Below are 144,179 nucleotides of genomic sequence, written 5' to 3' on the forward strand. Positions count from 1 at the left end.
ACATTGATCTCGAGAAACTCCGAGCGATTTGTCGTCGTGCAGAAGGACGTTATAGACGCACGAGGTCACTTGATGATCTGAGAGTAGCCAGACGCACACAAAAGAAAATACAGCGTCACATGGACAAGTTGGACAAGCAAGGATGGGTATCTTTTTGTGAGTCTTTGGATCTCAGAACGCCTCTGTCACTAATCTGGAGAACTGTCCGGGGTCTTCGTACAACCATTACTCAGCGCTACCCATTAAAATCTCTGGCACTTCACTTACGCTGCGAAGAGATTGATGTCGCAGATTCCTTCTGTCGAAGGATTGCCTGCGGCTCAAATTCAACTCGGACAAAGACACCCGACTTTTCTGTATCCTCACGTGATCCCCAAATGAAGATTTCGTTTTCAATGGATGAACTAAAGGCTGTGCTTGCTTTGTAGACGTTCTTCAGCGCCAGGACCTGACGGCATCACTTACCGCGCTCTGTGTCCCCTAGGAGAACAAGCTCGGCAGGCACTCTTGCAGCTGTACAACGACTCCTGGCAAACTGGCATGGTTCCACAGGAATGGAAGTCAAGTCGTCTGATTCAACTTCTCAAAGCCGGCAAGTCACCCTTGAACCTAATACCTAATACCGCCCGATTGCCCTCGTGAGCAGTGTGGGAAAAGTTATGGAAAAGATGATTTTAACGCGTTTGGAATGGTACTTAGAGTTCTACGAAATATATCCAGATGCCATGTCCGGGTTCAGACGAGGCCGCTCGTCAATTAACAATGTATTTGACTTGGTGACATATGTAGAACACCAGAAGGCCTGCAAAAGGTTATCTGCTGCTCTGTTTCTTGACGTTAAAGGGGCCTACGAGTATGTCACCCACGAAGCCATTCTCAGCGCACTAGAAGGAGTGGGACTCGGTGGCAGGATATATACGTGGATTCAGAGCTACCTACAGAATAGAGCATTTCACGTGCAGACAGAGAATGACCCGACACCCGAGTATTACTGCAGCCGAGGAGTCCCGCAAGGCGGAGTGCTAAGCCCGACGCTGTTCAACCTAACACTCATTGAACTAGTTGGCAAGGAACCAAGCCGTGTACGACTTTCCATTTATGCTGATGACATCTGTGTGTGGACATCAGGTGTGACTCGACTTCAACTTCGCGCTCGACTTCAGAAGGCAGCATCAGTGACATCGTACCACTTACGCAAACAAGGGCTTGAAATCGCAAGTGAGAAGTGTGCAGTCGAAGCCTTCACCAGAAAACCAATGTCCGCTTACGGCATATCAATTAACGGGCAGTTGGTGTCATGCAGCCGGAGTCACAGGTTCTTGGGAGTCGTAATAGACCAAAACCTGCCTTAGACACCCCACGTAAACTACGTGAAAAAGCGGCTGACTGCCATTTGTCACTTATTCAGGTTTCTTGCTGGAAAAAGTTTGGGAATGTCGGTCGAGTCTATGTTACAGCTGTACAAGGTATCATTTACTGGATTCCTGCGGTATAGCCTACCTGTTATATCTAACACGTGCAAAACGAACCTGCGCAAAATCCAAAATATTCAAGCCCAAGCGCTTAGGATATGCCTTGGTTTACCCCGCTGCGCATCGACAGCAGAAACAATTGCCATTCCACGAGACTACTTGATCATGACGCACATCACCATTGAAACGATGCGAACGTACCTCAGGCAACATGCAAGGAATCCTTCCCACCACTTGGCAACCCTTGCTACTGAGAGGCCCCGCACGAAATTTAGTGCAATTATCTGTGCTCATCATGCGTCGTTTACGTCAGATTTTACGCCTGCTGAGAAACTGGTGTATCCTCCGCGGTGCCTGACACTTCCACAAGTACGTGTTTAAATTCCAGGAATACAGATAAAATCAAAATTGCCTTCATCAGCCCTAAAACAATTGAGCTTGAGCCATCTGCACGAAATGTACAACAAGCACGTGCACATATACACCGATGGTTCAACCACAGCGTCTGGTTCTGGTGGTGCGGTGGTGATTCCAGCTAGAGGAATCATTCTGCGAATCACACTGTCACATGTCACTACGTCCACAGCGGCAGAACGTGCGGCTTTGCGTGGCGCCATAGAGTACATCAAATCCCAAAGACCGAGTAAATAGGCTGTGTTTTCCGACTCAAAACCAGCCCTACAGAGCATGCAGTCAGTCCTTCGACGAGGTTGCCATGAACAAATAACTTACGAAGTTGTCAAGCTCGTTTACCACGTCACAGAAACAGGCCACGAAATCAAGTTTCAGTGGCTTCCTGGCCATTGTGGGATCAGTGGCAATGATTCTTCAGGCAACGCGGCTCGCACATCGCACCAAGAAGAACACACCCTTCCGATTCCTTCGTCAAGGACTGACGCTGCAAAGCAACTTCGTCACCTGGCACGTAGTCTGAGTCTGCAGGTGTGGAACACCCCAAGCATAAGACATACGAGACTATACCAAACAAACCCTCGACTGGAACTTCGACCTCCATCCGGACTTCGTCGACTTGAAGCTTCACTTCTTTGTCGCCTTTGGTTGGGGGTTGCCTTGACAAAAGCACATAGAACCCTCATCGGATTGACCGACAATGCGGAATGCGACGTCTGCTGCACCAAAGAAGACATCGACCATCTGATATTCCTTTGCTCTCGATTTGCCTCTGAAAGACAGAAGCTTTCAGACGCATTGCGACAATTGCACGATCGGCCACTCTCTGTGCAGATGCTACTGGAACACCGTCATCGCCTTTCGTCGGCTCAAAAAGCAGTCAAAGCTGTCTTGTGCTTTTTGAGGACTACAGATCTATGTGACCATCTTTAACGTTTGTGTAGTGCCACCGCTGCATACGCGCCAGCCGATTGACTGACAATCCTCCTTTTTTTCTCTCTCTCTTCTCTTTCCTCTCTCTCTCTCATCTTTATGCCCCCTTCCTATTCCTCCAGCGTAGGGTAGCAAACCAAACATGTGCCTGGTTAACCTCCCTGCCTTCCTTCTTGTTGTTTACCCCCCCCCCCCCCCCTTTCATCTTTTATAGCATGCAGCCACCGCTAAACCTTGACAGTCACCTTGAAAATGACGATATTGCGTAGTAGGCATGCAGGGAGAGGTTTCGTTACATTACATCGTAGGTCAGTGCAAATTATATAGCGAAGAAAATTGTAAGCGAGATCAGGTTGAATAGACATACATAAAACATTTTTTGAATGAAAACAACAATTCAGTTCGACAGATCACTACAATTCATAAAGCATAAAATGAAATTTTTTGTGGATAAGAACACTTTTATTTACATGTTATTTTTCGTTTCATCAGTCAGTATTCATATTGATGCGAAGACAGTGGACGTGGAACGCTCAAATGGCAACGTGGCTCATTGACTCCACTGGCTCAACAAACTGAAATATCGGTGGAGTGACTATTTGAACATCTCCTGCAAGACAACAGAATAATAAAACTGTATTACATACTTCACTCCAGGGTACAGCGCGTAGACAGGCATGGATTTATTAATACGTTTCGCTTGCATCGCTTTATGAACACTCACCATGCACGCACATTTATGGCATTGAATCACTTGTTTCCAACGACAAATAGCAAGTTCTTCTTTCTTCTTAAATGAAGGGTCTATGATAACATGCGGTAAAACATTACTCACAAAAATTTTAGACATGATTTCTGACTTTGCAATACCGAAGTGAATGAGAAGGAGCCTCTGATGTAATAATAATTGGCAGTCATCGCCGGAGGCACATCTTTCGTTTACTTGTCATGTAGTGTGAGCGCTCTCTACACAAACGTGCGCCAGCAAGCATATATGAAGTAGGCTTGCTTCCTAATAAATTGTTCGTCACTCAGTCTGCAAAACGACACTCACAGCAATAGAGAATATTACGACAAAACACAGTTCTCGGGGTTAGGATGGCCTGCATCTTTGATCCGGCCGAAAGTGCTGAAATCATTATTGAAGTCGCTAGAGCAAAAATGTCTGCTGCATGAGTAGCGTGCATTACACGCAACTGACAACAGATCACAGAGCAATAGTACGTCGCACCTCGCTTTCTATGGAAGATTTGGACCTACGCCAGACTGTGTAGACCTGCTATTATGAAAGCACTCTGTCAATATCCAAACCGTAATTTTTTTTTCAGAGCACAGCTTTTAGACACGAGTTCCTGAATTGAAGTGCGTCGCTATGGAAGGGAACAGCCAATAGAGTGAGTGAGGACAATAGAGAGTGAAGGTAGAGCGTAGTGGGCTGCACGGTCAGCGTTAGCAGTAACTAGTGCGTGCTCGCGTTTCTGGTGACAGGGCAGCGCTTCCTTCTGACTCACGAACCTGAGAAAGGGGCTGGCCTATGAAGCTCAAAGAATATGTGTGCTGGCTGAAAGGACACTGTGCGGGGAACGTTCCTTTCAGATTTCAGATTTAGTTTCTGGACACAAGTTCGTCTATTATAAGCAAGATTTAAAGCGCAATTTTTAGGCACCCGTTCATGCGTTCAGTGCCGTCAGCATCGTCGTAACCGGCCTTACCGTTTTGTAAAGATGGGATTTATGGTGCCACTGTCACTACGCGCAAAAAGTTAGTGACGCGGTACTTCAAATAATGGACACCTTTGTTGGAGCGCAAGAATTAAAAGGAAAATTTACTAGTCACGATTACCATTCAAAGAATTATTCAGATAACAATAGGCTCTAAAATTATCTAGGGCATATTTTGAGTAACAGTTTAATGCTCTCTTTCATAATATTGCTTGCCAGTTATCTGATCAGAATTTAGCGTGTACTATGAGCTCGTCATAGTCATAGAATACATGGAGAAGTAATATTGTAGTCATCATACTTTAAAGAAAACAATTGTTTTAGGTGGTCTCAGTAGAATAGAAACATCCAGAAAACTTTTAAATGTGACTCGCTTCTGGTTGTGGCGCAAAAGGCTTGCGTGCTTCTGAGTACGTCTACGACTCAGGTCTAGTGGGTATCGTAAACGCTAGCTGGCCCACCAGTCCTCTAGCACATTGTTGCGTCGGAGGCGCATCGTGCGAAGAAGAAAAGAGGTTTAGTTACTTGGAGAGATATAAAAAATGAAGATAGCCTTCAGCTTGTATAGTCCCAAGTTAGCCAACATTCAAGGCATCTTCTGCTGGTCATTTTGGGTCTCGTCAGTGGCATTGTGTACAGCAGGCTGAAAGGAAGCGTGCGCCTCGAGTTCGGCTGATTTTTTTAATTTGCTCTTCGTTCTTGTTGAGTGCTCTGAGCTGCTACGAGCCCTTTCGATAGAGCAGGGTGGTAGTTCCGGGGAGGTGATCTCAAACAGAGTGGCTGTCACGGACGGCTATTTTTGGCGACACCGCGTCACGGCAATTAACGGGCGCCGTACTCCCCGACTGACCATGAGAAACGGCGGCACATGAAAGGGAACCGATCAGTGCAAAATGGGGGTGCTCTCCTTAGAACGTCGCCGCCGACAGTTAATCCTTTTATAACCGTGGCGACGTCTGCAAGGACGTAGAAGGCCGCGGTATACCCCGTACAAGGATTAGACTACAAGACGCCCGGCTGAGAGCTAAGTGGTTGACCGTTCCTCCCACGGAGAAAAGCGTGGGAAACGCTCTGGTGGCCAAGCCGTATGACAACAACCCGACAGGTTGTCACTCTCGCTAGTTGCGGGCCCTCTCCCAATTAAAAAAGGGTGGGGTCAAAATATTTTTGGGGCGGAGTTTCCCATCAATTAAACGTGCATGATTGGACCCAGGTAGAGGTCTCTTGTCCCCAAGGAAGAGAGCGAGGAGACACGAGGGGGATTTAAGCGCAGGATTTTGCCCTGCTAGGCAGACTAGTCGCTGACCAAGATGGTGTAGAAACAGATCAACAAGCATCTCTTCTAGAAGTTTTTAGTGTGGCTCTGTATCGGCTGGCCACCTAAACTGAGCCGTTCGTCTAGCTGTGACGCGATATTAACGTCTGCAACGTAGACATCGGGACTTCGCTTCGAGTTAGCTCAACCTGCTCGAAGTCACCTGCAAGCACTAGCCTCCCGGAGCCACCAGCGTTGCAACACCGCCGACATCGCAGTCGTGCCAGAACTCTCTTCGACTTCTCGCATCCGATCGTCGGGGACACAACGCTGCCGGTCATCACACGTATGCCTTCACCTGTTTATATCTTCGAACTTTCTACTCCGTATTTCTATTGTTGTTAGTTTGTGTAGTTTGTGATAGTTCTCTCGCGTAAGCTGATTTATTGTTTTGTATATATTTTTTAGTTGCATCAAGTGTTGATGTGCTTTGTTAGTTGTATTGAAGTGTTGTATTAGATCCCGTGTGCTGCAATATCACTAGAGTAAAGTTTGTTTTGTTTTCCCACGTCTCTGATCTCTTCACTGTCTCTGCTTGCGTACGGAACGAACCAACCTGCTGTCATTCCCGTCGCCGACTTCGCGCTGGCGACGCTTGAGTGGCAGCTTGTAACAAAACTGGCGTCCGCGAGACAGGACGTTCCGTACAAGAGTAAGACAGTGAGGGGTGAACGAGAACCGTGCGGATAGCGTGGTGATAGAGCCGCACAGTTGAAGCGGTTGCATCCTGCAATGATTGCGCTGTTTTTATAGTGGCATTATAGCGACAGTTGCAGTATGGAGTGGGTGGATTTTGATAAGTGGATCGCGCACGGTAAACAGTTAGGCCTAGAGGGCGCCGAACTGAGACAATGTGTTAAGGAGCAGCAGGAACAGGCGCAGGCGTTAGCCAGAGAAGAGCGGGCACGGGCCCGGGAGAAAAGAGAAAAAGAAAGGGAGAGAGAGTATGAAGAAAGGAAGAGAGAACGCGAAGAAAGGGCGAAAGAACGAGAAGCGGCAAGGCAAGCGGCAAGGGAAGCCGGAGAACGGGAAGTGCAGTTACTGCAATTAAAGATTCGCCTCAGTGAGAGTAGCAGGGTGAGCCGATCCAGCAGTGAGCACGGCGATGCCGGCGAGAAACTGTCATTTGAGCGAGACACATGGTGTCAAGGGCTACTCACAGTTCTGCCTTGCGAGGCAAATGAAGCTGTTGCGCGACGCAGTCAGCAGAACGCGAACAACGAGGTAGTTAAGGCAGAGATGTTCCGGACGTTCGGAACTTCGGTCTCGACAAAAGAAGAGCAGCTCAGACAAGAGTCTGAAAGAAAGCGCGAAACAGAAAGACAGCAGTCTGAAAGCGAGGCGCATCGGAAAGCGCTGGACGTTAAAGTGTGGCAGGAAACGCCAGAACCAGAAATCGCGCTAGAAAAGGGCCCGCATATTCTCGAATGCCTCCATATAAATGATGTAGAGAACGAGGCCTTGGCCGATCTCGAGGTAGAGACAGTATCAAAAAACGGTCCTAGCGAGGATGAGGTGTGTGCCAGCAGCCCTAATGGACCCAGTAAGAAGCTGGAAACCATCCACATGCCTCGAGAGGACGTCTCGAGATCGTCACATGCAGATAGGGTTAGCACAGTGGCTAAACACAGCGAGAACGCGACGCTTCAGGAGTGCAGCGATGCCATCGGAGAGGGCCCAGTTAATGGTTTCATCATCATTAACAAAGATAATTTGGCCCGGCAGTCCGTCGTGACACCGAGTTCAAAATGGTTGAGCATGGGGCAAAATGTAGCACAAGCTCCAACGAGCTTCCCAGCCACTCAGTTCCCGAGGCGTCATGATGATGGCATTGAGAGAAAGGGGGCAAGCAAACATCGCAGGAAAAGGAAGAAGCGAAAGCGTTCGGCACTGCCTAGGCCTAGGACTAGTCCCACCCCGTCGCCAGAAAGACCAAGGGGTAGGCATTCAATCAGTTTTAGGAAACGTCAATGGTGGCGTTCAGGGAAGCACAAGCGGCGAGCCAGGTGTAGAGGGAGGAAACGAGGTACGCCACCCCAACGCAGCGTGCGGTTCAGTTCGACAACTTCGGGAAAGCGGCCTTTGCCGAAGGGTCAGAGTCGAAAGGGCAGAGTGGCTAAATACCGCATAGGGGAGAACACAAAAGAAAAATGGCACAGGCTTCCCCCCTGCTTCTCGTACCCCTTTCACATTACCGAAGAAAGCCGGCCGAAGTGCAGAATGAGGCGTGACGGCAAAACACAGCCTAACGTTCGTGTGTTAAGTAGCCTCAGGCCTGATGGAAAACCGCCGGGACCGCGACCTCATCGTGTGCGATTCAAAAGAATCTAGTTGAGAAAGCGGAAACGGTCAGTTCTAGTAACTTTTGCACAGGCGTGTTAAATATTGTTACTCAGTTGTGCGCCAAGATGTGTATTCAAGTCTTTTAAATTTTGGAAGCTACGTGATGCGGTGTAATTTTTTTAAAAGGGAAATCGCCGAACCAAAGGCTGAAAAATAGCATCGAAGTAATTTATCATTGTGCGAAAATTTGCATAAAGGTAAAAACCAAGAAAATGTGTTATTTTTCTAGGGTTCATAGGTTTAGTGTTATGTCGCATGCCTTCACTGTCATGTGTATATGGCGTGAACTGTCATTTAAGGAGGAAGATGTTAGCATAAACCGAATGATTTCGTAAATTGATTAAGATTGGCGTGACCCAGTACAGTTGTCGTTGCGCGCATTGAGAATTGAGGTCTATGAGCATGTTATTTTTTTTCCCTTCCGTCGGTTGTTTTCTGTTTGTATGTACGTATTTCATTTTAGAAGAAGTGTATTTTGAGTTATTTTCTTTTTGCTTGGTGCATTAGTTGTTTTTACTTGCTGTAATGCACATTGAAGGATTGCACTACAGTTGAGGAGCGCACCTGTTCCGTTTTCTTTTGTAGGATACATTCGTGCAGTGTATTCTGTATTGATAGCTGCCGTACACGGCTGTTTCCTCTTCTTGTTTGTATGGCGCATTGATATTGTTGCGTGTAAATGAAGCTGGTACTCTAACCATTGGTTGTTTTTCCTTTTGTTGTTACTTTGATGCACTCTGCCTATTTATGTTGTGTATGAGAGGGACAGTCCTCATGCCTCCCTTGTTGGTGGTGTTTTGTTCCTTGTTGTCGGAAAAATTCCCCTCCGTGCGAGCAAATGTTATGAATAACATTCTGAAAGTGGGGGGCAATGTCACGGACGGCTATTTTTGGCGACACCGCGTCACGGCAATTAACGGGCGCCGTACTCCCCGACTGACCATGAGAAACGGCGGCACATGAAAGGGAACCGATCAGTGCAAAATGGGGGTGCTCTCCTTAGAACGTCGCCGCCGACAGTTAATCCTTTTATAACCGTGGCGACGTCTGCAAGGACGTAGAAGGCCGCGGTATACCCCGTACAAGGATTAGACTACAAGACGCCCGGCTGAGAGCTAAGTGGTTGACCGTTCCTCCCACGGAGAAAAGCGTGGGAAACGCTCTGGTGGCCAAGCCGTATGACAACAACCCGACAGGTTGTCACTCTCGCTAGTTGCGGGCCCTCTCCCAATTAAAAAAGGGTGGGGTCAAAATATTTTTGGGGCGGAGTTTCCCATCAATTAAACGTGCATGATTGGACCCAGGTAGAGGTCTCTTGTCCCCAAGGAAGAGAGCGAGGAGACACGAGGGGGATTTAAGCGCAGGATTTTGCCCTGCTAGGCAGACTAGTCGCTGACCAAGATGGTGTAGAAACAGATCAACAAGCATCTCTTCTAGAAGTTTTTAGTGTGGCTCTGTATCGGCTGGCCACCTAAACTGAGCCGTTCGTCTAGCTGTGACGCGATATTAACGTCTGCAACGTAGACATCGGGACTTCGCTTCGAGTTAGCTCAACCTGCTCGAAGTCACCTGCAAGCACTAGCCTCCCGGAGCCACCAGCGTTGCAACACCGCCGACATCGCAGTCGTGCCAGAACTCTCTTCGACTTCTCGCATCCGATCGTCGGGGACACAACGCTGCCGGTCATCACACGTATGCCTTCACCTGTTTATATCTTCGAACTTTCTACTCCGTATTTCTATTGTTGTTAGTTTGTGTAGTTTGTGATAGTTCTCTCGCGTAAGCTGATTTATTGTTTTGTATATATTTTTTAGTTGCATCAAGTGTTGATGTGCTTTGTTAGTTGTATTGAAGTGTTGTATTAGATCCCGTGTGCTGCAATATCACTAGAGTAAAGTTTGTTTTGTTTTCCCACGTCTCTGATCTCTTCACTGTCTCTGCTTGCGTACGGAACGAACCAACCTGCTGTCATTCCCGTCGCCGACTTCGCGCTGGCGACGCTTGAGTGGCAGCTTGTAACAGTGGCAGTAACGGTGCCATCATATCAAATGATCCGGTTGTTTGCAGCATCTGCGCACTTTTGCCAATGTGTCCAGTTAGACTGTTTAAGCGGTAATTCATCTCTTTTGTCAAGCTATCCGGAGACCAGCGGCGAATGATACGGAGGCGATGATGACCTAAGATGTGCCTGTGACCAGTAATTTAAATAGCTGAGCGTTCCCATCTTGACGGCTTGTTTCATCCGCTCACCAGCCACTTTGTTTGAGAAGGTGTGAAGCTTGGGCTTGACTTCTACTAGCAAACACATTTTAGCTGTAGGCTGGTTTTGTTCCGACAACGCGTTTGGCGATCGCCTCGAGTGTTTGTACTCCGACTCAGAGTGCAAGCAACGCTAATTCCGTCCACCTCTGCATCGGAGGATAGAGGGGACCAGTCGAAGATACCATCCGCCCCTTGGAACCGGTATCTGCTGCACCCATCAAAACGGTGTTCTGCTGGCACAACGACCGGCCACTAAAGAAAAGTATTGAAAGGTCACGCAATGCATACCTTGATAGGAGGAGGAAGAGAAGCGCAATGCGGACACACCAGTGTGCCGCAACAGGAAGATGTACACGCACCACGCCTCGATGACTAAAATACTTGAATGTCGACGAGGAGCGTGAGTCTAAAGGAAAGCTGGGCTCTTGAACGCTCAATGACCTTGGAAGTAATGGCTGCTGCTGTCAACTACGCGTAAAACCGCTAATATCTTGGTCCTCGATCAACGCATGTCGTATAGCAAGGGGTCCAGCGGCTCTGTTCTCCCCCGTGAGCTACGAGCAAGAGCTTTCACGTTGCCTTCGCTTGATTTCTTGAAGCCTGACCACGCTTGAGTACCTAACGTTCTCAATCACGGAGGCCACCAGTGTAGTCACCTATTAGCAATATGGGGTGTCGTGAAGCCACGAATAGCAATACACATTGGATAGAGCTTTTTGAATGGTAGATACACCTCAGGTGGGTTTGTCATAGTGTTTCCCCGGGCTGATTGTAGCATTTTTCTGAATATTACAACACACATAAAAGCGCCTTAATGTACTATGGAGAAAAAAAATGGGGATCCTTGAGCTTCACCTTTAGGAGTTGAACATGATATCGATATGCGGGCCCTGGTGGGTACATCAAGCACATAGTTCGTGAAATCTTTTCGAACTTGCCACGGTCCCACTACGCGATCTTAAGGTGAAAGACACAGTACTGTGTGCCTTGTGTAGCTGGTGACCAGCTTTAAATAATGAAGTGATTATGATAACATGTTCTGAAGCACGACAACAGTACACGCTTGTATCATGGAATATTACTTCAATATTTCATGTTGTATTGTTCAGCATGTATACAGGACGCGTGCGTTTGCCAAACTTTTTGGCCAAAGTATCGCCAAACATTGGCTAAACTCTGGAAGGTGGGTGACCAGGTGGGCCGCATGGTTTGCCGGGTCTATAATAAACGCGGGGGGTTACGGTGCAGAGATGCTTTGCGATGGCACATGGATTTGTAACCAGTTGATTCTTGTATTCTACACCATACCTCCACCTGTGGAAGCAAGACGAGGATGTACTTGAAGTCATCCTTCACAAAATTGCAAAACCAGCCCTCGACCTCCCCGTGAACACCTCTAATCTGCGCCTTCTAGGCCTGGGCATGGTGAATACGTTTCGGGAGCTTCGAGAGGCCCACCTCACAAATCAGTAGACTCGAATTTCACAGACTGTAGTGGGGCGCCGCCTATTAGGCCGCCTACACATAAAAGACATTCACATCACGGAAGATCGCGTTCGATTCGCATTCGAGTGGAGAGGCGTACTCCACGTGCGTCCTCTTCTAAACATTGTGACAAAAGAACACCACAATGGCCGGCGCCTGGCGCGGGCGGAAGCCCTGGCCCACTATTATGGATCACAACCCGGCGTGTTCTACGTGAACGCCTCCAGCTCACACACTGGGGGCCGCTGTGCCGCTGTCGTACATGAAACCACTGTCGTACACAGCCGTACACGCTCGTACACTGTCGCTCATGAGACCGCTGGGCCGCTGTCGTACACGGCTGCTGTTGTAAATGAGAACCAAACAGTTAGCGGGCTTACGTTTCGAGCCCGGGACATAATCCTAGTGGAGGAAGTCGCCATTGCATTGTCCGCTTGTCACCCGAGGCCGCAAATCATAATCTCTGACTCTCAAAGGGCCTGTCGAAACATCGTGAACGGCCGTGTTGCATACCTGGCCTACCACTTAATACAACGTTCGGACTATCAGGATGGGACTCGAAGAAAATGAGGCATCCGATGCCGCCGCCCATGCGCTCTCTCACCGGGCATTTCCACACACCTGCCCATCAGGACGACCTTAAATTCAATCTGGCCTATTTGTTCCGCGAAATAATGGACTATTATTATTCAAATCACAGCCTCTATTCACACCCATTCAGAGGCCTAAATAAAGCGGAGGAGTGGCTTTTTGTCCAACACCGTACGAACACTATGCTGTGCCCGGCAGCCCTCAAATATTTTGATCCCACCTTTTCCGGCAGCTGCTCATACTTTGGGGAGGCGCCTTCGGACAACTACCACATGGTGTGGGCCTACCCGTTCAACCCTGCTTTACCCCCTATACCCAACCCCATCCGTGGGAGGCGACCCTGCTTGGCTGCTCTAACCTTCAGTCCCGTACTATAGATCCCCACCCACTCGTTGTGGGTGCCGTCTTCTTATGGGGCGATCACTGCATACCTCCTGGTATTTTTTGTTAAATAATTGTTTTTACCACCACCCACGGACGCTGGTCACGTCGGTCGCGCCTGGCGTCAGACTATAGAGAGCTCACGTTTTGCTAACGTAGCGTCGCTGTGCCCAGCGTGCGCACGCGCTACATTGGAATATATTGGGCCCCTCTTGACGCACTCGCGGCCGTTTTGCTAGCCCCACATATACCAAATTTGGTGTTAGGTGATGTAAATGGATGACGATATATATGACTGGTGGAGGCATGATAATCCTGACACGCGTGTCATGTAAATGTAAAAACATGACAGCATATCATGCTCATAGCGTGCTCACGGACGTATCGCTAGCTCTACACATGTTAAATTTGGTGTCACGTGACGTTATTAGATGACGAAGATAACGACACATCTAAACATGATTGTCATGACACTGAAATCATATGCGTAATCATTTACCTCTACCTCGTAACATTGTGCAGATTTTAACCTGACATATCAACATTTCTCATTCGTGCTTCGGATATAATGGAATGCCACTGTACGTAGGATTTGCCTATTTTTGTTTTATTTGCACCTTGCCAGATGTTTCGGCCATGCCCAAAATGACAATTTTTCGCTCACAACCAACGACATTGACGGCGTCACTGTCACCAATTCCCACACCAGAATTTCTGAAAATCAAGCTGTCTAACGCTATCGCGTTGAAATTGTACATAAAGGCAACGTGTAAAGTCATAATCCGACCTATTGTAAAACCTGGTTCAGTGTGGTTCTTACTACCGCGTTGAAATTGTACATGAAGGCAACGTATAAAGTCATAATCCAATTTATTGTAAAACCTGGTTCAGTATGGTTCTTACCAGAAAAGTTTTATCGAGCTTGATGTGCATGCTCAATGTTCACAGTTCTTCACTTTATACCACTGGTAGGCACCTATTATAACCACTCACAAGATATTTTGTAAGTGTCAGCTGGTAACCACATGTCTCGAACAGTACATTAAATTTGTGTAGCGATGTAAACAAGCTTATACTCTCTGTGATGAAAATGAAATTTTCAAACATATACATACCAAAACGTCTTGTTCATTGCATCCCTGTCCGCCGTGCTATTCAGAAGCAGAAAACTGCTTGAACCAAATCTGAAGAATAAATGCAATGTGAAAGTCGGCGTTTACATGACTCTGGCATAAACTTTAAGGCGCCAGTTCAAACGGTGCCGAATGCAAGTTGTCAAGGTCCTTTCTTAACACTTGACCACCTTTTCTCAATATAGATGTTACTACAAAATAAATATGAGGGAGTATTCTGAAAGCTGGAAGTTCAGGCTGGTCTTATCAAACGTTTCTGTATGGTAATGCTACTTTTATATATGAGAAATTGAGATCATCAAACGTGTAAGTGACAGTGTCTTCATCAACACGAGTGATGCAACATAGTATCAGAGGATGACGTCACCATATGGCGGCATTAGGTCGGCGTTTATTAACGTGAACATATATCATTACGTGTCAAAAAATTGTGTTGTCATCCTGAAGCCACCACAGCCTCGAATATTATGATGTGCTATGTTGACCTATAGGGACATAAGAAGAGGTAAAATATATTCGTCGAGTCTCTCATGTCCTTGAAACTAGTTTTTTATTCACTTTTTTATATAGGTTAATATGAAAGGAGCTGCTGAGCATTATATCGTGCTTATTCCAGCGTCTTTGTTTTGTAGAGGTCCTCGTAATAACACAATGCATTTGAGATTGTTTGTGTAATCAAGCATACATACAATTAGATTATCATTATTTTGAAGAAAAACCTCAAACAAGTAGTTACATATTTGTTATACTTAATATCGTCGAACAAGAAAGATTGTGCAATCAAGGAGCCAATTATTTCAAGGGAATGTGAAATATATTTCCAGAACAAACTGAATTTACAATAGTCACAAAGTCATGTTAAAGGGGGGAAACAAAAAACTGTAAACAAATAATTTTTATTGTGGTGATAAATAACCCTGACTATGACATTTTATGTTGCTAAGGGGTAGTCATCAAAGAGGCACAAAACAGAAGCTCATATAAACGAAATAAAGTTAAAATACGATACAAGGTAATCATGTGATAGATTGACTATTGTAAAACTGGAAACAAGTTCATCCTCGAGCTTTGCACAAACTAGTTTGAGAGATGATTGAGAGAGCATGTTCTCTCAGTTTTCACAGGCTGGAGAATTTACTTTCTGTGTGCCATACAGTCAATGAACCTATATGTTTAAGAATGCGTCGATAAATTATCTCAACTTTGCAAAAAACTGCTTTATCAGCCTCTCATCCGAGATGCACCTTGAGGACAAACCTCTTTCGTAATCATTATACCAAAATGCGATGGCAGTGTAATTCTAAGTAATGCATAAACAAATCAAACGGGACCAAGTGGACTCTCTGCTACCCACATCTAGATTTGTCTCTTGTTGTGAGAAACTGTGACAAGTATTTTTACACTCTAGCGTAAGGGTCATGGATTTTGAGAGAATTGGTTTGGCAATTGCCCGAAAGCACTTGCTGGTTCTTACTCATGATATAGGTTCTTCTTCGAGTGCCTTGATTTGTGCTATTTTTTCACATAATGTTCGGCAGAAAACACACTGTTCAGTACATTCAAGCGACGTACGCTTAACAATAGGCAGAAGAGGGATCTTGCGCTCCAGCGTTTATAATGAAGGACGTTTATTTCCGTTTTATAAAGGCATTGTATTTTACAGCGTCTTCGACTTCCATGAACGTAAACAGCATTTTTTAAGAATGAAAACTTACTACCACCGTAAATTGACCGAAAAACTTTATCAAAAGTCAACACATTCAATAAAATCTAACGAGCCCACTGTAGGATTTTTCGCGTACAATTTGCATGTTTCAGTATCCACAACAAATATGCAGGATTAGATCATTTCACAGGTTACCAAATATATCGCTGAAAGACCTCTCTTCAATAAATGTATGACTAAACTTCCTCACAGAAGTTATTAAGACGATGGCGTTCCAGACACTGCGATTAGACTCAACTCGGTCTTTAAGGTATAAGGCAAAAAAAATTGTTTATTTTACTGCACTCGGAAGCGCTCTGCCGTCACTTGAACTTACCCGCGTCTCTCTTTTGCTCGTGCTCTTCTTTTTTCTTGTTTCCTTGTCCCAGCCCAAAACGTGAAAAATAATCAACATTCCCAGCCGCATGAAGTTAAACACATAGTTCAAGTGGGTACAGTATTTGTATCGACCTGATCGCAAGGTCACCTCCTTGCAACTTAATCTTGCAGGAACAAATGAGACCATCGGCACTGCTGTACACTTCCGTGACCTTGCAAGCTTCCATAGCTGGCGTGGCGTGTTGTCAACATGCACGAGAACGATGTCCCCTTGCTTCAATGCTGTAGTTGATTTCGTGTCGGCAAAGTGTGCAGATCATAATTGCAACAGGTATTCTTTTTGCCAACGCTTCCAAAAACTTTCAACCTGCAGCTTCCTGTAGATTGCGTATGCCGTCTGCTCGCTTGGAGCTACTGTTGACTTCGTCAGCGGTCGCATACGGTATGGAAGTCAACCTTCGTCCAAGGAGTAGTTCAGCGGGTGTCAAAGCGCAAGGTTCCCCTGCATCTGCCTCGATGAAAGTCAGGGGCCTAGAGTTAACGACTGCTTCGACCTCCGCCAGCACTGTCGATATTTCTTCGTAGTTTAGACGAGCTTTGCCAATAATTTTTCGCAGCGGAAGCTTCACTGATCATACGAGGCGCTCCCACCATCCACCCCGCCGAGGAGCATTTGGTGCAAGAAACTTCCACGAAATGCCATGTGTGCTGAGGTGACCAGCGACGTCCTTTTCAGAGAACATTCTGTGTAGTCGCTTTATGTCTGCCGATTTCTTGTGAAAGCTTCGTGCATTGTCGAAATTACCCTAGGTAGCCCTCTCCGAGCTGCAAATCGTCATAGGCACAGCAAGAAAGCCTCGGATGTCATTTTCGAAACAAGCTCGAGATGCACGGCTCTAAATACGGCACACGTAAAAAGTGCAATGTAGTACTTTGTGTCCCCTTTCTCCGTGTGTGCGTACAAGGGTCCCGCGAAGTCGACTCCTACAACTTCAAACGCGTTCGTTGGTAACACTCGATGACTTGTTAACAGAGCAGTCTCAGAACTTCCTGGGTCCGCACTGAAACGCTTGCATATATTGCAGCCATGCTGCACTCTCTTCACCAAAAAGTGAGCTCGACAAATCCAATAGCGTTCCCGAAGCTGCGTAAGTGTATCTCTGACTCCTCCATGTAGAACTTGAAGATGGGCTCTGTTTGCCAAAAGTGCCGAAAAGGGGTGGCTTTATGGCATTATGATTGGGTGCTTGACATCGTTTGCGGAATTCATGAAGTATAAACAGCCTCTAACCCGAAGAATTCCATCTTTGTCTATGTAAGGGCGTAGTTCAGCGATTTGAAATGTAGACTCGACTGGTTGGCCGTTGGTCAAAGCGGTGAGTTCTTCAAGAAAGCCTTGCTCTTGTGTACATCTTCTCCAATACTGTTCAGCGTTAAGGATATCTGTTGCCACAAGATGTCCTGTATGATCCATCCTTTTTCTGCATCGGTCAGTAGATTTGAAAACCCACGCAGTGACTATGAGTAGGGGCCGAAGCCTGCTGTACCGTTGAATGTCGATTAGCGGAACTGAGAAGCGTGTTATTAGTGTGACGTGGACTGTTGTAAGTTTACCTTGGGTGGTTTCCGCTAGGTCTAGTTCACTGACCTGTAGGGGCCTTTCAGACATCGGTTTAGTTAGCCACTCGGGACTATGCAACCATTTTGAGCTGCACAGCAGTCTTTAAAGCGTCGCGCCACGCGCGAGTAGGTCAGCTGGGTTGTCCGTTCCAGGACAGTATCTCTACTTTGATGGATCTGTAGTGCTCCTAATTTCATTGACTCTGTTGGCTACGAACGGTTTCCACTTTTGGACACCACTTTTTATCAATGACAACACAATAGCGGAATATGTCCACATCGTGTAGTCAACTTGAACGTCCCTCAAAGCCCTTTTCACGTATGCCAACATTCTTGAGCCGATTAAGGCAGCCAGCAGCTCCAATAGCAGCAGCGTTGTCTCCTTAATGGGTGCTACGCGGGGCTTCGAAATCAAGTTTCGGCTCCTCAGGACTAGACACGACGTATATCGCTGTTCTGTATGCCACTGGATTGGCATCGCAGAAAACATGTACTTGAAGCACATTGGGCATCCTTGCTCCACCGCCCAGATAGCAAGGAACGACGACGTCTTGCAGTTGCGGCAGCTGGATGACCCAATCATTCCATTCTTTTTGCAGGTCATTGGGTAGTACTTCATCCCAGCCAATCCCTCGTATCCACAGCTTCTGAAACAACGTTCGTATGGCAAAAATATATCGTCCTACAAATCACAACGGGTCAAATATTCTTGATGCTGTCTGGAAGACAAATCGTTTTGTGTCCGTCTGTGCTGTCAAAAATCGGAGTAGATTTTCCACCGAATGTTGAATTCATCCTTTGCAGGATTCCAAACCAAACCCAGGACCTTGACCGACGTTTCGTGAAGAACGACCATCTCATTACTAGTAGATTCTACTTGATTTTCAAGCGTTCGCATCAAAGTTCCTGAATTTGTTGTCCAATTCCGCAATGTCATGCCGGCTGATTTCATTATTGTGCGCGCTTCTTGGCAAAGTTTAGTGGCTTCCTCTTCTGTGTCGGCACCAGTGACTAAGTCATCCACGTAAAACGACTTAGCAAGAGTTGACGCTGTTTGTGCCGTGGAAGCCGGTGCTCTTTTCACGTGGTAGAAAATAGTCGCTGTGAGCGAAAATCGGCTACATGTAGCTCCAAAAGGCACACGTTTCATCCTCCACTCTTGCACCTTGTTCTTTGATAAATCTCCTTCTGCAAACCAGAGAAAGCGGAAAGCGTCTGTGTCGTCCTCCCGAATCGCAATCTGAAAGAATGCCTTTTCTATGTCCGCGATAAATGCCACCGGGTGCGTTTTAAAATATAGCAGAATTTGTACGAGGTCTTGGGATAAGTTGTCGCTTTTTTCAAGGCAGTCTTTAAAGGACTTGCATCCTTTGGCACGTGACGAAGCGTCAAACACCACTTCCATTTTCGTCGTCAGTAATTGTTCACGCATGACTTTCTTGTGCGGCATGTAATATAACTTCGTCACTTCTACAGGTACATCACTGACTACTTCAGCGGGTACTGCGGTCAAGTACTCTCCTATGGTACGGTCATGCGTTTTGAGCAGTCCTTTCCTGGAGTCCAGACGGTTGACAAGCTTGTCCAGTCGAGTAACGGTGACTTGCTTGTTGCTTGCAAGCTCGACATTATCCTTCCAAGGGAGGGCCACTTCATATCTTCCGTTTATAAAGCTAATCGTTTGCTCAAAATGCACCATGGTGTTGCTCATTTCAGGTGGCGTGTTTGTCGTGTCCGTAATTCATATTTTTTCAAGTTCCGAAAAGGAGCGCAAAATCTTGTCGGACTCGGTATCTTGGACATTTAGCACGCACACCATCATTTGGGAAGTAGTTGGTCGGGACACCAAGTGCGATGTGCTTCTCTGGAAGGTCTATCCAAGCTTGGAGTTCATTGCAATCAGTGATTCGTTGCCTTTGCACTGTGAAACTTCGCCGGTCAACACTTTCCACATCTGATCGGACCCCATAAGTACGCTGATGCCACTTTTAGTGATGATAGTTGGATGTTTGAGCTCATCGGCGACATCCTTTTTCAGCTTCTTGAAAGGCGTGACGAAGGCTACGACCATTGGAGATGCTTGGGATCTCTATTGCAGTCAAGACTATTTCCGCGTCGGAAAACTGGCTTCGCAGTCGTAGTTCTACGATGAGACGCCTCTTGGCCACTTGGTCCGATGCACTTGCGAAAGTATTGAAGGCTATTCGAGTTGTTTCCACGCTTTTGAGCAGGAGGTGCTTGAACAGATCTTCAGTTATGAAAGTACTCTGACTGCCACCATCAAAAACGCCTGGTTTGTAGTGGCAGGTGTCATCATTCATGGCCCATGCTCTGAACGTCTGAAGGAAAACGCAAGTGATAGAGCCTTCCTTGACGGGTCTTCTTTCAAGTGATGGGTAGACTGTCGTAGTTTTTTTGTTCTTCTTGTTAGCATAGTCTGACTTCCGCGAACACCTATCGGGATCGCACATGCTTGTAGCGTGTCTAGCTTAGCATCTGGAGCAGGAAATCTTCTTTTTGCAGTCCCTTGCCCAATGTCCTTTGGTGGGGAAGCGGAAACACCTTTTGTCATTGGAAAGCAGTTCCTTCTTCTGCGTCAGTGACAAGTCAGCTGTGCAGTCTTTCAATCCGTAATAAATGGACGAGCAGAATACGCAGTTGTTCTTTTTTTCTCGTACCGAGTTGCTGTGAAGCACAGATGACGTCGGTTTCCCACGCCAAGAGTACGACCGATGGCCACGGGGAGTGTTCCATGTTCTCGTCCTTTGGCATCCTTAATATCACTCTTCTCCAGGCTTTCCAGCTCGATACACAGGAAGTTGAGCCCACGGTCCAGTCCTACGGGTATAGCTTCAGCTCTCGAGTCATATGGCAACTGGACGGCACACGATCGATGATACTGCGCGACTATATCCCGTTGAAGAGCACGCGGTAGGATGTCGCAAAACATTGACGAAAATGACGACTTGTGCACACCCAAAGTCTCTACAACTCAGATATTATGGAGAACTTGATCGTACAAGCTGCGTAGCGCTTTGGTGTCAGTCGATGAACGGACAGGGCTTAACATCCGTAGCGTAGCAAAATGTTCTTGCTCCAGGCGCGTCTTGTCCCCAAATCACTTCTGTAGCATGTTGATATCGTCACTGCAGCAACGTTCTGTCATCGGAAGGCCCGCAATTACTGATGCAGCGTCTCCTTTCAGATACAGTCACAGGTAATGAAACTTCTCTGTGGCAGTTATGCGAGTGTTACTATGAAAAATTTTGTCAAACTGTTCCCGAAATTCGGTACACTTGCATAGGTCCCCAGAAAAAGCAGCTATTGTCAGTTTAGGCAATTTAATTCCAGTTCCGTCTGATGGTGCTGCGACTGTCTGGGCAACTGTTTCTTGAGTTCCGGACGATGGCTTTAGCATGCGATCTTTCTTGCTGAGAATCTCTGCGAGAATGCGCGTAGCACTGTCCTCGTATTGTAAGACGGCGTTAAACTCGACTTCGAACTCCTCGTCAGGTATATGCTGCTCAATCTCATTGTTAAAGTTTTTAAGCTCTTCGTTATTAGCCTTCAGCCCTCGTATATCGAATTGAGCTGGTCATAGGAGGCTGAGTCGTTAGCGAGGAGAGCACTTGCCTCGTTCATAATCCTCATGTTCTGTTCTCGCCGTGACGTCCGCTTCAACTCCAGTCGGTCCATGCCGCTGCAGTTGACTGGTAGCCGCCCGTACGGTACTGGTTTTCAATCCCGGTTCTTTGGCACCAAATATTAGGACGATGGCGTTCCAGACACTGCGATCAGGCTCAACTCCGTATTTAAAGTATAAGGCAAAAAAACTTGTTTATTTTACTGCGCTTGGAAGCGCTGAGCCGTCACTTGAGCGTCCCCGCATCTCTCTTTTGCTCGCGCTCTTCTTCTTTCTCGTTTCCTTGTCCCAGCCCAAAATGTGAAAAATAATCAACAAAGTAATGTCACTCGAGTAGGAAATATTAAGCTTACAGTGTTACTTACATAACCGCTGTTGCCTTTGCTGTTGTGAAAAAACTGTCCTTTGTCAGGTTATGTCGAATGACTGCGCCGCTGGTTTCGTTGGTGCAAAACGTGTTATTGGTCTCAAAGTCTGCATAAAAAAATACATTAAAGTCGAGAGCACATAGAGTTTGCATCGTATCTGACGCAAATTATGGCACTGAGACAGCCCCACTGATGCTGCGCGTGTACGTACTACCATATAAAAATTCGATACCGTTACAAAAGCATCAAAGCGCTTTTCTCATCAAGATATAATATGCATTAGAACAATACGTTCAAAATCTAACCTGGCATCCCTCACGAAGGTCATTGGGAACAGCTCTGTGTGTTAAAAGGCGAAGATGTGCATCACTGCAATGCTATTCATTATTCCTCTGAATGAACGTTTATGCTGACGTGGTGTAAAGCATGAATATTCTCCCTTGGATAAGCTTCTAGTTTATATGCCACCTCGGTCAGGAAGAACCAAGCAAAATGTCAGATGTCTTGAAGGAGTGTCCCCGAAGAATCATGTCGGGAAACCTCTTTGGTCTTGAACGCCTGGGCAATAGGCATCTTGTTAATGGTATTGAGATCAGTTAGCGGTGGATGGAATTGTCGGTGCCTGTCTTTTGTAGTTCTGTGAACAATGTTTTCTGTTTGCCACAATACTAAACACCTTTTACGATTTTCCGCAATCGAAGTCAATTCAAATAAATCTGGAAATAAATCTCTTTAGTGCAAGAGAATATCTCATTGGGTTCATAGACACACGACTTGCCAAGGAAATCTGGAATTCGTGTGTCTATGCGCCAAATGAGGTATCCCCGTACACTAAAGAGATACATAAAAAAAATTAGGTACAGACGTGGCACACGAAGAGAACTTACGTTGCGTATGCCCCTATCCTTTTGTGTTTCGCTCTGGGACCAATTACGTCCACCTAGATATGTTTCCAATGCCACCCCAGTATGCAGAAAATCTTTGCATTAATATACAAGCGTTTTCTGCTACTGTCACCAAGCTGCCCATTTGAAATATAATTTAGAAAAGTTCACCTGAAGTGTTTGTCTTGTGAATATATCACAGAATGAATACAGACTGAATTTAAGATAGTTGTAGTGGTGTATAATTTGTCGATAACTTGTTTTATAGGTGGGAATTACCATATGACCAAGAAACAAAAATCAGAACTGGGTGCTTACTATCGGAACTGCATCAGCGAGTGTGTTGAGTAAGGCACCTTTTCCACAGTGTCATCTAAAGTTCAAAAAATTTGAATTTTACATAAGCCCACTTCCTTGTGCTCTAACACACTTAAGGTCTGTACTCGGCAAGTAATTCCTCGATCTTAAGAATACGCGCTTTCAATTATTTATTGCATCTGCACACAAGCTATGCATCACTTCCTATTTTTTTTTGTTTTACAAGTCAAAACGGTCTGCTTTGTGTTTAAAACGCACAATGCGTCTTCACTCTTAAGCCTTTAGAGCGATATACTTCAGCACACATATTGCACAGAGGCTTCTTCTGAAAGGATCATATTTGGCCTCCTCATTTCGGTGACTTTTTAGTTCAGCTGTCTTAACCAGAAAATAAATGGCCCACGTCAAAACAAAGCTACACAGAACTATTGCGACCATATATTCCTTGAATGTTTTTCGCCGCTGCTTAGGTAAACGAGTGCCCAAGAGCGCCCTAATTACATCTGCAGTATTACATTACACATGTTGTACTTTTCGTACAACCCCGATGAATATGTTGTAACCTTAATCGTGCAGCACATCAATCAATGCCTCCTTGACGTTTATTGGAACAAAGATTGTGTACAAATAAAAAACGAAATGACGATTTCACCATCAAGTTGTGATTGACCATTTTTAATGCCAGTTAGGAAACGTACGCCCTAGTTGATCGTATGAGACTCTGGTCACCCAGTGGCTACAATAGCTGAAGTTCCCGAAACGTACGTTGCTAAACACTTCCTTTCTTAATATATGCAAACAATAAACGCTTTCATTACTTGATATCTGCAGACAATATTTTAAAGAGCCACCTATTCCAAAGTTGTCTTCTTAAACTTGTACATTTTATCTGTTTCGTTTCTCTGCGCTATATGTAGATTATTACGTTACAGGTGATGCGCAAACTAGCTAATGTGAAACTATACGTATGATATACACGAATTTCTCCAGTATGTACGTTCTTCGCGACAGGAAAAAAAAAGCTCTAGCTCATCGCAGAACTGTATCTCGCTGGAAATTTTTATATCGGCTGTACCACGGTCACTACAAAACACCGCGGGAAAGCTAGTTAATTGAACCCCCATATGGTCTGGCCGTACAAACCAGAACAAAACAGTCAAGCAGCTGTTTAATATTCCTGAAATAAATCAGTATTCTCTTTTTCCACATGCAATATTTCAAATAAATAAATTAGCAGAAGAAGCAGTAAACGCTAGTACAACAGAATCATTTGTTCAGTTTTTAAAGAAGCTTTCGTTTGACATGTAATGTTCTGCATTCGCTGAACAGCTTTGTGGCAGTTGATTCCCAAGTTCCCTTAATATGCATAGTGTTTAATTTATCTCATGTGTTGAACTCTTGTATGCTCATGTTTTAACACTTATAATTTTGTGTGTTTGCTACTGCGAAGAATATTTACTTATATATTTTTGTTGGCTTGTTCATTGTGATTTACGTTTACTCTATGACTTAAGTTATCAATAGTTAAAAGTTTTATTGATGATATTGTATTATAATAATATTCCCACTCCTGCTTTACCGTGAGTGGGGCCTCCAGTATTTGTAAATATATACAATAAAAAATACGAAGGCAACTCAATGGACATGCTGGGCGCATTTCTGCCTTCGCTGTTGCCTTCATGTCTAGTATATTTACATATGCGCGTATATACAGAGAAACAACGAAAAAAACTACCCAGCAAAAAATTCCTAAGAAACGAACAGGCAGTGGGAGCCAGTGACCACTCACTCGGCAGCACGCGGCGTTCGACAACTCTGACATGTGCTGTGCGTCCACCGATACCAGAACGGCAAGGTATATATATGGTGTAATCACTGCTGGTGGTACTCAAATCTCGGAGAAGCATGAGCATGTCCCTTACGACACAACCCTTTTATATTTTTTTTAATTTGAAAACCACTCTTCAAGTGCCTCAAGACACCAGCATGCGTAGTCACGGGTTCCTGTCGTTCGACGAAAGTAACAGTCGGTCTTTTCAAGACTGAACTTTTAAAGACGATAGTCTTTCTTGGGGACCTTCGACGCATAAATTTCAGTCTGTGTGTACCTTTGTCTGTTTGTCCATTCCTAATGGTACCGGTTACTCTGAGCAGTACCCCAAATTGGCGACCCCATCCGCAGCGCCCACCAATGTTGCTCAAGGTTCAGCGTTCTTACTTGTGGGAATATCAATAAAAAATGAAATATTGCGAGTCTCTGAGGCACCATAACAACGCGTATATATTCTGTATGTGCGTATATTACTAGAAAAGGCATACGAAAGTAATTCTAAGGACCGTAGCGTTTATCACGCTGCGCTGACCACACAACGTTTGCATGAAAAGGCGAGTGTTTCCAACGCTTTGCTAAGACGGCACAGTGGTGGCACCAACCGTAGCTTTGCGTACTACACCTTATCACATCTTAGACGGGCGCGCACGCCCGTCTCAGAGTCAGGCGCTTTGTTTTACAAGAAAACTGCCAGATAGCGCTTATATCTTACGTGTGACGGGACTTGATGCGCTCGTTCGCCTCCGCTGCGCGCTCGAGGCACTCTAACGCAGTGCATCCGGAGGCATTATTTGGGTGAACCCTCACCATATAAACTAAACGTCACTCTAAAAGCAATGCACATTATAGACAGAAAGCAGCGAACAGAGCATTAGCCGTGGTTACTCTGTGAACTGGGGAAGTGCGTCGGCATTTATACAGGTACGACGGAACATTCCATCGTTATCGCTCTAACGACTGCATAAGTTCTAGAACGAGCTCTAATGTTCGCGTTGTGTGCGTTATCTCTGCATTGGAAGGCTCTAAATTTATCTAGATGGTTCTCAGTAATTCGGGTGTAGTTATCGCAAAGAAGCAGTTACACGTAAAACCACGTGTTAACATGACAATGGAAAACAGTGCATGTGGCAATACCATAACGATAGGAAGGAGAAGAAGAAGCTTGCGATGCAAAATCAGTAAACAGAGGTTGTGTAGAGCCAACCACGGCTGGGCTAGACTGTACCTCCACGCACTTGCTTCCTCACGGCCTGCTCAACCGTCGCGAATACAATGGGAGAGTTTCTGAGTATGTTTTGCCTCCCGTCAGTGGTAGGCGCGTAGCGACCCGGCCATTGCATCTTCGGCACCCCGCACACGGCAAAAGGGAGATTGTCGTTATAAAATCATATAATATGAGTTCTCGACAATGAGGGGGAGGGGTTTACTCAAGAAGTCGGGGTAGAAAAATGTTTCTCTCTTTAAAAAAAACTAATGTTGTGAAACAGCTCGCTGCATAATTTAGGTGTGCATGTGCTCGTCGATAATACAAGCTGAAGCTCAATAAAAGAGCGGAAAATTGGCTAACGAGGCATAATGCATGAGGCATAAAGCATTGGCAACGATCAGAGAAAGATACAGTGGTGAACAACACTGCATCTGTTCTGCAAGCGGTGAGCACCAAACACCTTTGGCACTCACTCTCGTTGGACAACGAGGCCGCAATTAAAGGCGGTTTACAGAAATGACGAGAACGCCTCCCCTTTTCTAGTTATTTTCCATTTCCTTATTTTTACAAATACATCTGTAGTGGTTTTTTGGGCTGAAAGCTGCAGTCTGCTGCTTGACATCTCCTTAAAACACGTAGGTGACTTGTATTTTTAAATGTTAAAAATATAGGTAAAAAAGAGTGGACTTTTGCCACTGAATAACCCCTCAGATGGCATGCCCTAAAAGAACATCATTTCCGCAGATCCCGAGATCTTTGCGTTCCATCGTACTGCAAGCCACATCCATGAATAATGTGAAGAATACAGCTGCTTATGTTCGCAAGCCGCTTGCTTTCGAACTAAAATCTCTAGTGCAAATCATTGCTGCACAATACTTCGAGTTTGTTGAAGAACATAATTAGGAAGAGAGACTGACATCCCAGCTTTTCAGAAAGCAAGAAGCTTTTTTTTTCTACTTTCTTGTGGCTCTACAAACAGATTGTTGCCGACTTCTCTGTGCCTCTATTGAAACTTGCTTTATTCTGGTATACTCCCCCCGCGGCTGCATTTTGATCAGAGCTTTCTCAGTGTTTGGTCTGCACTGATTTCTCGACTCAGGAAAACGGTTGTACATCTTTCAGTACGATCAGTAGGCATGGATATATATTAGATGTGTGATGATGTATTGTTGTGTTCCGTAATACAAATCCTGTTCAGAGAAAACACCCAGTGTTTCACTTCGACGATTCCCAAGCAATGCTGAAGTGTGCGCTAAATGGCAAAAGAATATTGCGAGATAGAATATCATCATCAACGACAAGTCTGCATCGACTGTCGTATGCAGCAGACACTTTCGCGATGTAGACTATATGCCTGCGTGCTGCATCAGAAAACTTCTTCCCGACTCTGCGCCTACTCCCTTCGAGGGATATCCTTGCTACATGAGACCAAGTGCAAAGAAGCCCAGCAAAGATCATGCTGGAATGACATGCTGGAATGACATGGCGGTAATGACATGCTGGATGCTAGAGCCGTCACCACTGCTCTTGACCACACCAATAAGTTGCACATCCCAAGACTGAAAGAAATCAAGTTATCAAATGCGTAAGTTGAGGAAGAGGCTGCGATAAGGACCTGAAGTTTTTGTTGGAGTACGATGCTTGTCCATCTCCATCTGTCACCTTCTCCAGCTTAGCATACCTCGATGATTACATCGGCAAGCTTATTGCAGACCTCGGATGCGACTCTTGCGCTGCGCTGCTGCCGACCAACAACAAGCAGCATCAGCTGTACAAGCTGCTGCGAGCACACGAGACAGGCGAACTACACTACCCGAAGCCTGAGTTTCTAGCTCTTTTTTACAAGATAGTGGTCTTTTTTGAGAACGCCTCTAAATATCTGCCACGCAGAAACATGCTTGAAGTTTTGCAAACAGCAGTCTTGCCCTACTTCCAACACGCTCCCATCTTAAGCTGCCCTCAAAGCGTTGAAGACAGCCACTCGCGACGATCCACAGATCTCATAGCCAAATTATTTCTAAGAATATTTTTTGTCAACCACACAAACCAACTGACTGACGCAAACGACAAGCCTACCACCTACAAACACAAGCTGGCTAAAAGCATTTTAGGCTTTGAACATTACATTTGTGAAGTCCAGCAAACTTTCTCACTTAGAAGTGTTCAACTATTGCCAGTTCTTATGAGCTATATATATTTATTTTCAGACCTCAAAATGTTCTTACGTTTGATGGCGGAGAGCTGTACTTCGGGCTCTTACACTTACACATTGAACTTAAGCTCGATACACCTAGCGCAAATAACACAAACAAACCGTTTCTGTGCCTTCAAAATTTAGGCATTTTGTATTTTGTTTTTCAATGCGCGGTGAGTGGATGAGCGTGCCTAAACTCATGTAGTCGCGCGCTGTACGAAGCAGCAGAAGATGGAAGGGTCACTGCGCCTCCCTCAAAGAAGTGGCAAGAGGCATGTACTACACCCATTGGGAAGGCTGTAAGAAGGGAGCGGGCAGGTTTAGTCTAGCCCGGCCCTGAGGCGACAAATATTTTGTAGAGCGCTAACGTGTCTGCTTCGTGCCTCTCCTCTATTTCAACAAACGAGGGTGAGAGGCAACATGGATGCGCTGATGTGAGAGAGCGAGGAAGGCGTGTGTGATGAATTGTAAGGGTGAAGAAGAAAGAAGTTTTCCGTGAAGAAAAAGAAAACGAGAAAGTGGTGGGGAGCTGAGGATGTACACGCGTCGCCTAGTGCCTGTTTTTGAACCGGTTGTCAGAAGTTCACAATGGCTAGCTTGAAATGCCTAGACAGGGGCCTTAACTCCTAGTGGTTTTCTGTGTGTATGAACCATATCGAATGGATTGAAGAGTCCCTAATGAAATGCTTATACCTGTTGCTGGAGTGTACTGAACTTGTGAATAAATTACGACTGTGCATATTTTCTGTTTTTTGCTGAGTGGAAGCTTCAGTTTGAGATCGTCGCAACTGTGTCCTGCTACTATAAATTGGTGTGCCACTGCTTTGGGTAATTTTACAAGTGCGCTTTTTGAAATGTCCGCCAAACACAAACCCTGTTTTCAGATTTATCAATCGCACGACCCACAATACATATATGTAGTGACTTCCGTATCAGGATCGGCTGTTTTGCAGGTTTCGGTACACCTCACAATTACGATTTGTCCATAGGTTCATTAACCTTTCACTGTAGAAAGTGAGAAGACAAGGCTAGACGTTTGGACAATAGAATGGAATAGCATGTATTTTGCATTCCCAATATGTGCAAGTTTTCAATAGTAGCGAAAAAATCAATAACATACAAATCATCAAGTTGATGACTTACGGTATTGAAAATTTCGAAGCTATCGCAAGTCACATATTTGTCCTTTCGAAAATACACAAGTTAAAACAAAATGTCACGCTACACTTCAAGCAAACACATAGTTTCTCTTTATCTAAAAAGTTGCTTCACCAATCAGCAGCTTTTTCTAACTGAAAATACTTTTTTGTTTTAGAAGTCAAGAGGTAATGAAATTACGCCTACATAATTTTCTCGTAGATAAATTATGTAAATAATAATTTACTGTCATAAATATTCAATAATTGCTCGCATGAATAATACAAGCAAAAAAACTTGCGTACCTGACTGACCAGCTCTACCAAGCGTGGTCATAAAGGTACCACTGAACATATACGTGCTCCTGAAACAGAAAAACAGTGCCATGAATATCATTTGCTCTAGTGCTCCACTTTAATTGCTCTAGTGTGGCAACGTTTTGTCACACAAGAGCTGCTCATTGTAAAACTCTATAATACACTGTTCAAACCTGTGTTCCGGATTGTGCACCTCCATTCCATCCCGATTTCATTCCAGGAAATTGCAAATTGCTATGAGTCCATTCTTTTCAATTTCTTGGATTTAAAAAACTTAGCCCATTTCCACTCTGAGAATGACAAGACAGGTCAATATCATTCCTACAATTCATCAACGTAGGAAATGTATAACTTTATAGCTTTATTGAGCTAAGAATAATTGTAGCAACCCAAAATTGATCTGACCAGATGCATAAAAAGCGCAAAAGTACGCTAAACACGTTACTACAGTTCAGCGATAAAAGCTTGGTGACTCCTCTCCTGCAGTACAACAATACAACTACTTGCCATAGAGGCAGTTCTCCCGCTACCTATGGTACTTGCAGATCAACACAATCTTAAAGCGAGTTAGTAAACAGTTGGCAACGCATGCATTTATTTGTTTTGAGCGTATTTTACGACCTTCGGGAAATCTCTTCACTCTGCCAACCACTGGCAAAGCTTAAAACGTGTGCAGTTAGTAACCAGGAAGGCTTTCTAGGTCGTGTAACCTAATTAAATATGCCATATAGATGCCATATCTCTCGTAAACACCACCGTATATCTTGCAGTAATTGTGACAATCTCGAGAAACATTTTGACCAATCTTAATTTTGTTAATTACTCTGGAATTAGAAATTCGTGCTAAGTGATTAGAAAGATAGATATATAATGCAAGAAGATGATGTGTACAAAAACACAATATTTCTCTGAATTCTATGGCTTTTAATCTGGTACAAACTGTGCTATTACGAACAATCTTGCGTTCGCATTTGCGTGTATTTCCTCGTCTATGATTTGCTCATGCCTGTATGTATGCTGCGGTCATGCTAGTTGCCATTGTAATTACATCAAGTAATTAGCGGCCACCAATGATTTTACGGGTACAATTGCACTTCGCTTTTTGATCCTATATATACCTCTCTAAATAATTAGCTTCATGTGGCATTGCGCATGCACCTATAAAGACCCCTAACTAAAAATTCAGTAATGTATAACTATTCAAGTCGGGACTATTCACGAAGCACTTTTCAATCTTGCAGTTTTCACTAATCAGCAATTTACTACCTTCACTTACTAAGAGGTAATGCTTTTTATGATAAGTAAATGAATTATGTTTAGTTTGTGAATTAAAAGGCTTTTTTTTAGGATTGCATGTTTAAACAAACAATGTTTTACTATTGTTCAAGCTTGAATGCATTTATGCTAAAATGATGGCTTAGGCAACCGTCGGGTACGGATTCGGGGAGGTGCCACCTTGGTTACGTGAGATCGCCTGCTTTGGCTGGCTACCCAAACAAGTGCTTTCAACAGTCTATTTCATGTCTCGCTCTGTATGGTTCACCTTGAACAGCAGCTCATCGCAAACACAGTTGACACAACACATCGCCTACGAATGTGTACTGCGCAGACCTTTGCAGTAGATTTTCAGACGAAGGTGTGTAGGCAAGAGGGACAGTATTAAAAAAATGTAGCGTAATATGTGGTGAGGCTGCGCGATAGCTAGTACATGAAAACTTGCAGTAAACAAAAGCATCCAATTGGCGTTATTATGCGCCGCAATTTACAGAAGCACTTTTTCCAATATGGGCCCCAGTCGCCGACGGCGGCAGAAGCAAGTATAAAGTGAAGGATGGGGGGGGGGGGGACAGCAGGAGGCTGTCGTGACACTGATTGGCTAAAAATCAGATGGTGTTGGATAGGCATAGCGGGACCATGCAGTTCCGCAAGACGGATGTGATAGCACAGAGCCGCGGTTACGCAAATAGAGAAAAACATCAGAGCAACACACTCTGTGTATAAGGACAGAATTATAGGCGATGCGTTGCTGTTATATGTTCCATGCTTGTAATCAGCCATTTTTTAAATACTGCTTTAGTGTTATGAAGGTCTGACTTACTAATGTTTGAAGTTTGAAAAAAAACGCGTTGAAGAAATTGTCCTCTATTTTCGGGAAAAGGCATAAATATATTTTCATTGCCATCTGTGAAAATGAGCTTAAATCTGTTCTTCCAAGCTTTATCGCCATTCCATTCCGGGGTTACGAAAATATGGAATTATTGCGGATTTATTTCGATTCCTGAGAGGGGACTTTACAACGCTAGTTCAAACTCTACTTTTCCGGTTTTCCCTTCACGCTATTTAATTCTCACAGTCATAATACGTTAAGATCACAATTTTTCATGCGTGAATGAATAAACTGCACTGAGGTATATTTTATTATATTTAATTTGTATTGTGAACATCATTTTGTCAGAACGCTTCACGCTGTTAGTTCTCAAGCTTGCGTTTTGCTATTTTGAGGTATAACATGTAATCTGGGAATGTTCTAGAATAATGATATTGGTAAGAACTGACAGACCAAAGTGAAAATATATTTTTTTGAACACTAAAGTATGAGTTTGCGTCTACTTGAATAAACACCGCACGGAGCTTTTGTTTTTTAGAAATGTTTTGGGTGTCATCCAAATTTCAGATACTTGGTTGTATCACAACTTTCGTTTGTCTGCTCATAGCGCAGTGTGGTTCGGTGATAGCATTAAGTAAAGCAAATCATTAGGGCATCTTTATTCAGTTGAATGATGTACTTTTTTTTGCTTCTAGGACGCATGTCTAGTACAGTTGTAGGGATGTATGTAAGCACTTATAAATAAAAACGCATGAACTGAGTATTCAATTTTCAGAGACTGATGAGACTGAAACAATTGACTCACAGCGATAGTTATTTTGCATGAAATGAAAGTAAACTGGTTGTTCGTTTGGTGATATTTACAGAGATATAAGTTTAGATTCAAGTTCAAGTTCAAGAAAAGCACATGAGACTGTAATAAGAGGTTATGTACAAGTGTTGCCAGTTTCCCTAACGCGTATAATAAGTGAAAAGGAGCTTACTTTTTCTTGGAATTGCTTGCAGAGTCTTACAGTCACTTGTCACGCTATTCGGTATATTTACATTATCAAGCAAACACAATATTTATGAATTGTTACCTTTTCAAATAGCGTTTTTGTCATTCAATAATGCACGTTTGTTAATGACTGCGCCTTTGAGTGCTGAAGTACTGGTCACCTAAGTGCCCATCACCTCCCCGATTTCATTTGCATTGGAGCCACAATTCAAGCAACGCTATTTACCTGTAACGGGGTGTAGTGGTTAGGCTGCTTGACTGCTCGATCGCAAGTAGCGAGATAGAATTCCTGCGGCCAAGGCAGCATTTCGATAGGAAGCGAAAATGCTTGAGGTCTGCTTACTTACACTTACGTGCTTCCTAAAAAAACCCAGCTTCATATTTCCACATTCTTATAGTCATTTGGAGGCTTCGGGGTGTTAAACGCTATAAATAGCATTAATAATAGCATTGTATAACATGCTCTCAGGTTATACAATGCTCTCAAGAGCATTGTATAACCTCCTTGAATTCTGTTTTTGTTCTTTGTGCTTTTTTGCGGCTGGGAAATTCTTGTTGTTGCTTGAAGCCCCTCTTTGTCATTTGTGAAACCACTGTTATTAGTTCCAATGTTATTACTTGCTTTGTATTTTTATTAATTATTAGTTATTAGTTGCTCGGTAGTTGCTTTGCTTTGTAGTGTCTTTGTATTGTGGCAGAAGTATCACCCACTAGCATTCTTTCCTATGTACCCCCCTTACTCTATGCTCCGTAATAGAGCCTGTAAGGTATTTTTAAATAAATAAATGATCCCTAAGCTACACAATTTTCTCAAGTTTTTTCTTTACAATTAAACGGTAAGCTTGGGCCTGTAAAGCGGTTCATGTACTGTTGCGATGCCTTGTTACCGCCTATTTCATGATAATGCGAGTTTCAATGCGTGGTGAAGGTCGTACTCTTATGCTGGGCAAAAACAAATTCCGAAATATGACCATATTATTGTCTGAACAGTCAGCATGCCATGTTCGTTTTAAAAGTATTACTTTCATTTGCCTTATTTGTTTTCATACGCATTTTCACCCGTGAATTGTACAGCAGCAATTTGCAAGTGTTTCAATGCACCCATTTTTTTCCTGCGCACTGTTTGCTACCTATATATTAATGGTGGGTTTTGAGAATACTGGCATCTGTTGCAGCAAAGGATATGGCTAGCTGGCCCCAAGCGTCCTTCAGGAAAGTAAACATAGGGCAGAACTTCAGGGCAAGATATATGCCTCAAGAGACGAAAGACCTTTTTAATAAAATGTTTACTAAAACGGACTTTTTTTGACCAATCAGCAACGGTTTCTCAAGAAGGGAATCCTTGTACAATAGAAATAGTGTTGTGGTCACTTGTGAGGTCGGTGAAATAATAAAGGTAAGTCGAACACGAGGTGTCTGCCTATAGTGACATGAAGAGCGAATCCTTCGTATCTGTACGGAAGTTTTCTAAATGAATATAATTTAACGAAACTGTATACTTGTGCAAGTTCTCGTGATATATATATATATATATATATATATATATATATATATATATATATATATATGTATATATAAATATATATATATATATATATGTATATATAAATATATATATATATATATATATATATATATATATATATATATATATATATATATATATATATATATATTCATACAGAGAGAGAGATCTACCAGACAATAATGCCAAGGAATGTTTACGGAAAGTTATTAGAAATAATGTAAAGTAAATCAGACGAAAGAAAAGTGGGTGAAAATATAAAGTGCCGTGAGCAGGAAGCGAACCTGCGACCTCAGAATAACGCGTTCGATGCTCTATTACTGAGCTATTACGGCGGCCATTCCCCCAGCAGCTTTATTGGGTCTATATGTGAATTATAACATGGAAGTTTCAGTCAGCGCAACCTGTAGCCCTGGCGGCGAGTGTTGTACCCTCTTTTTATGAGCCTGTATGCCGTAACGCAGCACACGAACTTATTACGAGCGTGCAGCTGACCAATTCTTCCTTGTATACAACCTAACGGCAGCAAGTCTGCCAGTACGAGACCCTCGTTAATGAATAGGGGAAAGATGGGTATACCTAAGGGCTCGGTTTTACGTGTTTTGACACAATAATAATGAGGTCTAAGAGACAATAATGTCAAGAATTGTGTAGGGGAAATTATTAGACCGAATTATTATGTGAATTTGAAGAAAGATAAGTGGGTGAAAATATAACTTGCCGTGAGCAGGAATTAAACATACGACCACCGAATAACGCGTTCGATGCTCTACCACTGAGCTATCACGGCGGCCATTCCTCAAGCCACTTCATTGGTTATATTTTCACCCACTTTTCTTTTGTCTTATTTACTTTACACAGGTTCTAATAACTTCCCCTATATATTCCTTGGCATTATTGTCTGTTATATCTCAATATAATTGTGTCAAAACACGGAAAAACGAACTACCCTTAGGCATACTATTCTTTCCCTTATATATATATATATATATATATATATATATATATATATATATATATATATAGTCAAGTAGATCCTTCGTGAGCGGTCCCAGCGCGGTGTATTTTGACGTTTTGGCCTAGAGTGTGGCCTTCATCAGGATGAAGGTACAGTTTGTTGGAGCTCAGCGTTATACAATCTCAAATCAGAGAAAAAGAGGAAAAAGACAGAAAAAAAGAAAAAAAGGAGAAAAAGAAAAGAAAAGAAAAAAAAGGCAAAAAAATATAAGGAGGACTCTTTCCTCCACTTCCACCCTCATCTCTCTCCCCTTTCTCCCCTTCACCTTTCTGATGCCAGCGGTCTGTGTATGGTTCCTTTCACTAACGCATTCTTCTCGACCAAACGGCGCCTCTAGGCTCTGGTGGTTCGGTGTGGGGCAAAAAAGAGCTTTTTTAAGAAGTTTAAGCCTTTAAATACCCGGCGCCCCGTCAACATTTCGTCGTATGAAGAGGGGTACCGCGTATTGCGGCAGAGGCTGGTAAACGGGCGCAATGCAAATTCCTTGCCCGCTTCTGCATTTCGCGTGCAGTAGGGGCCTCCCGGCTGTGTACAGGGTTGCTGTTGGGCATGCCATGCTTGGCACAATTGATTGGGTAGAAAATAGAACAGAAAACAGACGACAGCTGTACTTAGGAAGAGTAGTTACGCTTGGAATTGTTTTGAGTTGTCCAGTGCCCTTTGCAGCTGCCGTGCCATGAACTCAGTTACTATTTTAATTATTGCCGTTATTGTTTTCTAATTACTTAATTGCTGCAAGTGAACCAGGATTCTTATTTATTCCTCTATCGAGGGTGTTAAATCGGTGGATAAGGTATGTCTCTCCTTGTTCACGTTCTCGGTTTGATTTAAATCCCGTCTCCAAGAGCGTTACTGATAGTTTGTCGAATGTATGGTCGGGAAGATTAAGATGTTTCGATAGGGGGTAGATTTGGGGCTGATTTCGCATGGGCTCTGTGATTATTGAAGCGAATCTTAAATTGTGTTTCTGTTTGTCCGATGTACTGCATACTACACACGCTGCATTCAAGTAGGTAAGCCACATTAGAGGAATCGCATGTTAGGTTTCCTCGTATGTTAATCGAAAACTTGGATTTTGTGCTGGTTGCTTTGTGTGTTTTTCGCATTGCCTTACATACAAGACATCGTGACTTTAAACAAGGTCGGCATGAAATATTGGGGGGTGATGTATTGATTTGAGAGTGGACAAGTGTGTCTTTGAGGTTGCGTGGTCGTCGGTAAACGATGCCTGGAGCGGATGGGAATGCGCGTTTCAGACCTTCACTTTGTTCCAGAATGTTGTAATATCGTTTAAGGATTTTGTTTAAATTGGGGAAGTTTGTACTGTAAGTCAAGCAGAGGTTTGTTCGTTGTGGGTCTTCTTGCGGTGGTCGCTCCATAAGTAAGTCATCACGCTTCAGTTTTCTCGCTTTTTGAACAGCGTTATCAATTACATGGGGGGGGGGGGGGTATTTTTGTTTTTCGAGCATAAGTTTTAGCCTCTGTGAGCTCGTGTCAAAATCAGCGCCTCTTCAGCAGATTCACTTAAACCGGTGAGCATGGCTGCTGGAATACTGTTTTTACAGTGGCACGGGTGATCGCTTTGGTAATGGATGTATTGTTGTCGATCCGTTGGTTTGCGATAAAGAGTTGTAGAGAGCTTGTCCTCTTCTATCGTTATGGTGACATCAAGAAAATTTACGGTTACTTGCGAGTATGCGTGTGTGAAGTGTATGTTCGGATATACAGCATTGTAAGTGTCGATAAAGCTGAGAAGTTCGTCTTCACTGTGGGTTTAAATAAGAAAGATGTCGTCTATGTATCTGCTGTATAGCACTGGTTTCAAGAAACTTTGTGCAAGAAATTCCTAGTCTAGCTTTTTCATGAATATGTTGGCATAATTGGGTGCCATTTTGGTGCCCATAGGGGTCCCGCTGATTTGTCGAAAATACTCTTGGTTAAACTCGAATGAATTTCTTTCGAGGACCATCCTCGTCAAAGTTGCGATGGCAGAGAAATCTGGGGTGTTAGATTGTCTATGGTTTTGTGTACATGTTTTGTAATGCAGCTATGCCGTCATCGTGAAGAATATTTGTATACAATGAAGAGACATCAAGAGTAACCAAGTACGAGTTTTTCGGCACACAGAGACCTGCAATGTCTCGAAGAAAATGTGTGGTGTCTTTTATGTACGACGCGAGGGTGCATGAAAAGTGGCTTATTAGTTTGTCCACGTACCCTGATAAGGGTTCAGTTATTGTACCGATACCTGATATGATTGGTCAACCTGGGTTACCAAGTTTATGAATTTTTGGGAGGATGTAGAAGCGACCTGAGCGAGGGTATGCTGCTCGCATCAATTTGTGGTCAGTGTTGGTTATCTTTCCTGCATCCAACAGTTTCTTTAGTTCTGTTGATACGATGCGTTTGTATTCGTCTGTCGGATCACCTGGGAGGCGTTCGTAAAGCTTGAGTTGTCTAGTTGGCGGTATGCTTCTTTTAAGTATTTGGTTGTATTGAGGCATACAATTGCTCCTCCTTTGTCAGCGGGTTTTATTGTTATGCCTGTACTAGATGCCAGATTTCTCATACTCATTTTTTCAGGTTTTGTCAAGTTTTCTCGGTTTCCTTTCTGTCTGTGGTATTCATGTACTATATCTTTCTGTACTGCGGTGATATAAAGGTCCAGGCACTTGTCTCGATTACTGTTCCGTGTCCAAGTGCAATCATTTGTTTTACGACGTTGAATTGTTTCTCGTGGTTATAAGGCCTGTCCAAGAAATATTCGCGCGACCTTAAGCTTCTAGCGGAGTTGTCAAGGTCTCAGAGCAAGTGTAATTCATATATATATATATATATATATATATATATATATATATATATATATATATATATATATATATATATAACCCCGGTCGTCCTATAGTGTCAAGCATTGGCACTGTCACTGAACTACTTTCAAGCTATGTCGATGGCCTGATTAGTATACTACCTCCAACTTTTCCATCCTATCTGAAGGACACTTCTCATTTCCTCACTGACATCAGCGATCTGAATATACCTGCTGACTCATTTCTGGTAACATTAGATGTTGCGTCACTTTACACTAATATTCCCCACAAAGACGGCATTCGTGCAGTAGTGGATGCTTATAACGACTCATCATGTGACAAATCTGTTGATAGCTGTACATTAGCCACATTATTAAAACTCATCCTGGAGTTTAACAATTTTCAGTTTGACGGTGTTCACTACGTACAAGTTAGTGGCACTTCAATGGGCACCAAAATTGGTCCAAATTACGCGAATATATTTATGGGCCAATTAGAAAATCATTTTCTTTCAACGCGCAGACTACAGCCATATTACTACAAACGTTTTATAGACGACATATTTTTTATCTGGCATCACGGCGAAACGAAACTAATGACTTTCATTGCAGACTTTAACAAGGTTCATCCATCCATTTCATTGTCACATTCGTACTCGAAGGCATCCATCTGTTTACTGGATGTAACAGTATCCCTTTGCGGCGAAAAATGATCTACTAAAGTATACAGAAAACCCACCAACGCTCACCGATACCTTCATTTCAAAAGCAGCCATGTAAAACATTGTAAGACGAGTATACCCTACAGTCAAGCACTTCGTTTCAAAAGACTGTGCTCTGAAAATTCAGACTTTGTTGAAAACTGTGATAAGCTTCGTGATGCCCTAACTGTACAACAGTACCCGCCTCAGATTATCGACAATGCAATTATGCGCGCCGATGCAATTGACCGAAGAGCACTTCTAAAATCAAATAAAGAACCAGCGCACCGGAAACACATCAATTTAATTCTGACACATTCTCCGTCAATTCCAAATGCTAACGCGATCCTCAAAAAGCACTACAACATACTAATGCAGAGCAATCGTCTCAAAGACGTCTTTCCGGAGCCTCCACGAGCAGTTTACCGCCGATCGAGAAACCTACGAGACATACTTACGTCATCCAAACTATCAACGCCAGCCCCAGTGGGGTGTCACCCATGCAACAAGGCACGCTGCAAGGTTTGCCCCCACATGACCACGTCGCTTATTGTTAAGAGCTCTGCGTCGAACTTCACTCTCTGGATAAAAGGCCATTTCGACTGTGACACGAGCAATGCAATCTACTTGCTCCAATGCTCATTGTGTGACCTCCAATATATTGGTCAAACAGAGACAGCTTTCCGGTTGTGCTTTAATAATCACAGGTCACACGTAAGGTGCCTGCCTAGCCTTCCCCTGTCCAAACACCTCGCTACCCCGGGCCACTCTTTCGACAACATAACTGCCACAATACTCGAATCTGGTTTCAAATCGCACTACGAAAGGGAAGTTCGTGAATCTTTTCTTATTCATAAATTTAACGCCATAGCGTCTGGAATAAACGAAAACCCAGGGAGGCTTACGTTTTTACCGGCAAATCAGATAAACCAACCGCCGTAGCCCACATACACGTTTGTCCACTGCCGTGATTACGTTGCGGTGTCATTGTTGACACATTAGTTTGTTGACCAGAATGCATGCACACTCTGTTACCACATTTGTGACAGCAATGGTGATATTATGCTCATGTATATTTTATTGACAACGAACGTAACTTACCATGGCATTGCCTTTTTTTGTTCATTCACAAATGTTGCGATATCACAAGTGTCCATCATATTATTTGTATCTATGCTTTCAAGTCACCTTGCCCTACCATATTCTGTATAGCGCGCTGCTTCTCCGCTATCAACAAAATGCTGTGCATGTCTGAATATCTTTTTGTTAACATGTATGTCAATATTGCTAAGAGTGATGATTCACAATTGGGGGCCCCCATGCTATGTCTTTATAAGAAGTGCGTGTTAGTGTAATATGCACGTATGCCCTGACGAAGGCCGGTCCCCGGCCGTAACGTTGGCAATAAAGCATCGTTTTTCGTTTGCTCGTTCGCTTCTTCTGGTGACTTATAACTCGACCGGAATCCAGGAAGACTTTCAAGATATATATATATATATATATATATATATATATATATATATATATATATATATATATATATTGCTAAATGCATGTATATTGATATTCTACGGGGCGGCGCGTGTGTGTGCCTGACGAGGAAGACGAAGGGTTGTCTCGGCTCGATCGCTGGTGTACCGGGCACGCCATTACCGCTGGTTTAGAATATATTTGATCCCCAGCCTCGTCGTTACGGCGTCTCTTCTTTTCCGTAACATATTTGGTAGAGGTGCGGGGTAAAGGGCAAACGTCCTTTTTCGTGATTCTATTCAGATGACGGTAATCCACGCAGAAGCGCCACGTGTCATCTTTCTTTTTAACGAGCACAACGGGGGACGCCCATGGGCTCGAAGAGGGTTCAATAATTCCTTTGGCTAACATCTTGGTGACTTCTTGTTGAATTATTTTACGCTCGGTGGCAGACACCCGGTATGGTCGCCGATGAATGGGATGAGAATCACCTGTGTTAATGCGGTGCTTGACGTGTGAAGTCTGGCCGAGTGGACGGTGGTCGACGTCGAATATGTCGCGGTATGAAGCCAAAAGGTGGCACAGCGCGATTGACTTCTCAGGTTTGAGGTCCGGGGCGATCATGGAGCGTAAAGTCGCATCAAGGCACGTGACATCCTGCGAGTGATGTGGGTGCTCGGGACATACGTCTGCCGTAAAACAGGTGACGTGGTCGTCAATTAAGGGCCTTAGTGTGGCGACCGAAATTCCTTGGGGTAGCACTTGTTTTATGAAACCGAAATTGATAACAGGTAAATATGATCGGTTAGAGGCAATGCTTACGACAGAGTGTGGGACAGTAATGTCACGCGCGAGGAGAACATCAGTAATCGGCGTCACGATATAATCCCCGTCGAGCACGGGAGAAGGTGTTGCCAATTCGATGATTGTGAGAGCTTTAGGCGGTATCCGGAAGAAGTCAGTGGTGCACAATCTGTTCTGGAGTTCAGGGTGAGAATCCGGGAGAAGAGGAAGTTCTAGGCAGATAGTACCGGCGGCACAATCGATGAGGGCAGAATGCGTCGATAGGAAGTCCATGCCGAAGATTAGGTCGTGGGGGCAATTTTCAAGCAACGTAAATAAAACGGGAACATGGCGGCCGGCAATACTAACACGAGCGTTACACATTCCAGTGATGGCCACAGTTCCACCATCAGCGACACGGAGGGCTTTAGTTGCTGCAGGCGTGAGGACTTTTTTGAGCAGGCGACACAGATGAGCACTCATTATAGACACTTGAGCTCCGGTATCGACTAACGCTGTCAAAGAAATACCGTCCACATACACCTCAATCAAGTTCGTATCAGTGGGGAGCGTCAATGGAGGATCTGGATCATTCGCAAGCGATGCAGCACTACTTCCCGGAGCTGCATGATCTAGTTTTCCATCTGAAAGAATCCACAGTTGACCGGCGACGGATAGCGGCGTGGTTGGGGCGATTGGGAACGGCGACGTTGAGGTGGCGGCGAACGAGCAGTGGAGCGGCTGTTGGGGATGTCGGAAGAAGGGTACACACGACTGGGCGAATACCGACGGGAGTCCTCGTATGGTCGATTAGAGGAAAATTGTCTCCAGTTTGAGGGCGTCCAAGTGCTGCGGCGGTAGCGGGAGATATGGCCAACTCGGTGGCAGCGGAAGCAGATCGGCTTGTCGTCTGCAGTTCTCCATTCCGCCTGATTACGGAATCGCGGAATAAATTGTAAGTCATGGCGTGGTGCATTTGTTGTCATTGGTCTGGAGACGGGTCGGGAGACAGAGCAGGCCACAGGCAAACCAAGCTTTGCAATTTCCTGCCTCACGACGGCTTGAATAACGGAGACCGGCGGAGGCGTTTCTGCGGCGCCATGGTCGAGCGGATGTGGAGGAAATGATGTCGGACTTGACGCCTCAAGCTCCCGTCGAACTATTCGTGTCACGCTGTCCTGCATGGGTGGTGTGGCACCGAGATCAGTGCAAGTGGATGTAACAGCCGTGTTTGGTAGCCGCGTAAATTGAGGCCGAACACGGCGGCTTTTGGCCATATCGAAGCGACGGCATTCCTTGATAGTCATATCCACGGTCGTGACGTTATTGTAGACGAGCAAATTGAAGGCGTCGTCCGCTATGCCCTTAAGTATGTGGCCCACCTTGTCACTCTCTGTCATTTGCTGATCGACTTTTCGGCACGACGCAAGCACATCCTGTATGTAAGAGACATACGACTCTTTTGACAACTGCACACGAGTGACGAGTTCTTTTCGCGCTTCCATTTGGCGACCGGACGGGTCCCCAAAGATGTCGCGTAGTCGCTCCTTGAAGATATCCCAACTGGTGAGCTCGGTCTCATGGGTGTCGAACCAGACCCGTGGGGTGCCGTCCAAGTAAAATATTACGTAGGCGAGCATCATGGTAGGGTCCCATCGGTGTGTGTGGCTAACACGCTCGTACATACAGAGCCAGTAGTCGACGTCGAGCCCAGGTTGTGCGGAGAATGTACCTGGATCACGGGGGGTGGGCATCGTCAGGTATGTAGTGGCTGGAGCTACAGATGGAGACGCTGACAAGCTGCTGTCATTGGTAGCCATGGCCGGAGACTGAATGGTGCGGCCACTGCGAAGCTTCGTGGTGAAGACAGGGAGCGTTCCACCTCCACCAAATATATTCCCAACATTGTTGTATATTCCCCAACATTTGAGACCCACCTTCAGCGTTTGTCAGCTATTCTCGACATAATCCGCACTGCAGGCCTCAAACTGAACTCGTCAAAGTGCCGCTTCGGACGCCGGCAAATTACAGTGTTGGGCCACCTTGTCGACGCCTCTGGTGTGCAGCTGGACCCCGAGAAAATTCGTGCAGTCACTAGTTTTCCTGTACCCCAGTCAGCCAAAGACGTCCGGAGTTTTGTAGGACTTCGCTTCTATTTTAGAAGGTTTGTGAAAGATTTCGCAACCATCGCTCGACCCCTCGCAGAGCTTCTAAAGAAAGACGTCACATTTACGAGGGGTACCGACCAAGCTGCTGCTTTCTCTCACCTGATCACGCTACTGACGACTCCACCCATATTGGCTCACTTTGACCCATTCGCTCCGACGGAAGTTCGAACTGATGCTAGTGGTCACGAAATCGGAGCCGTGTTAGCCCAGCGCCAACGGGGACACGACCGAGTTGTCGCCTACGCTAGCCGCCTCCTCACAGCTGCTGAGCGCAACTACTCTATTACGGAGCGTGAATGTCTTGCCAGTAGTGAGGCCGGCGCCCGAGCCGGCCATCACTACTGGCCGGCTCGGGCGCTGGGCTCTGCGACTCCAAGAGTATACCTTTACGGTGACGTACAAGTCCGAACGCCTACATCAGGACGCAGACTGCCTGTCGCGCTACCCGGTCGCTGAGTCGAGCACTATGTCTGACACCGACACCGAGCCTTGCGTCTTTTCTCTTTCGCAAATGACATGCATCGGTGACGAGCAGCGCTATGATGCGTCCTTGCGTGCTATCATTTAGTGCCTCGAATCACCGTCTTCCAGTCAGTCCTATCGCTCGTTCGTGCTCCAGGATGGTGTATTATACCGCCAAAGTTTTGAGCCGGATGGACCGGCTCTGCTGCTTGTCATTCCGAAACACCTTCGCTCGGAAGTTCTACATGAACTTCATGACCTTCCGACTGCTGGTCACCTTGGTGTGTCACGCACTTACGACCGAATACGCCGACGCTTCTACTGGCCACGGCTTGCACGCTCAGTCAGAAGGTACGTTGGGGCTTGTGAGAAATGTCAGTGCCGCAAGACGCCATCGACACTTCCCACCGGACGCCTTCAACCACTTGATATTCCGTCAGAACCATTCCTCCGCGTTGGCTTGGACCTACTTGGCCCTTTTCCCTTGTCTTCCTCGGGTAACAAGTGGATAGCCGTGGCCACCGACTACGCCACGCGTTATGCCATCACACGAGCTCTCCCAACAAGCTGCGCCACAGATGTCGCCGACTTCCTCCTCAAGGACGTGATTTTGCAACACGGAGCCCCACGGCAACTGCTTACAGACCGTGGCCGCACCTTTTTGTCGAAGGTCATAGCCAACATCTTGCAGTCCTGTAAAACGAGACACAAGCTGACTACGTCATACCACCCGCAAACCAATGGACTCATGGAGCGCCTAAATCGAACTCTTACAGACATGCTCGCTAAGTATGTTTCTACCAACCACACCGACTGGGATCTCGCGTTGCCGTACGTCACAATTGCCTACAATTCTTCGCGCCATGACACTGCCGGTTACTCTCCATTTTTTCTGCTGTTTGGCCGAGAACCAACATTGCCTCTAGACACCGTCATACCATCCCCTGGAGTACCGACCAGTGAATATGCCATGGACGCTATCACTCGGGCCGCTCACGCACGCGAAATCACCCGTACTCGCCTTCTGACCTCTCAAGAGAAGCAACGGCGCTTGTATGGCCAACGACACCGCGACGTACACTTTCCACCTGGTTCTTTGGTACTGCTCTGGTCTCCGACCCGTCAAGTGGGCTTGTCAGAAAAACTGCTTACTCGCTACACAGGCCCATACCGAGTCCTTCGTGTGGTTACGCCTGTAACATATGAAATTGGTCCTGCCACCCCGTTGCCTTCATGTGCCCAACAGGCTACCGATATTGTACATGTTGCACGCTTGAAGCCCTACAACTCTCCTAGTGACGTTGACATCTAAATGCGCCGAGACGGCGCTTGCGCCGCCGGGGGTTATGCTACATGCATGTATATTGATATTCTAGGGGGCGACGCGCGTGTGTGCCTGACGAGGAAGACGAAGGGTTGTCTCGACTGGATCGCTGGTGAACCGGGCACGCCATTACCACTGGTTTGGAATATATTGAATTCCCAGCCTCGTCGCTACGGCGTCTCTTCTTTTGCGTAACAATATATATATATATATATATATATATATATATATATATATATATATATATATATATATATATATATATATATATATATATATATATATAGGCTGCAAGTTCGGATCCTGCCCACGGCAAGTTATCTTTTCACCCACTTTTCTTCATATTTACATTAAAATTCGGTCTAATATCTTGTCCTATACTTTCCTTGGCATTATTGTCTGTAATATCACATTAAAACTGTGTAAAGACACAGAAAAACAAGCCCTTAAGTATAAACTTCTTTCCTTAATTCATTACGAGGGTCACGTACTGGCAGACTTAGTGCCTTTAGGTTGTATACGAGGGACTATTGGTCAGCTGCCCACTCGTAATAAGTTCACGTGCTACGTGACGTCAAATAGGCTCAAAAGAGTGTGCTACACTCGCCGCCAAGGCTACTGGTGGCGCTGACTGACACTCCCACGTTTAATTCACATATAAACCCAATAAAGTGGCTTGGGGGATGGCTGTCGTGGTAGCTCAGTGGTAGAGCATCGAACGCGTCATTCGAAGGTCGCAGGTTCGGATCCTGCCCACGGCAAGTTATCTTTTCACCCACTTTTCTGCATATTCACATTAAAATTTGGTATTTGGTCTAATATCTTCTCCTATACTGTCCTTGGCATTATTGTCTGTTATATCTCATTATTATTGTGGAAAAACACAGAAAAACGAGCCCTTGAGTATACACTTCTTTCCTACATATATATATATATATAAATATATATATATATATATATATATATATATATATATATATATATATATATATATATATATATATATATATATATATATATATATATACATATATATATATATATATATATATATATATATATATATATATATATATATATATTTGTGTGTGTGTGTGTATGGCGTTCTATTTATCACCCAGCGCAATTAAAAAAAACGGTGTTTCGAGAAGTAGTGTTAGGCCATAATGTTTTCACTCTACTCTTGTAACCGCTACTAAGTTTTAGTTATTGACATTTATGTATTGAGTCATAATCATATTTGAAACTCAAAAAAGTACTCGGCTAAGTGTCAAAATGTCAATGAGGGAGATGTGCATGTGTTGAAACATCTGTCTGAGCAAGTTTCAGCAACGTACTAATATCGCTCTCATTTGTTTGATAATAAATAAAGCCCGCGAAGCACCAAAAATAACATGTGACAAAACCGCAGCCGACATCAAAAAGAAGCACCCTCAGAAAGGTAACTTGGAGACAGCCAGTTGCAATGAAGAAAATGTTGACAACACGAAATTCCGATTGTGCTTTCTTCCAATTCTCGTCCGAAGAAACGCGACATCTTGATCTGACAAAGCCAAGCTGTGAATACCCTGTTTAGAACAATGTCCCGGTAGTGAACAGTTGAACGTGAGATATAAATTGTGATAGTGACATGAAATTATTCTCTGCAAAACAACGACTCATGCTGTTGGCACCCGCCTCGAACCCTTGCCAACGTGCCAACCGCTCTCTCTGGCAACGAAAAAGAGGTAAAGCAACTGCTTCCAATAAGAATATTTGAGGCCGCCGTATTTTTGCGGGTGTGAGAACAGTCACATGTTATTTTTCATATCTCTCTCTTTCTTTATTCACCGAAAAAAATTACAACGCAATTATTACGTCGTTGGGAGTAACATAGAGAGGTGACATTTCAACTGGTGCACTTCTGCCTCGTTATCTTTTGATAATTAGGTTAGCTCTTTTCGAGTAACAAATATATTTAGAATGATTAGTTATTAGTAATTGACGAGAAAATTAGCAGTGGCTACCTAAGTATACTGGAAAGATGCACAAAGATTTTTTCACGTAGAACTGTATATAAATATATATAAATAAATAAATATATATATATATATATATATATATATATATATATATATATATATATATCTATATATATATATATATATATATTTATATATATATATATATGGGTCATTTCATGTTGAATCTCCGGTCATGCTGAAAAAATTGTGCAGGTTATTAATGGGAGAAGCAGTTATCGGGCGTTAAATTTTGCGAATTTCGCGTTAAACTTTTCCACCCAAGTGAAACTTGGAACTTTTCTTTCAACTGTGACAGTTTATTCATTTCTATATTAACTTTTCCTATTTTTGAGCTTTGAGAATAACTGCAATGTTGTGCATGTTTAGTGTTTCTTTTTATTCAATGATTAATATACTTCAGAAGCGAACGACGTGCAATAGTTGCGACAATATTGTTCTCTGGTAGGAAAAACAGCATTAGGCCTATATTGGGGCTTATTTTAAAATGTAGCTTCTGAATAAAAATATGGCCTTTATATTGTTGCATGATAAAATTTGCCAGTAAAATAGGTAGATAGTTTCAAAAGAGTAGTTATTGTTGTCAGGGCGGAAAAGATTTCCAGTTGAACAACCAGAGTGTAGCAGAAAGTCTGCCTTCGCCTCACCTTCACTGCATAGCACATCCGCGCGGGGTTGCAGCGGGGGCTTTTTAGCAGCGAATATTGTATGGCATACCATTTCTTGTTATATATATTTTTTTAAAATGTGAAAAATATCAAAAAAGAGCTATAGTGCCAATTTTGTTGCATGGTGTCTCCCTCTTTGGACGAGTAAAGGGGAGGTTAAAATGAACCGTTTTATAGTCCCACAGGGAACAGATGAGTGTTGTCGATGGCCTAACATACAGTGTTGGGTTGTGATGTTTGATTGATGATTGATTTGTGGGGTTTAACGTCCCAAAACCTCTATATGATTATGAGAGACGCCGTAGTGGAGGGCTCCGGAAATTTAGACCACCTGAGGTTCTTTAACGTGCACCCAAATCTGAGCTCACGGGCCTACAACATTTCCGCCTCCATCGGAAATGCAGCCGCCGCAGCCGGGTTGCGAACCCGCGCCCTGCGGGTGAGCAGCCGAGTACTTTAGCCACTAGACCACGGCGGCGGGGCGGGTTGTGATGTTTGCGTCTGATAATTATTGCACATGGTCTTAACAATATTCATGAAATATCAAATATATAGTGTTCTGCTGCGACTTCAAGTACAGTGGGTCTCATTTTGGTAGCGGTACCCCATCCTAAGAGCCATCGTCCAGCAAGTCGGAAGAGGCACTCATAAGAACGACAATGACTCATTCACTTGGTTAGTAACTGAGAAGTCGACAAAAATGATCAAGTAATGAAGTGAGAACATGTTTGTTGGAGAGACTGCAGAACTGCCCCAGGCAGCACAAAATGTCGAGCCAACATTGGTTTTACGGCGGCTTTTTGTGGCCCAAGCTCGGGCCAGCGTTGCCGGCATGGCAGGGACACCGTGGGAGCCGTTGACTTTCGCCGGAAATATTGGGCCGGCTTACCCACCTTTCAGCACATGTTGGGCATTCACCGGCAACACTGGCCCACGTTTGCCGCCGTTCTGCAATACTTTCACCCATACTGGCTTAGCAATTGACTTTCAACGGAAACATTGAGCCGAGTTTCCCGCCTTTCTGCAGTACTTCCGCCGATATGGATTTAGCCGATCACTTTCACCGGCACCATCCGACTACGTTTGATGCCATCTCGCTGTCTACTGCTTATATTGACTTAGCTGATGGCTTTTACCGGCAACATTATGCCTAATTGGTCACCGTCACGTCGTATTCCACCACAATGGACCTAGCCGATGGCTTTCTCTGGAAAGACGAGCCCGGTTTACCGCCGTTCCGCCGTACTTTCGCCAATGTCGGCTTAGCCGAGGACTTTACCTCGTAACACTAGACCAAGCTTCTCGTCATTCTGCGATGTCCACAAATGGCCGTGTGTAAAAATTGTGAGTTTAAGGCTTTCACAAGCAGTATGTATCTTTTTTTTTTTCTACGTTGTTGCCGCTCTTGAAGCAATGTTGGCTGAATCACTTGTTAGATTGCATCGACCATGCAGAAATACCTTCTTGACTTCTTTCAATCAGTTATATTGCACTCTCTCGCCTTCCAGAAATCTTCGCCAGCGATGCAGGCAAGGATTTTATGAATAAAATAATGTAAATATTGTTCACATAGAAATAAGGTTAAGGTGAGGCCTAAGGATGCAGGCAAGGATTTTACGAATAAAATTTTCGTGACATAGAATTATTAAGATCCGATATTTAGTTCCCGAAATTCAGTTCCTTGCTCAACGTAAATACGTATCGATCAGCCGTCGAGTATCTTATGTAGGCGAATTCATCACTGGAACATCACGCGTGCGTGCCTCATAGTAGTTTTGCTACGCGTCGCTGTGGTCTTACGGCTATGATGCTTCACTGCTGACCCGACGATCAAGGTGTCAAAGGCCAGACGTGGTGACATTATTTTCGATGGAGGAGAAAACGAGACCCATGTACTTAGATTTACGTGTACATTGGACAATCCCGGTTTTGGGAAGCTTGGTTGGTTTAAGGAAGGTAAACCCAAAGAAGCTCATGAACAAAACTACTCGTCAAATGTATTATGAGTAGATTTGTTCAAGATTCTTTTTAGACTGTGGCAATGATACCAATATATACTCCATATAGTAATGAGTTGGAGGGGTGCGCACTTCATTGTTTATAGCGTATGAGCTGCAGAAAGCAGCTACATCTATTGGTGTACTCATGAAAATATAAAATTGCTTTTATTGTGTCATTCTAATGCCGCATGTATGATTCGGGGTGCGAAGTCACGCCGACTGAGTAGCTTACAGTTAGTCTTAGTTTTCTCTGTGACAATAAATTACTGTAATCACAAGCACCGGGACCTTTCTACTTCGAAATAGGACCTTTGTAATATGACTGACTCGCATTAGATGACCACCTGGTATGAATGTTACGATAGCTGTGACACTTTATAATAGATACCAACTATTCAAGGGCCAGTTTTAATGTACGGCTCTTTGGTAAAATTTTTACCATTGTTGGTCAACTTAGTTAATATATTCGGGTCCCGGCTGCGGCGGCTGCATTTCCGATGGAGGCGGAAATGTTGTAGGCCCATGTGCTGAGATTTGGGTGCACGTTAAAGAACCCTAGGAGGTGGAAATTTCCAGGTGGTCGAAATTCCCTCCACTACGGCATCTCTAGTAACCATATGGTGGTTTTGGGACGTTAAACCCCACATATCAATCAATTAGTTAATATATTCCTCGTCAGCATTCACCCAGACATCTTCGCACGAAACAATTTAGTAGAAAGCTTTATGGTAATGTGAATTCCGTGAAAAAACAGCCCTGAGATCTCATTTTCAGCACTATAACTATTACATTGTTTTAGCGACTGATTGGGTGGCACTGATGTTCCTAGATTTTTCACACAATAAAGTGAATTTCGACAACTTCATTACGAGTAAGCACTCATAAAGTGCACCAACAGTTTCCAATCTGTCTCTGCACGCACTCAAAGGCGCACGTGTTGTGGATAAGCCTGATGGATTTGTGGGGTTTAACGTCCCAAAACCAGCATAAGAATATGAGAGCGGCCGTAGTGGAGGGCTCCGGAAATTTCGACCACATCGGGCTCTTTAACATGCACCCGAATCTGAGCACACGGGCCTACAGCGTCTTTGCCTCCATCGGAGATGCAGCCGCCACAGCAGGGATTCGATCCCGCGACCTGCGGGTCCGCAGCTGAGTACCTTAGTTACTAGACCACCGCCGTGGGGCTGTGGTTAAGCCTAAGAAGTACATTTACTTAGGCGATGTAACATAATTTTACCCCATGAAAGTAGCAAAAAAGATCAGCAAAGCGTCTTCTTGAGTTATTTTGTTCATTATTGAGTAAACTAGGTATGGCCCAAATTTTGCCTGTCTGCATTCGGGTGAACATTTAGCGGCCTGGCTGGTTTATTGTCAAACATACCACCGCATGTAGCCGGTACTATGAAGAAAGGGGGATTGAGGAGTAGTCGACTAATCTCTGGTCGTCTGCTAGAAGTTACCAGCTGCTAATTTCTGGGACTTCGCTCTCTTCGAAAGGTTCAGCTTTAACCGGTTTTGTTGCAGCTGCCACCCCAAGCAGCAAATACATCTGTGGCTCAAAGAGGGCCCCGTCGCCTACTTGTTTGCTCAGAAAGCCTTGTACGAGATATAGAGTCGAGATCACAATTGCGTTTCCTGCCTTGTGGATTTTCTTAGCGCAGAACCGGCCCGATGGTACCCTTCATCAGAGAGGAAATCAGGCCGTCTCAACTGCACACTCTTGCTTTGAATGCATGTCAATTTTTACTTCGGGTTCACAGCCACCGAAACAATTTCTTTGCTGGTGATGGTCATGAGAGTATCTAAGCTGTTTTTGTGAAGTCTCAGGTATAGGTGGATGCGTGATCGATTTACACTAGTGTGTAGGATGAAATGAACCATCCTGGGTGTACATGGTGGAGATGATTTAATATCGTGTGCATAAATGACACTCACTTTGCCATTTCCGGTTCTTAATAAAAATTTTATTCCAACCTATTTTTCTATCGTCCTAGGGTGTTGAAATTGTTAACAACATATGACCATTATTGGCTTGGCTTTTAAATAATTCATTTTCAGCACATTTGGACCACTATGAGAGAGCGAGATGAGAATGATAATATCCCTCTGGAAATCCTGACTGTAGTGTCATTTATGGCCATGATATCGAATGATCTGAAATGTATGCACCTAGGATGCATCATTTCATGACACGCACCAGTGGTAAGCGGTCACGCATCGGCCTAAATATACCTAAGTTATTATAAAAACGGCGTAGATGCACTATACTTTTAATATCTTGCAGCTATATTAAGATCACATTAATCAATTATTAGGAGCTGAACACAACGTACAAATACTGTGTCGTAGGTCATCATATAATAATTATGCCCCTTCGGATTATGAAGTGATTGTACAGAGCCTGAACTTTGATGGTCCAATGGCAAAGATACCATTACACAATTCTAACTTTATAGTTTTTTTGACGTTCTATACAACACATTGCCAAAAAAAAAATCAACTGATAAGAAATTGTGTGATGCGTGCCATTCCCTTCCGAGTAGCCCCTGTTGGAACGCATGCTGACTTCTATAGAATGAAGGCAGGGCAGAGGCAAGCTCTGTCCAACCTTTGTATATATTTTTCTGGTTTACATATATTTCTACATTATATATATATATATATATATATATATATATATATATATATATATATATATATATATATATATATATTGGTAAATTGAAACCTCGCCTTTTGAAACTTTATGTCTTACTAGCAAACAATAGCCACTTTACAATATTATGCAGAAGTATATAGGCTAAAGTTTCACTTAGACTGATACGATACGAATATTGAACCTCAATATTTATTTATTTCATTATTTATATATCTTAAGGGCCTCTAGGGCAATACATAAGGGGGGTTTATTACAGTATTCAGTGACAACAGCAATTTTTTAACAAGAAATGAAGACAAGAAAACATGCGAAACAATATATGTGAAGTGCTATTTTTTGCAATTTTCTCGTAAAATATGTCAAAATTTTTGTGTCAGTACCTGCCAAAGTATTTATATTGAATATTATATGAAGATGTAAGGCACAAAATGTCAATATATTACTGGCGAAAAGTTATCTTTTTATAAAGAAAACGCTAAACATGCAGAATATTGCAATTTTTTCCAAGGTGCCAGTTAAGGAAAGTTAAAACGAAAATGTATAAAATATCATGGTGATGGAAGAAAAGCGCCCTGACACTTAGAAAAGTTGTGTCGTAATAAATCCTCGAACTACTAATATTATATTAAAGACTTAGCGCGACACAGTTTTACTTGGGTGCCCAAAGTTTAAGCGCTGTCAAGGCAACACAAAATGTTTTCGCAAAATATAAAGCCTTAATAAATACTTCTCATATTTATATATACGTGCTCATTTTTTCAACATGATCGGGAATGATCTAAAATTGACTGAGTACACGTGATATGGAATGACACACCCACACCCACACGCTCACTCTCTCTCTCACACACACACACACACACACACACACACACACACACACACACACACACACACACACACACACGCACGCACGCACGCACACACACACACACATATATATATATATATATATATATAAATATATATATATATATATATATATATATATATATATATATATATATATATATATATATATATATATATATATAGAGAGAGAGAGAGAGAGAGAGAGAGAGAAAGATTATCTTTGAATGACCATATTTGGTTGCAGCCATCTTAAGTAACGAAACTTTATTTGAAATAACTGTCTAAGCAAAAAAAATTGTCATGAGCTACGAGATACTTAGAGGCTTGATGTATAAAAAGTTTTTCGCTTACCATGTATAATAGTATAGTATACTGTTGTTAGGTAGGTTCAAATCTTTTCCATAGCTTAAAAGATCCTGCAGTGTTTTGTTATAATCAAAATGTTCATTTTCATAACCTACAGTAAAATTCCTCTGTAAATGTGCAAAAGCATCAGTATTTTCCAGGTTAGTGCTTCCAGCATTTTTTTAAATAACGCATAGAAATATCGGCATTGTACCCCAATTGAGGGATTTTTTCTCTCCATCAATTTTGATTAGAATACAGTGAGAAAAGAGACAAATTTATTTTGTAAAAAACACAAAGTTCTGTCAGTCCACATAAAATCACCAACACGAAAGAAATACGACTGAGCCCAGAAATGTCAAAGATATACGAAGTGAGGAAAACCAAAGGAGGGAAAATGAAGTCATCATTGTGGTCGTGCGCTTGTGATATAGGCTACGTGACAGCTTAATTATTAAACCATTGTTCTCAAAGTATCTGCAGCGAAATTTCGAAGTTTAACGTTGCTGATGAAAAGAAGAGTTGTTCAAGTATTTTGTCATGTTCTGGCAGAGCATAAGAGCAAGATCGTATATTACTTTGGGGAGCTAGGTATCCTGTGAGTGCCTAGCCTTGTAACACAATGTCTGTCATTGCTTCTATGACTCCACTCTTGCACAACCATGAGTGTCTGGCTTACTGCAGCATATACGGATCTGATTGCTCACAGAGGCCTAAATTCAAAGAAAGTTCGGTGCACATACTTGACTAAACAAAATAGATCACCAACGGCACATAATTACTCCTCTTTGATTTTTGCAATCACAATCTTTTATCTCAAGGAAGGAACAAAAGGGAGAAGGCAAGGAGGTTAACCAGAAAGACATCTGGTTGGCTACCCTACACTGGGGTATTAGGGAAGGGGACAAGAAAGACGAGAAAGAAGGAAGAAAGGGTAAAGAAAAAAAAGGGTGGGGAGCAACTGACAGCAATTTCACTGTAGCGTGTAGAACTCTAACACATGTCAGAGGCGTTCACACAAGCCTGTCTTTCTCAGGAAACTCAGCAGGGCTTTCACTGCCTTGTGGGCTGTCGAGGCATGTGGACGTTGCTGTTATAGCACCTGCACAGAAAGAGGCCGATCATCCAGTCGCCGCATTGCATTGGCAAGTACTTGTCTATCTGAGGCAAATTGAGGACAATGGCACAGCAGGTGTTCGATATTTTTGTCGGTGCCGCAAACATCGCATGCCGCACTGTCAGTAATTCCGATTAGCGTGGTATAAGCTTTCGTGAAAGCATTTCCCAGCCAAAGGCGATAGAGAAGCGAAGCTGCACGTTTATGTAGGCCGGGTGGAGGCCGGAGTTGTAGTGAAGGGTTGAGCTCGTGCAGTCTTGTACGTCGTATGCTTAGTGTGTTCCACTCAGTCAGTGTGAGACTGCGGGCCAGTTGACGAATCTGCCTCGCCGCATCCCCTCTTGAAAGCGGAATCGGAACGCTGTTCGCATCTTTATGTGACGTGCAAGCAGCATGATCTGCAGAATCATTGCCACCTATACCACAATGCCCGGGTAACCACTGAAAGACGATGTCGTGGCCTTTTTGTATTAAAAGGTTGTGAAGTTTCACGGTTTGATAGGTTGACTGGTCGTGGCATCCGCGTCGGAGAACTGATATCAGGCACTGTAACGCTGATTTTGAGTCAGAAAACACAGCCCATTTACCTGGTCTTTCTTCTGAATTGATGAGTTCCAGTGCATTGCGCAGAGCCTCGAGTTCTCCCGTCGTTGACGTTGTCACATGTGAAGTCTTAAAACACCGAGTTACCCCTTGTGATGGTATAACCACTGCTCCACCTGAACTAGACGGCGTAGTAGAGCCATTTGTGTAAATGTGCACGTGGTTACTGTAGTTTTGTTCCAGTAGGAATTGACTCAGTTGTTTCAGAGCATGTGTCGGTAAGTCCAATTTTCTCCTCATTCCTGGAATCATTAAGTGAACTCGCGGCCGGCTCAAGCTCCAAGGAGGAAGCAGTGGCTTTGATGCAGGTGCGTACGTCTCAGTAAACGATGAACGATACTTGTAGACAGTAGTGCCGTATGTCGTGCAGGGCCTTTAAGCAGCTAGGCTCGCCAGGTAATGAGAAGGGGTCCTGGCATAATGCCTGAGGTGCATGCGCATTGTCTTGGTAATAATATGCATCGTTATCGAGTGATCTTGAGCGATGGCAATGGTTTCATCCGTTGAAGCACTGCGGGGTAATCCAAGGCCTTAAGTGCTTGAGCTTTAATGCTCTGAATGGCGCACAGCTTGGTCTTGCCGGTGTTAGATATTGCAGGTAAGCTGTACCGTACGAATTCGATAAACAGCACTCTGTACAGTTGTAGCATGGATGGTAAGGGCCCTCCCCAATTCTTTCCTGCAAGGAATTTGAACATGTGGCATGTTGCGATCAGCCGCCTCTTCACATAGTTCACGTGTGGAGTCCACGACAGGTTTCTGTCTATTATGACTCCCAAGAACCTGTGGCTTCTGCTGAACGATATGTATTCTCCATTAATCGATATGCTGTAAGCAGACATTGGTTTCCGCGTGAACGCTACCACTGCACATTTTCCGCAGGACACCTCGAGGCCTTGTTTACGAAGGTAGCATGACGTCGTTGTAGCAGCCTTCTGAAGGCGGGCGCGAAGCTGAGGCCTTGTCACACGTGATGTCCAAATGCAGTTGTCATCAGCGTAGACAGAAAGTTCTACAGTGCTAGGTAGCTGCTCGACTAGACCAATGAGAGTTAGGTTGAAAAGTGTAGGGCTTAGCACTCCTCCCTGAGGAACTCCTCGGCTGCTGTAATAATCAGGTGTTGGGCCATTCGATTCTTGTTTTCGTTCCACAACCAATTTCTTTGTCAGCTTACGACACTCGATCATTCACTTCACCTCAACGCAGCACTTAGCGACGGCTTCGTGTGCCACCTTGGCTTAGTACTAAGTACTTAGTTATGCCTTACACCATGTCCCCAAATCATGCATGCATAAACTTCAAAAATACAGACGAGTCAAATGCATCTTCAATGCCATTATTATAGATAATAAAGAGAAGTGGTGCTACCGTGAATCCCAGTGAAATTCCCGAGTGAATTGAGGAGCTGGGCTCATCTGAACTCTGAACTGTGCGCATCAATGTTTACAGACTGTTTTCGATTAGATAGCTATGCATTGACCCAATAAAAATAAGTAAGGGTCTTATTATTAGCATAATAATTTGTATTATGCGCTATTCAAAACATGAGACTGTCAAATGTTTCCATGAGGTTTTACAATGGCGTGGGAAAACCCTAAGAGCCAGAATGTTGACTATCACTAGTGAAGTTTTTCTTGAAGGCATCTCTAAATATCTCATATACAACCTTACATGTGTCATAACACCTGTCGAATGGTGTCTTCTTGCTGAGACATGAGGACACGGTAAAAGAGAAAAAACTTAATGATTGTAGAAGTGGTCCAGGTTCTGTATTGACAACAAGTTTACAAACAATCAACTTTGATACAATTCGCACAAATTGATTATCAACAAGTAGTTCCGGCTAGAATAGACATACAAGACGTGACTGCCAAGCGAATGAGGGGATCGAAAAATATGTATTCATCACATCAGTACGAAACTATGAAAGTTCTCGAAATTTGCTCCTACTGCCAAGTGGTTCCACTGAGATTTACAGATATCTAAGGTGTTACAATATATCTCCCTCGGAGTACCCATGGACGACTTGCGTGTCGTAAAAGCCTCAGGCGCAGTGAAATAATGTATTTTCACAAGGTTTTTAAAGCGTGGAGGTAAAACAAATCTGAGGGAGCCATGTCGAAAATATAGAGCAGCTAGAGAACTTTAAAAACTTTGTATTGACAAGGAAGCGGGTCACGATGAAGGTGGCGTTAACTGAGACATTTCATTGATGAGGGTCGTTTACTTCCATCCAGTGCGGTGTTCATCGCTAACCTGTTTCCGAGTTTCTAAAAGGCATGTATTCATAATACACTAGATGGTATGACTTGCATTGCGGCCAAAAAAATTTAAAACATCAAAAAATTTTCCTTTTGTTTCACCAAGTTTTACACAAACTTTTGTGGCAATCTTTTTTACCAAGGCAGCTTCAACGAAAAGTGAAGACGACTTTCACACACACACACAAAAATTGGCCCCCTATCAGCATGTTATCTGCAAATGTCGTCGAAAGGCGATCGTCTTGCGTGTAGAAAGAGTGAACAAAACATTTATTTGATGTTCTGCACAAGAAAATTGGGGAATTGTATTCCAGAGGCGCTGCGTTAGCGTGCCTCGAGCGTGGAGCGGAGGCAAACGAGCACATCAAGTCACGTCACACGTGAGTTATGAGCGCCATCTGGCAGTTGTTTTTTTTTTGGAAAACAAAGCGCGTGGCCCTTGAGACGCCTCAGAAGTGATAAGGTGTAGAACACAAGGCGACGGGTAGGGGCCACGACCGTGTATTCTTAGCAAAGCGTTGAAAACACTCGCCTTTCCGTGCAAGCGTTGCATGGCCAGCGTAGCGTGATAAGCGCTACGGTACTTGGAATTTTTAATGTATGCCTTTTCCAGCAAAAGACTAACATGCAGAATATATACTTTTTGTTATGGTGCCTCGGACATGTGCAATAATTGCTTTTTAATTGACAATAGCAAACGTATGATAGCTGATTCTTGGGCAAAATTGGTGGGCGCTGCGGATGGGGTCGGCCGTTCGGTGTATGGGCTGATGATGTTTAGAGTACCCGGTTCGCAGTAACGGTGGACAAAAAGACAAATGTACAGACAGACGGACGAAAGTTTTTGCGTCGAAGGTCCCCAAGAAAGACTATCGTCTTTAAAAAGTCACAGCTTTACCGCAAAGACGAAGCAATGAACGCGATAGCAACAGATTAGAAGGCCACGCGCAGAATGTCAAGGAAATCGATACGTGCCCCACGTTTATCACACACAAATGATGCACTAAACGTACTTATATGTACAGATGAACGCGGATAAGCTTCTCAGCTATTTCTTTGCTGTGTCTGAAAAGCGCCCTTTTTGCAAACTGATGAGACTGTGCAATAATTGCAGTGACCATTGTGACCCCCCCCCCCCGTAATTTCCACATAATCGTTCCAGTCTAAAACCCAACACCCACCACGACGTACAATCCTACGCACTGCGAGATAAGGGTGCGTGAGTGAGCATCCACGCAACTCCACACCGTGGGGCAAACAACGCGTGGGAGATGAGAGCCCTCGCGACCGCGTCATGACAATGTGGCGACGCACGCTCATAGCGCCATCTTGTTGGTAATCCTACAGACGTGATAAATTCTCTGATAAATTCTCGCGGGATGGCTGTGAACAGTGATAAGTGGTAGATATAAATATCTTGCCGTTTGAAGGTTCCAGGAGGTTCTCCTCACTGGCTCAGTGTTCAACGCCTCACATTCATGATGCAGAAGTCCCGCGTTCGATTCCGCGAGCCAGAGTCCTTTTCTCAATTATTTTTCTTTCTCGCACTTACATATATATAGATACGTATCATATATGGTGAGTGACGGTGATGGCGATGCCGATGCCAGCGGCAAAATTCCGCGGAAAGTGTCTATATAATTGCTATCAGAGCAAAAGTGTCCCTTGACTTTCCAGTTGGTGGAGCATGACATATTAGCTACCCTTGCACAAATAAGTTTAGTTCCCCTTCACCAATATTCACTGGCTGCAGCCTGTTGTGATTATAGCAGCTTTGAAATTTATTTGTTTGGAAGCTTTCATATTGACTCCTGCCATAGTGTAGGAAGGACATTTGCGATTGTAAGAGAGAAAAAGGAAAGACAAAAGAAAAACAATAGTGACTAGCATTATTTTTCAGACAAATCCTGTAAATGAACAATGAATGTTTCCATGCTCATGCCGCATTTCTTAGCGCAAAAATAAGGTACTGGTAATTAACTTCGTAATAACTTCTCTTTCATTTTACTATGTAGGGGTACTTACAAGGGTCACATTTTTGACAGTGATATTAATCATTATCGAGTGATTCGTGTTAAAGTACTGTTGAACCTGAAACGAAAACGAGTCGCTTTATTCAGCAATATTGCTGGCTTTAAAGGTACGAAAATTTATTCATTTTTTTCTGTTTAGCAGTGCACTAACTACAACATCGCAAGTTATTACCTTTTTCGAGGAATACAGGGTGCATTTGATTTCAATCCACAAGAACAACTTAGCATTTCATGGCCTTCTATTAAAAAGCTCCAAGCATTCGCTTTTTACCCATTCAGAAAAAGTTCAGTCCTTTATTCCACAAGCATCTTTCGTTGTTTACACTAGTTTATGAGTGCTTTATAAGGTACCGGCCACTGCCACAGAAAGAAAAACACCTAACCGAAACTTCTGCGCATTTTGATGAAGATATATATTTATCACAACTCGCAATTATCGCTTGTTGTGTAAGTATGCATTCGAAGTTTTTATGGCAGTATGCATAAAGAATAACTAAAGCTGGTAAAGCACGGACTAAAATTTAAACAAACAATGTCCGACAATCTTAAGTTTGTAATGAAAAAATATTGTCGACATCAAGTATCATATTGTTTAAATGTGTGTCTGCGTGAAGCAATAATGATTTTCTCCAGTTTCTCCTCTGATTATATTTTATTCAGGGATTATTCAAAAGCGTCTTGCAGAGACTTTTTATGCAGCCATGGAATGAATTCAATAATGAAGCTTCCTTTCTCACGAATGAAGCACTGCAAATATTTCAGAATCCTTCGACTACGAGTAGAATTATTAAGCTTTCTCTCAAAATGCAAGTGCATTTTCATTTGTCGTCTCAACGAATGAGCGGAATTCTATGAAGGGAGAGATAGTACGAGATAGCTGGTCTATACTGTCTGACTCGTGACATTGATCATTTTTTGTTTCTCTTCTTTTTCGATCGCGCAGCTTCTCAGTGTGATCGCGTGCGCACACGTAGTCAAGTCGCGGCCTCCCACGGTGACCCTAGTAACACCGAGCATGCCATGCTCAAAGCACTCAATGGCTTGATGCTTTGGTCTAAGACCCACGAGCTTAAGGCGGGGGGTACCTTAACAAATGGGGTCGTCCATTGTCAGGTGATGACAATGACAGTGGTCCTAATGACGGATAAGTGCGTTTAAGACCACACACTATCTTTCTGTATTGAATGAAAGCCATCGCGAAAGCGCCCTCACTCGCCAAAGACAGAGCAGTAACGCCGGCAACAAGCTGCTACTCATGGGAAGTAGTCTTATAGGCATGGATGATTTTTGTTTATTTTGCCTTAAATACCTGGTCAGAGTCGTGCAAAAGTCTATAGAGTAATATAGTGCCATATATTCCGTGTTCAACTTGCAATAGCTGTGCTTTTTTTTTTCTTGAAGCTACCTTCAGGTGGTACGTATTGCTATAAAAAGTAATGTAAAATTTCAATTCTCGTTTATAATCTCGTATTTTCAAGAATTATGGAGATCATACTAGAAGACTTAGCTTATTACTGTCTGATTGCGCTGTAAATAATTACACTTATTGCAAACTTTTTGTAGTTACCTTCCTATTTCACGTTATCTTTTCTAGAAAATATTTTCTAGAAATATGTACCAAAGGAATCAAGTTTTAAATACTAAAGATACAATACAGCGGGGAAATTCAAGACGCCTAAAACACCACAGAAAGAAGTAAGATGCTAAGAGATTGAACGTGCTCTTTTGCGCTCGCATAACATGACGCTATTTATACGTACTTCCACGCTCTTCTTGTGGTGTTTTAGGCGCCTGGAATTTTCACTCAATATGATGTACCCACCGGGCCAGCAACAGGTACATTCAACTGCAACCACAACAGCTAAAACAAGTTACTCTAAATCTGAAAAGCCAACATCTACAGGTGCAATACAATTTGCACCCGGGTCTATTGAAGAGGAAGTGGGCGGTCTATCTCTGCGCTGTCTCAGTGGAGTGGCGCAGAACACTTGTTTTGAACACTTCTTTGTGGTGGTACTGTATAATATTTGCTTTAACTGGGTATAGTGGTCACATTTACGGCGTCACACATTTAGTTCGTCACGTGTGCGGTGGCACGTGAACTCGGGGCACACCAGTTATTGTGCTGTGTGGTTAACAGATAGATCGATGTTGAAAGTGTAATGTTCTGCCTGCTGCCGGTTAGTTCGTTTTTTTTCTATTTAGTAAGTCCGTCATGGTGACACAGAGATTTCTTAGAGCACAACTACATTAAAAAGTGCCATGTCACCAATCGGCAGTACTTCGTCGTGTGTACTCTGTAATGTGCCCTTCCTTGTAGCTGAAAAATACTCAGACAGCCGTTTACGCCAGTGTTAAAGGTGTCTGCAGAAACTTGCTACATTGCTTGCTATGCATAAACAGGCAGGACATAAATAAGTATGAGCAAAGGTATCCTCAAAAACGTCACCATACCAGAACTTTTTGTCCTGATTTTTCGGTGCTGAGAAGGTCATTATAGCTCACTGTTGCAGTGAGTGTGCTCGTAATATCTCAAGAAATAATTTATATAGTAACTTTTTGCTGCCCTTTTTATTCACTCTTACTTCAGGGCAAACATCTGAATATCACTTGAGATATTAACTACGAGAATAACATTTCGAATTAAAAGAAACAACTATTTTTTTTTACTGCGAAAAGGTAGTCATTTAGAAAAGAGGTTCAGACTCCTTTCAGGACAGACCGCATGGCAGGTTTCAGATTATAAAAAAACGGGCTCTCGTAATAATTTTAGTTTGATAATATTAAACAAAGTTCACCACCTAACACGAAATGCTATCCTTAAATGTGGCCTCATGAACTTACCTGGCTAAATAGCTTTTCAAAATAGACCTTTATTGAGCTGTTTACCATGCTTTGGTTAGTTGTATCATAGTACACGTAAGCGTTCACGCTAACATTTTGCCCAATTGGTGTGACTTTGTCTGAAATAGAAAGTTAAAGCAACGTTACCAGCTGCACATAAAAACGCTCCCACAAAAGTTACTTAAGGTGTTCGGACAAGAAAAATGGTTTTGTGGCAAGTATACTTGCATCGAATTCGTGCTAACCAATGCCTTAAAATTCCGTGAAAGGGAACATTCGAATGCGCGGATGACAGCCTCCTACCATTCATGTGCCGCGGTGCAGCGGACAACCATAAAAATAAAATGAGAGAGCGTCGTGTCCTTCCTCTCCAACCTACGCTATTATTGCAAACATGTTTTTCTGTCGCGCTTTATTTTTTTCTGTTATGTCGAGACTTTTCAGTGAAGAATTTTTTTTTGGATTACGACTCTTGCTATTTTACCACAGCTAGTATTACCGCAAAATAAAGGAATCGAAGAAGAAGGCACAGCTTACAGTAAATCGCTCAAGGCTGGGAAAGAGCAGAGCTGGCAAGCCTTTAACTTGTCCTAACTTCACTAGAATTTTACACTCTTGTCTGCCCTTTTTTACGTTGTTCAGTACAATACTTCACTATACTCTATATTGCAAAACCACTCTCATTTTATTCTCTCTTTAGTGACTATTTTTTGTATAATCGTTTCTTTATGTATTCTTGATTTTCTCTTGTTTTTTCGTTCTTTCAATGTTTTTTTTTCTCTCGATGCCACTCTTTCTAAGTATATAGTTCCTTACTCAACTCATACACTTTTCTGTCTTTCTCCATATTCTTTGCATGCATCAATCTCCTACTCTTTCTTCCTATGGGTCTCTGCGATGCATGCAGTCCTCGAGCATAACAGAGAGATTATGCAAATACAACTACTTCCCATACTGATCCATTAAAACTAACACGGGAACATACAGCTAGTGATAGCCGATTAGGTGCCGTATGTTGCAGCTTCTCTTGTTGAACATGTGTACTTAATGCTAGGGTGGTGACTGAGCGCAATTGAGCTCACGTTAATGATCATTTTATATCTATGACATATTGCCACATTGAATATGCAGCACCAAGAGAACAACGAAGATCACGCGCAGAGAGAGAAAAAGACAAGGTTCTCTTCCGATCAGTTTTCCAGTGTTCTGGTACAATTAAAGTGAGTTTCCTGTATTTGACTGCTGCTGTTTCTGCATTGTGACACTGGTGGAGGCACAGGGTACATGTTCGGGACGCCTCACAACAGCCCCGCATCTAGTCCAGAAAGACTTCCGCGCATCGACACCCCCGTTCACCGCAGCAGCCGGCGCCTGTTAGGCCTCAGCCCGGAGTTTGCTCCATTGCTGGAAAGCGTTACTGTGCCAGAAAGCATGACGGCGCCTGGAAGCACTGGCCCCAACATGTCCAGCCCAAGCACGACACAGGTGACTGTTTTGAATCCTCGGCTTCTGGTTGACTTCCACGGAAACGCATATGAGGATGCACATGACTGGCTCGAGGAATTAGAGCACACAGCGAATGTTAACGGGGGGAACACCACACAGAAATTGGGCTACTTTTATTTTCCGCTTCAAGACGGAGCCCGAACATGGTTCACGAATCGCGTGTGGTCGTCTTGGGATGAGTTCCGGCAGAAGTTCCTCGACACGTTCACGAGCACTGAAAGACGAGAAATCACACAGCGTCTCCTCGAGTCACGGATTCAGAAACCAAGTGAATCCGTTACGATGTTTGTTGAGGACATGGCGCGGCAATTTCGTCGAGCAGATCCTGATATGCCCGAAGCCAAAAAGGTTAGCCACCTCATGCGGGGCGTTAAGGAGCCGCTCTTCACTGGTCTCGTACGAAACCCGCCTACAAGTGTGGATGAATTCTCCAAGGAGTCGACATCTATCGAACGCGCACTGCATCTACGTTATCGCCAGTATGACCGCCCAACCCACAGTGCACCGATCAGCGTGGCAGCCGCGACCACAGCAACAACACCCGACGAAGGTTCTTTGCGCCAACTAATACCAGAAATCGTACAAGAAGAGGTCAAGAAGCTCGTCGCCAAACCGAATGACTGCGCCATCGCCTCAGTAACGGAAGTTGTACGCCAGGAGATCAGACAAGCACTCTCGCTTCCTGAGCCGAACACAAGCACTCCCAGGGCAAGCTATGCAGACGTAGTTCACCGACAGCCAGCGAACATGCCGACACCACATCAGTACCACCAGCAACATCCGCCGACAGCGCCTTGGTACTACAGAAAAACTTTGACGCCGAGGCGGCCACCACTTCACAAAACTGACATCTGGCGTACCCCTGATCATAGGCCCCTTTGCTTTCACTGTGGGGAAGCAGGCCACATCGTTCGGTATTGCTCGTATCGCGCTGCAGGGTACCAATGGTTTCCTTCTACTGTTCCTCGGCGCCATTTCAACAAAACACCTGACGTCGACATGAGTGTCATGACCCCGCGGGACGTTCCTCCTGGGTTTCCGTCACGCTCACCTTCTCCTGGGTGTTATTCTCCATCCTCTAGACGGAGCACCACTGACATGCCAAGAGGGAGATCTCCTATAGTCCACGCCGGGGAAACTAAAAGCACCAACCTCAAAGGGGAAGGTTGCGAATCGTCGAAGTGCTGAAAATCCCCCAATACTGCCGAGCGAAGAGAGACACATTTTCAATGAATCGACGAAAGATGGGGTTGTTACTGCCGAAGTGGCAATTACGATTGACGGACATGATGTCATGGCATTTGTCGACACTGGCGCGGACTTCTCAATAATGAGTGCGAGTCTGGCAGACAGGCTCAGGGAGGTTAGAATGGAATGGACAGGACCGCAGATTAGAGGAGCTGGAGAGCAGCTACTCACACCTACCGGAAAGTGCACCGCAAGAATGAAGATAGGGGATGCATCCTTCGTCGCAACTTTTGTTATTCTTTCTGAGTGTTGCAAACAGGCAATCTTGGTGATGGATTTCTTTCGTGAATCTGGTGCCATCATCGATATTCCGGATGGTGTACTGACCTTTTCAGCGGATCAAAGCGCAGCGCTACACCGAAAATCTCTGCGAGTCATTGACGATGTGACCGTACCTCCGTTATCGTGCCGCCTTGTTTCAGTCACGTGCAGTGAGCAGAATACTGGACAAAGAATCGCTGAACAAGTATTGACGCTCCTACTCTCTCGCGGTGTTGCGATTGCCAGAAGTATCGTCAATGTTGTGTGCGGTGAAGCAGAGGTTCTGTTGACTAATTTTACCAACGAGCGACGACACATTACCCAAGGCCCTACAGTTGCCTACTTCAACGAGATCACTGAAATCTGCGAGCGCTGTGTAGTACAACAGGACGAGCCGCAAGCCACGTCAGCACCGCCACCTATTGACGTAAGCACGGATTTGTCACCAGCACAGAGACAGCGTCTAGTAGATCTTCTTCACCAGTTCAAGCTGTTTTTCATCGACCTCGAGGGTCAAACGCCACTGACGAAGCATCGAATAATAACGGAGGAGACGGCAAGGCCAATACGACAGAACCCATACCGCGTAGCACCGAAAGAGAATGAAGCAATCCAGGAACAAGTGAAGAAAATGCTCGATGATGACGTCATCTAGCCGTCAGAAAGTCCTTGGGCATCGCCGGTAGTTCTGGTTAAAAAGGAACACGGAAGCTTGCGATTTTGTGTCGACTACCGCAAGCTGAACCGTGTGACAAAGAAAGACGTATACCCATTACCGCGCATCGATGATTCACTCGACAGGCTGAGGTATGCACGCTACTTTTCGTCAATGGACCTCAAAACTGGGTATTGGCAAATCGAGGTCGTCGAGCGAGATAGAGAAAAAACGGTTTTTGTAATGCCTGACGGGCTCTATGAATTTAAAGTCTTGCCATTCGGATTGTGCTCAGCCCCCACAACATTTCAGAGACTGATGGATACCGTTCTATCAGGCCTTAAGTGGCATGACGATAGTTATAGCGCGAGAACAAAACGACGACACAGAGACAAGAAGGACACGAAAGACACGAGCGCTAACTTCCAACTGAGTTTATTGTGCAGAGCACGAAAATATATAGAGGAGACAGTGACCATGTGATAAAAACCACATGGCACAAGAGCAGAACATGAGTAAGAAAAACAAAAACAAACAACACAAAAAGAAAGGCACTGAAAAACAGCAATGAAAAAACCTAGAAGAAAACGACACAGAAAGGTAAAAATAAAATAGCTACCTGCCCGCACCGAAACCTTCGAGGAACCATCGTTCCTTCTCGGACGAAGCCACGGAGGGCTTGCTAAGACAAGGCACCTGTTCGCGTGCCATCTGCGCAGCCTCGACAATGACCCGGGTGCTTACATCTCTGTGTTTGTACAGCGTCGATGTGTCCTCGAAGAGGGGAACACAACTGCACTCAGTGCAGTGCTGGGCAAGAAAACCATCTTTCCCGTTTCTAACATTGTTCGCGTGCTCTCTCAGCCGATCGTTCAGACACCTTCTGGTCGTTCCGACATAAGAAGCACCCTTTCATGTGGTGCTTGTTATGTCGGAACGACAGGAAGGTGTCTGAACGATCGGCTGAGAGAGCACGCGAACAATGTTAGAAACGGGAAAGACGGTTTTCTTGCCCAGCACTGCAATGAGTGCAATTGTGTTCCCCTCTTCGAGGACACAGCGACGCTGTACAAACACAGAGATGTAAGCACCCGGGTCATTGTCGAGGCTGCGCAGATGGCACACGAACAGGTGCCTTGTATTAGCAAGCCCTCCGTGACTTTGTCCGAGAAGGAACGTAGGTTCCTCGAAGGTTTCGGTGCGGGCAGGTTTTTAGCTTTACCTTTCTGTTTCGTTTTCTTCTAGGTTTTTTCTTTGCTGTTTTTCAGTGCTTTTGTTTTTGTGTTGTTTGTTTTTGTTTTTCTTACTCATGTTCTGCTCTTGTGCTATATGGTTTTTATCACATGGTCACTGTCTCCTCTACATATTTTCGTGCTCTGCGCAATAAACTCAGTTGGAAGTTAGCGCTCGTGTCTTTCGGTTCCTTCTTGTCTCTGTGTCGTCGTTTTGTTCTCGCGCTATAACTATCGTCATGCCTTACCAACTAGCCCAAGCTGCCACACTTAAGTGGCAAACATTTCTGGTCTATCTGGACGACGTCATTGTTTTTTCTAAAACATTTGAGGAACACCTGAGTAGGCTGCTATCGGTATTCAGGGCAATAAAGTCTGCCGGCCTAACACTGAAACCCGAGAAGTGTCATTTCGGTTTCAAGGAGCTCCAACTTTTAGGCCATGTGGTGAGCCATGAAGGTGTTTGACCTTATCCCAATAAGATTGCGGTCATCAGAAAATTTCCGATGCCAAAAGACAAGAAAGCAGTCAGGCATTTCCTTGGCCTATACGCATACTACCGAAGGTTTATTGCCAATTTCTCCCACATAGCCTCGCCGTTAACACGACTCACAAGAGAAAACGTTTCGTTCACATGGGGCGACGATCAACAGGTGGCATTTGACGATCTTCGATAACGCCTGCAGACTCCGCCTGTGCTTGCTCACTTTGATGAGGATGCTCCTACAATGGTTCACACAGATGCCAGCAACGTGGGTTTAGGCGCTGTACTCGTCCAGTGGCAAGACTCAGTCGAGCGTGTGATCGCATATGCTAGTAGGACGCTTTCCCGCGCCGAGTCCAACTACTCCACAACGGAAAAAGAGTGTCTTGCTGTCGTATGGGCGGTTATGAAGTTTCTTCCGTACCTATATGGTCGTTCTTTCCACGTAGTCAGCGACCATCATTCCCTCTGCTGGCTGACGAACTTGAAAGACCCGTCTGGTCGGCTCGCACGGTGGAGCTTACGCCTTCAAGAGTTTGAAATGACGGTCGTGTATAAGTCCGGACGGCAGCACGTCGACACCGATTGCTTATCAAGGTCACCGATAAAGCGCGACGATGACACAGAAGATGACAGCATGGCGTTTGTAGGAGTCGTCGACACCACTACGATTTCGTGCAAGCAGAAAGAAGACAGTGAGTTGCTTCCCATTATTGAATTTTTGAATGGCCGGACAACAACCGTCTCTAGAAAATTTGCAAGGAGCCTGACGTCATTCTGCTCACGTAGTGGTGTTCTCTATAAGAACTTTTCTCTCAGAGGAAGCACCTACCTACTTGTCGTTCCGACGTCACTCCATGAGGAGATACTTTGTGCTTGCCACGATGAGCCAACGTCTGGTCATCTCGGATACACATGCACATTGGCTAGAATCCAACATAAATACTACTGTCCAAGACTTGCAGCTATTGTGAAACGTTACGTGCGCACGTGCCTAGATTGCGAACGACGAAAATCGATACCGTTAAAACCAGCTGGACTATTACAACCAATTTATGTACCCACGGTACCTTTTGCCCAAGTTGGAATGAATCTCCTTGGACCATATCCAACTTCCCATGCTGGCAACAAGTGGGTAATAGTCGCCACTGATTATCTCACGCGCTACGTGGAAACAAAGGCTTTGCAAGTGGCATCGCCGTTGAAACCGCACGATCTTCGTAGAAAATATTGTCCTGAGCCACGGTGCTCCGACAATCATAATAACGGATCGTGGTTCCGATTTCACGGCCGCGCTCCTGAAGACAGTGCTTGAGCTCAGTGGAACAACCCATCGGAAAACCACTTCCTATCATCCACAAACCAATGGCTTAACAGAACGGCTTAACAAGACTATTGCCGACATGTTGAGTATATACGTCGACGTGAATCACAAGAACTGGGACGACATTCTACCGTACATCACGTTCGCCTATAATACAGCGCAGCGAAAAACTACATGAAGAACACCGTTCAGTCTCCTTCGTGGCCGTGAAGTGACGACGATGCTTGACGCCATGTTACTGCACGACTGCATTGACATTGATTTGGACGCTGTATTTTTTACCCAACGAGCGGAAGAAGCGAGTCAACTTGCGCGCGTCTGAATTACCCAGCAGCAAAATTACGGCGCCCAACGTCATAATCTGCGACACCGACATGTCGCCTATCGGGCTGGCGACAAAGTCTCGGTATGGAGTCCTATCCGCCGCCGGGGACTGTCTAAAAAATTGCTGAACATGTATTTTGGCCCACACACAGTTCTACAATGCCTGAGCGACGTTAACTACGTGGTTGTTCCTGACAGCTCCTCGACAACTCGCCAGCAAAAACCAGAAATTGTGCACGTTGTTCGAATGAAATTCTACTTTTCGGACTGATTTACACAATACATCTACTACACCATCTTTTGTAGAATAGCATCGGGACACTGCTCTCTGGAGGGGGGCAAATGCCACATTGAATATGCAGGACCAAGAGAACAACGAAGAACACTTGCAGAGAGAGAGAAGAAGACGAGGTTTTCTTCCGATCAGTTTGCCATTGTTCTGGTACAATTAAAGTGAATTTCCTGTATTCGACTGCTGCTGTTCCTACATTGTGACAGTATGACAAAGTGGTATACCTCGAGCATCATAGCTCTGCTCTAAAAAGGAAAACTTCGTTAGAGTATTCAGAAGGGACGTCACTTCTTTGGCCAAGCTGGTAACTGTCCGAACGATTGGTGGTGATTTCTGTGGTGACAACAGATTCATTGTGATCTGAGCGCCTTTCAGGTGGTACGCCGGCAGGGAGAATCACGCGCTTGTCATCCTCAGCAAGCTCACACGCCATGTCCAAATGGCATATGTAGGGTCTGTCTGCTTGGGGCGCATCTATAGAGCTCGCATTCTCGGCCAATGACTGCCGTGAAGTCTGCAGAAGGGGCGCCGACTGATGTAAGATGGAATCCCTGCTACCCGCGGTCAGATCTTGTGTCGTTGGCTGGAGGTTTGCTCGGTTGTCGAAATTTACTTGGAAGTGTGATATCGGTTGTGGTACTAGTATAGGGGCTTTGATTGATTGATTGATTGATTGATTGATTGATTAATTGATTGATTGATTTATATGTGGGGTTTTACGCCCGAAAACCGTCATATGATTATGAGAGACGCCGTAGTGGAGGGCTCCAGAAATTTCGACCATCTGAGGTTCTTTAACGTGCGCCCAAATTTGAGCACACGGCCCTTCAACATTTCCACCTCCATCAAAAATGCAGCCGACGCAGCCGGCATTCAAACCCGCGACCTGCGGGTCAGCAGCCGAGTACCTTAGCCACTCGACCACCGTGGTAGGGCATAGGGGTTTGGAGCTTCATCTCTCATAGTTGCTTTTGGTTGGACACCCTCGCGCCTCTATGCCAGCATCGAGACCACCCTCACTTGTACCTATTATGGAGCTCAAGAAGGCTTCAATCTCGAGGCTGCAGCTGTGTGCTCTAGTTCACCGGACTCTTTGCAGGTACCATGGCCAGAGACCACTGCAGCCACAAATAATCACCTTGACTGTGCAGGTGTGCCCTTCATTACCTCTGATGACTTTTTTGTAAACGACGCGCGGGCAGAATCTATAACCTCATGGAATTCACGGTGGCAGAACGACCATAACATTTGCCCCACTGTGCTGTACGGGCAGGGCCGCAACGATGGTGGTGGCTTTACGATGAACACGTTTTGCTATCGGCCACAAAAATGATAACCATTGTGACTGCTTATCACTGCCATCACAGGCGCGAGGTAAGCGTGTTGTTCATACGTGAAACGTTAGGGTAGGGGAGAACTAGAATAATTGTGCGTACTGACGCGGTACAGGTTTGTGACGTGGTATTTTTGTATTTCGCGGGCATTTGTAATTAGCAAAAAACACTAATGTTTAACAGTTATAAAGTTCAAAACTACCTTTTTGGACGTTTTTCAAACTGATCAACAACTTTCTCATTGAAATTTTTACCTATCTTCGTTCCTTCAAAGTAAGTATTTACACGGATATAATAAGCAATATTTGAGAACACAAAAAAATAGCCTAACTCCTGGCAACGGTGAGTACCATGAATTTAGTCGCATTGTAATGACGTGTTCCGGCATCATTTCTAACTCTGGCTCAAGTTACGTGGCACACCTTGTATATGCGGTACATTTCATGTTTTATGCCGTTATGACAGAATCGAACATGCATCCGAGTGGTCTCAGAACATTCGAAGTAACTTCCATTGCTTCCCGAGAAACATATATCGAAGCGAGTTCTGATGTGTGGGTGAAGTAGTGGGATGATTCATTGTTATCGTAAACCATACATGACACTGACCAATCACGGATATAAATTACTGCCAAGCAGTGTGCAGTTACATGACATATTTATGGCTCATAACTGGTATGTTGTGCTGAGAATTTCATTTTGCGATCATCAATACCTTTCGCTATCGTAGATGGTCTGAATGGGGCAATGACAAAGTCTGGGCATGTTCTCAGGGCCCTGGGTGGCTGTTGGTTGTTTCCAGTCAAACGACCATATCATAAAGTGTTTTGAGACGTCGTCTGCTGCACAAGCCAGTCGTTCATAATCATTAACGTATTCATCTTCATCGCCTTCATCATGGCGCCTAATGGGCGCCTTGCGTGTATTGTACCATGATGGCCGAGAGAGAATGTGCAGTCTAGAACTCGCTTGATTGTCATCATCAGCATCATCGTCAACAGCGACTATGGCTCACAACGCCACGAACAAGCCTCGACATTAAGGATTTCTACCCCTGAAGCCAGCTCTTCATTCGCCCTGGCTTGATAATTCAATACTTGGCGATTCGTTTTGTTTCCGTTTTGTGCCCTCTGTAATCCTATAGGTGCCTTTGAACAGCTTAATTAGGTGTGCCCGCAACTTGATACGGAAATCGCAGTGCAGGTCCACATGCGCTTGCAAAGAAGTTGTTAGAGGCACTGAAAACTCGAAGAATCAGTTTTAGTGAAATGTCCGAGGCAACAAAAAAAGAGCATACAATGAATTTCGGTATATTTTGATGAGACACTGAGCAATGTAACAAGCTGTGACAAAAACCTACGAGGAGATTTTCAGGCCGGACAGTTTTTGTTCATGTGTGCTAGGCTATCCCCACCTGCACGGCCTCACTACTTCCACCACCTCCCTGTAAAGGTGCACACAAAGAAAAACGTGTAACGGTGAAAGCAATATTTTTTGACATCGGTCATGTCATGATTGCAGGTATACATTTAAGTAATGTCCCCAAATCATCTAACCCAGTCACAAATTTTGGTCGCAAGTTAACCTAGTCACAAGTTTTGGCGGTGAACAAGAAAGCACCGAAGCGTAGGCAGCCAGATAGATAGATATGTATTGATACAAAATAGACACCTTCCATGTACCTGTGATTCGCAGAAAAAGGCCGTGGATAGGAATTCACTGATATATACAATACTGCCTAATGCAAATTATATTGAGGGAACGGCAGCTGGGTTGGACATTTTGGCCATCTGCACTAGCAGAACTGTAATATGCTTATCACATTACCACAGAAAATTTCGTCGTTTGAGTGTTACGCAAACAACTCTGGGCCTGCCGGCGTCGCAAACCAAGATAAAGGCTTACAGCAGCGCTACAACAGGCAATTTTAGCGGCAGTGTACGCCCTTCATGGGCGAGAGAGAGCTCAGACCTTGCGGCCAGTCCTTGAGGGCTCCTGATATCCACAGACTTCGCGTTCATTCAGTTGCTCTTTTTCGCTCTATAGGTTATGCCAATGCCGATGGTGACACCGCTCAAGGCGGTAATGATTGCCTATGAAGTTTAAATGGTCTTCATTTAAGTAAGAGTCTTAGAAAGTGGTTTACTGGCTAGGAAAGCATGACATCCTGTTCACACTTACATATTACAAATTTTATTTTAAAACGGCACCTGCGCAACGCACATGCATATAAAAAAGAAAGCGCTGCAAATGTTTCCTGGCCGGTATACATAAAGTGTTAAAGTTTTGGAAAGGGATAAAGGAAGTATAAGCCTCTACGATTCCATATTCGAGATGTTTTTTGTTTACTATGTAGTTTTCTCACCACAACTCAAAGGGGACATTTATAAAAATGTAAACAACCTAGACGTCCTATAGATGCGATGAATGTATGCAAAACTAGTCGTATTTTAGATAATGTCGTAAACGAATATCAGTTTAAAATAATGGAGTTATCACTAGATATTTATTATTACGAAGAGTGCTATATTATACTTTTTTTTTTGAAGTGAAACTGTATACCTTCATTTAGAGTGAAAAACTGCCTACGTGTACATTATATCCCTCTGAACAACAAATATTTATACTGCGTAATTATCAGAAAACGAACTCGTAGGAACTTACTTTTTCCAGCAACATTACTTGAAGATATACTGGCACAAAAATACAGCATGCAGAAGCATGCGTGAATTTTGGCTAACACTGCCATCATCAAAATGTTGGATAGTGTCGTGTTGTCTTTAACATGTTCTTCATTACAGACGACTTAAGTACGACACAGGGGTGCGTTCTTGTTGTAACCTAGTGCGTCATGAGTGTTTTCTGCACATTTTAACTGGAATTGGTGTTTCAATAAACGAAAAAAATATTTCAAAAAAAGAACGCGAGAAATTGTAAACGAGCTGCTGAAAATCTTTTTGGTGTTTTACACTTTCCTAGAAACAAAGGAATTAAGCCTTCCTATCGTAGAATGTGTAATATGTCAACACCAACGTCACTACTAAGATACCGATACTTCACTAAAGCGAGGTCGCGTTCCTTTAGGCTCATTCACTTCTATTTCAGAGCAAAATATATTATCAGACCACAACAAGGAAGTCGTAAATGTCCGATTGATTGATCGATTGATTTGTGGGGTTTAACATACCAAAACCACCATATGATTATGAGAGACGAAGTTGTAGAGGACTCCGTGAATTTTCACCACCTGGGGTTCTTTAACGTGTCACCAAATCTGAGCACATAGGCCTACATCATTTTTGCCTCCATCGACAATGCCGCCACCGCAGCCGGCATTCGATCCCACGACCTACTGGTCAGCAGCCGAGTATTTTAGCCACTAGAGCACCGTGGCGGGGGTTGTTGTCCCCCACCACTGCCGATAGTGTATACGTAAGCGCTAACGCAACAAATAGAAAAATATAGGAACTAAGATAAAAACATATATGATGAAACAAGGTTCGAACCTGGCCCGCTTCGTGCCAGCCTAGTGTTCTGCCTCTGAGTCAAATCATTTTTATTACTGGTTTCTTAGCATGCCTTGTCTGAAGTGGCACTTTCTACTATATTGCACATGATGGCAACAAAGTAAGGATAGTTGATCAACATATTAGTAATTACAGTAGGCTGAACTAATAAATCGAAACACTTGGCTAGCGCAAACATGATAGAGCTTATAGCTCCCGAGTCGATTATACTTCCAACAAGATTTTTACATGCACTTAAGCGTCAGAGTTTCAGAACTATGGTGACGTGCTAACCAACTTCGACATCTTCCAAAAGGAGGCCTAGGAAATACACAAAAGGATGCTGTCAAATTACGGCAGATGTTTTAAAATGTTGTTTTGGTAACAAGCGTGGATTGAACTTCGTTTATGTGCCATGGCGTGAGGGCTGTAAAGGTGTACGGCAGCAGTCATACGTAAAAAACACAGGTAAATGATCTCACTTCCTGTGTACCATGAACAACACAAGCACAAGAGGTGGCCGTCAGCTTGACCGCCTCTGATTTTTAGTCCAAATATAATATTGTGGATCAAGGTGGAGCATGTGGTGATTTCCTGTATGGTTCGGACATCCTACTGCTAGAACAAATACAGCGAAACGGCAGCAGAGATGTAGACCCCCGTAGTCTCTTTCGAACTCCTGGCCCTCAGTGCCTTCAGAAGAACGAAGCTGTTGAATTAGCACCCGTAGTACTGACTCACCGGGAAACATGTTTACTGCTGCGGCTCTGGAACCACAAGGTTGAAATATCGTAGTTTTCAGAGACATTATAACTTATAATAGGGAGTGCCATTATGGTAGGTATTATGGTTATGGTATGTGGTCTGGTTCAAGTTCGAGTGTTTTGGTTCGATATGGTAGGTGTTATGGTTCGAGTTACATTTGAATACGTGCATTGTTTTCCAATTCGTAATCAACAGTTTCAATAACCAGTTATTACAACAGCTAGCTATAATACTTTCTAAGCTGGAAGTGTTTTAGTATTATCTGCATTAGTAATTTTACAGTGGATAACACAGTCATCTGCGAACAGATGTACCTTAAACGTTATTGGAGAAGTTATGTCAATAATATGTATAGGAAACAATAAAGTGCCCAACACTGATCTTTGAGGCACCCCAGCATACGCTTCGTGAGTGCTGAACGATGGTCGTTGGCAGCGATTAGAATTGGCAGCGATTAGATAGAGAATGTCCTATATATGTAAGAACCTTAGTATCGATATTTAGCAAGCTTGGTTTCAAGAGCAGTAATTTATGGTGAACCTGGTCAAATACTTTTCTAAAATCTAAAAAAATATTCTCAACGCGAGAACCCGTATTTTATGCAAATAGCGAATGAAAGAAGCAAGCTGTGTTTTGCAAGAATAAACTTTTCTAAAACCATGTTAAGCGTGAGCAAAGGCTAAGAAATATATAAGTTGGACTCTGGAAAGTTAGGAAGATTAGTCACAATAATTTGCAACAATCACTTGTTAGTGATATTTGTGGGTAAGGAAGTGAATTATCGGGGCCGCATTTGTAACTTGGGACCACATTTCCTAGTTTATATTCGTATGTAAGTTGGCAAGTACTCAATGTTTTTTCAAAGACTTGAGTAAGTATCTCAGTAATAATTACGGCAGTGCTTTTAATAAATTCATAATTAATACCAATAAAGCCTGGAGCGGAATACAGAAATAAATTAGCTATTTGCTTGATGATTCAAGGTACCTCAATGGCATGAATTCATATTGGTGCGCATAAGAAAGTTTGATGTTACCCGATTTTGAGAACTTGCTTGTAAATGAAACATTGTTAGGTGATGCGTGCTTGTTATCGGAAGTACTATATCTATATGAATCTGCTAATTATATACTGTTGCTTCTGGTTGGCTCTATAATTTGGCTAAACATTCTGGAGTTTTTTTTTCATGTACTTTCCTAGTTAGGTAGTTATCTTCAGAAGTTTTTAGAGCTCTTAAATAGGGGTTCGCAGCAGATTTGAATGTGTTCCAGTTCGGAGGCAAAGGAAAGTACTTAGCTGAACTAAATAAACATTTTTTGCGAGTAGATAGGTGTTCTAGTTGACTGGAGTACCTATATGCTTGGAGCTTGAAATTAATGTGCGATCAGGGATGTACACCTCGGCGAATTTACAGACATTGCATTTGAACAGGTCTCAGATTCAATAAGACAAGAATCCAAATCTTGAAAAAAAATTATCAAAGAAGTCAGTTAGCTCCCTATTTATTGTTTTCGAAGTTCGGTTTTCGGTAGTATCTTATGTGCTTCCACTGTTTAGACTTTTTAAGAGCTAACAGTGATTGAAAATTTTCGCGCGAGGTGGTCGCTGATTCCTGTTAGGTGTGTGATGTCAGAGATGATGTCAGGATGCGTTGCAAATATCAAGCCGAGAGTGCTTTCTTCATTACTTGTAACTCTGGTGGCTTGACTTACTAGTTCAGTGAAGCAATAAATGAAGCATGTATTAAGGATATCTTACCTCTCTTGTTAAAGAGGAAAAAGACGTATCGGCATTATGTTTAACGTTATGTCTGGAAGCTTCAAATCTCCTGGTAAAACATAGCTGAAGAATAAAAAGGACAGCTAACTATGTGTATTGAGCCATGAAATCCGTAAAAAATGCGGATAGTGTGAAGGTTATCTGTACTAGGCACCTAATTACCTTTAACCAATGTTAGTTAACCCCATGTTATGTATTGCACTGTCCACTTGGGTAGGTGATGATGGTATGTCCTTCGAGACCCCAAGTCGTACGCCTTTTCATCTACGCTCGGTGTGGTCACAACGATGAACCATAATGTTCTGTGTCTCATGAAATATTTTTGTGTATATTGATTGTGCGCACAGCGAGATTTCAGTTAAAACGACTATTTGCGCATCGCATGTATATATAAAAGACGCGAGGGCAAAGCGTTTATGAGGAACACTCGTGGCTTTTGCAAGGAGTACGAGTACCGAATGCGATTATTGATGTGATGATATGCCACTAGCCCTTTTGTTTTCTCCCTGGAGTGAGGCGCTCCTTAGAAAGCGGCCTATGTGACTCCGTCGGTCGCCATGCGAATGTAATAAAGGCGAAGCAGTTCTTTGCGTACTGCAAGCACTAGTGGCATCTATCTATCTATCTATCTATCTATCTATCTATCTATCTATCTATCTATCTATCTATCTATCTATCTATCTATCTATCTATCTATCTATCTATCTATCTATCTTGCCGCTTAAGTCTGGGTGCTCTTGTCATCAGTCATTTAACTTGGCGTGAACCAAAATTAGTATGCGAGGTTAAGGCAATGTCACATGTTTTCACAAATATGACGCGCCGGTGAAGACATGAATAATATCAACATCTCGTCACGTACATTGTCAAACATTTTCCAACAGTGGCACATACTCGCGCGTGGGTATGTGCCACTGTATTATGGGATGCATTTATGAAATGTGGAAGAAAAGTGATAAACGGGGACAAAAAAATTGCCCCGAATCTGCATGTTACAGTACAAATGTCGTCGAAAGACGATAGTCTTGCGTCTAAAGAGAGTGAACAAAACCTTATTTGATGTTCTGCGCAAGAAAATCGGTGAATGGTATTCTGCAGGCGCTGCGTTAGAGTCCCTCGAGCGTGTACCGGAGGTGAACGAGCGCATCAAGGCATGTTAGACACGAGTGTCATCTGGCAGTTATCCTCGAAAACGAAGGCGTGCGCACTCACGGAGAAAGATACGTGCCAGTCTCAGAGGTGATAAGGTGCAGAACGCAAAGCGACGGGCAGGTGCCACCACCGTGTCGTCGTAGCAAAGCGTTGGAAACACTTACCTTTTTGAGCATCGCGTTGCACTGTAAGCGCAGCGCTATATATACGCTACACTCCTTAGAGTTACTTGTGTGGGCCTCTTCTGGTATAAAGGCAGACATACAAAACATCGACGTGTTGTTATGACGCCTCAGATATGTGCAGTAATCGCTTTTCATTGACAATCGCACAACTATGAACGCTAAATCTTGAGCAAAAATGGGTGGGCGCTGCGGATGGGGTTGGCCGTTTGGTGCCGTTTGAGATATTGTTAAGGGTGGACAAACACACAAATGTACAGACAGAAAGACAGACAGACAGACAGACAGACAGACAGACAGACAGACAGACAGACAGACAGACAGACAGACAGACAGACAGACAGACAGACAGACAGACAGACAGACAGACAGACCAAAATTTTTCCGTCGAAGGTCTCCAAAAAAGACTATCGTCTTTAATATCGTCTTGAAGAAGAAGGAAGAGAGTCGCGGGAATCTCTTGGTGTGAGCAAAAGGAATTAAAGAAAATTGAGCGCAGGAGGGTCGCTGAGAGGGAATGACCAGTATAAAACGCGGTGGAATATGGAGTGATGCTCCCGAGCAACCCTGTCTCCGGCCGATGCCTATAGTCTTTGAGCCTACAGCAACAAACACTTGGCACATATTCTTGGACAAACAAGCAATGCACCTACGTCCGCCATACTTAAGTGAACTGACAGAATCCTTGCGTAACAAGCCTTCTGGCCCCCTGTTTCCCTGCTCAAGGATGAGCACCGAGTTGATTACTTCGTCACACCACTTGTGAGAGGCCACAGGCTGCCAGCTGGTGGTAATTCTGTTGTGTGCGCACTGACTTCTACTCGTGTTATGACTAAACTGCAGCCTATTTAGACTATCTTTGTTAGGTTGTGTGTTTATTATTAGAGTCGTTTGTATATTCATGAATCGTGTTTATGTGTGTGAGCGACAGAGAACATCTGCTTCATTCTTTTTATATACTTGTGATTAAAGCAATACATTCAATTCAATACAACATGACACACTGAGGTGCGGGTATGTGCTACAGATGATAGACAGTTTATATGCACCAAGGAAGGGTGGGGACAAGTATGGTATATATCAACGCGGGAGCGTTAAAAAAATGTTATATCAGCAGCGTTGACCCAAAAAACGCAAAAAATTAACAGGAAGGTTCCCAGAAGGAATGGAATAAAAAGAATTTCGCGTGAAAATCAAGCATTCTACCACAGCGTTACACCAAGTCTCGTAACTATTTTTTAAATTAAAGCAAGAGTAAAGTTAATTTATTTACAGTAAGCACATTACAGAGCTCACTGCAAGGGCAAAGGCTAAAGGCAAGCAGCCTGACAAAGGCCCCAGGCTCTCCGCAATTCGTGCTAAGCTTCAATATGAGCACAGACAGAAATAGAATATAATCAATACAGTGGTTACATAAAAATTGGATACAAGTTGCTTGCATGTTTACATACGAAATTCACAGAAAAACAAAGATAAAATATTTACATACCCCATTCGCAAAAGAAGTTGTCACCTATAGGGAGTTATCATAATAAAGTGGAATTTAAAAAAAATAGTTAAGCACCTTGAAACACAAAGTGCATACGGATGCACTGATAATATTCTCTACAATACTACAATCTCAATACAAGTCACTGAACGATTTCATTCATGTTTTCTATTGCTCATGAAACTTCAATTGTGGTTGCAGTGCTGGCTATCCAATTTTATACATATTGTAACGCGGACTGAAAGAGTGAGCAAGAAGAAGAGGTAGGATGCTCTGAAGCGAGGTAGGATGCTCTGAACCGTCACTGCCGATGATTCGGCAGTAACGGTTGAGCGCTGGCATTTTCAGTGTAAATAAACCCATCACATCCGTAACAGCTTTGGTGGAGTGGTGCTGGGTAATTCGCCGTCCTGGATCTCGCAGCAGAAGTTCTTCGAAGAAGCAGACGCTTAACGGGACTGCCCCCGGACAACATCAGCATGAATGACGACACAGCAATCCCTATGAAGTACTACGCTGCTGCATCCGCCAGTGCGACCGACATGGCGCAAGGTGGCCGTCGACCTCGACAACCAGACTATTGGGCGCCTGAACCACGGATATTCTCAGGTGAAACTGACAAAGACCTGGGTGCTTGGCTAAAACATTACGACAGAGTGAGCCGCTACAACGACTGGGGCGCGCCGGCGAAGCTCGTGAACGTAGTATGTGGCAGTGGTGAAAAACATTTACTGAAACTATTTACATTTGAGAAAGAGAGATGACCTTAAGGGCCGACCCTTTACAAGCTCTTGGAGGAGTCCCTAGTCCGGGGCTCCTGTGGCTTCTTCGGCGGCACGTGCCCTGGCCATGAGGGCTCGTTGGCCTTCCAAGGCCGAGCAGCCAAGCAGGGCAGCCTCCCTGCTCTCTCGGGTAGGGGGTGTAGGGGAAGTGATTGGGGAGACCGCCAGGTTAGAAGGGCTTGCCCACAATCCGCGAAAAGTATCCACAAGCAGATGGACACAGTGCGGGTGTTCCCCGGAGAAGGCCGGATTGAAGTGCTTAAGTATAGCCGGGAACAATACTGTGTTGCTGTACAGGCGCAAGAGCCAGCGCTGGCTCGGGATCGAGTGACGGTTAAGCTTTTAGCCAACCTCTCAGACCTGGCATACCTTCACTTCCTCGACTACTTCAATCAAATTTGGAAGGGGTAAGAACCGCTCCCGATTGATTGAAAAACGGCCCTGGTAACTTTTATTTACAAACCGGGCAAGTCAATGAATATCGAGAATCTCCGACCTCGTGTGTGAAAACAATGGTCAGAGATGGGCTTTCGGATTACCTCGAGGCCCGTTGAACCTTTGCCGACACTATGTACGTCTTCCGTCCACATTGCTCTGCTCGGGACATTCTCCTGCAACTCCACTGTGACGTTATTGAGCTGGTTGAGCATCCCAGTGACGACAAGGTAGTCCTTGCCTTGGATCTCAAGGGAGATTTCGATAACGTTACCCACAAAATAATTCTTACCCATCTGTCCCAAACAGACTGTGGGCGTAATGCTTTCAGGTACATCCGTCAGTTCTTGATGGAACGGCAGACGTACCTCTGCATTCAAGACAAGGAGCACGGTCCGTATCTTCTTGAGGAACACCACAGGGAGCAGTCCTTTCTCCCCTTTTGTTCAATCTCGCCATGGCTCATCTCCCCCGCTGCTTAAAGATATCCCCGGTGCACGGCATGCTCTGTATGCCGACGATATCACGCTCTGGGCAACACACGGTTCTCTTGGCAGCATTGGGGCTAGCCTGCATCAAGCAGCATCAGTCGTGGAAGACTACGCCCATCGCTGCGGCCTGGAATGCTCCCCCCCGATATCAGAGTACGTGCATCTTCACCCTAAACCAAAAGACACGACTCCAATCATACTTTCCCTGCGCACCAGGCCTATCCCGGAACGCAGAGAAATCCGCGTCTTAGTCTCTTTATACGCAAAAGGCGGAAAGTCGATACCACTCTACGCAAATTACGTACGGTCGGGGATCACGTGGTCCGCATGGTCCGCCGGGTATCGAACAAGCGAGGGGGTCTCAGATGCCGCAATGCTCTACGCCTTGCCAACGCTTTTGTGTTCAGTCGAATTATTTATTCGACACCCTATACGTTTGCGCAAATGCGATGAGAACACGCTCGACAGCATTCTCCGAAAAATATACAAGCGCCCAATAGACCTCCCGATCACGCCGTCTAACCAACGTCTTGCAGAGCTGGGCATGACCAACAATTAAGGGGAACTCAAAGAGGCCCATCTCAACAATCAGCACCTGCAGCTTACCAAGTCGCATGCTGAGAGACGTCTTACGTCGCCTCCATATCTTTTACACCTACAATGCAGAGGAGCGGACCACGATCCCAGTGGACTGGCGTGGAGCGTTGGATATCCAGCCTCTGCCCCAAAACATGGCTAGGGGGACTCACGAAGGCAGGCGAACTGCGCTGGTTGCAGCTTTGCAGGGAAGCTATGGGGCCCGCCTTATAGTCTTCTATACGGACGCGTCCGGACCTAATCATGGGGGGTGGTACACGGCGGGCGTAGTCCATCAAAACGTGCCTGTCCAAGGGCTCACATTTCGAGCCATAGATATCACTCACGCGGAGGAAGTCGCCATAGCTCACGCCGCAGTGGACCCCGCATCTCAGTTTATTATTAACGATACGCGAAGCGCGTGTCAGAATCTTGCTAAAGGACGTATCACCGTTCGCGCTGCTCGCATCCGTAAGCGCTGTGATTACATAGACCGCCCGAATACACGTTTCGTCATCTGGACTCCAGCTTACACAGGACTTGGTGGTAACGGGGATGCCGATGCCTCGGCCCGCGCGCTTGATTTCCGGGACCCACCTCACCCTTCATCGCCTGATGATCCAGAATTAACCTAATCCGGTAACCTACTTTCGCGAAATTACAGTGATGTACAAATCAAACAGGCTCCGATTTCCATCCCCAGCGCCTGACCTGACTAAGTCTGAACGTAGTATTCTTCCTTGCCGGGACAACTTTGCTTTGGTTGGAGAACCAAGAACATGTCTTCACCACTTGGGATATATTTGTTCAGGAACTGAAGGCCTGCTTTGAGGACACGAGTTCTATTAAAAAGAAAGCTGAGCAAACGCTGTCACGTAGGGCTGCGCGGTGAAACGTGCACAACGTACATTGAAGAGGTATTGAAGCTTTGCCGGATTGTCAACGCAAATGTGTCTGACAAAGACAAGGTCGGTCATTTGTTAAAAGGCATCACCGAGGACGTGTACAATTTTCTCATAACGAAAGAGAACTTGAACACTCCTATTTTCAGGCAGCAGCGTCGCCCATTCGAGGCACTGAAGACCCGATAATTTTACCTAAATTTGGCCGCTTGGACAATGCTCCCACTGTTGCAAGTATCGACGTCGCCGCCTGTGAAGACATTTCCTTCCTCGTACGTCGGGTAGTTCGAGAAGAGCTCATACGACTTCAAGAGGGTGATGCTCACCACCAATGCTCGTTCGCCGCGTGCCCCGAACTACCTCCCTACTGGATGCGAGAGCGCCACGTCGAAAACCGGCAGCGCACAGAAACAGCAGATTTCAACCCGCGGCTTCCGTTTTTCCCGACGGATCACGGCCACCACCGGATATCAACATCTCGGCGTGCCGCTGCAGACCTCCGACCATTGTCAACCAGGCCTCTACCAGAAGACTATTATGCGTCATCACGAAATGTTCCAGCAGAGCACGACCTGTCTCCGCGTACTTCTGCCAGGTCTGCTCCTGGTAATGTAAGCGGACAAGTCCCTGTTTGCTACACATGCGGTCTCCCAGGGCATATTTCACGCTTCTGTCCCAGCCGGCCATCTGCGCCGCCACGTTTTTCGACGTACTCGTCTCGTACGAATGGCACGCCTGTGCCGCCAAGTTTTTCGACGTACCCGCCTCGTATGCACGAAACCTGGAGCGATCACCCGGCCGACCACCATCCCCGACAGCAATGGCCTAACGAATTTCACAGCGAGTCCCGCGCCTCCGAGCGAAGCCTGACGCCACTTCAGACGCGTTCCCGCCGGTCGCCGTCTCCGCGTCGTCGGTCGCCTTCCCCGCATCAGCTGGGAAACTAGCTGGTGCAGCCGATAGAGGTGCGGTCGCGGGACGGTCAGTTTCGCCATTTCCTTCTTCTGCTGTGATGTTGATGAACAAAGTGCGTGTGTGTATAGACGGTGTAGACACTCTTGCTCTTGTAGACACTTGTGCGACTATTTCAGTTATAAGTCTTCGTTTCAAGCATCGTTTCTTGGGCCACAAATTAATGTTCACGTGGGATCACAAAGAAACTTTTCGTGAAGTTGGAGGTGAAGCGTTATGCCCTGTTTGTATTTGCTCAGTCGTACTCACGATTGGTGGACAAAATTTCCGAGTTGAATTCTTTGTACTGGCTCGCGCAACTCATAACGTCATTCTAGGAATAGACCTCCTTCATAAATGCGGCGCTACGCTTGACTGTGGAACTGGAGAGATTATTCTACAAAGTACGTTGCCCGCTGCAATAGTTGACAATTTTCCAACTCTTCCCATTAATGCGCTTTTGTTGTCTGAAGATGTGACGATCCCTGGTCGGACAGCAATGCTAGTTCCCGTATACTCTTCTCACGTCCGCTCAGGACCTTGCACTGAACTTGCTTAACCCGATCATACAAACGCCATCAAGAAGAATGTGCTGATCACACAGTCTGTCTTTACTGCCATCGACGGACATGCTTGTTTGTGGGCGCTCAACGCCGCATCAGAGCTTGTTGTCCTACCAGCCGGATCTAAACTGGGAACGTTTGAGCAGCAGGTCACAGTTTACGTCAGTATAGTCTCAGAGTTTCCAGCTATCACTCAGACTGCGCCCAACTAGTCAGTTGAGATGAAACGCATGATCAATAAGTCGTTGCCTTCTTCCGAGCAAAATGTCCTCGAGGAGGTGCTTACACGCTACGCGGGAGTCTTTGATTTCGCTCAAGACAAGCGTTGTTTTATGTGGAACGAATCCCATATGCACCACCGCATCAAGACGGGAGATGCTACACTAATACGCCAGAAACACTATCGCGTATCCCCGCCGATCAGGTCAATGACATGCTGCAGAAAGGCGTTATTCAAGAGTCAAGCAGTCCCTGGTCAGTTCCTGCTATATTGCTGAAAAAGAAAAACAACAATTGGCGATTTTTCGCCAAATACCGCCGTCTCAACGCCGTGACAAAGAAAGACGTGTATCCGCTACCACGCATCAATGATGCTGTTGATTGCCTGCACTCGGCCGCATACTTTTCGTCCGTCGACCTAAGGACTGGATACTGGCAGATACCAACGCATCTGTTTGACAGAGAGAAGACTGCTTTTGTCACGCCTGATGGGTTATTTGAATTTAACGTTATACCATTTGGCTTACGGAATGCCCCAGCTACCTTCGAGCGATTCATGGACTCCAACCTTCGCGGTCTCAAATGGGAGATATGTATGTGTTATCTCGATGATGTATTTTTGGCAAGACATTCTACGAGCAAAACCATCGGCTTAGCGTCAAACAAGCTGATCTCGTTTTAAATGCAAAGAAGTGTCGTTTCGGTGAACTTCAAGCCCTTGTGCTCGGATATCTAGTCAGCAGGGACGGTATACGGCCTGAACCCCAAAAGATCATTGCTGTCCGAGACTTCAAGCAAGCAACGTCTGTGAAAGATCTCCGTAGCTTCGTGGGCCTGTGTTCTTACTTTGGCCGGTTCATTAGAGACTTCGCCCAGCTTGCTCAACCTCTGATAGAGTTTCTCCACAAAAACGCCCCATTTCGATGGACCGTTGAGTGTAAGGCTGCTTTCGAGCAGCTGAAGTAATTACTTACTTCCGGGCCCCTCTTGCGCTATTTAGACCCGGAGGCACTGACGGAACTGCCTACAGATGCTAGTGATATCGGTGTTGGTGCCATGCTAGTTCAGTATTAGAACAGCCGCCAGCACGTCGTGGCGTATGCAAGTCGTACTTTGACTAAGGCAGAGAGGAATTATACTGTCACCAAACTGGAATGCCTTGCGGTTGTTTTCGCCGTGCAAAAGCTCAGACCTTATTTGTGCGGTTGGCAATTCAAGATAGGCACAGATCATCATTCGCTTTGTTGGCTTCTCGGACTACATGACCCAGCTGGTCGGTTGGCTCGCTGGGCCTTACGGCTTCAAGAATATAATTATTATGTGACCTACAAGAGTTGTCGATGTCAAGCAGATGCCGACTGCTTATCTCGTCTTCCATCTGCGACTGTGGATGCTGATAATGATGATTTCAATAACTACCTGGCTGCCATCTCCTCCAATTCCCGAATTTTGACGTCTTTCATCACGAGCAACAGCTTGATATTTCGCTGAAACCAACGATCGATGTGGCTCGTAGCTACAAACGCGTCACACCATTCGTGACTCATTACGCCCTACTATATCGCAAGAATTACTCCGGCCATGGTTCCACACTACTCCTTGTCGTGCCAGAATGCCTGCGTCTTGCGGTATTCCAAGCCATGCACGATCACATCACGTCTAGGCACCTTGGAACGCTTTACCGTATCCGACAACGTTTTTATGGCCTCGACTCTCGAAGACCACCAAGCACTTCGTCGCAAGTGGTGATGTCTGCCAACGCCACAAACAATCTAACACGTCATCAGCCGGCAATCTGCAACTGGTTAAGCCACCGACATCACCATTCGAAAAAGTCAGCATAGATTTACTGGGCCCTTTCCTCAAGTCTACCACCAGCCGCCGCTGGGTTATTGTGTGCGTAGATTACCTGACGCGTTATATAATGAAATGATGGTGGTTGCTTCAGCCACATCATCTGATGTGTCATGGTTTGTTCTGCACTCGATTATACTTTGTCACGGGGCCCCTCGTGTGGTGATAAATGATCGCAGCCGGCCGTTCACCACTGACATTGTCGAAGAGGTGCTACGGCTTTGTGGGTGCCACTATCGGCATTCCACGTCATACCACTCTCAGACCAACGGCCTCTCTGAGCGCACCAATCGTACCATCATCAACAAGCTTTGAAGGTACGTCGCGGTGGATCACAAGGACTGGGACGCTGTATTACCTTTTGTTACATACGCCTTTGATACCGTGAAACACGAGGTGACAGGTTATACTACTTTCTTTCTCCACTATTCTCGTCATCCCCAAAGTTTCCTTGACACCATACTTCCTTTGCCGACGAACGAAAACGCCAGTGTCACGCAGACTTTTTGTCGCGCCGAAGCAGCTCGTCGACTTACTCGGCTCCGCACTCTCTCCGCCCACGCTCGCGCGAGAGACCGTTACGACGCAAAACACCCGCCTGTGACTTTCGCTACGGGTGATTTCATCTGGCTATGGACACCCGTTTGAAAGAAGGGGCTTTGACAGAAGCTTCTTTCGAAGTACTCGGGACCATTCGTTATTGCTGAGTGCTTGAGTGACGTCACTTTTGTTGTAGCGAAAGTTACAGCTCAGAACGGGTGTTTGCGTAAGACGCCAATTGTGCACATTGCCCGATTGAAGCCCTACAACCACCGATCGCTTCTACTCGCTCAGTGAGCTTCGTCTTGCCCTGAGAAAAATGTAACGCGGACTGAAAGAGCCAGAAAGAAGAGATCGGACGCTCTCGAGCGATGGTGATTCAGCAGTGACGGTTGAGCTTTGGCATTTTCAGTGCAAATAAACCAATCACATCCGTAAGAAAATTACTAATGTACTCTCTTCATATAGCCTTCTCGTCGGGTTAACGTCCACTTTATTAGGTTGCCATGTGCTGAAGTTGACTTATGTCGCATTGTACAGGGCTACCACACTCACGAGCGCAAGAGCTTCAAATCACTTTTTCGTTTCTGGTGTTGCTGATATTCTAGTTCCTATTGGCATTGTTGTGCAAGTGCAAGCAACTGTTTATATAGGCATCTGCAACTCTTCAACATATGTCGGCACGTCCAACATCAGTACATGTATGTAGCGTCGTTAGATGGCGTGGCGCTCACTAAAAAAATTACAACACGGTCACCTTCGCTCCGCATGATTCACATAACATCGATTTCCAAGATACGGGGGATCTGTTGATTTTTTTCTTCAACGCCATCGAGGTCAGTGTTATAATAGAAAGGCTGGTTATTGATGAGTATATAGAACGTGGCCAGCTAGAATAACTGTTGGCAAATTAGGTAATTTTTTTTACCTTAGGGTGCCTACTTGGACAAAACGTTTTGTCACTGAAGTGTTCTTCCGTTTTAGCTAGTTACGAAGCCACAGTTTTTTCTCTGCACTTGTAGTTCTAAATTTTCTCCAATACGGGGCGGTATTCGGCAACTGCAAGCAAGCAAGACGGTGTGCGCGATCAATCAACTCGGTTTAAAAAGATTTCAACGCTATATTTATCGCTGCTAACAGGTTAGCTTCAGTTTCCCTCCAGGTTTTTTAGGGTCAGACATGCCATGAAAGATTAGGTTGTCGCACCTAGATATGTCCTGAAGTTCATCGAAGCGTGTTAAGCAGGTATCATTTCAGTTCATTACACCAGATATCGACATGTGCATTTTTAATAAATCTTTGCCAACTACAACAAAGTCCTTTAATTTTTTTTCAAGTTCGTCTAGTTCTTTTAGTATTCCGTTGTTTCTGTTTCCCTACTCTTTTGCCCTCTTTTATATGACTTCACCTTAGCAGCTAGCTGGTTTAGCATTTTCGCACTTCAAAGAGAGCAGATGTGTATATCTTTGAGTTGTTCAAACATATATTATATCTGCTCAGCGTGATTTTCTAGCAACAAATCGATGTCACGCTGGTTTTCAGAGCATGTGTTAGGTCCCGGGTTAGTTTCAAAGTCTCAAGATTAGTTTCAAATCTCAAGAAAGCAAGGAAAAGCAGTCACATACAATTTTGCACAACACTTTTTTGGCACGGAAGCAGTAGCAGAAACACGTCGTCTGATTTATAGCTCATCGTGAAAACTTAGTAGACGCATGCATGAAAAATTGATAGTTAGGAGCCATGCAAAGCATCCTGTTTCCGTGTTCACTGAAACCCAAGTTGATGCACTGTTTGCTTCAACCACAGGAGGTGTTTGTGAAGTCGATACGGCTGCAATCCCGCAGATGAGTCCATGCCGCCCCTGCACCGAATCCGTGCAGGGGCGGCAACTTCAAGGCGATATGCCATGAACACAAATGCGCCATCGATGACTACACAATCAGGAGCGTTAGCCGATTCTGCATGACAAAAATTGACGGTTAGGAGCTGTACAAAGCGCACTTTTTGAGGGCCCACAACAAGTGGGACCTTGATCTCGGCCTTAAAAAAATTGACGTGATAGCGATAGTTTGTCATATTGCGTACTTCAACCAATCTCTCTGTTGTGTACACTTTTAGTTGTATAATGTTAGAAGAGAAGTGTAAATTGTAGATAACTATAATGTAAAAGATAAAGTTTAAATTGGCCTTTGTCAGAGAAGCATTCGTACATCCGTATTCTGTTTAATGAGTAGCACCCTTGAAAACACGAGCGCTTGCAGTTTTTTTACTTGTTATGCATACCAATCTCCTTTAAACCATAAATACCTATTGAGAATCACATGTTCTGACACTTGCTGAGGATGTACGCTTATTTATTTATTGATTTATTCATTTCATAATACCCCTAAAGGCCCCCGAAGCGGTAATACATAGGGGAACGGACACATGAAACAAATCTGTGTACGCTTATACAATGTAAAATCAAGATTATACGAAATAATAAAAGCGAGCTGAATACTAAAAAACAACAACAACAACAAAAACCAGATACTTTGAAAAAATTTAAAATAAGTAGAAATCGAATATTGAATACTGTAAACATATATGAAGGGCACTAACAAATACAGTATACAAGGAAAAAGACTAAAACGAAGGCATGATCTTAAGATACAAAAGTTTGCAATTAACACATAAATAATACAAATAAAGCGTGTACAATGGTCGTGAAAAACATGACGCATGATAACAAAAACATTAAACCCTGATGTACATACGAAGAAGCTTAATGAGAGTACGCGTGGTGGATATCTAGTCGGAAATGTTGAGTAAAAGTTCGTGAAATGCTCTGAAATCTGCTTGAGTGGCAATGTGGGATGGCAAGTTATTCCATGCAACTATTGTTTGGGGAATGAAGGAATTAGCATAAAGCAGAGCGACAAGTTATACGTTTTATCTTGAAGATATGGTCTGTGCGTGGAAAGACCGTTGGTGCTTCGAAGATGCTGTGAAGGTATGGGTGATGATAGAGTTTGTGGAGAAGTGAAAGGCGGGCAGTTCTGCGGCGATGAGATAAGTCGTCAAGCTGAGCGCGAGTTTTTAGTGCTGAAATGCTAGTATAGGGTGAATAATCGGAAAAGATGAAACGGGCTGCACGGTTTTGTAAAGATTCTATTTCTTGGGTTATGTAGATTTGATAGGGATCCCAGATAGCTAATGCGTATTCGATTTTAGGACGTATTAATGTGATGTATGCTACTCTATGGAGATTATCTGTAACATGCCTGAGGTTGCGTTTCAGTAGACCTAATGAGCGGTTAGCTGATTCCAACGTTAGGCGGATGTGATGATGCCACGTAAGGTCAGACTGTAAGTGAACACCTAGGTACTTATACAAAGTTATCAGTTGAATTATGTTAATATTGATTACATAGGATGTAGGAATGCGGTGCATGCGTCTTGTAAATGGTAATAACTGTGTTTTAGCTGTATTAAGAGTCAGCAACCATGTTGAACACCATGTAATAATTGCGTTAAAGTCAGCTTGAAGAATATCTTTGTCATTGTCACATGAAAGTATTCGATAAAGTACACAGTCATCCGCGAAAAGTCTGATGTGAGAGGACACGCAGTTAGGTAAGTCATTAATATAGATTAGGAAAAGTAAAGGGCCAAAAACGCTGCCCTGTGGGACACCGGAGGTTACGTTGGTGGATGAGGAGGTGCTGTTGTTATCAGATGTGTATTGTGATCTAGATGAGAGGAAATTTTTAATCCATCCAATAACATTTGGTTGTATATTAAGATTCATTAGTTTTACTATTAGTCTATGGTGAGGAACATGATCGAAAGCTTTCGAGAAATCGAGGAAGATGGCATCAACTTGAAATCCTAGGTCTAGATATGAATCAATGTGATGTAAAAAGCCGGCTAACTGTGTTTCGCATAAATAACCCCGACGAAAGCCATGCGGGTATTCAAAAATATTGTTATGGTCTTCTAAGTAGTTAATGATTTCAGTATATAGTACATGTTCAAGTAATTTGCAAATAGTACTTGTTAGAGAAATGGGGCGGTAGTTCAATGGGTGAGTGCGGTTCCCGGACTTGAATATGGGTATGACTTTTGCTACTTTTCAGTCGCTCGGAATAGTGTTAGTAGATAGAGACTGTGAGAAGAGGGCACACAGTATAGGTGATAAGCTAGGAGACAAACGTTTTGACATTTTGTTATTAATGCCGTTGTGATCAGATGCCGAAGAAGTTTTAAGTTTATTTAGTAAACACAAAATTCCTGCCTCACTAATGATTACTTCAGGCATAGATACGTTGATGAGATTGACAAGGGAGGGTGATAATGTGGTGTCTTCATGTGTAAATACGGATGAAAAAGCGTTATTCAATGGATCCGCACACTCGCAGTGGTGAACGATATCGCCGTGTTCATTAACAATTGTTATGTCAGGGTAGTTCTTCGGGTTTATTACACGCCAGAAACGCCGAAGATTGTTAGTGAGCATAGAATACAAGTCATGAGCAAAGAAATGTCGTTTCAATGATTTTAAGAGTGATTGGTATTGCTTATCGCAGACCTTGTAACGGTGCCAGGAATCGAAGAGGCGGTCCTTATCCGCTGAACGATATAAACGCTTTTTCTTATTGTTAAGGCGTCGAAGCTTCATGTTATACCAGGGTGTTGTCGGAGTGCAGGCTATTTTTGTTAGAGGGACGAATCGATTGATTAGGTCAGTGAGAGTGGTTTTAAACATTAACCAGTTATGTTCATTGGTTTGAGATTGATTACTATTAAGGAAATCTAAAGAAAAAACATAAAGCTCAGAGTTTACACTGTCGAAATTAGCTCTAATATAGCATCGGATATATTTATCAGAGCACTGGCGTCTTGGAAGGGAAAGTGCAAGACTACCTGTTATGATGTCATGATCAGAAAGCCCATCTTGATGAGATAGGTCAGAGCACACTTCCGTATCATTGGTTAATAGAAGATCTAAAATATTGGCTGATGTAGCCGAAGATCGCGTGGGATGCGTGACAAGTTGTGTTAAAGAAAAATCGAGACATGACTGCAAAAAACCATGAGCTTCCGATAGGTAGGTTGTTGTGGAAAGGTTTGCCCAATCGGTATCGGGGAAATTAAAATCCCCAAAAATTAGAAGTACAGAATTAGGAAAACGAGTAGTAATAATTACAAGAAGCCGTTGGAATTCCTGAGAAAACGTCTTGTCCACGTCAGGTGGTCGATAAACGGCACCAATGATTATGAGACCTGCTTTATGTTTGATTGAAACCCAAACACACTCTAAAAACGTGTCGAGGAAAACACGTGCGGCGAAAAAATCTTTTTGCACTGCTACCAGAACGCCACCACCTATTCGATTGAACCTGTCGCACCTATAGAAGCTAAACGAAGTCCAACTATCCAGAATGCAGTTATCGGGGGCAGTATCGGTGAGCCACGTTTCAGTTAGTATCACTAAGGATGCTGAACATGCCCCGCCGCAGTGGTCTAGTGGCTAAGGTACTCGGCTGCTGACCCGCAGGTCGCGGGTTCGATTCCCGGCTGTGGCGGCTGCATTTCCGATGGAGGCGGAAATGTTGTAGGCCCGTGTACTCCGATTTGGGTGCACGTTAAAGAACCCCAGGTGGTCAAAATTTCCGGAGCCCTCCACTACGGCGTCTCTCATAATCAAATGGTGGTTTTGGGACGTTAAACCCCACAAATCAATCAATCAAGGATGCTGAACATGAGTCAATCGCGGATGATAGTAATACTGTTTTTGAGAGGACACTTATTATGTTGATTGATATGTGGGGTTTAACGTCCCAAAACCACGATATGATTATGAGAGACGCCGTAGTGGAGGGCTCCGGAAATTTCGGCTACCTGGGGCTCTTTAACGTGCACCCAAATCTGAGCACACGGGCCTACAACATTTCCTCCTCCATCGGAAATGCAGCCGCCGCAGCCGGGATTCGATCCCACGACCTGCGGGTCAGCAGCCGAGTACCTTAGCCACTAGACCACCGCGGTGGGGCCACTTCTTTTGTTAGTGTATAGGAATGGAATAAGGCCTTCAGCGTCATTTCTCCCTGATAAACGTCAAGTGGATGGATAGTCGGTGCGACTACATGACACTGGTCATTCTGTTGCTTTTTTTGACTTTCGCGTCGCGCATTTGAGATCGTTGTCCCATATATAAGCGTAATCATTTACAAACAACTTGTTGAACATGATTCGCACACAATCACCGTTTTTTCGAATTGTTTTTGAAAATTGTAGAAGGTTGCGCCGCTTGTTTCGCACAGTTTCAGTGTAGTCACGTGATATGCTAAACGGTTTGCCTTTTAGTTTGTAACCATAGCCAATTATTGCCTCAACTTTTTTGTCGATAAAAAATTTTGCAATAATTGGCCGCTTTTTATCGTCAGTAAAGCGGCCTAACCTGTGCGCTCTTGCTACTCAGGATATTTTCAAACCAAGACTGTTTTCACAAAATTCCCGAACCAGGCGTTCAGAGGTTTCCCATCTCTCATTCTGCTCATAGTCAGAAAGCCCGTAAAACAGTAAGTTGCACCTGCGGAAGCGGTTCTCCAAATCATCAACCTTGTCTTTTATTTAAGAAATGCTCGCTTCATGTGTTGTCAGAGAGTGCGCATTAGCCTTCCCCGACAAAGATCCTGAAGTTATCTTACGCTAGAACTGATCGAATTGATTCTGCAGTTTAGAAAGCCGCTCTTCGCAGATAAGTGCACTTTTTCAGAAGCATCAGACTGAATCTTGGCTTCCAGTTTCGAGACACGCCGAGTTAATTGTTCAAGTTCACTTTTTAGGCCTATATGAATTTGTAGTACCTTGTTAACAGATTCTAGAATACCTGTACTGCTCGAATCTAGTCTCTGAACAGTATTGAATACAACGTCAAGCTTTTCTTCTTGAAATTTTGTCATGGGGCCTGGGTTTGCCTCGACATCACCCCAAAGCAGCAATAGGCGCCACAGATGCGTAATACAATCACAAAAACGCTTCACTGAGTTGGGTGGCCACGACACCGCTAATAAAAACACATCGTTGTTACGAAAAGAATATGCATCATTTAAACTAACCTGCAGAAGCACGAAAAGTGAGCGTGGCATCCCCACAGTTGCGATGTCGTGGCCCGAAGTGCTGTCGAAGTAGGCGTCCTTGAGTACCGTGCTTTCTGTAGATAAGGTTCCATATTGCCAGCCGGGTAACGCAGCCGTATCCAGAATAGGCGGTTGACACGGTGGCGGACTCGAAGATAGGCCGCGTGTCGAGCGTAATCCTTTCAGCGCGGCGTCCTCATTGGGCCCGGTATTTTCCGATGGATATTCAAGGCACTGCGGTACGACAGCCGACGGCCCCAGTTGCGATGTCGTGGATGCAATATCGTAATATTGCATGATACGCTTGTATCATGCTATATTACTACAATATGACAAGTGCTATTACCAAGCCTTACACAGGACGCGTGTGCGTGTTTGTAAAGCATGAACATTTTTCTACTGCATTTCCAATCAGAACCAGGTTTGTTTTTTCTATTTCCAAGTGGACGTCTTGCTGTCTGTGGAGCCGTTGGTTGTCGGGCAAATGACCTGGATTTGATGCTCTTTATCGCTCGGAAATTTTCCTTGATTTTATTTGACCGTTCTTTCATATTTCGTTCACCTACCAGTAATGAGCGGCTGGCAGATTTTCTGGTTTTTCGGGCCGTCAGCCCCAGAAGAAATTGGTCAGAGCGCTAGTCAAGGGGCTCCCCCTAATGAGGTACCGGACTAGAGACCTCGACCTGTAGGGCTCCTGCGTGAGTCCTCACCTCTCTCGGTTAACAATCTTCTCCACCACTACCACCCTCATTACAAACAACTTTCACTTTCATATCTATAAAATTCCAAAAAAATTTGCCGTACATACACCCACACCTTGTTCGCGTGAACTTGATCTTTGTGAAATCCTGTTCGAAACGTTGAAGTTTCTATATGAAGCAGCGGCTGTTTCACGCTGTTGAAGAGATACAGTCGTACTCGCAAGGGATGCTTAAGACACTGTCGCCTGCAGAGTTGCAGGTGTGGACGACGTTATTGCAGAAACACTGAGGTGCATGTTTGTATGCTCAAAGGGAATGTAAAGCACAAAGTTCTGTTGAATTCGCCCGGCGGAAATACTCATGTTATTCCCAGAGCAATTGAGCAGCACGCAGTATACTATTTAACTTTGTGATCAATACGGTGCACCAGATCAAGATGCGTATGTTGAAGAAGTTGTACATTTGCAAGAATCATTCCTGATTATGTGTGGGTCAAAATCAAATTCGTCATTTTATTCTTGTCATCTATCCGACGTTCCCATAAGTTCGTTCCAAAAGTACGTGTGTGGAGGTCCCAGAGCAAAGTCATTGTCGTACTATTAGCAGCGTATTGCGATCCCGGCTTGCAGCTCTCGCATTTTAATAAGAGTGAAATAATAAGGACGTTTGTGCAGAACAATCTAATGTCACCTTAAGTTACACATGATAGCCTGAATTTACGAAACCACTCGTCCCTAATAATCATATTCTCCTTATGGCTCAACAAAATCTAAGAATTTCTAAGGTAAAGCTAATGGCTTGAGTATTATTGAGTATACGCATCTCAAGTGTGAAATAACACGTATCTGTTGTCAATAAATTTTTACGTTTGTGGCAAACGCTCGAACATTGAACTGATATAACTGAAAGATGACATCTGACGAAACGCAAGTTCTCTATAAATCGTTGTTTTTTTCTTGTCAGTGCTTTGTGCTGAAGAGATAACAAACAAACCAAAGTTGATATTTATCACGCTAAATAATTTCTAAATCTGACGTAGGTTCATGGGAGTGCAATGTTTACCTCTATAGGTGAAATTTAATGTCTCTGAAATGGAGGATTGGCAAAGGTTATTCGAAGAATAACTCGTTCTTTAGGCTGAAATGGTGAATCGGCTATACGGCTACATAGCAAGATCGGACTTAACAGTGTTTATATCCATTTAATTGTAGCACACAAGCCAACGTAGAAGCTACTGATGGTGCCCCACCGCGGTGGTCTAGTGGCTAAGGTACTCAGCTGCTGACCCGCAGGTCGCGGGATCGAGTCCCGGCTGCGGCGGCTGCATTTACGATGGAGGCGAAATGTTGTAGGCCCGTGTGCTCAGATTTGAGTGCACGTTAAAGAACTCCAGGTGGTCGAAATTTCCGGAGCCATGCAATACGGGGTCTCTCATAATCTTATGGTGGTTTTGGGACGTGAAAACTTTTATACCAATCAAACTACTGTCGGTGCACTTTATTTTCAGCAGAACATGACGAATTTCAATATATGCGTTGTGGCTCTTCATGAAAATACATATGTGTGCTTTCACTTGTGTTCAAATTTATAAATATATGATTTGGCGGCACGTTTAAACGACATTGTGCCTCTAATTTACCTACTATAGCCTTTGTCGCAAAACTGAGAATTGTTTTGAAGACGCAAGTGGATAAATCGTTTTCACTTGATTCATTTTATACATCAGTCAAGGCAACAGTAATTGGTTACAAAATTTATTCGTAAAAGACCTAGCGCGTTTTCATTCCATCGAGACGGAATGTCCATCGAGACGGAATGTCCAACGAGCCTGAATGTCCAACCGAGACTGAATGTACATCGAGGCGGAATGTTCATCGAGACCATCGGCAGTTTCGTCCGTCGGCCCAGAGACCATGCACCTGCGGAAAAAGCGCAGAGCATAGTGTACCGAATCCCATGCGCCGAGTGCCCCACTTCGTACGTTGAAAAAACCTCGAACTTCCTTGAAGGAATGCGCAGTACAAGAATGACCTCCGTCAACGCAACAGCGTACAGAGCGCAATGGCATGACACTGCGAGATGTTCGACTACCATACCAGTGCGAACGGTGCGGTGTCGAGCTCTTTGCCTTGTTTTGAACGCTTCCTCTATTCCTTGGAATGCACAAAGAGTACAAAAACAGGTATGACAAATTTGACCCCGGGAAACGACTGTGCCGCCAATCTTATTGCATTGTGGACTGCATGAACATATTCATGAGTGATGGACCATCGAAAGTGCTTCGACACTTCAAAGCTGACTATAAGTGGAAAGGTGTTTGAAACAAAAGAAAAAAAAATACAATGCCATGAGCGCTGCTATGTTGTGTCGGTATGACTGAACTGCAGACGTGTTGGAAAATTATGGAATATCTCATACGGTGACTCAAAAACTCGAACAAGTCCTTAAAAATTAAACATCCTTATAATTGCCGAGGCGTAACGAATTTTTTCGACCACAATAAAGCTTAAAAAAATTGTTTTTGCGAGTGATAAAATGTAACATATGGCATAAACGCTGCATTTCTACCCCCTTGCTTTGCGAAACCTGGCCGCTACAACTTTCAAGGTACCCTAAATAACAACACCGCTGTTAATTATGAAGCGAAGGACATCACAAACTCTGATGGTCTCTGTCAACGCTGCATTTAACAGAACAAAATTTGGCGATATGTTGCAAAGCTATCGGAAATTGCAGCACAAAGCAATGCCCTCACAAGACGTTCACAATCGTCCGTCCTGTCTCTCTTGTTTTTGTGAATAAGTTGTTTATAGTTAATAATTTCCCATAAACAACATTAATTAATGGAAAACATGAAGCGGCAATTGAGGACACAAACAGTTCAATGCAATAGATAGAGAAGGGGTGCTCCATGCTCGCGAATGGTGCTGCTTTGTCGCTTTTTAAGCTACCCGAACGATGAAGCCACGGCATCGCACTCATTCTTTATTGATTGGGTACATAACTGTAGACTAAGGTCAGTGGGAATCACGAAGTCGGGTAATAAAGTTGGCCCGGAGTTGCACATGTGTCAGAACGTGCTGCACAGCTCCCTTTCATGCCCTCGTATACAGTCATGTACGTATATTTCAAACGTTTATGAGACACACATTAAACCAATAATTAGGAATCATTCAGTTTTTCTGCTTGTTAGTATCTTGCATAGCTACACGTTCTTTTCTCCTCTAGAAAAAAAAGTTAGGCGAGTTCAGTAGCATGCATTAACATAAAATGCTTTTTCTACTTCGTGATCGACAGTCATCGGTGTGCTCTATAAACACATCACCTACTACCATTAAAGCGCGAGCCAGTACAATGCATTAAGGCAATATTACATCACGAATACTTTTGGGTCTCCCGGAAAGAAACACCTTATGCCTAGATATTCATACTGAAATTTTGAAATCGTCCCTCCGCGAGCGGGATTATCTCCGGGACCAAATACACTGCGAAATGTGCTACAATTAGCTGTGCACAATGGAGGTATTATTATTATTATTATTATTATTATTATTATTATTATTATTATTATTATTATTATTGTTGTTGTTGTTGTTCTTGTGGTTGTTGTGTTTCTTGTGAAGCAGTTCATCGTGTTTAACCTCGTGTTTAGAGTTACTGTATAACCTCCCTGAAGGTAGCACATGCACGTTTAACGAATATCTGTCATCCGGTGACTTACCTAAAGACTGGCAGATTGGCAAGCTAATCCCCATATTCAAGTGCGGACGGGCCCTCAACCCGCAATTATCAACCCATTTCCCTAACATGCAGATACTGCAAAAAACTTGAACATATTATAGCTTCTCATATTTATGATCACCTTGAATCGAATAACTTTTCTCCCCTAATCAGCATGGCTCCAGGAAAGCGGCTACTCATGCGACACTCAGTTATTCGAATTTACCACTGACCTTTACTTGAATATCGACTTTGCCAAAGCTCTCAATACTGTCCCTCATTGTCGTTTAATCTCCAAACTGTCTTCCCTCTGTATAGATTCACTAACAGTGTCTTGAATACGCGACTTACTCTCTTCTCGTCAGAAATTCACGGTGGTTAACGACACTTTACCTATAGCATTTGCGATGTCACGTCTGGTGTTCCCCATGGCAGTGTATTGGATCAATTACTCGTTTTATTATTGTCACGCGTGTTTTTTTTACTTTTTTCTTTCGGTTGTCACCCACAAGGTCTGTCAGGAATGCTCAGCGCAAACTGTGCCTGACTGTTGAAAAAGGTTCGCTATCATTGCAGATTGTTCTGTTAAGACTGCGCGCAAGAAGCGAACACTCGATATTATTCCAGAGCTTGCGCCACGACCACTGATAGCGCTAGAGTATTCGACGGCACATGTATAAACGCCGGCGCGCATCATCACTTGTAGCTGATCGACGACTGATGCTCTGTTCGTCGCTATCAGTGCCAGTGTCTTGCTGTGATCTGTGAGCAAGTAGTCATGTTGTTACATTACACGCATGTCATGATTATCATGTTTGAACATGTCATTTACGTATGTCGTCCGTTGTGTCCCGTAATGCTGAATTTGATACATGTGAAGCTAATGAAACGGCGGCGAGCGCATCATGACCGAAGCAGGTAGTCATGTTGTTACATGACACCCATCACATGAATATCATGTTTGCACCTGTCACATCCCTTCGTCGTCCATTCACGTCCCGTAATACCAAATTTGATGTATGTGAAGCTATCGAAACGGCAGCGAGGGCGTCATGAGTGTGGCATGTAGTCATTTTGTTTCATGGCATGCATCTCATGATTATCATGTTTGCACCAGTTTCATACCTTCGTCATCCACTTGCGTCACGTAATGCCGAATTAGGTATATGGGAAGCTAGCGAGATGGCTAAGAGTGCGTCGTGAGCGTGGCGTGTAGTCATGACTTATCACTTACATGACATGCATGTCATGATTTTCACGTTAGGTTCTGTCGCTTGTGTTGGCCATGCATTCATGTCATAACGTACCAGTTTTGCAACATGTCATGTGAACGAGACGACCACAAGAGCAGCAAGACCTTGAAATGTATATCATGACATTCATGACACACATGCCATGATTGTCATGTTATGACTAGTCAGATATGCTCGTCATACCGTCATGTTATGTCATGCCAAGTTTGGTATCGATACCATTATTGAAACGGCCAGGAGAGCTAAAAGTCGTAGGCGGCTACATAGATAGATAGATAGATAGATAGATAGATAGATAGATAGATAGATAGATAGATAGATAGATAGATAGATAGATAGATAGATAGATAGATAGATAGATAGATAGATAGATAGATAGATAGATAGATAGATAGATAAATAGATAGATAGATAGATAGATAGATAGATAGATACGCTCAAAGTCACCGAAGTTTGCTAAGAAGTGCTTCGCTTTTAAAAAACACAATTCACACATTTATATATTTATTTTTGAGACCACCATTTTGATTTATCAGTGCCATTCAACTGGTGATGTAAAAAAGCCATTGAATTTTCTTTCTTTATTAGTCTTCATGAAATCAGCAATTAAAGATTCTGATATTGAGAAGTTGAATGATCGTTATGTGAGGATTTTAGAGCATTACTATTTGCAGACATGTTATTCGTGTTCCGTCTGCATAACTCAGTGTTTATAACGTGGTGTCTTGGGCAAGTTGATACGACATGATTCACAAAAAAAACAGTGCCAATAACGAGGGACGAGAAAAGAAGGAGACAGACAGCGACACTGACTTACAACAAGATTTATTTTCTGGAACTGCGCAATATATACTTGATCATTATCTGACAAAAAAAAAGAAAAGACAAATCAAACAAATAAGAATTCACCTAACAACCGAGTAATCAACGTGATAACGCGCCATGAACATCAAATATCCCAACGTTCTGAAGAAAATCTTTTTTTTTTGTGATAGAGCATCACATAGATAGATATGTGGGGTTTAACGTCCCAAAACCACCATATGATTATGAGAGACGCCGTAGTGGAGGGCTCCGGAAATTTCGACCACCTGGGGTTCTTTAACGTGCACCCAAATCTGAGTACACGGGCCTACAACATTTCCGCCTCCATCGGATTAAAATGACCTTAATCCAACCTTCAGGTGGTGCCCCGCCGAGGTGGTCTAGTGGCTATAGGGTACTCGGCTGCTGACCCGGAGATCGCGGTATCAAATCCCGGCTGTGGCGGCTGCGTTTCCGATGGAGGCGGAAATGTTGTAGGCCCATGTGCTCAGATTTGGGTGCACGTTAAAAAACCCCAGGTGGTTGAAATTTCCGGAGCCCTCCACTACGACGTCTCTGATACTCATATGGTGGTTTTGGGACGTTGAACTCCACATATCAATCAACCTTCAACTGGTGTGAAGATTGGCAAATGTCCTCTTACGCCTCTTAATATAAGTTAATCTCGTTCACTAGAAAGCGTACTAACTGACGCTTTCTCTATATTATCAATAGTACTGTTGTTTTTAGCCACACCATCGTACAATTATCTCGGTGTTCACCTTTCATCGGATTTATCTTGGACTACGCACATAGCAGCTGTCTAAAGCCTCATAATCTCTCGGCTTTCTTTGTGGAAAGTTGCGATAAGTTCCTTTAAAGTACGCGCATTATCGTATCTAACTTACGTTCGCCCACAACTGCACTAAGCGTCATTGACATGTCACCACAACAAGATTATCTTGTGCGTATGTTGGAAGCCATCCAGAATATGACAGCGAGACTCATCCCTGGTAACTACGACTAACGTTCAAGCATCACCCTAACAAAACAAGACTTAGCATTTATGTCACTGGATCAACGCCGCGTCAATTCCATTTTATGTTTATTTCATTGATACATAACAAAGAATAAATCCAGCTGCTTGCCGCTTCATCTTCCTCTGCGCACATTTTAACGCATTCACAACGCTCGTTGTTTCATGCGCGTTGATTGTCAAACACAGAGATTTACCTCATCACCATCACCTCGAGCCATATATAACACATTGGAATGGCCTTCCAGATTGCATTGTTTCGATCTCTATTGGTGAAACTTTTTGTGATAACCTGACTTCATTGCATGTTAGTATTATATAACTTTGTTGCACCTTGCTGTTTATAATTTGCTTTCTTTATTTGTTCCTTTGTTCTTTTTTTCTTTTTGTCTCCATTTCTTGCAGTGCGTTTACCGATGCTCCCCTTACTCAATGCCTTTACTGAAGCTCCCCTTACTCAACGCTACTGGTGTTGAGTATACGCGTACGTAAACCCGTCTTGTCCAACCCTGTTTTGGCCTCCATTTTTGCATTCACGTCACTGAAAGCGCCGTATTTCAGCACCTGCACCTGCGGCTGCAATTTTCACATTCACAAGGGCTGTGGTCACATATACTCGGCTGCATTCCTTGCTGGTCACGTAGGCAATGTTTCACATGAATCTTACTTTGTATTCTAGTCCGCAACACGTGCTGGTACGTGTTGTGGACAACAATACAGGTGCCACGCGTTGTGGACTACAACACAATGACAGCCCGGCCTCCTAAAGTAACCCGCAAAAAATAAACACAAATGATATTTTCGTTCCTCATACTAGGGAGTCTCGGATTACGAATGAGACAGAGTGTCCAACGAGACCGACTGACCAATGGTTCACGTGACGGGCGAGACTGAATGTCCAACGAGCCTGAATATCTAACCGAGACTGAATGTCCAACGGGCCTTAATGTCCAACCGGGACGGAATGGCCATCGAGAAGGAATGTCCAACAAGACAGAATGTCCATCAAGACGGAATGTTCACTATTGGACATTCCGTATCGATGGTCATTCCGTCTCGTTGGACATTCAGGCCGCAAGCGCAGGCGCACTGCGGCTAGGAAGGCGAATGTCGGTGGCGGAGGTTGCACCACTACTGCGGCATAGATCAAAGGTTCAGCCGCAGATGGACACGGTTTGGGCAAAGGTGCCGACTGGGTTAGTTGATCACGAATGGCGCCCTGTTGTAAGCGTCAAAGATGCGCCAGGTTATGCAGACTTATCGGTGAGAGGCAACATAGACAGTTGGCACGCCACCTTCTGCCAAATGAAGTCTTCGATTTTGAAAAACAGCGTCGTAGAGGGCAACGAGTTAGGGGAAAACGCGAGACTCGAGAGTGACACGCTATCAATGCATGAGTGCTGCACGCAAACACACTCTGTCCACGCCGCACGAGAAAGCTCTGGCAGAAGATGACAACGGCAGTGGCAGAAGCAAGGTTCTGCGCAAGAAGCATGTGAAATACTTCGTCTTTGATGCCTTTGTGAATTTATTTGACTTTTCTTATTCCCTGTTGCTGACGTTCTCACGGGAGCAAATATTGATGAAATATTTGATGTAGCTCGTGCACATTGTATTGGCCTTTTCTATTTGCGCTGGCGTAAGAATTGTTCAGCGCAAAAATTTCTCAAAGTGGCTTTGCCGAAGACTCCTGAATAACCAGGTGGGAAGCTCACGCTCATGGTTTCGATGCAAGACGTTGGCGGTGTCAGCAAGGTAGGAGGTCACGACACGCAATTTGGCCAGATCATCCCTGTTGTTGGTGGAACTGATTCTGTGATGCCCAAAAAATGGTTCTGTGATGCCCGCCAGTTTTTGACTAGCTTGTACGACGAGAGAAATGATAACGTCAGACTACCAGCAGGGCCTTTATGACCTCAGACGCTCTCAACAAATGTCCAATCGAAATACTTTGATGGAATAGAATTCTTCCATGGCTGCGCCACGCCATGTCTAAAGCATTTTGGTGCCCAAACCTGGGGTATACCAACCGACGGTTACGAGGTGCCTAGATGAAATGGTCAAGCACAAAGCGAAATGGGTCTCTTGACAATGTACGAACTGCCGGATCATCAGGGAGGCAAGTGATATACTTCACAATGACTCCTGACTCCAAAAAGCATGAGCATCTTGTCTCCTGATACGAGAGGTTGAAAACAAATAACGATGACTTGAACAATATCAACTATACGTTAGAGAATCTCACTTCGAAATAGGACTTCTAAGGCGAGTATAATGCACTTCTATAGTATGAAGGCAACGCAACGCAAATCCTTTCCGGGTTCCTAAGGAAACGGACTTTTGCCCCGCCACGGTGGTCTAGTGGCTAAGGTACTCGGACGCTGACCCCCCGGCTGTGGGTGGAAATCCCGGTGGCGGCGGCTGCATTTCCGATGGAGGCGTAAATGTCATAGGCCCATGTGCTCAGATTTGGGTGCACGTGAAAGAACCCCAGGTGGTCGAAATCTCCGATGCCCTCAACTACGGCGTCTCTCATAATCATATGGTGGTTTTCGGACGTTAAATCTCACATATCAATCATCAAATCAAGGAGACGAACTTACATTTTACACACACAATAAGAAGAGGAATATGGTCCGCTACCAATACTATCGCTACACCACCAGAAAGAAAAATTGAGTAAAGCAAGCGAAACTGACGATGACACCCTATTCACGGGATGCGTGCCGATGAGCGAAGTTCTAGCAGCAATTTGACCAAATTGTTCATAACAATCTTACTCTAACTACGACGAAAAAAAAACTACACTCTCTCGTTCCAACATGGCAGCTGTTTTGTAGAAACAATAATAACAGAGCTGTGCCCACTTTTTGTTAGAGGTTCTCCTTTAGGTAAACCTTGTTTTTTTTACAATGGCCTGTTAATAATGCTGCTTGATTTATTTTGAAAGTCTGCTCTTAGGCACATTTTTTTTTGAAAAATTCACATGGACGCTTGCCTATATATTAATTCCGCTCTTTCAGTTTCATTTGCTGATTGCGTACATATCTGTTGTAAAACTTGTGAAAATTGTTTTCAATGTGCGGCATAAAGGGGTGTTCACAAATCAACATTATCATTCTTCTGAACAGAGCTACGATCATACAGGCAGAGATGTGCGTGAGAGAATCTTTGAATATGTGGCGGCTGCATTCCCGATGAAGCCGGAAACGTTGTTGGCCTGTGTGCTCAAACTTGGGTGCACGTTAAAGAACCCCACGTGGTCGAAATTACCAGAGCCCTCCACCACGGTATCTCACATAATCATGTGGTGGTTTTGAAACGTTAAACCCAACATTTCAATCTTTCAAGTCAGAATCTTTGGATACATGCATAGACGTCAGATATGTTAGCACAATGAAGATAATACTATTCGCAGTTCCGGTGCAACTTCAAATTACCATATTGAACAAATTTATGTGGAGGGGTAGTTCACATGTGACTAAAAAAATTTGAACCCTCCATGCGCAAACCGTGTTCTTATAAGCGTGTTTTCAGATAAACTTCAAGGAACACTCACTTTAGAGTAAATAACAATTCTGTAACTCACTGGAAAACAAGGAAAATGTGTAGAATATTTGTGAACATCCCAATTAGTAGCTTAATGACATAAGGTAATTAGCAGTAGTAATAAGCCTAGTGAACGAGCAGACGTACTATCTTCAGCACATTTTTGGGCTATTGCGCTAATTACACGTTCCAAATGGCGTATAAAGACAAATAGCAACTTTTCTATCGTCCTGTCGACACAAACATCAATAGCGTTCTTTAAAGTTCACCAACTCGAGCAATTAGAAATGTCGTCTTTCCGCAACAAAAACAAACGTTAAGCTCGCACGCATGCACCCAACAATAAACAAGGAGATGCGATTTTCTTTATCTGACTCTTTGTATTTGGGAAGTATTATATTTTGCGCAGTTTGATATTGATTGATGTGTGTTGTTTAACGTTTCAAAACCACCATATGATCATGAGAGACACCGTAGTAGAGGAGTCCGAAAATTTAGACCTCCTGGGGTTCATTAACATGCACCCATATCTCAGCACACGGGCCTACAACATTTTCGCCTCCACCGAAAATGCAACCGCAGCAGCCGGGATTTCATCCCGCAACCTGCGCGTCAGCTGCCGAGTACCTGTGCCACTAGACCACTGCGGCAGGGATTGCGCAGTTCCTTCAAGTAAAGTTGGCTGTCAGTTACCCCTCTCGGGGATCACATTGACGTACGCAAAGTGCTATGTGACGCCTAGCTTACAGGAACGTGGTCTTCCAAAATTTGTTGGGCACTGCATGCTTGCAGGCGCCATTTTCTAATAATTGATGCTCTCTAGATTGTGTGCATGTCTGCGGCCAGTTATGTCTAAAAAGGGCCGCCGGGCTTGCGACAAGGTAATCTCATCTTTTTTCGCGGTCGCTTTTCCTTCCATGTCACGATAATTGGTTTTCAACTGCATTATAACACATAACGGTCGTTGTTGCCTGTAACAACTTTATTGTGTTAGTGCTACTGAACACGTAAATGAGGGTACCATTTTCGGCTTTAAGTACGGAAAAAGTTGGAAGTAAGCATCTCGCATAGATTTGTACGTCAGCCACGAGGAGCTCGAGCATCGTATTCTCCCACGTTAGCACCCAAAGAAATCAAACCTCATGAAAAGGGCCCATTAAGCATAGTGATATACCGATTTATAAAATTCATTTTCCCAACCACATATCTCTCAGAGTATAGTTTTCGTAGCAAGTAAGGGGTATGGCTTACAAAAAAAATTGGCAGATCACACGTAAAGTGGGATTCAATGATATGCGAAGCATGAACGACGAAGGTTTATGTCACTTTAAAAATCAAAACAACGTTACCAGGCGGAGGTGAATTTTTCCGTACATAACTTCCATGTCTTAACTATTAGGTTTGGACGTGTCATTTACCTTTGTCATCTATTCACGCCACCAGGTTCTAAATTTGATATGTGTGGCGCTAGCGAAACGGTCGTTAGCGTGCTATGAGCGTAGCATGTAGTCATGTTTTACATGACACGCATATCATGATAATCATGTTCGAACGTGTTATTTAACTTCGCCGTCTATTCACGTCACGCAATACCAATTTGGTATTTGTGAAGCTAGAGAAACGACCGCGAGCGCATCACTAGCATGGCATGTGGTTGTGTTGTTACATGACACGCATCTCATGATTATCATGTTTGCACCAGTCACATACCTTCGTCGTCCACTCACGTACCGTAATAGCAAACTTGGATCATGTGAAGCGTGTATACTATTATTGAAACGGCCAGGAGAGCTAAAAGTCGTAGGCGGCTACATAGATAGATAGATAGATAGATAGATAGATAGATAGATAGATAGATAGATAGATAGATAGATAGATAGATAGATAGATAGATAGATAGATAGATAGATAGATAGATAGATACGCTCAAAGTCGCCGAAGTTCGCTAAGAAGTTCTTTGCATTTACAAAACACAATTCACACATTTATATATTTATTTCCGAGACCACCATCTTGATATATGAGTGCCATTCAACTGGTGATGTAAAACAAAAGCCAATGAATTTTCTTTCTTTGTTAGTCTTCATGAAATCAGCAATTAAAGATTCTGATGTTGAGAAGTTGAATGATCGTTATGTGAGGACTTTAGAGCATTACTATTTGCAGACATGTTATTCGTGTTCCGTCTGCATAACTCAGTGTTTATAACGTGGTGTCTTGGGCAAGTTGATACGACATGATTCACAAAAAAAACAGTGCCAATAACGAGGGACGAGAAAAGAAGGAGACAGACAGCGACACTGACTTACAACAAGATTTATTTTCTGGAACTGCGCAATATATACTTGATCATTATCTGACAAAAAAAAGAAAAGACAAATCAAACAAATAAGAATTCACCTAACAACAGAGTAATCATCGTGATAACGCGCCATGAACATCAAATGTCCGAACGTTCTGAAGAAAATCTTTTTTTTTTTGTGATAGAGCATCACAGAAGGTTTTGTTATTATTCCGAATGAACTCTATAAGAAAAAGCTAGTGGAGCGCATTTGTCTGTTTTCGAGATCCAATGTAATGTGTCGCTTCCGAAGGTTGAAACCAATGCAAAAAGTCTGTGTAAAAGGTTGAATCTTGATGATTTGGTAAAAAAGATAGATGGTGGGAAAAACCTTAGCATGGAAATTTTCTTTAACGCGAAAACGCACAAACTTAGCGGTTCTTTCTGGCACGCTAAGGAACCCCAGGTGGTCAAAAGTTCCGGAGCCCTCCACTACGGCGTCTCTCATAATCAGATTTTGATTTTAGACCGTCAAACCCCATAAATCAATCAATCTATGTTATGCCGCAAATATCACGTCTTTAAGTATAAAATTTCTCTGCCAGTTTAAACTATGAATGGCCCTATATTAGCATCCGAGGCTCCGAGAGCATTCTTATCTCTTCGTATTTTTTTTATCTTTATGGATAACTTCGTGGGGGAAGCTCTTGTTGCCCGTTCCAGTTTGTGTCGCTTGACTATCGTCCACGATCAACGAATCTAACAAATTCTCGTGCGCATTTGACTGTGCAATCGGAGATGGCATCGCGCAGTCAAAAACAGAATGCCTTTACAGGTTCCACAAATATTGGTGGCGTTGCCCAAGCGTTCTATGAAATTCGGCAAGAGAAATTCGGCAACTGGAATGCTGCGCAAATTGTTTAAAAGCGAAACTGTCACACAATTCATCGTTGAATCGCACCCCTCCTCGTTTTCCTAAATTTCGGCAATGTGCTAAGTATATAACATACTCGCTGGCTAGGTACTAATACATGTCTGGTCTCGTAAAGTAGTGTTAGTACTGGTTAGGATAACAGCCCCTTCTGAGAAAACCAATCACAGCGATGTGCACTCTCTCGTAATCAAGTGTACATTGACGCTCTTCATGTTCTCCCGAGCGGGCTTCTCACAGCGGCAACGCATCGGTTTCTCCGCCTCTGCTGCGAGTCACATATCCGTCCCAGTGGTTGGCTGGATGGATGTATCCGGCTGTGCCTTTAAGTTCGTGCGTCGGCCAACGCCACCTAGCCATAAAGTACTATCATTATGTGTTTAAGGATTGAATTTCACTCCAGCCTCTATTGTAGCTACCAATCAATTAGCCTCTTCTTTTGTATTTATACCCGTTTAAAGTCTATTTTGCCTTCACGGTCCCTAATCCTCAATGCTTTGAAAAATTCGGCGCCATCATCTTCGGCTATAGGTTGGAGCCCTTTACAGAACTATATCAAATATTCAGCCGTTTACTCCTCTCCACACGCACCACGTACCATGTCTGTGCCTTTATATTGTAACGGGTGCAAGAGAAGAAACACCAAAACTAGTTTATTATGGGCGAACTAGAAGGCCGGCCATTTTGAGGGGTGGTGTTTTGCGCTTTTGACACTCGCGACATGTATTTATGTAATGCTTCACGGACACTAGCGAATTGGGCCAGTAATATTTCTGATGAATTTCGATGAATCTTCGACTCGCGCCCAAGTGACCCGCAGACGGTTTATCATGACAGGCTTCTAAGACTTCATGTCTCATGGCTGATGGTACAAGTAGAAACTTCTCCTTGTTGTGTTCGAAATTCCTTTTGTAAAGTGCATTATCTCGAAGGCAGAATGAGGATAACCCTTTCTTAAGTACGCGAGGAACTTGTTCGTCGTGTCCTTCGAGATACTTTATTATAGGGAGCAGTTCCATGTCAGCCCGTTGATGTTCGGCGATTTCTGAGGTTTTTATCACACAAAAAAGTGGGAAGTCCTCTTCTTCTGAAAGAATCGAGTCGACTCGTGAACATGATAAGCAGTCCGCATTCTGCCAGACCAGCAGTCTGCCAGACCTATATACGACCGTAATGTCATATTCTTGGAGCCTCAGACTCTATCTCGCAAGCTGTCCCGATGGGTCTTTTAAGCTCGCCAGCCAACAACGCGTGTGGTAGTCGCTGACGATACGGAACGGCCTGCCGTAGAGGTATGGCTTAAACTTGCTGACCGCCCGTATGACGGCCAAGCACTCTATTTCGGTCGCAGAGTTGTTTCTTTCCCCTTTTGAGAGGGTGCGGCTAGCATATGCTACCACTTTCTCTTCTCTATTTTGCCATTGCACCAGGACCGCACCTAGGCCAAGATTGCTGGCACCTGTATGAACTTCCGTATCTGCGGTTTCATCGAAGTGGGCCTGATTAGATGGGGTTCGCAAACGTTTCCTTAGTTCATTGAAAGCACTGTCTTGTTCGGTGCACCAAATAAATGGCTTGTCCTCTTTTGTGAGTCTTGTTAGAGGTTCGGCAATTTTCGCGAAATGTTTCACAAACCGCCTGTAATAGGAAAACTAGCGTACCTACTTCTTGTCTTTTAGCTTGTGAAACAGCCCCACGGCCACAGTCTTCTGCGGCTCCGGGCCAACACCTTGAGCGCTGATGACATGACCGAGGAAACCAAGCTTCTCGAATTCTAACTGGCACTTTTCAGGTTCAGTCGTCATGCCGGCTGACTAGATCGCCTGATGTAATGAACGTAGTCGCTCTACATGCGGTTCAAACGCTGCTGAATACACCACAACGCCGTCCAGGTCGACTAAGCACGACTGTCATTTGTGGCCTGAAAGGACGCTGTCCATCATGCGCTGCAATGTTGCAGGCACACAATAGAGGCCGAATGGAAGTGTTTTGAACTCATATAGACTATCCGGGGTTACGAAAGCATTCTTTTCACGGTCCTTTTCGTCCACTTCAATTTGCCAATAACCGCTTTTTAAATCTAATGACGAGTAATACCTTGCGTGCCGTAGCCGATCCAACGTATCATCAATACGTGGCAAAGGGTAGACATTCGCTTGGTCACGCTGTTCAGCTTTCTGTAATCAACGCAGAATTTCAGCATGTGGTCCTTTTTCTTCAAAAGGACAAGAGGTGACGCCCACGGACTATTGGATGATTGTATGTTATCGCCCTCCAGCATCTCTTTCACTTGGCTCTTTATGATCTCTCGTTCCTTCGGTGATACTCTGTACGGATTTTGGTGTACCGGCCTTGTAGCTTCATCTTTTATTATTTGGTGTTTAAAAACCTGGGTCTGCCGTTCTTTTGACGATGTACAGAAACATCTGGTGAAGTCTGTTAGGAGGTCTTGAATGATTTTCTAGTCAACTGGCGAGAGATTTTGGCTCATTGCAACTCTTGCGGCGACATCGGGCGCAAATTCCGAAGCAGGTGGCCTATACACCAAACCACATAAGTCCATCACTGTTTGAAAACCATGCAGGAAGGCGATAACAGTGTCCTTTGCAACATGCTGAATTTCATTTCTGAAATATGTGAGCAATACATCGGCACATCCTCCACGTAATTGAATAATGTCTCGAGCTACACAAATGCCTTCCTTGAGCAGTAGTTCGATGTTTGCATCCACTATACTTTCAGAATCAACGAATGCGTCATTTCTTACACTGGCTATTACGCTGCATCGTGGTGGCATGGTAACATCACAATCTACAACACGTAATGCAGTGTAATCTGGCTCATTTGTGTTCATGGCCAGTTTTTCGAAAAAGAGACACTAGAATTCTGCAGGTTGATTATAGCTCCATTTGCTAGCAGCAAATCCATTCCAAGTATTAAATCTCTAGAGCATTCCGGAAGTACGACGAAGTCAGCAACGTAAGTAGCGCCTTTAATTCTGATTCTTGCGGTACATCTTCCCAGAGGTGTGATGAGATGAGTCTCAGCTGTGCGTATTTGGGGTCCACTCCAAGGCGTCAAATAATCAGCACCTGTGTCAACTAAAACTTTAAATTCACACCCGTCTACGGTAACGCCTAAGTCTGAATAAATTTTGTCTTTACCTAACCTAGTAGTGGTGTTCCGCTCGTCGTTGCTGCACTGTGACTTTGACTGAGGATCTTCAGTTGGCCAGACATCAGCGGCCTTGCCTCCATAGGTTGCTGGCTTCAGTTTTCCTGATGGGGACTGCTTGAACGACGGTTCGTTAAGGTTGAATGTGGAGAAGACGAACTAAATCGCCAAGGGCTTGGTGATTGATAGCAAGTAGGCGCTGGTGATTTAGGCTGATGCTGGAAAACAGCAGTTGGAAACAGATGGCCGGACAAGTAATCTTCAATTTCAACGGTTTTTTCATCATTTCGGGGGCATAGCACGTTTGTAGAAAACCCACGGAGACCAACTCGTCGATATGGGCACATTCTGTACAGGTGTCCAGCGTCGTCGCAGTGAAAACAGAGCGGCGTCCTGTCGGGTGTGTGCCACATGTCACTTTTCCGTGTCCTCGAAATAGATGGATAGTTTGAGCCACGCGAAGCCGGTCGGTAGCCACTGGGAGCTGCAAACGAAGCAATATGCACGGCGGGCTGGCGCACAGCATCGGCGTAAGTGAGTACGGGGCATTCGTGCAATTGCTGTTCAAGTTGAACAGGTTGCGCCTCGGGTTCCGCTAGTATAATGGCGTGGCGAACTTCATCTCTGATCAGGGTAGTGAGAGACGGAACTGACATTGCAAATTGTTGAGGCAGCAGCGTCTGAAGCTTTTCCTTCACAATGAATCGCACTATTTCCCTCAATGCTTCGCTGCTGCTGCCCCAGTTTGCTAAGAGGACGTCCAGAGGAACACCACTCGTATCGTGATTGCAGGGACGGGAGCGCTGCTGCAATTCCCGCTCTATGGAGGTGGCTTCGGCGCGGAATTCAGCAACTGTACGGGTGGGTTGCGTACAAAACCGGCAAATAACTTCTGTTTGACACCTCGCTTTAAGTGACGCAGCTTTATCTTTTCGGTCATATTCGGGTCAGCGCGTTTTAAAAGGCGGGACATGACCTCAATATGCATGCCCACGTTTTCGTTCATGCGTTGGTTCCTGGACTGCAGAGCGTTGTCCACCTTCTCTCGACGATCAGTGCTGGCATATGTAGCTACTATTTTTCGTCGAAATTCTTCCCATGTCGGTATGAACGCTTCGTGGTTTTCATACCACGTCCTCGCTGCATCCTCCAATGCGAAGTACATGCGATGCAGTTTCCTTGCTTCATCCCAGCCGTTGGGCTTTGCAACCCGCTCGAAGTGTTCTAACCAATCTTCTACATCTTCTAACGTGTCGCCGTGGAAGGGCTCAGGCAAGCACGGTGGGGACAGAATATGTTCCGATGATGTCACCTGGTAAGCCATCGTTCCGGTGTCTGTGGATGCTGCTTGTGTTGCTGGAGCACTGGGGAGGGGTGCGAATTCAGGCGGCTCTCCTCGAAGGTAGCGGCTTTAACGCTGGTGTACCGGAGTCAGTTCACCAGGTTCCAATTGTTGAGGATCGGGGCTTCGCTCTCTTGCGCCAAGGGGGCTTCCAATCATACCCAGCACCGTCCACGAGTTTGGGAAGTGAAAACAGCGGAAAACTATAAACAAGGACAGTAGAAAAAACGACATCGTGCTGATGCACCCGTCCACCAGAATGTAACGGTTGCAAGACAAGAAATACCAAAAACTAGTTTATTATGAGTGAACTTGTGCCCTGAAAATTAAATTATGTGCAAAAATATTGAAAGATTCCGCTAGAGTGTTCTAAAACAAGAACTGTTCATCCGTCAACGCACCTTCTTCTTCCTCGCGGCTCCAACCCACACTGACTCGTTCCCGTGAACGAGAGGCATGAGTCGTGCGGTCACAAGTAGGAGTGCACACAAGGCTGTGGACGCTGATTTTTCGCAATGTCGGATAGCGTAATTAGTCTCTGTGGCAATATTTGCTCGGTACTTCTTGGACTGCAATACTCCCGTTCTAGCCGTTCTCGTGACTAGCCAACGCAAGCGCTGGCCCAACGGGGAAGCACAAAATTTGTTCTCCTGTTGTAAGTATGAGTTCTGTTTCTGCTGCGTTAAAGCCTCCCAAGCCGAAGTCCTTCCTCTGCAGTGTCCAGTTCTATTACATATCTACCCACACTTTACGGTATAGCGAGCGTACAATTCTCCCCTGCTCACTTTCCCAGCGAGCGTCTGTTTCCCCAATGTGGAAGAGAAGCACCGAGCTTCACTCTCCACCCTCAGCTCACGTGACTAGCGAATACAAAAACTTTCATTCATTAAGGGTCGACTGAAACAGCTTCCCTGTAATAAAGAGAGTAAAAAAAGTAGTTCATGTTGAATGGGCCCTGAAGGTTACTCAAATATTGCTATCTTTCCTTTACCTCTGTAATGAGGTGAGTCAAAAAGGTAGCTCGTGAGGGATGGGCTGTGACAGTTGCTCAAAATTTGCTATATTACCATTAAACATTGTATTACGGAGAGTCGGAATGCTTGCACACGTTGAATGGCCTGTGTAAGGTTAGTCAAGCATTGCTATATTTTATTTGAACTCTGTAAGAAAAGGAGTCAAAAAGGTATCCCGTGTGGGATGGGCTGTGACAGTTAATTAAAATTTGCCCCTTTTCCTTGGAACTTGGACGGGTTTACTGGCCTATTTGGCAGCCTTTAGGTTGGCATAGCAGGGGTCACATTAAAATACATGACGTTGGACGCGTATATTTTCAAGCTACAGGATTACACTAGGATATGCAAGTATGCCTTTAAACGACGGCAGTGGAGTAGAGCGTTGCGGGTGGTTTTGTGGGGCTTGCGGAACTTGTTCAATTGACAAGGAGATGTAACATTGCTGAGATATTTTTCGTAAAACATTCCAGGAGACAAAACTTCTTGAAATTATTATGCCTGTCAGACATCTTAAGCTAAGAAAGTCTAAAGAAGCACTAAAATATTGTGTTTCAATTTATGCTCGTTGAAACTGCGGCTGAATAGGCAAAGGCAGACTGTATAATAATAGAATTTTTTTTCTTGTTCTTCTAAGTATGGTCTTAACCGCACTACAAAGAAGTCGATGAAGCGTTGTACACGATGCTTTCACTTCCCAAGCTAAGAAGCAAGCAAGTTATGTCTGGAATATAGCCACTCATGTAAGTTACATGTTTCATCACCTCGTTCTGCTCTATGCTATGGCGCATGTACGTAGGGTATTTTTTTACGTAGTAAAGAACGCATAACCTCATGGTACTTATAAACGCTTCATTTGAAGTACAGCCATCAGGAGCTTTATCTCGAACGCTCCGATGCGTGGCCTCGCTAAACTTGAACTGAGGTCAGTGCCACCAAGCGTTCAACATGATACGCTTGCTGCAGTTTAAAATAGGTATGGCGTGCGTCGGTTTCACTACTACTTTTCCGTTTCCAGTCTGCCTGACAGACGGATCGAATGCACTCACTTCACATGCCATTTTCGCCACCTTCAGCTCGTGGCTACGCTATCGCGTGCGCCAAATGCGTTTGTTGTCATATACTTATCTCAACAATAAACTATTGTGTGCGATAGCTTACGCACCTTACGAGTTCAAATTCGCAGCGAAGAATCACATGTATAAAAAGCAGAGCAAACTCAAGAACAGGGCGTTTGTAAAAGTTGCACAATTATTAATTCTCAAATGCGGTGGCGTTCATCATGTTCTGATTCAATAATTTTCATAAAACGGCGATTGTAAGTTCCTCGCACTCCAGAATGTGCCTTTCTGTTTGGTTCACACTGCATAGAATATATCGTCTTGGGTCGCAATGTGTGTGCGTGTTCTCAGCAAGAAACTCGCATGGAGAGAACGCAAAGAAACAAAGCAATTTTTGTGCGTCTATATATTTATTGCATGAAAGCCAAAATTACCATCTTATATTAGAGTCCTGGTTCTGGGACAATAAATCCCAGATATTTTATTCGCTACATAGACAGGATAAACGTTGCTCATTAAGGGTAAATAATTGAACTTCCTGAGAAGGCAAGCGGGTTAGGGGGAGACAGGAAATTAGCTGGGCAGAGGAGATTAAGGGGTTTGCGGGTATAAATACGCCGCATCAAGCATAAAACGTCCTGCAGTGGACGTAGTCAGGCTGATGACGACGACGACGACGACGATAATGATGATGATGATGATGATGATGATGATGATGATGATCATATTCGCACAAATGTTTCTCTTCAAGACCACATCTTGTGCAGTGAACCAATCAGGAAGGCAAACTCTAAATTGCAAGAACAGTTCAATTCACACTGCCTTAAACTATTGAACCAACACATTACCGACGCCACTGCTTTCCATGCTTACTGAGCAAATTTTAAAACGCCTTGAACGTGCATCTGCTCCGCTTTTGATAGATTTGATTCCTTTTGAGTAACTGCTCCGAATTCACACAAGAACTGTGCGTATAAGCTATTGCACACATAGGTTTATTGTCGAGATTAGTATAAGACAACGAACGCCAAGGGTGCGTGTAATAACGTAGTCACGAGCTAAACGTGACGAAAACGGGATGCGAAGTAAAGGCAGTCGACCCACCGGTAAGGCAGACTGAAAACAGAAATTGACCTATATTAATGTCCCTAGATGAAACAAGGTAGCGTCACTCATTGTTCTCGAGCCGTCCTCCTCACTCTCTCGATTACTCCTCTTTTTCTCTGATATCCGCGTCTGTAATTGGTGCATTACTTGCACGTGATCTTGCAAATGGCTGGTGCTGTTATTTATTATTATGCAAAAGGTTCAAAACGAGTACGCATGCGCATATGGCTCCAGCCGGATTCTCGCCGTGACCAAAGACAAAATCGTAGCCAGAACATAAACTGAAGATGAGGAGCGTTTCGGTAGAGTGTACTAAAACTTTAGTACACTCTAGTTTCGGTGTGCACTAAGTCGACAATGATTGTTTCGCCATGCTCGTTCAATGCAACATCTGCGTTTTTCAGCAATGCTGCGTTGCCGTAAAGAACAGAAAATGGTTTCGCTCTCTTCAACTTACCTCGTGCTTTCCGAGATGAAGCGCACCATTAGGTGCAACTATGAACTATTTCACGCGAATGCTTTCGTGCAACTCCGTCAACGTATGTCGACGCGGATCTGCGAAGCGAGTTCACTTGTCGGTTTTTATTGAAACGCCAGGCGCGCGTCTAATGCGTGTCTAGTGCATGCCAGTTGGTACAAATACATGTGGGTATGCACGTATACAGAACAGTTGTAGGTTGTAATCAATGCACCTTCAGAAACATTTCACTCTTGACCAGTTCCCGCTTGAGCCGAAACGCGCTGCTTCGAGACACCTCACCAGTAGAACTCTCACTTTTCAGGAAGTTCCCAGCACCGCATCAGAATAACTTGGCATCACGATTGTCCAAATGGGCACATTTAAAAAAAAACGTCATCGCAGTGCTGCTGGACGAGTGTTCGTACCAGTCTGGTTGTAGTTTTTTTTTTCTTGCGTGTGCACAAGCCGGTTGTAATCAATCGTCACAACGTCACGCCCTGTGGCCACTTACAGGATCCAGCAAGAAGCACGTCCACTGTGTCACAGCACGAACAAATCACAATCGGAGAAGTTGACTAGTTAGAACTGGACGAAATACCGCGGCCGTGGAACTAAAATGTACCACGCGAGACGCCATGGCTACTGGTGTAAAGTATAGAACTGCCCAACGTTGCCGGTTGAGTAACACACATCCCGCTTGCTCTTGTGTTGTGCCGTTTATGTTCATAAAGGTAACTGTTTATTCTACGTCTTATTTCGTTCCATTTTGTTTCATTTACATCTATTCACCGTAGCAACAGAACCCAAACATTCGCTTTTGGATGAAAGTTTTAAACCTTCTGGGAGGCGCTTCAGGCAAATAAGCGAGGAGGAAAAGGGAGGGTGTCGCTACCTTGGAAACTTGTTTCATCTAGGGACCTTAATCTATATAACCGACGCACGCTATCTTTAACAGCATCAAGCATATCATTTTGAACGCTTGGAGGTGCTGACCTCAGTTTAAGCGACCCAGGCCACGCGTCGGAGCGTTCGAGTTAAAGGTGCTGGCGACTGTAGATGCTGTCAGGTTACACATGTCTTCAGCTAAGAAGCCGAATTCTATTGTGTTCCATTGTTTGTGTTCCATTGTTTTTGCACTGTACATTCAGCCAAAAGTTAACTATCGTGAGTTTGTGGCGTCATTTCTGTGTGCCAGCGCCGTATGATGGAAGCGAGTTGCAAGCAGGGTGACGGTAACGCATGGCCGCAAAGCGCACTCTGCTGGCTCCGACGGCTTCCAGGCTCTTCTTTCATATCAGCGCACTGCAGATGAAGCCCGTTCTACCGCTTGTATCATCAGTGCGGGCACGGACGTAGGTTGTAGTGCTATTTCCACGATTTCTTGCGGCAGTGGCAGCATGCGACGTATCTTTGTAACTCCACTTGCACTGGACTGATATTTAGGTTTTTTATGCCGCTTTATTCGTGAGAAAATAGGTTCTTCCAGCGAATTCATTTCATGGTTACATGAAAAAAAAGGCAGATCCCACGTACAGTGCGAACCGATAATATGTGAAGCACGAATGAAAAATGTTGATGTCACTTTAAAATCAGCACAACGTTACGAGGTGGAGGTAAATCATGCCGCACATGACTTCCGTGTCATGATTATCATGTTTGGGTGTATTCTTTACCTTCGGTATCTATTTACGTCACGTGATACCAAATTTAGTATATGTGGAGCTAGCGAAACAGCCGAGTGCATGCTATGAGCGTAATGTGTTGTCATGTTTTTACAATACACGCGTGTCCAGATTACCATGTTTGCACCAGTCATATATTTTGTCATCCATTCACGTCACGTAACACCAAATTTGGTATATGTGGAGCAATTAAAACGGCGGCAAGCGCATTATGAAGGGCTCAATATACTCTAATGCAGTGTTCACGCGCGCGCACGCTGAGCACAGCGACGCTACTCTGGGAAAACGCGAGCACTCTATAGTTCCTAAACCAGGCAAGATGGTGAGTACCGATAACCTGAGGCCTATCTCACTAACTTCATATGTGGATAAACTGACGGAGAGAATTGTTCGGGATCACCTTTCTTCGAACATGGAAGCTAAAGGCCTTTTAGCAGACATGTTTGGGCTTCGCCCACATATGTCTGCTCAAGATGCCCTTCTTCAACTGCACCGTGAAATAATAGAACCCACTGTCAGGTGACACAATGACAAGACCATTCTTGCTCTCGGTCATAAAGGCGCCTTTGATAATTTTCGTCATGGTAGCATTCTGGCAAATCTGAGCTCTTCATATTGCAGTGACAACACTTCTGCTTACATATGAGACTTCCTCTCGAAGCGTCAGGCCTTCCTTAAAATGGAGGATGATGAATACGGCCCATACACTATGGGCACAAGAAGTACTCCCAAGGAGCGGTCTCGTCACCGCTCATCTTCAACATTGCTATGATGCAGCTTTCACATCAATCGGCCCGGGTTGAAGGAATTTATCACGCACTCTACGTGGGTGATATTACAGTTTGGACTAATAAAGGTAGCCTTGGAGAAATAGAAGACCACCTTCAGCAGGCCGCCTATATAGTTTATAGCTATGTTTTCGGCTGTGGTCTTCAATGCGCTCCTGCAAATCAGAGCTCTTGCACGTCATAGCCAACCCCAAAGACGACACGAACTTACCTATCTTTTTGATGGGAGCTCCTGTCAGAGAAGTCAAGGAGATCCTCATCCTGGGCCTGTTGATTATTACCAGACTCAGACCGGACTCTACCATTACCAAACTGAAACCCATAGGCGAACATGACGTATGATCCACCGCTTTTCCATCAAACGCGGTGGATTGAGCGACAGGGATAGGCTTCGACTCGTCCATGCCTTTGTACTCAGCCGGATCCTCTATTCCGTACCCTATTCACGCACTGCGATGCCACACGACCGGCTCATCGACGCTATCATTAAGAATGCTACAAAGCCAGCTTTAGACTTACCGGTAACCACCTCCAATGCCAAGTTGTCGGCTCTGGGGGTGGTAAACTCTTATCAGGAATTGAAGGAGGCGCACCTCGTCAACCCGTATACGTGACTTTCGCAGACGGTATCTGGGCGCCGCTTGTTAGGCCGTCTGCACATAAAACATGACTGCATTCCAGAGGAGACATGCAGGCTTCCTGAGCTGTGGCGCTACAAGCTCTGTACTCCTCCTCTTCCTCGAAACATGCACTCGTAGACACACGAAGGCAGACGAGGGGCGCGCACTGTGGCCTTCGAACACCAATACGAATCTATTCCAGCTCTACACTACGTGTATGTGGCAGGGCCGTCACTCACTTGATTTTACGCGACCACCGTAGTTTACCCAAACAAACGCGTCACCAGCTTTCCTACTGGGCTTCCAACTCCACACGTGCTGAGAAGGTAGAAATAGCACCTGCCGCCTTGCACACAGACTCTAGAATAATCATAACAGATTCACGCCAAGCCTGTGAAAATTGTCTGGTGGGTGAGGTATCACTTTTAGCCCACAATATTCTAAGGCGAACCATCAGAGATTTAGACCCCTTACCGAAACGCATTGTTCGGACTCCGAGCCACCAGGGCCTCAGAAGCAACGAGGCTGCGGATGCGGCCGTCCGCGCGTTTCACCACCGGGCACCTCACCCAGGCTTTTTCTGCTCAGAGACTAGCCAACCACTTCTACGATTTAGAGAAATTCTGGTATACTATTGCGAACAACATCGGCTTTTTCCGGTGCCTGCTAAGTGCCTGAGTAAGGCCTATGAACGGACCCTACGGCACTTGCAGACCAACACCTTGTGTCCTGCAGCAGTAACGCATTTTGACCTGAAAGTCGATGGGTGGTGCCCTTACTGTGGGGAATTCTCCGATAAATTTCACATGGTGTAGGCAGGTCAAATTAATCCTTCTCTTTCCCCTAACCTTTCCCCAACTAGATAGGCATGTATGAGGCAGTCCTACTCGATTGCTAAGGGCTGGAGGCTCAAAGAGCTTAAGTCCAACGGGCACGGGTAGCGGCCTTGTCCAGCGGGGTCCCGCAATAAGAACTCCCCCTGTGTAAAGGGCCCTTATGAACCTGCAAATTATCTATGAATACATGTTTTAGATGCGGAGCATCTAATACTCGAGACTTGCAGTGCGGCGCCGTCCGCAAGCTTCCTCCTCCTTCTTCAACCATCTGTGCACCCCTTCCTCCTCTACACACCGCGCGCGCTTCACTCCTCCACCATCTGTGCACCCTTCCTCCTCTACACACCGCGCGCGCTTCTCCTCTTCACGAACATTCGCTAGCTGTATAATGTAGCGCGCATGCGCCGTCACGCTTCGAGAACATCGGCAGCTGACGCGCGCGCATGCGCCGTCACTCTTCGAGAACATCGGCAGCTGACGCGCGCATGCGCCGTTGCACTTCTCCCCCTTCTCGAACATTCGACAGCTGACAGTGCATGCGCCGTCGCGCTGTATATATACTCAAGGTCGGCGCTCCCTCGCTCAGTTGCCGCTCGTCGGTTGGTTTGTACGGCGCCTAGACGTCCAAGGTCGCGGTGAAATGAATTCCAACGAATCCACAAACACAATGATCGACGTCCCTTCGACCAGCGCCGCCCTTTCGCATACGTGTGTACGTGTTCACTCATTTAACACCCCCTCCTACAACCACGTTAACCAATTTAGCCATCGACCCAAGTAAGTCGCAATTTAACACCCCATTTCTCAACCACGTTAACCAATTTAGCCATCGACCCAAGTAAGTCGCACTTTAACACCCCGTTAACCAATTATATGCTCCGCATCATCCTCAGTGTTCCCCCGAGGGAAGCTGCAGGCAATTTTTTTTACACACACACTCTATAGTCTGACGCTAGGCGCGAGCAGCGTCTGTCAACGCGGCCCGACAGACGCTGCTCGCGTCTGTCGGGCCGCGTCTGCGGACGCTGCAGACGCGGCCGAATATGCAGCATGTCGCATTTCACGCCGATTCCTTACACAGGTAACACTGCGTCTCCATTTTTTGTTACGGAGGGACGCCGGACGGGCTGAAACGCGCATTAGTCAAAGCAACGCAGCGGGGCACGCGCCTGCGAGTATTAAAGACCCTGGATATTTTTTTAGGTAAGTACCGCAATCCTTTTAACCAAGCCGCCACACCGCGCACCCTCCAGCTTCAAGCCTTGGGCCGCCATGAGCATCGCGTGTTATCAGGATGATGTAATATTCTTGATATGACAGTAGCGCAATGCGACTTATAGGGCGGGCGCCCACATACTAGTCGTTCGGGAGAGGATATAGTTAAGGTTTTTTAAACTTGGGAGAGGAGGGTATGACGCTTGCGAGAGGATATTGAAAAGAGTGTCGGCACTTTCTTTATATTAAATAACTTTAGTGAGTATATCCCCCGTATTCACAAACGCTCCTCGACTCGACTTTCACCCTTCACTTGACAGATTTGGGCACTGCGCCACCACTCTGCTGAAAATGACTCTGCACTGCTCAAGAATCGCAGCAGATTATTGCTGATATGCAGTGGCTTGCCATACCTAGAGATGGCGCTCCCTTCGGCTTTTTCAAGTGAAGGCGAAGCGTTCAGTGAAGGAAGGTTCAGGGAATTGCCGGTGAACACGCGCACCACGTCCCATTGAAATGTATTGGCGCCTTGACTAAGGGAGGTAGTCATGTTCTCATGTGACACGCATCTCATGATTATCATGTTTGCACCAGTCACATATTTTTCTCATTCATTGGCTTCACGTAATACGAAATTTGGCACATGTGAAGCTAGCGAAACGGCCACGATCGCATCATGAGCGCATCGTGTAGTCATGTTGTTACATGACACGCATCTCATGTTTATTATGTTTGCACCAATATCATACCTTCGTCATTCGAATACGTCCGATAATGCCAAATATGGTATTGGTAAAGCTAGCGAAACGGCTGCCAGTGCATCAGGAGTGTGGCATGTAGTCATGCTGTTACATGACACGCATTTCATGATTATCTTATATGCTCCAGTCACATACCTTCGTCATCCATTCCCGTACTGTAGTCCCAGATTTGTTATATATGACGCTTGTGAAACAGCCGCATGCGCATCTTGAGCATGGCATGTAATCGTGTTGTTATGACACACATGTCATGATTTTTATGTTGGGGTCTGTCACTTGTGTTCGCCATGCAATCATGCAATACTGCAGCACTTCTGCAACACGCCATTTGAACGAAACCACCGCAAGAGCAGCCGAACCATGACATGTAAATAATGACATTCATGACATACATGTCATGATTTCTTGTTATGACTACTCAAATATGTTCCTCATACAGTCATGTTATGCCATACTAAGTTTGGTATCGATACCATTATCGAAATGGCCAGGAGAGCTGAAAGCTGTAGGCGGCTTGATAGATAGATAGATAGATAGATAGATAGATAGATAGATAGATAGATAGATAGATAGATAGATAGATAGATAGATAGATAGATAGATAGATAGATAGATAGATACATACGCTCAAAGTCTCGAAGTTCGCTAAGCAATGCTGCGCATTCAAAAAGCGTTTCTGGGCCCCTTTAAGATATCGACGGGTTAGCGATAGTCTGTCAAAACGCGTACTTCAACCAAAATCTCTGCTTGGCGTACTTTTTAGGGGCGAAGCTCCATTAGGCGTGGGCCGAGCGTCCCGTCGTAATGTATGCAGAAACCTCTCGTTAGCTTTAGAACCGGCCGTAGAGGACGGTACTTGTACATGTAGCAAAATGCTTACACGCTGAAAAATGCAAATGGTACAATACTAGAGGACGTTACTTATAGCGTGATGAATGAATGAATGAATAAACTTTATTCAAAGTCCAGCAGTCTTCAGGGGGCGAGGTGGGGTAAGAGGGGATTACCCTTGTCTCTTCCCACTTTCCGTTGTTTATAATGGCGGTGCCTCAGGTTACTGCTCGAAGTCTTTGGACCCGCGTGACATCTTCAGCTTGCCGGACGGCCCAAAGCTGGTAGTGCAGCTGACGCCACCGATTGGCAACAGTGACCGCAGCTGCGCGGAGGCTGGCCCTGCTTTCGCGCAGCCTTGTAGTATATTAAATAATAGAAACCCCAGCATATACATGGAGTGAAAGATGATAAGTGGAGGGAAGCGTCCATCAGTCCGGCCACGCTCCCGTCTGTCCGTTCGTTCTTGCATCCATCCGTCCACCCATGTATCCATCCGCTTATCCGTGCGTCCGCCCGTCCGTCCTCTCGTGCATCCATCCGTGTGTCCGTCCGTCCGTGCAACCGTTCTTGCGTTCGTCTATACGTCTATCCGTTCATCTCTGCGTCCATCCATGCTTTTTTTTCTATCTATGTGTCCATCCATGCGTTCGTCCATGCTTTCGTGGATCCATTCGTCAATACGTGCGTCCGTTCTTCCGTCTGTCCGCCCAGCCGTCCGTCCGTTCCTCTCTACTCGTCATTGTTCTCCTCGTAGATATGCTGTGATTTTTGTTGCATAAAGTTAGTCGACCTTGTCTGTCGCGACGTGCAAGTTACCAGTCGGTGTTCGAATGCGTGACGTTTTTTCGGAAGAGTCACACTGATGGTACAATGGTGGTATATTTTCTCTGAGGTCTCGTTTGGAAAATAGGCTTACTGCGGGAAGACTTCGCGTAACTGTGATGGGTTTGTGTCAGAGAAGCATTGGTATATCTGCATTCTGTGTAATAGGTAGCAACCATGAAACTATGAGCGCTCGAAGCCTTTTTCGGCTTGCTATGCGCCAACCAACCGCCTTTAAGCTACAATTTCTTAATCAGAATCACATGTTCTGACGTCCGCTGAGGATGTACACTTGTGTGATGCTATATTACTGCAATATTGCAAGTTCCTTTGGCAAGCATATACACAGGACGCAAGTGTTCATAAAGCATGAATGTTTTTTCGACTGCATTTCCAATCAGAAGAAGGTATTTTATCTGTATTTTGAAGTGGACGCCATGCTGTCTTGTGGAACTCTTGGTTGCTGGGTAGGTAGTCCAGGTTTATGCTATTTGTTGCTCGGATTTTTGAAAATTTAGTTTGACCATTTTTTCATATTTTGGTCACCTACCAGTAATGAGCGGGCGGCAGCTTTCCTGTTTGTTCAGGTCATCAGGCCCAAAAGGCCTTGGTCACAGCGCTATTCAATTGGCTTCCACTAATAAGGTCCCGGACTGGAGACTTCGATCATTATGTAGCGCTCCTGCATGCGTCCTTACTTTTTTTCGGTTATTAATCTTTTCCACTACCAACACCCTCATCAGGAGCAACTGCGCACTTTCATAACTATCATTTTTCGGCAGTTGTGAAACGCTGAAACAATGGCCGTTGAACTATCCACACTTTATTCACCAGAACTTGCCCTTAATGACTTTCTGGCCATAACATTAACGTTTAGATATAAAACAGCAGTTGTTTCCCGCTGTTGAAGATAACTACTCGTAATCGCAAGGAATGCTTAAGACACTGTCACCTGCAGAGTTGCAGGTATGCACGAAGTTACTGCAGAATCACTAGGTTGGATGTTTGCATGCTCGAAGGGAATGTATACGACAAAGTTCTGTTGAATTCGCCTGGCGGAAATACTTATGTTATGACTGAATTCCCGGGGCGATTGAGCAGCGCGCAGTATACTATTAATCTTCGTCATGAATACAGGGAACCAGATCAAGCTGCGTATGTTGAACATGTTGTACGTTTGCCAAAATCATTCATGATGATGCATGGATCAAAATCGAATTCGTAATTTTATTCGCGCCATTCATGCGATGTTCACATAGGTTCGTTCGAAAAGTGCGTGTGTGGAGGTCCCAGAGCAAAGTCATCATCGTAACATTAGCAATGATATACGATACCGGCTCGCAGCTCTCGCAATTTAATACGAGTGAAATCATAAGCACCCTTGTACAGAACACTTTTATGGCACGTTAAGTCACACCAAATAGCCTGAATTTATGAAGCTAGACGTGCCTGATAATCATTATTTTCTTACTACGCAGAAAAACCCACGAATTTCGAAGATATAGCTAAAAGCTTGAGTATTTTTGAGAGTACGCATCTGAAAATGTGAAATCACACGTACCTGGTATCAATGGGTTTTTACATTTTTGGCGAACGCTTGAACCTTTAACTGACATTATTGAAAGATTATATCTGAGAAAACGAAAGTTCTCTATGGATTGTTGTTTTTTCCTTTGTCTGTGTTTGTGCTAAGATGATAACAAACAAAACCAAGGTTGATATTTATCACGCTCAAGAATTTCTAAAACAAGTCACGTAGGTTCATGGCAGTAGGATCTTTACCTCTATAGGTGACATTTCATGCCTCTGAGTTGGAGTATCGGCAAAGGTTATGCGTAATTTGATTGATTGATTTGTGGGGTTAAACGTCCCAAAACCACTATATAATTATGAGAGACGCGAAAGGTTATGCGTAGAGTAACTCCTTCTTTACGTTGAAATGTTGAAATAGCTGCACGGTACATAGCAAGCTCGGACTTAACAGTGTTTATATGCATTATATTGTAGCACACAATCCAACACATGAGCTACTGTGGCGCGTTTTATTTTGAGAAAAACATGACGAGTTCCACTACATGCGTTGTGACTCTTCATGAAAATAAATCTGTGTATTTTAACTTGTGTTCGAATCTATAGATATATGAATTGGCGGCCACTGCGAATTTAGGGACGCAATCTCTTATACAAGATTACGTCCCTTAATTACTACTAGAGCCCTTGTTTCAAAAGTGAGAATCGTTTTCAAAGCCCAAATGGCTATACCATTCTCACTTGATCCTCTTTATACGTCAGTCAAAGCAACAGTAATCGGTTACAAAATTTATTCGTAAAAGATCTAGTGCGTCTTAACTTTCCAGGCTCAATCTTTATTGTCATTAACTCAAATTATTTCCTATTTCAAAATTTGTATCTCCTTCGGTATGTCTTAAAACCAAAACAAATGCCCCAGAAAATCACAGCATAAAAGAAATTCATAGGGTAATGCATTGAAACAACTTTACTGTCTCACATACTACAAAAAAAAAACAGCGATGCTTTTGACTCTTGTTTACTGTTTTACCTTGCCATGAATACGACTCTCTATAAATAAGCACGATAACACTTTTTGGGTCATTATAGTCTGTTCCTAAAATTTTGGTATCCACAAGCTGTTTACAGCTCCTTTTCAAAGAATAGTTGATGTGCAAAGTCAGCAATACCAAATAACGCCAGGCCTTCGCGGAAGGCGCACCACAGTCGGACCAAATCTAGAAGAGCGGCATATCAGAACTATTTCAAAACACCCATTGGGTAACTACTGCAAGCACACTAGCTTGATACCCACTAGGGAATTAATAATAAAATTTTGGGTAGTCAGCTGGCATTTGCTATGCTACTTTTCGTCATTCTTCTGAGAAGCGTAGTATCCGCTAAACACTTGCAAGAAATTTCGCGCAAATTGCTCATGCAGTGGCTGACGACGATGAGGAATTATGGCTGTAGTGGGTATGCGCCACTGTTATTAGGGGAGCAAGAGGAAGCTTTTGTAATGGATTAGCGCATTGAACGGCCTTTTCGTTATGATATTCGCATTTTTCGACGACTGCTTGTTCTTTCGCAGTTTTAAAACGCTTTACAGGTAGTGTTAACGTGATTGCTTTACCAACATCAAGCTTGCCAAAGGCAGGTTTGAAACAAGTCCCAAGCACCATCATAGCTCAGTGGTAGAGCTACTCGGCTGACACTCAGTGGACTTGCGTTCAAGCCCTACTGTGTCTATGGCGCTAGTGTTGCCAACAAGTCACGAGCACCGGTGTAACTGAGTGATAAACTTACTGGGCTGACACACAGTTGACCCCAGTTAGAGCCCTACTGTGTCTTTGGTGCTAGGTTTGCCAAGAAGTCGCAAGCCCCGGCGTAGCTCAGGGGGGGCTGGCACCCAGTACACTTGGGTTTCAAGCCCCACTGTGTCTTTGATGCTAGGTTTTAGTAAAATTTCGCGCGATGTGGTTACGGACACCGGAGATGGTGGCAGTGGTGAACGACTGCGCGTGACCTGAGTTGTGATCTCATAACAGCTTTCGCTGTAAAAAATCACAGCCTATCCATGGAGTGAATGATAATGAGTTGGGCGAAGCGCTGGAGGGCTTCATCGCTAAACCATGAACTATCCGCGAATTCACCCTCTACGTCATGAAAGACGTGACAAACACTGTGCACATGTACATTCTTAAAAGATATTTATTTATTCGTAAGTTGTAGCTATAAGTCGCTTCCATCAAACTAAATTTTCCTTTATTTACTTGGGATGCTTTTTGTTACATGCTTGCGAATAAAATAAATAGAATAAAATGAATTGAAATCGATATTTTTTTTCTTGTCGGTACACATAAACGCTAACATTTATCTGCTTTACATATTGCCACAAGGCAGTAGTGGGATTGGGGCATAAAGAGGTAGAGGGTTTCTGCTTGAAAGAAAAGAATACGAAGTGGGTAGAGACTAGTCCCAGCCCACCAAAGTGTCCGCCATTGCCATCGCACGTAAACATGGTATATATCTGTAAATATATGTTTCCTTGTAAGATTATTGGTGGAGGTGCTGTGTATGTTTACCTGGCTCTCCCGGCAAACCAACACGAACTTCGGAGTGGTCATCACCTTCATTTTCCTGCAATGGTTCGACACGCCTTCCCACAAGAGCAACAGCAGCCGCAGCAACAGCAGCCGTGGCAGCAGCACCAGCTCCCTCCTCTGATTCTCCTGCCTCCACGAGACCCCGGAACCTTCGCGGGCACAGGCGAAGACAAGGTGAATGTCGAAGATTGGTTCGCATTGTACGAGCGCGTGAGCGAATACTATAGGTGGGACCCCCCGTTGATGCTGGCCAACGTCGTATTTTACTTGCGGGATATGGAACTCACCTGGTATGATACGCATGAGTCGGAGTTGACCAGCTGGGACATTTGCAAAATGAAGCTTGTCGAGTTGTTCAGAAGGACATTTGGGTGACAGCAGGCCGCGAAGAAAGACCTGAAAGGTCGCGTGCAGACATCGACGGCATCGTGTGTATCTTATATACAGGACGTATTGGGACTCTGTCGAAAGGTGGACGAGAACATAAGCGAAACTGAAAAAATCTCCCGCATAATAAAAGGAATTGCTTGTTGATCGTTAAAGATTACGCCACCGTCGACGCGGTCGTCAAGGAATGTCAGCGCTTCGAGCACGCCAAGAACCATCGCATAACCCACTAGTTTACGCGTCTGCCTAATACTGCAGCCACTTCGACCTGCGAAGACTGCCCCAGGTTCACGCAAGCTACATCATACGAAAACGTCACCCGGATCATTCGCCGCGAACTCACAGCGATGTCTCCTGCAGCCGTCGCTTCCAACGGCCCTCCAGATAATGCATCCACCGTCTCCCTCATCCAAGCCGTCGTTCGCCAAGAAATAGCAAATCTCGGCATCGCACCTGTCTGCGCTGTTCGCACTACCGAGAGTTCGGCTTCGGTTAACCAGATTTCGGTGTACCCTTTACGCTACCCTTCCCGCTATCGGAACCCTGCTGAATAGAGAACGTCAGATAATCGACCGATCTGCTTTTATGCTCTCACGCCGGTCACATTGTGCGCTACTGTCGCAATCGTTGTACGTCTGATTCATCCGGGAACACTGGGACATGGCGCCTCTTTGAAGATAACTCTCGTCGGTTTTCTACACGGTACGATCCCCAGCCTACCGATACTGACGTTCAGGGCCGAAGGTTCAGACGGTCACCATCATACCAAGGCCGCCGATCTCTCTCGCCGGTGATTCCTCGATCCAGGTCCCCTGCCCGACTTGGGCCTTCTACCTCGGGAAACTAGACCATGCAGCTCCCGGAGGTGACGCTACATTAACGACCCGGTCAGGAAATCCTCTGTTGACAATTCCTACACGACGCAATACTTTGGACCTTTTGGTGGATGACGTAACCGTTACAGCCATCAGTCATGAGCGCTGATCTCTGTATGAAACTGCGAAAAGTGATCACGCCTCCTCCTAAATATGCAGTATTGCTTGCCGAAAAGAGCACATCTACGCTTCTCGGCATGTGCATCTCTCGCGTGTGTATTGCGGGCCGTCAGACCATCGTATTGTTCACCGTGCTTGAGCGGTGCCCACATGACGTGATTCTCGGTCTCGACTTTCTCTCTGCACACTCCACTGTTATCGAATGCTGGACGGGCCTTCTTCAGTTGAAACTGCCTTTTAACGCCGCTGTTACCCGTGATGCTCAAAGTCGCCTTTGTGCCACCGAGTTCCTGGATCTTCCACCGCAAGCCGTGACTTACGCGCAGCTTGTGTTTGATCCGCCTGTGAGCGATGGTGAATTTGTCGTTTAACCTGTTACCGACGTTGTGCCAGAGCATTCCATTGCTGTCCCGCACAGCGTCGTGAGAGTACGCCACAACCAGACCTATTTGTCTATTTTGAACTTCGGTTTCTCCGCGCACGTGCTGCCTGCTGGTATTAAACTAGGCGTCGTGTCGTCGCTGAGAGTGATATCTTTGAACTTTCAGCTGAGCAACCTACTCCTCACGTCAACTTGCTCGCTGCGCCTAACCTTTAAAGCATTGACATTGCCAAAATGATAGCACCAGATATTTCGCCCTCCGAAGCACAAGACCTCCACCATCTCTTGACATCATATGCGGACATATTCGATCTAGACAACCACCTTTTAGGCCAGACATCAGCTGTCACCCATCACATCAACGCCGGCGATGCCAACCTAATACCTTGCCGCCCTTACCCTGTCTCCCCTGCCAAATGCTCTGTCATCCAGAAAGAGGTGAAGAAAATGCTCGCCAAAGGCGTCATCGAACAGTCATCTAGTCTGTGGGAATCTCCGATCGTGCTTGTCAAGAAGAAGGACAACACATGGCGGTTTCGCGTCGATTATAGACATCTCAAAAAGGTCACTAAAAATGATGTTTACCCCTAACCAAGAATGGATGATGCCCTTGACTGCCTTCGTGGTGCAAAGTTTTTCTCGTCCATTGACCTTTAATCTGGTTATTGGCAGATCGCTGTTGACCCGCGAGATCGAGAAAAAACAGCATTTGCAACCCACGATGGGTTATATCAATTTAAACGAATGCCGTTTGGGCTTTGCAATGCACCGGCCACCTTTGAGCGCATGATGGATTCCCTTCTGCGCGGCTTCAAATGGTCTACTTGCTTGTGCTACTTAGATGATATAATTGCTTTTTCACCGACGTTTGCGAGCCACCTTGAGCGACTGTGCAGTATCCTCCAAGTATTCCACAACGTTGGTGGTCTCCAGCTGAACTCCTCCAAATACCGTTTCGGCCGTCGCGAAATAACTGTACATGGTCACTTCGTTAGCGCATCTGGGGTACAGCCCAACAGGGACAAAATTCGCGCAGTGACTCAACTTCCCGCACCCTCTTCTGCTAAAGATGTCCGGAGCTTCCTTGGTTTGTGCTCCTATTTCCGCCGCTTCACCCGGAATTTCGCCGATATTGCGTGGCCTCTCGCTGAGCTACTTGAAAAAAGACGTTCCATTTACTTGGAATGCGTCTCAACGTGCTGCATTTCGGCGCTCATTGCAGCCCTCATGACTACGCCAATATTAGCCCACTTCGATCAAACCGCACCGACAGTCAGTCAGTGATGACGCACGTTTGCAGTCATCACAGATCACCATGCGCTCTGCTGGCTGTCAACCGTTAAGGATCCTACAGGAAGACTCGGGCAATGCTCGAGCCATCATCGTGTGGGTTTAGATTGTTTAGGTCTCTTCCCATCATCGGCAACGGGAAACACATGGATAGCAGTAGCGACGGATTTTGCCACTTGGTACGCAATTAATATAGCGCTACCGACCAGCTGCACAACGGACGTGACAGATTTCCTACTCTATGACATCATCCTTCAGCGTGGCACTCCTTCTCAGCTTCTCACGGACCATGGCCGCAGCTTCCTGACTCGTGTGGTTGACAACCTCCTTAGATCCTGTGCTACGCCGGAAAACTTCACGGCTTCTTACCATCCTCAAACTAACGGACTTACTGAACGCCTCAACCGCACACTGACGGACATGCTTGCTATGTATGTTTCTGACGACCACACCGATTGGGACACTGCCCTTCCGTTCGTAACCATCGCCTACAACTCGTCGCGTCATGAAACTGCCGGCTACTCACCATTTTATCTTCTCTTTGGGCGTGATCCTTTACTACCTTTCGATACCCTGCTTGCGCATGACCTTCCGTCCCCCACATTGTGCGCACAAGATGCAATCTCCCGTGCTCTGATCGCACGTACAGTAGCCCGTGCCAGTTTCTTATCGTCCCAGAAAGCACAAAAAGTTGCTCTACGACAACCGACATAGGGATGTCGGTTTTTCTTCGGGCCCTCTCGTGCTACTGTGACTGCCATCCCGTCATGTCGGACTGTGCGAAAAACGTTTATCTCAATACGGTGGGTCTTACCAATCTGCGCGAAGTCACACCTGTCACCTATGAAATTTTTCCTACTACGAACCCCACTGTTACATCACGAAGTGACATTGTGCATGTTTCTCGCCTGAAGCCCTATCACATTGACCCGTCCGTGTAATAACAGCAGGCACGAGGACGATGCTTTGCCGCCCGGGGTAATGTCACGGGTACAGGTAGGTACCTCAGGCACAGGTGCAGAAATCACGCAGAAGGGATGAAGGCGACGATGTTGTTTTGGGGCCGTGTCTGGACTGCCCTGTTGTCCTGCATTCTTGCACACAGCCTGTGTGCAGTGTTGGCCCAACCGGCGTTCACCTAATAAATACTCCCAGTTACTATATATATATATATATATATATAACCACCATATAGTTATGGGAGATGCCGTAATGAAGGGCTCCGGAAGTTTTGACCACCTGGGGTGCTTTGACGTGCATCCAAATACGAGCACACGGGATTACAGCATTTCCAGCTCCATCGGAAATTCCCGCTACCTGCGAGTCAGCAGCCGAGTGTCTAAGCCACTTAACCACCGTGGCGGAGCATACACACACACACACACACACACAGACATATATATATATATATATATATATATATATATAGTCAAGTAGATCCTCCGTGCGCGGTCACAACGTGGTTTATTTCGACGTTCCGGCCTAGAGTCTGGCCTTATAAAGGCCAGACTCTAGGCCGAAACGTCGAAATAAACCACGTTGTGACCGCTCATGGAGGATCTACTTGACTATATGCAACGCTACGGCCACTCAACCACCATGCCTGCATATATATATATATATATATATATATATATATATATATATATATATATATATATATATATATATATATATATATATATATATATATATATATATATATATATATATATATATGTTTTTTTGGTTTTAGACACAATAATAATAAAATCTAACAGATAATAATGCCAAGGAAAGTATAGGGAGAGTTATTAGGCCAATAGTAATGAAAGAATGAAGAAAGAAAACTGGGGGAACTTGCCGTGGGCAGGATCCGAACCTGCGACCTTCGAAAAACGCGTTCGATGCTCTACCACTGAGCTACCACGGCAGCCAAATATATATATATATATATATATATATATATATATATATATATATATATATATATATATATATATATATATATATATATATATAGCCTCGACATCTTGCCTGGATTCAAACAACGCGTCCATCACTGCGCGCACAGCACATACATGCGCGCTGTCTAGTGGTGCGCAGAGACGACGATGATGGCACGAGCACCCAGCTGGACCCGGCTGATGTGCGCCACGCACCCGGAGTTCTTTTGAAAAGGTAGCAGAAGCGGACGTCTTTGGTGTTCGACTGACACGTTCTACGACCATAGTCACTTTGAGTTGTGGGCACAGGTTCGCCTTTTAACAAATAAGTTTTACTACACCCCCGAATCCTTCAACATCGCTACATTTCTGGTGAAGGCGCTGGGTAATGAATTAAAGCCTTACGAACGCAAGACAGCGTAGCCTTGACCACCAGCGAGTTGATCCTGTGGAGCTGATACCTGTTCATCAGAGGACCAGTCGCAGTCTTCGTGGTGATTCACCATAATTCAGTCCACTCCACTTCATGCTGAGGGGAACTCAGTCAACGGACGCTACCACCATGAGAAGCCAGGTAACACCGGCACACATAGTGATCAATCAGCCTCACAAGCCACCACTATTTCATGGCGACTCGTATGAAGACGCAGAAGATAGGCTGAACCTCCTTGAAAGAGTGGTAAGTTTGAATGGTTGGGACGAGAGAGAGAAACTCCGCCGCGTATACTTTGCTTTGGAGGACTTCCTTTGGAGATCCTCCTTCATGGTTTCAATCTGACGATGCTATGTTTACAGAGGATAAGCGTAGCGAAGATTACTTCAAATTGGCAGTTAAAAGTAGACGGATGCGATTTAAATGCTTTAGTTGACACCGGCACTGATTATTCGATAATGAGTCGAAAATTGGCAAAGAAACTGAAAAAGGTTGCGACGAAATGGAGTGGGGCACAGATACGCACGGCAGGTGGGCACACTATTACGCCGCTTGGCAGATGCACCTCGAGGCTCGAAATAAGATGCTTTACTTACTTTGCTGACTTCATCGTACTGACGGACTGTTCAAGGGAGCTCATACTAGGAATGCATTTTCTGCAAGCCAACAAAACCATAATTATTTTGCGCAGATCCAGTGTAACGTTTTCGACCGAACAAGCTATGTCGGTGAAAAAATCGAAAAAGCGACGTTTGACTGCTCTGCGCGTTGTTAATGATGACATCACAGTGCCACCATGCTGTAGTGTAATGGTGCTTGTCGAAAATAAGGCATTTTGTGACCACGAAGAAATAGCGGATGGAAATGTAGGGCTCTTTTTAAACAAAGAAGTTTGCGTGGCGAGGGGTCTTGTTCGCTTAATTAATGGCCGCTCAGTTGTCCCCCTAACGAATTTAAGGAATAAATGTCAGCACATCACGCAAGGTATGGCTATCGCCTATTTGCACGAGTTCTGCAACACGACCAAACAATGCAGTTAAGTGACAACTCCAACCATTCCACAAGATGCCTGCAACGTCGACGCATCAGTTAACGTCTACCATAGGCTTCCAGAATGTCAAAAGAAATGATTGTTTGCCCTTATAAAAGAACTTCGGGACTGCCTTTCAACGTCATCTAAGATGCGACGCATGGCTGTTGCAAAACACAGGATTAAAACAGGAGAGTTCACGAGGCCTATTTGCCAGCACTCATATCAAGTATCGCAAAAGGAAAGAGACGTCATAAAAAAACAAGTGGAGGAGATGCTTTCAGATGACGTAATCCAGCCTTTCTGCAGTCCATGGGCGTCTCTCTTAGTGCTTGTTAAAAAGAAAGATAACAGCCTTCGATTCTGCGTCGACAATCAGAAACTGAACATCGTAACAAAACGGGATGTATACCCTCTGCCACATATCGAGGATACACTCGATCGACTACGGAGCGCAAAATACTTCTCTTACCTTGATCTCAAGAGCGAATATTAGGAAATTGAGATGGATGAGCATGACCGTGAAAAGACGGCATTCATAACTTCAGACGGCCTCTACGTATTCATAACGCTTCCATTCGGCCTGTGCACAGCGCCAGCGAAGTTTCAGACAATGATGGACGCTATCCTCGCGGGACTTAAATGGCAGTCCTGCTTGGTGTACTTGTATGACGTTGTCGTATTTTCCGCTACCTTCGACCAACATCTAGAACGACTCCGCACAGTATTAGCAGCCATTCGTTCGGTAGACTTGACCATCAAGCCAGAAAAATGCCACTTCGGTTTTAAAGAGCTTCGATTCCTCGGACACGTCGTCAGCTCCGAAGGCATTCGTTCAGATCCCGAAAAGACAGCTGCTATCGCGAAGTTCCTGACAACCGAAGACAAGAAGTCAGTACGTCGCTTCCTCGGTTTATGCGCGTACTACCGGCGATTTGTGGTAAATTTTTGGAGCATTGCTGAACCACTCACTAATTTAACAAAACACGACGTGCTGTTTATGTGTGAAGGGAACAATAGGAAGGATTTTATGAGTTAAGAACGCACCTAGAAGCCTGTAAATCCTCGCCCACTTTGATGAGACTGCTGAAACTGAAGTTCATACTGAGGCGAGTAACGTTGGCCTCGGAGTCATTCTAGTCCGTTGGCAAAACGGCCAAGAAAAAGTTCTAGCGTATGCCAGCCGCAAGCTTTCGAAAGCTGAGACAAGTTACTCTGCACCGAAAAAGAGTGTTTTGCGGTCATCTCGGCCATAAGTAAATTTCAACCGCACCTCTACAGTAGACCATTCCGAGCAGTCAGTGACCCCCATTGCCTGTGTTGGCTGGCGAATCTTAAGGATCCCTATGGCCGACTACAAGATGGAGCCTTAGGCTACAAGAGTACGATATTACTGGGGTATACAAATCTGGGAAAAAGCACAGCGATGCCGACTGCCTGTCACGCACACCAGTAGAGACAAGTGAGCTAGAGGAAGAAGACTTCCCGTTTCTAGGCGTCTTCCAGGCATCAGAAATCGCTCAACAACAACAAATTGACCCCGATTTGATGCCGCTTATACAGCGTCTCTAAGGACTCAACGTTAAAGTCCCGCGAACTTTATTCAGAGGGCTCCCTTCGTTCTGTCTTCGAGAAGGGGTCCTTTACAAGACGAACTTCGAGACCCATGGTGACTAGTTTTTACTCGATGTACCTGCACCTTTACGAAACGAAATTCTGCACGCCTGTCATGATGAGCCAACATTTGGACATATGGGTGTCAGCCGTACATTCGCCAAAATTCATCCAAAATACTACTGGCCAAAACTGTTAGCATCAGTTCAGCACTTGCTGAACTTGCTGAACAAGGCTTGCTGTGAGTGTCAAAGGCGCAAAACTCCGTCCGTGAAACCTACAGGCCTCCTCCAGTCAATAAAATTACCGGCTGTCCCATTCCAACAAGTCGGTATGTATCTCCTAGGCCCGTTTCCGACATCAACTGCACGCAAGAAGTGAATAGTCGTAGCCACGAACTATCTCACTCGTTACGCTGAGACTGACTCGCTGTACAGTGCAAAAGCTCTGGAAGTTGCCAAGTTCTTCATCAACAACATAGCCCTCAGACATAGTGCACCTAGCGTCGTAACTACAGATCGTGGCACAGCTTTTACTGCAGACCTAATGAAATATCTGATGCGAATGACCCATACAGACCAAAGAAGAACTACGGCATACCATCCTTAAACAAATTACCTAACAGAGCGCCTGAACAGAACTGACTGATATGCTTTCATTGTATGTCGACGTCGAATATAAACTGTGGGTCGAAATATTGCCCTACATCACGTTCGCATATAATACAACCGTTCAAGAAACAACGCGAGTGACACCATTTGAACTTGTATTCAGCCGAACAGTCACCACTCCATTGGATGCCATGTTACCACTGAATGATAAAAGCAGCAATCCACCCGACCTAGACGACTTCTTGCAAAGAGCCGAGGAAGAAGGAGAGACGGCGAGATACAGAGTACGCCGCCAACAGAGTATCGACTCCTACCGGTACAATCAGCGCCGTACCGAAGCGCATTATCAACCCGGTCACAAAGAATGGATATGAACCCCAGTGCGTCGCCGTGGACTTTCTGAAACACTTCTTAGCCGATACTTCGGGCCTTACGAAGTACTCCATCGTGTAAGCGATGTAACGTACCAAGTCAAATTCGCTACACACGGGAGCTCAAAACGCTGCAACCCTACAGAGCTTGTACATGTAGTCCGAATGAAGCCTTACTATGAAACATCATTGGAAAATCAGTTACGCCTGCGAGCAATCTATTCATTGCCTGACGCATCGGGACGATGCATCTGAGGGGGATAAGGCCGCGACATATGCTCTGGAAGTGTACCATATTCGCTCATTTATCGAACATCACCTCTGCGAGTTGGGAGGCGGATATCCGCAGCTCGTCCTTGGCTGATCAGCTCTGGGCTGTCAACTAAGTCCGCGAGGCGGCTGAGGAGCTCGGCATCTCAGTCCCCACGTGGGAGCTGCCCGCAACACAGTGATCTGTGTTTTGGAGGACCAAATAAAAGTTTGTCCTATCCAATCTTGCGTGCATTCAAACAACGCGCCCATCATTACGCGCACTGGGTCACACATGCGCGCCGTCTAGTGTTGCGCAGAGACAACGACGATGGCACGGGCACCAAGCTGTACCCGGCTGATGTGCGCCACGCGCTCGGGACTTCTCTTGAAAAGAAAAAAGAAGGCGGACATCCTTGGTGTTCGACTGACACGTTCGACGACCATAGTCACTTTGAGTTGTGGGCACAGGTTCACCCTTTAATAAATACGTTTTATTATACTCCCGAGTCCTTCAACATCGCTACACTATAAATTGTACCGAAGCATAGTGGCGCCAGCTCTGCGCCAGCGTGAAAGAAGACGTTGACGTCCGTATGTGGCTCGTGCTTGCCGGGTTCCCGCCTGTACCAGCTTGTTGCGGCTAACGTTTCTCGAATAATAACCTGTGTTTTTACGCAACATCGCTCGTTGCATTTGGTGGAAACGTGCTGGGTAACGTCCTGGAGCTCCACAGCCGTAAGCTACCATCTCAGTTCGCGATGACCGAGCGCGTCGATCCCCCACAAGCCTCTTCCACGCAGCCGCCTGTCATGTGCCCTGGTGCACTTCGTCTGCGAGACCCACCAGTATACAACGGCACTGAAGATCAAGATGTCGAGGACTGGCTGGCACAGAGTACGAGCGTGGCAGCGCGATTAACAAGTGGGATGACCCTGCGAAGCTGACTCACGTCATCTTCTACTTGACGGATTTGGCCAACCTATGATTCAGCGACCACCAATCGGACATCCACACCTGGTCGGTTTTCAAAGAGACCGTCACCTCGTTTTTCGGTCGTCCAGCCATGCGCAAGCTTCGTGCTGAACTGGGCCTGCGGGGAGAATTTCAGCCAAATGGTCAGAGCTTCACGAGCTACATTGAGGATGTGATCATCCTCTGTAGGCGAGTTCATGCGAGGATGACGTAGGCTGACAAAATAAAGAGTATATTGAAAGGCATTGGTGACGAAGCTTTTCATATGCTTGTGGTCAAAGACCCACAGACCATCACGGCCGTGATTCAGCTATGTCAGAGTTTTGGTGAGCTGCGCAAACAACGAATTTCTACACGTCGCGCTAACACGCAGACAGCTGATATTTCGGCTTTGGAGTGGAAAAGCAGTGGCCCCGACCACAGCGTGTTAATGCCTCAAATTCAGCAGTACATCCGGGAGGAAGTTGCTCGACAGCTCTCTCTTGTCGCTACCGTAAACGAGACCCCCACAACACTGGACCACTCACTTCGCCGTGCTATTCAGACGCAAAGTTTCCGAGGCTCTCCCTTCGCCCGCGTTCCCAATATCAGTTGCTGCACCACTGACTTATGCAGAAGCCGTCCGCCGACCTGCAGCCCAACCACCACTCCCTTCATACAGTCCAGCCACCAACTACTACAGGTCACCAGTTTCGGTTTATCCGATAAGTCGGCCCTTTCCACCACCTCGAGGGCCTGTAAACTCTTGGAGTACTCCAGATAACCGGCCCGTCTGCTACAACTGCGGAATTCCAGGACATGTCGCGCGCTACTATCGTCGGCGTGGATTCTATTTTAATTATGTTCAACATTCCGGCAACATACCTCGGCGATCGGAATCGCATGTGACACCTGATGCACATGAACCCCGCTCACGTCGACCAGACTTCAGCCGACGTCGATTTCCTTGACCCCGTCTTCAGTCTCCTTCCGCCATGCTTCGCCGTTCCAACCACGCCCAGGAGGAAAACCAACAGTCGCAGTTCCTGAGGCAAGAGCTGCGCCACCGACTAAACTTCTAAGGCCTCATCTTTTGCCCCCTAACGAGATTGCTGTGTCTGTGGACGGTTTCGCCACAACTGCTCTTGTCGACACAGGTGCCGCTATTTGTATAATCAGTGAAGTGTTATGCCGCAAACTGAACAAAGTGATGACTCCACTGGTTGAAATTTCTTTATGCACAGCGAGTTCGCAACACGTCCAAGCTTCTGCCAGATGCACTGCTCTGATTGTGATTCAAGGAGTTCTTTACATCATTGAATTTGTCGTCCTTCCGCATGCGTCTCATGAAATCATCCTGGAATGGAACTTTCTTTCCGCTAATCATGTGGTTGTCGACTGCGCTCATGCTCAACTCGTTTTGTTTCCATTCAGCACGACATTCATAGATCTCCCTCGCTCACACAAAAAGGTGATCGTCGCCGCTGACGTCGTCATTTCTGCTTTTTCAGTCGCCATGGTATCTCATTTGTGCAGCTCCGTTTCCGATTCAACTGCCCTCTTTATGCCGTCACAAGGATGCGCTAGTCGCCGGAACCTTGTCATCCTGTTTGCCGTCATAACACTCGCCGATGGCTCCAGTGCCGTGTACGTGTGCAATCCGTTCCCTTGTCCCGCTACCTTATTGCATGGCGAATGTGTTGGAAGTCTTCACACTTATGATGATATCTTTCCTTTCAATGCCCGTTCTGATACGACGCCGATATCCGTGGATGCTGTCACAGCTGCCATCGCGACCTCACTACCTGACGAAGACGTCCTGTTGCGCAGCGTAGACACAAGACTTACGCAAGACCAGCGCAATTAGCTCATTCAACTACTTGACTGTTTCCGCGCCTCCTTCGACCACGGACAACCTCCCTTGGGACGCACGTCAGTTGTCGCTCACCATATCGACACCGGTCCTCATACTCCACTTCGTCAGCGTCCCTACCGCGTCTCGAAGACTGAGCGTGACGTCATCACCCAACACGTCGACTAGATGCTGCAACGTGGTGTTATTCAGCACTCACACAGTCTCTGGGCTTCGCCAGTGGTCCTCGTGCGAAAAAAGGATGGCTCCATCAGGTTTTGCGTGGATTATTGTCGACTAAACGAAATCACACGCAAGGATGCTTATCCCCTGCCACGCTTTGATGACGCCTTGGATTGCCTTCAGGGTGCGGAGTTTTTCTCTTCACTGGATCTGCGCTCTGGATATTGGAAAGTGCCAATGGCTGAACAAGACCGTCCAAAAATGGCGTTTGTGACCCCTCACGGCTTATATGTATTTAATGTAATGCCCTTCGGTCTTAGCAGTGCGCCTGCGACTTCTGAAAGAATGATGGACAGTGTCCTCAGGGGACTTAAATGGCACATCTGGTTTGGCTATTTAGACGACATAGTTGCATTCTCGGCGAATTTAGAAACTCATCTTTCCCGTCTGGAACAAGTTCTCCAGTGCCTTACGTCAGCCGCGTTGCAACTAAACTACAAGAAATTATGTTTTGGTGCCCGCAAACTCGCAATTCTCGGCGACGTCGTTTCAAAAGAAGGAATATCACCAGACCCTGCCAAACTGCGTGCCGTTGCCGAGTACCCCAAGCCTACTACCCTAAAGGAGCTTCGTAATTTCGTAGGCTTGTGTTCCTATTTTCGACGTTTTATTCGCAATTTTGCCTCTATAATTGCCACCCTGGCTCAGCTTCTCTCCCGTAGCGCGGAGCTCTCTGACTGGAATTCCCACTGCGATGACGCCTTCACGGCGCTGCGCCGGCTACTCACGTCATTGCTAGTTCTCCGCCACTTCGATCCTAATGCACCCACTGAAATTCACACGGTTGCAAGCGGTGTCGGCCTCGGTGCCATTCTCGCTCAACGCAAGAATGGCTGCGACGAGTACGTTGTCGCCTATGCCAGCCGTACCCTAACGAAGGCAGAGTCCAACTATACCGTCACGGAAAAGGAGTGCTCGGCTATCATTTGGGCTATAAGAAAATTTCGCACTTACCTTTACGAACGCCTGTTTGATGTGGTCACAGATCACCATGCCTTATGCCGGTTAGCGTCCATGAAAGATCCTACTGGCTGCCTCGCTCGTTGGGCTTTACGCCTTCAGGAATACGATATTCGTGTGTGTTGTTTATCGCTCAGGACGCAGACATTTAGACGCCAATGCACTATCCCGTTCTCCACTGCCTCCTTACCTTGCCTGCTTATCAACTGCCACTTGCGATTCGTCATCGTTGAGCATCACTGACATGCTATCCGAACAGCGCAAGGATCCTTGGATCAATTCTTTGCTCGAAGTTCTCTCTCACAGTTCGTAAGAAATGACTTCACGCTCCCCTTCTCGTCAAGCAAGACACTTTGCTGTCCATGAAGGCTTGTTCATGGACAATTACGCCGCAATTACGTGACGGACGGCCGTAGGTGGCTCCTTGTCAACCCTCGTCATTTGCGTTCGGACATCTGCGCTGCCTTTCACAATGACCCTTAGTGTGGCCACGCTGGAGTATTTAAGACTTACTCTCGCCTTCGTCTAAGATACTACTGGCGCGGCACGTATCGGCACGTTCGCCAGTACGTTCGGTCATGCACCTCGTGTCAACGACGCAAGACGCCTTCTCCCAGCACTGCTGGCCCTTTGCAACCCTTAACCTGCCCAGCGAGACCATTCGACCGCGTCGGAATTGATATTTATGGTCCTCTACCCAACATTCTTCGAGGCAACCGATGGATTATTGTCGCCGTCGATCATTTGACACGCTAAACTGAAACGTCTTCGCTGCCTGCTACCACTGCGAAAGACGTTGCGCTCTTTCTTCTTCACCATCTCATTTTGCGACACGGTGCACCTTGTGAATTACTGAGTGACCGTGGACGCGTGTTTCTCTCGAACGCCGTCGACGAGCTGCTCAAGACATGTCGCACTGTCCATCGGAAAACCTCGGCATACTATCATCAAACCAATGGCATGACGGAACGCTTTAATCGTACCCTTGGAGATATGCTTGCCATGTACGCCTCTGACGACCACGCTAATTGGGACCAAGTGCTCCCTTCTGTCACGTACGCGTACAACCCTGTGCCACAAACAACCACTGGCTTTTCTCCTTTCTTCCTCCTGTATGGACGTGAGCCATTATGCTCCATGGACACCATTCTCCCTTACAGGCCTGATGTTTTCGAAGCGACGCCTGTTTCCGAAGCAGCTGCTTATGCCGAAGAGTGTCGTCAACTCGCTCGCTCATTTACCGTACAAGAGCAATGGCTCCAGAAAACTGACCACGATTCCTCTGCGTCTAGTGTACACTATAACCCAGGAATGCTGGTTATGCTCGGGGTCCTGTCTACCCCTCCCGGTCTTTCCCCGAAGCTTTCGTTGAAATACCATGGCCCCTACCGTGTGGTGCGACAAATATCTCCTGTCAACTATTAGGTTGAGCCCATTGATCCACCTTCGGACCAACGCTGCCGTGGGCGTGAAACAGTACACATATCACGCCTTAAACCGTGCTAGGACCCCCTTTTCGTGTCATTTCCCTAGGTCGCCAGGTTGGCTCTTTTCTGCGCGGGGAGTAATTGTACCGAAGTAAAGTGCCGCCAGCTCTGTGCCAGCGTGAAAAAAGACGTTGAAGTCCGTGTGGGGCTCGTGCTTGCCGGGTTCCTGCCTTTACCAGCTTGTTGCGGCTAACGTTTCTCGAATAATAACCTGTGTTTTTAAGCAACCTTGCTCGTTGCATTATATATATATATATATATATATATATATATATATATATATATATATATATATATATATCGGATCTGTGCGGTCCTGTGCTCGCGCTTATCTCGTGAGGTAACAAGGGGGGGGGGGTCATGGTTACTGTGCTGTCAAGCAACCATCAGCGTGCGGGAGCTTCTACAGGCTGCACTCTCAACACAGGGAAAACGGTTCCAAATGTGTACCTGGAGCGGCTGTCCACATATAGATGTGCTCTACACATAAAGAACTGCCAGCAGCAACGACACAAAACATATAGCCCTTAGTACCAACATGCGATGCCAGCGGTAGGCGCTTCTCATCAACGATATAACTACGCACGAGCTTTGTTGTGGTTATCTACAGTAGCTGCGCCACAGGAAATTTAGCTACTTAGCAAGCGCATGTTTACTACGAATATGTCGCTATCGCCTTCACTGCTTTGCGGTTTCTGCGAATCTGTGGCTTTTTTTACATGGCTGAACTCGTTCCGTCAAAACCGCATGACAGCAATACACACTGGCACTGACAGCAACGAACGAGCTTCAGTTGTCGATAATCTAATCGGATGCCATGCGAGTGGCCTATAAACATGCGCATCGAACGTCCAAGTCTTATCACTGGCAGCCGCATTTATTCTAGAATCAACTGAAATATACGCGTTTGCGCAATCAAGCCTAGCAAATGATTCCACGATAATC

The 144,179-nt window shown here is 44.9% G+C and overlaps 1 protein-coding gene across 1 annotated transcript; it reads right to left on the reverse strand.

Moving 5' to 3' along the window:
• Positions 1-3,256: 3,256 nt before the first annotated feature.
• LOC142768442 (uncharacterized) lies at positions 3,257-73,837 on the reverse strand. The gene is made up of 8 exons (XM_075870414.1): positions 73,704-73,837; positions 62,381-62,499; positions 59,529-59,594; positions 53,529-53,650; positions 29,599-29,657; positions 21,720-21,828; positions 14,030-14,098; positions 3,257-3,426 (listed from the first exon to the last, which is right to left on the reverse strand). The coding sequence occupies exons 1-8, from the start codon at positions 73,789-73,791 to the stop codon at positions 3,384-3,386; spliced, it is 675 nt and encodes a 224-aa protein (XP_075726529.1). The 5' UTR covers positions 73,792-73,837; the 3' UTR covers positions 3,257-3,383.
• Positions 73,838-144,179: the final 70,342 nt, after the last annotated feature.

The sequence above is a fragment of the Rhipicephalus microplus genome, chromosome 8 (genome assembly GCF_043290135.1).
Source record: "Rhipicephalus microplus isolate Deutch F79 chromosome 8, USDA_Rmic, whole genome shotgun sequence".
NCBI classification, from domain to species: Eukaryota; Metazoa; Arthropoda; class Arachnida; order Ixodida; family Ixodidae; genus Rhipicephalus; species Rhipicephalus microplus.

Excerpts from the sequence above, each read along its gene's own strand:
- LOC142768442 (XM_075870414.1), bottom strand. The coding sequence starts at position 73,791 with ATGATGGCAGTGTTAGCCAAAATTCACGCATGCTTCTGCATGCTGTAT. Across the intron at positions 14,099-21,719 it reads GCAAAGGCAACAGCGGTTAT|ATTTGGTTCAAGCAGTTTTC; the intron begins GTAAGTAACACT and ends TTTATTCTTCAG. Across the intron at positions 3,427-14,029 it reads GCAATGAACAAGACGTTTTG|GAGATGTTCAAATAGTCACT; the intron begins GTATGTATATGT and ends GTTGTCTTGCAG.